Genomic DNA, 144,179 nt, shown 5'->3' on the forward strand with positions numbered 1-144,179 from the left:
CATCTTCTGCTTTCCCACATGCCTTAGCAAGAAACTGGATCAGAAGTAGAGCAGTTGGGACTAGAACTAGTGCCCATATGGGATGCCAGTACTGCAGGCCATGGCTTAACCTGCTGCACCATGGTGCCGGCCCTAGTATATGATTCTTGATATGTGAACATCACTGTCAGCTCTTTAGTAATAGAGTGTTGTTTTTTGTTTTTGTTTTTGGTTTTTTTTTTTTTTTTTTTTTTTTTTGAGATTACTTATTTATGTCAAAGGCACAATTACAGAGAGGAGAGACTAATGTTCCATCTGCTGGTTCATTCCTCCGATGGCCACACTGACTGGGGCTGGCCCAAACCAAAGCCAGGAGCTTCTTCCACATCTCCTTTGTGGGTGGCAGGGACTCAGGGACTTGGGTCATCATCTGCTGCTTTCCCAGGTGCATTATCAGGGAGCTGGATCAGCAGTGGAGCAGCCCAGACTTGAACTGGCACCCATAAGGGATGTGGGTGCTACAGGCCATGGTTTAACCACTGTGCCATACAGAGCCAGCCCCAGTAATATTGTTTTGACTTGGTTATTTGCATGAACATTTTTATGTTAAATTTAAATATTAAGTATGCTATGTTGGCTTAATTATTTAATACGGGGATCTTAGTAGATGGTAGTTTCTGGTCTTCTTTAAGTAAGTTTAAGGTGAAAATCTGGCCTTTTGAGTGAGGAAAGCCCAGCTGCCATGTATGCTGGGAGGGGGAAGTATTATTTGAATTTTCCAGCTTATAGTAATATGGCAGCTTGACCTTAGCATAAATTAGAAGTGTGTTGTTAGAACATGAAAGCAAAAAACAATTCTCAAGAGGGTTAGCATTTTAAGAACAGTATCAACCTATTTTTTATAGTGTCTGACAATTTTTAAAAGTTGTTCTTTGAATTATTATTTCTTATAAAAGCCCTAGTTGCTAGGGAGAGTGAGAAAAAAATCTGTTTTATAGACGAAGGAAGTTACCAAGGTTAAAACTTTGCTGAAAGTCACAGATCCATCAAGCAGTAAATTTAGGACCATCTGCTGTTATCTTTGGAGTTCACTTGGGCTTTTTTTATTTCTGGTCAGTTTCTGTATTCTTGTAAATTTTCTGTTAGTCTGGGACATGGGGGAGAATATTTGACCCTCTGGAGCCTCTCTGAATCCTGACTCTGCTTGGTAAGTAAACTGGGTATTTTCCACATGCTACATTGTATTGAGACTTGCCACCCCTCCCTTTTTTTTAACCCGATCCTTTTAACTGAAGAACTGAACTCACGCCTATATTTACTATAGATACATGCATTTAGTTCTGGGTTTAGGTACCAGAAGTAGTGGCTATATATGGGAGCAGATATGTGTTGCATGTGATAATTTTGATTTGAGTTGGATCAATCCAATGTGCTTCATTTCTATAATTTTGGCCCTTGAAGTATTGGTAGGATTCAACATGGTTACGGATATGACCTAAGAAGTGTATTTCTTATGTGATAGTCACATTTTCTAGTCCTTAAAAATATTGACCCGGCTGGTGCCGTGGCTCAACAGGCTAATCCTCCGCCTTGTGGCGCCGGCACACCGGGTTCTAGTACCTGTTCGGGGCACCGATTCTGTCCCGGTTGCCCCTCTTCCAGGCCAGCTCTCTGCTGTGGCCAGGGAGTGCAGTGGAGGATGGTCCAAGTGCTTGGGCCCTGCACCCGCATGGGAGACCAGGAGAAGCACCTGGCTCCTGCATTCGGATCAGCGCGGTGCGCCGGCCACAGCGTGCCAGCCGTGGCGGCCATTGGAGGGTGAACCAACGGCAAAAAGGAAGACCTTTCTCTCTGTCTCTCTCACTGTCCACTCTGCCTGTCAAAAAAATTAAAAAAAAAAAAAATTGACCCAAAAATATCATAAGTGATTAAATGAAGACCCATAAGGTATTAATACTTAAAGTCTTTTGTCAAGTTGGAGGTGTTTGGTAGGTATAAAGCCATTTTCCAAGATTATCAGGTTGTCTGTTTATCTTAAGTGTTAATAGTTGATGTAGGGCTGGCGCTGTGGTTCGGTGGGTTAATCCTTCGCCTGTGGCTCCTGCATCCTGTATGGGCACTGGTTCTAGTCCCAGCTGCTCCGCTTCAAATCCAGCTCTCCGCAATGCCCTGGTGAAGCAGTGGAAGATGGCCTAAGTCCTTGGGCCCCTGCATCCATGTGGGAGACCCCGAGGAGGCTCGTGGCTTTGGATTGGCCTAACTCCAGCCATTTGGGGAATGTTCCAGTGGATGGAAGACCTTTCTGTCTCCCTCTCTCTGTAATTCTAACTCTCAAATAAATAAATAATCTTAAAAAAAAAAATAGTTGATGTTAAGAGGGAGTCATAGGCCAACGCTGTGGCTCAATAGACTAATCCTCCGCCTGTGGCTCCGGCACACCGGGTTCTAGTCCTGGTCGGGGTGCTGGAATCTGTCCCTGTTGCCCCTCTTCCAGGCCAGCTCTCTGCTGTGGCCAGGGAGTGCAGTGGAGGATGGCCCAAGTGCTTGGGCCCTGTACCCCATGGGAGACCAGGAGAAGCACCTGGCTCCTGGGTGAGCCAACGGCAAAGGAAGACCTTTCTGTCTGTCTCTCTCTCTGTCGACTCTGTCTGTCAAAAAAAAAAAAAGAAGTCATAAACACTTGGTATTTATACTTAAGTAGAATCTGAAAACCTTAGCTTCTGTTTAGTATCTGTTATGCGACTCTTGTCTGTTTTGAGTTTTATGCACTAAGCTAGTAAACAAATGCAACATGATTATTATAATACAGTACTATTTAATACCAAATGTTGATCTGTTCTCAGTTTAGGTTTCTTATGTAGCCTTTGATAGGAGAGAATCAACGTAGGTTGTGTAGTTTTTGCAGAGTGAATAGGTTTTGTGCATTTAAGAAGCTGTACTTTATTTACCTTATAATAGAGGTTGGACTTGAGTATTCATGAGGATTTTCTCTCTTTAATAAGGGAAAATTACCATGGATTCTGGGGGAAAAAGTCAATAGTATTAAAGCAGTACTCTGCAATGTTAAAGATTTGCAGTTGATAGAGAATAATTTAATGTGCCCTATAAAACCCTCAGTTTTGGAGTTCTTCCAGCTTTTTATTTTTAGCTGTGGCTTTTTAGTTAACGAGAAGAGGTGAAAAGTATGGTTTTTCTCCTTGGTCTCTACCTGAATCTACTGAAACGTTCAGTGCTGTGCAAGTTTGGGGATTGGTAGAGATCCTCATTACACTTTGAGTGTTGTGTCTTTCCCGCTTTGTTCAGATCTCTAGAGAATCAGGGAATGGTGAGTTAATTACCTCACAGTTGTAACCCAGTTGCAATTGCTCTGATATTGCCAAATGGACCTAGGGACAGTCTGTAGCAGTACTTTGGAAAATTGACACAGGAAACAAATTAGCAGCTTGGAAGGTATGGAAGAATGCATTAGTTTCTCAGCCAGTGGGAGGGAAACCTCCATTCCCTTGTCCACATGGGGGTACTTCAAGAAGTCTGTGGAAAATAGAATTAAAAGATAACTTCATTTTGGTCCCCAATTTTGAAAACCATCCATAGTGTTTTATAAAACACATTTGCACGAACTTTTTGAAGTCTCTTCTTATGACCCCTTAAATTCCCACCCACCTCCTGTATCATCTTTTCACTCTGCTGTAATGGAGCTCATCTTTAGGCCAGACTTTGCTTTCTACCCTTCTTGCCTTAGAAGGATTTCTGTAGGCCCTGGAATCATCCTATTCCACCTGCCTGTTCTACCAGTTGTAAGCAGATTTTCACAGGAGTCTGTTTGGGTAAACTAAAGGCAGCAGAAAAGCTGACAGCATTTTTATAATTCTGCTCTGATCCTACTTACCCCCAAATCTACCTCCAAAATGTGAGTGGTGTGTCACGAGACAGCTTTTGGAGAATAATGTGGAAATCTGATGCTATGTTGAGGACTTTCAGTGTAATACAAGGGTATAGTAATCTTTTTGGGCTGTTGTCTCCCCTCTCCCTCCCAGGGAAAAAGGGACCTAATGTACCCCTCTTCTTTCTGGTATCACAATACATAATTGTATCTGAATTAACTGTTCTCAGCTATCATAAGGGGCAGGATAACCTTGTACTGAATTCTTGGTGGACAAGGTATCTCTGGTTCAAATCCAGAGTTATGTAAACATCCTCACATGGATCTTATTTTTAGAGTGTTTCATATATATGTGATATTCATATTAGGATGTCTAATAGCTGAGATTTTTGTGTTCTTTTGCCTCATTTTCTTATTATACTGAGTCACTAATATTTTTATAGAACTTAGATTTAAAGTTAAAGATCATCTGTTTAGGTGAGTAGATGCTTCTGAAGCAGTTTAGATTAATTTACCCTGCGCTCCTGCCCTTCATGAGTTTTATCTATGGCTGTGCTGTATCCATAGTGAAAATTTTTAGCATTTTGTGCCATTAATTCCCCTGTCCATCCTTTTGAACCTTTCCATTACCATGATAGAAAACTGTGCTTTTCCTGCATTATTCATGTCTAGGCTATGGTGTTCTTTTCTTGGGATCCAGCCTTCTCAGTCATCAAGGTGTTAAGGCAGTGTTGGGAACCATAGAGCCCTATTTAAATGACACCCTGCTGGCTAGCAGCTCTGTGGGAAGGTCGGCTATGTTGCTAATCCCTCTTTCTCTTAAAGTATTATTAAGAAAGCTGGGATTTTTTTATAATGGGAAATTGGTAAAATTTTAAATGCTGAACACCTATAATAATAGTAATGATAAAAAAAGATATTCAGCAGACCAAATAACATGTTTGCAGCCTGAATCCACCCTCTGACTCTGACCTGTGGATAGTTGCAGATTTACTTATTTCATTTGTCTGTTGACTTTCCTGTAAGAGGCACATGCATGGTGATAGGTGGTTAACTATGAATATTCTTTGCTCTGTTCAAATGTGATACTGTAAGCTCTTTTTGACTTCATACATAAATTATTTCCAGAGTCTATTGTCTTTTTAATTTTATTTTTGATTTCACTAGCTGTCCATCAGATGCTGCCATTTACTTATTTCTTTATCTGAAAGACGATGCGGGGGAGGGGGCCTTCCACTTTGTGGTTTACTCCCAAATGTCTGCAATAGCTAGGGCTGAGCCAGGCTGGAGGTGGGATCTAAGAACCCCATTCAGCTCTCCCCCACTGGTGGCAGGGGCCCAAGCACTTGGGCCATTTTCTGCTGCTTTCCCAAGTGCATCATCAGGGAACTGGATCAGAAGAGGAACAGCTGGGACTGGAACTGGTACTCTGATATGGGATGCCAAATCCACAACCAGTGATTTATCAATTGCTTCACAACACCAACTCCTGCCGCATTTATTTGAATGCAGAATATTTTAAGATAAACTTGACTAGCCCTTTCCCCATCCTCCTGCATCTTTTCGTCTTGCGGATTAGAGCCACTGTTGGGCATTGTTCACCATGCCATTAGGTGTATCATGAACTTTGTACTACAAAGAACGTCCCAAGTGCCTCCCTGACTTCTTTTTGTTGGCTATATTTATTAGGTCTTAGTTAATGTGCAGCCAACCTTGATGGATAAGTAGGATGATTTACTTGTTTGCATTTTGGTCAGTTGTTAATGTACAAGGCCAGCTGTCTTTAGTCTCAGCAAGTCAAAGTATAGGTCATTTTCAGATAGAGCAAGAAGTTACTTTGGAGAAATACTGCTGTGCCTTGGCTACTGAAACACAATCATTGCTCTTGATCTGATGGCTATGATATTCACAACTAGAGAGTGTTGGAATGCAGTGGAATTTTTCTTCAGGCTTAAATTTAGTACTCCCATTTCTACTTTGCTAGTTGCTGTCCCTTACTCCTTCTTGGTCTTGAAATGGAGAAAGAAAGTTGGTGTCCTGAGCCGACACTGTGAAGCAGTGGGTTAACGTCCTGGCCTGAAGTGCCGGCATCCCATATGGGTGCCAGTTCCAGACCTGGCTGCTCCACTTCTGATCCAGCTCTCTGCTGAGGCCTGGGAAAGCATTAGAAGATGGCCCAAGTCCTTGGGCCCTAGCACCCACGTGGGAGACCCGGAAGAAGCTTCTGGCTTCAGATCAGCACAGCTCCGACTATTCTGGCCAATTGGGGAGTGAACCAGCAGATGTAGGCCCGACACCCCCTCCCCCCCCAACCTCTCCTTTCTCTGTGCAACTCTGACTTTCAAATAAATAAATCAATCTTTAAAAGGAAAGTTAGTGTCCTGATTCTTCAACTCAGTTCAAAGGCCTGAAGGATATAAAAACAAGCCACATTTCTATACCGTTCGACTTTTTTTATGGTGATGATTCTCAGGCTAGAGATTGGCAGTCAAAATCAAGTCAAGGAACTCTTTGAAATATGTCTAAGACAGTACACTGGGATAGGCTTCAACAGTCTCTACGGAATTAAAAAATTGGCTTTGGGGCCCTTGTTCCCTTCTGAAAAATGGTTTAGTGAGTGTCCAGATGCATCAGAGAATAAGATGGTAGACGGTGGTGAAAATTTCTTCTTAGGCTGATCTGAAAGACATTGCCAGTCATAACTGTTCTAGACTAGCATAACACATAGTACTCTCCGAAACTCTGTCAATGGCAAATATTGTTTTTACTGCTGAGCACTTCACCTGTTAAATATTGTACTGATTTTTATTTTAAGAGACTTGGGTTCCCAGAAACTCCAAGCAAGTCTAAGTCAGAAAAAGTTCAGCCTCTGCTTCTTTGTCATTTCAAATATTCATAGTAAAGTGGAAGTCTACTTTAATGTTAAAATACATTGCAAATGCTATGCACAATCTCCTGTTATTCTCTAGCATTTTAAATACTGGGAAACAAAGTGCTTCATTTCTTTCTGCTCAAATACATGTCTAAACTCAGACTTTTAAGTTGGAGGTGGTAGTTTCTATAGCAGCAGTGACTTTGCCCTTTTATCTTTTTCTTGGATAGTGAAATATTTAGCATGGATCTGCCAGAGAGGTTATTATTCCTGGTGTAGGGGATCTTGAAGGTTTTCTCGTGTGCCTTTGACTTCTGTGGTTACTCTTCTCGGGGTGCAGGTATGTTCAGGAGAAGATTCGTGAGGAGTGGAATGAGTTTGCTTTGTAGACCTTTGTTTTCCCAGAGTCTGGCACAGCACCTTGCACATCCTGAATCACTGACGTTGCTTTGCTGGTGGTTTCTTAGGTACTCTTACTTCTGATATTATCCTGTACACCAGACCTTGGCTAGGGGAGAAAGAGCATCCGGTGTGGTTTCTTACATTGTTTTAACAAAGGCTTGTAGCTAAGAATGAAAAAAGAAAAAGTGCTAGTTCAACTTGAAGCAGGCTTATAAGGATTAGTAGCTACTTCTGGAAAGGTGTGTGTGTGTGTGTGTGTGTGTACACGCATGCGTGTGTGCAGGAGAGAGAAGTAGGGCAAAGCAGCCTTCCGGGTAAGTCCACCTTCCCTTCCCCTCTATAAACATTTGCCTGCATGAGGCTGCAATGGAAAGTTTCCCCACTTGGCAGGAAAATAAAAACACATGGATAAATAAGTGGGACCTTTTGGTTTGCCACCTTGAATGGCACTTCACAGCATTCGTTCTCTCTTGCCCTCTGGATCTCTCTTATGTTTATTACCGAGGAGAGAGTAAGGGTGTGGGCTTCTAGGAGCATGGATAAGTTATCTGGCCCAGCTTGGTGGCTCACAGAAGCTTCCTGGAGGCTTCGTGGCCCCTTTTTTATTTTTACTGTGCTGAGGATGTTTCCATTAGCAAGTAGGAGAAAGGTAGAGAGGCTTTGCAATTGGAGAAAAGAGGCTGAGTAACAGTGGGAGGCAACCTGGCAAGTGGGAGAAACTCCTGGGAGTTTGCTAGAACTGATTGTGTGTGATGGGAGTCTTGCATGCCTTACAAAGAGAGGTGGTTATGGGATGCTGGCCTTTATGTAGATCAGTGTCGGCCTGGAATGGAGAATGGATTGTAGAAGCAGCTGGCCTGGCACCAGAGGTAACAGTTTAGGTGGAATCTCAGCACTGCTTTCAAATCCCCAGTTTCTCTGCTTAATACTTGTGCAACTCTTGAAGCTTAGAATTCCTCATTTATAAACTGGAGGTAATGTATATAGCTCATAGTGCACAAGAGGATTAAATGAGATTTTGTCTGTAAATTGTGTAGCTGGAGGCCTGGCATGGAATAAGGAATCAATAAATGCTAGTTTCTTTTCCTTCGCTACTTTTTCCTACAGTCTTTTAGTTGTGGGCTTCATTAAGTTCTACTACAAAAGGCAGTCAGATCATCTGAACTGCTTTCCTGTAACAAAAAATATCCAAATCCTGTAGAATGTTCAAGTTGCTTATTTTTCTTTTAATTAAAATTAATCTTTGACCAGTTAGAAAAATGTTGCTTAAACTCCAGTCATTCTGAAAACATAAAAGGATGTCAACAGGCTGAACGATTTTTTGTATGGCTGTATATGAATTATTTCCCTGATGGGTGAATGGCAGAAAGTTTGACACCTTGTGACATGTCTCATAAGGTGCACATTATCAATCTAAATTCTGGAGTACAGTCATGAGGAAAGCTCTATACCACCTTTCTTCCTGTATTTGAGGTGATAATGCTCTACATAAGTTGTAGATACTTGGATTTCCTTGGGTTTTTTAGCCAAGGGAACAAGGAAGTAGTGATTTATAATCTTAAGTACTTAAATTCCAAGCAGCTGAGGGGTAGTTGACCGTGAGACTGAGTGGGGGCGATGGAAGGCACGTGTGCTTTTATTTTGGGGAGGGGGACATACATAGTTTAAAGCCTAATACATTAAAATAGACAAGGCTGTAATTCTAATGTGAAACACGTGGGCTATTGACATCTTATATTTTTAAATATAGTCTTTGGAAGGCTGGGGTTAAAAATTGCAGCAATTCAAGTAAAATTGTGCCTGTCTTAGTCATCATCTGTGACTGTGTGCTAAACGTAGTTTAACATAGCTCCCTTTCAGGGGCCCAGGACAGGAGTTGAGAGTTGTGGCTGGGAGAAGCCTGCACACTCCACTTTGTGTCCATAGTGTTCTCCTCTCGGTCAAAACCCTAGGCAAGCTCTGCAGCCCTGTTGCTCATTTAAATGTGAGAGAAAAAAGGCTAAGTTTGAACCTAAAAGACAGATAAATGCATTTTCTATAGTAACATTTGAAGAGACATCTTCTTTTGTCCAACTGTAATGATAATAGCCCCTAATATTCACTTAGCACTTTAGAGTTTGTCAAGTGCTTTGACATATTATCTGACAAAACATATGTATATAATTAAAGCTTTTAAAGAGAACAGACCTTTTTACCCCCCTCCCTCTTTTCAGAGTAGAAATAATACAAAGACTAAATGCCTTTCTTTTTTTAAAAAAGATCTATTTTGTTTATTTGAAAAGCAGAGTTGAGAGAGAGAGAGAGAGAGATCGTACATCTTACATCCACTGGTTCGCTTCCCAAATGGCTGCAAAAGCCAGGCTGAAGCAAGGAGTCTGGAACTCCTTTTGAGTGCTGCCTTCTGAGGTGCATTAACAAGGTGCTAGATCTGAAGTGGAGCAGCCAAGACTCGAATAACACCCATGTGAGATTCTGGCAGTGCAGATGGCAGCTCAACCCACTGCACCATGACTCCGGCCCCAACTGAATGCCTGTGCGGTTTGAGTCTTCAGAAAAATTTCCTATGTTAAAATGTGGCCTGTGATTGCATATATGCCTCCTTTCCCTGCTTCAGCCTGTGAGAGAGATACTGCTTCTCAACTCCTGAAAATATGTAGGTTTGTGCATACATACATAAGTTATAGGTTTTAAATACACGTACATGCTCACATACTTCCTTCTTTGTTTATCTCTATCGTGGGCCCCCATGTACTCTAAGATCCTTGAGCATTTGTATAAAATGTGTTTCACTTTGGTGCCATTAGGGTAAGTTGTGAAGTGAGAAGTCTGACAAGGAGGAGTGGGTGAACCCTCTGAGCTGAGATAGATGGATGATCAGGCATCATTGCCTAGGAGTCTGGATATCTTGTTAGGGTGGTATCTGAGTCTGGGATTGGGCATGTGTGTCTGCAATGGATATAGCACACAAGGTCTTAGGCCAAGGAGGTCCTTACTGTTTTGTAGTGTATAGCACTAACTTTTTTTTTTTCTTTTTAAGATTTTATTTATTTATTTGAGAGGCAGAGTTACAGGAAAGGAGAGACAGAGAGGTCTTCCATCCATTGTTTCACTACCCAATTGGCCACAACAGTCAGGACTCAGCCAGGCTGAAGCCAGGAGCCAGGATTTCTTTTGGTCTCCCATGTGGGTGCAGGTGTCCAAGCACTTGGGCCATTTTCCATTGCTTTCTCAGGCTATAAACAGAGAGCTGCATCCGAAGAGGAGCAGCGGGGACACAAACTGGTGCCCATTTGGGATGCTGGTGCCACAGGTGGAGGCTTAGCCTACTATGCCACAGTGCCAGCACCAAGCACTAATATTTTTATAAAGTGAATTTGAATCCCATCTCAGACAGCAGATTGACCAGAAATTTTCTTGTGATCTCCCCTGGCAACCCATTCCCTCTTTGTAATCATTATGGGTAAAAAAAAAAAAAAAAAACAAAAAACACTTTAATTGAACACAAATTTTGCCATTTTGTTCTTAATGAACATAAACAGTTACAGCTGTACCTAGGTAGTCCTCCTTTCTCATCCCCAAGAAACTTCCCTATTTTGGGAGGAAAGGGACAAGATGGACCAAAGGAAATAAAGTCACTGGTAACTTTCTTAGTGTGAATCTTGATTTTTATGATGCCCCAACTTTCTGTACTAAATAATTGTTAGTCATTTCTAAATCTCTAAAGTGTGTGTCTCTTGGGAATCTCAGAACTTTACACATCAACTGAAAAGAAAAATATGTTTCATAGGCGAATACCCGTGAATGAGGTGATTCACATTTCAGAGAGGAGGGAAGCTGGCCATCCATATTGATCAAGGTTTACACAGCGGCAGTGCTGCTCTGGACAGGGAAGAGTACATCCTCCTCTACTCATGTGTTAATAAATGATGAGACTGTATGCTCTGGGATAGTGTGTCTTTATTTTCAATTTTTCTCAATTTCTACAGAGATCTTTGTAGCCTTCCAACATTACTGAGGAAATACATATACCTTGTTTTGAAAGTTGACATTTTGGACGCTTTTACTTTGGTATGAACTGCTTGAAATCAAACACTACATTAGGTTTCCTGTATGTAAGTCTTGCTAAGTGAATTAAAATGTCTGCCAGTTGGAGGGTCGCGGCCCTTTATGACATTTGTCAGTGAAATGTTTGTGTCCCTAAACCTTAAGATGAGGCATTCTTGTTTTGAAACTCGAATGTGACAGTGGTGACAGTGTCTGTATTCTATAGAGGAGCTGTTTTTAACTTACCTAATGAAAATACTCAACTACTAGGATTAATTTGAGGATTTCCAATCAGCCTTTCACAACTTGTACTACCCTGAGGGGGTTCCCTTTAGCGACTTTTGTAGAAGAATGTGAAGATAATCCAATTTCTATGTTGATTACTATGTTAACCGTCTTAATTTAGCAATTCAAATTTATCTGTCTATACCAAACAAAAAACTCTGTTGCAAAACTGTGGGTGTAGTTAATTTTATTCTTATTGTAGTCATATCCCTTTTTAGGTTTTATAGCCAAATAATAGCATGGAAATTAATTAGGCCCACTGAGGTTGGAATGAAAGAATGAGGTTGGGATGATTCATCACCAGAAGATAACAATTTAGCAGATTCCAGCCTGTAACCAACACTGAGTTAACCCACAGCTTAGCCCTGACTGCTGTGGAGGTATATAAAGACCCTATTGAAAAATACAGATTTTAAAGTTTACTGCCATTTCACAAAATGCAATTTATTTTCCTTACCTTTATCCTCCTTGTTTTTAAGCTTTTAGGACAACTTTGAGATATTTCTTTTAAAAAAGATTTATTTATTTGAAAGGCTGAGTTACAGATAGGCAGAGGCAGAGAGAGAGAGAAAGGAGAGAGAGAGGGAGGTCTTCCATCTGCTGGTTCACTCCTCCAGATGAGTGCAATGGCTGGAGCTGTGCCCATCCGGAGCCAGGAGCTTCTTCTAGGTCTCCTATGTGGGTGCAGGGCCCAAGGACTTGGGCCATCTTCTATTGCTTTCCTAGGCTATAGCAGAGAGCTGGATTGGAAATGGAGCAGCCAGGACTGGAACCGGTGCCCATATGGGATGCTAGCACTGCAGGCAGTGGCTTTACCCGCTACAACACAGCACTGGGCCCGAAATACTTTTATGTTGAATCATGACATACTTAGGGGGAGCTTTTCTAGGTTATCATTGAATTTCTGATGTACCATGTTTAGTGTTTACAGATTTTTGATTTTACATTTACTATTAAATAAGTCAGTTGCTGAGTTCTTCAGGAAACAATCCATCCTAAATGAATAACTCTTGAGTTAATACTTAAAAACTCACATTTTTGTATGTTAGTTTTCCTTAACGAGATACACATATTCTTCAAGACACAACTCTTCATAGAAGCTCATTTATTTATTTTTAATTATTTGAAAGTCAGTTATGGGGTGGAGGTAGAAGAGAGAGAGATCTTCCATTTGCTGGTGTACTCCCCAAGTGGCCACAAAAGCCAGGTCTGAGTCCCAAGTCAGGAGCTTCATCTGGGTCTCCCACATGGGTGGCAGGGGCCCAAGCACTTGGGCTGCTGTCTGCTGCTTTTCCCGGGCCTTTAGCAGGGAGATGGATCAGAAGTGGAGCAGCTGGGACATGAAATGGCAACAATATGGGATGCTGGTGTTGGAAGTGGTGGCATCGCCAGCTACACCACAACACCAGCCCCTCATCTTGTATTTTTAGTGTGCAGAATATTTTAAGTATTTTGGTGGTTTCTTTTTGGTTATAAACAGAATCTAAACCAACTTCTTGATGATGGATTTAAATGGTGTGCTGGTGTAATTAAAGTGTAGCACATTAGTACTGTGCTTCCATCTAAGTACATCTGGAATCTGATGCCACCTTCTCCGATGTCACTCTGATAGGAGTCACTCTCAACCTACACCTGAATTACTGCGTTTGCTTCTTGATTTGTGTAACTGTTCACAAACTCACTGAGTCTTCCACTCTCACACCATATTTATTTTCACAGTGTACATGCTACTGTTGCGAGAACACTGGTGAGGTGAGTCCAAGTCCTAGTGTTGATGACAACTTACAAGACCAGAAACAATGGTGAAGAGTAGAAGAAGTGCAGTTTTATTTAAGAAGAGAAGCTTCGAACAGTACGATTAGAGGGGACATAGAGACCAAGCTGCTTAAGGTCTATAGTCTAGGGGTATTCGTATGTCCTTTACACATTATGTCCAAGGAACAAAGGTAGTAGTTATACAGTAGTTACTGTGAAGGCCAGGGGAAGTCCCCATGGAGCTCTTTCTAGATTGTTTTTACCTATATATAGCTCGTTGTTGATAAGTGTTTGTTACAAAGGGTTTCCATCCTGTTCTTTTTTTTTTTTTTTGACAGGCAGAGTGGACAGTGAGAGAGAGAGAGACAGAGAGAAAGGTCTTCCTTTGTCGTTGGTTCACCCTCCAATGGCCACCGCGGCCGGTGCACTGCGGCCGGCGCACTGCGCTGATCTGAATGCAGGAGCCAGGTGCTTCTCCTGGTCTCCCATGGGGTGCAGGGCCCAAGTACTTGGGCCATCCTCCACTGCACTACCTGGCCACAGCAGAGAGCTGGCCTGGAAGAGGGGCAACCGAGACAGAATCCGGCGCCCCGACCGGGACTAGAACCCGGTGTGCCGGCGTCCATCCTGTTCTATGTAGTGTATACATGCTGGGACTGCATTGCAGTTTGTAGATGCTAGCAAGGAATGGTGGGATGGCATCAGTCTGGCCTTTGGTCCCAAGCTCCCTCACTACTGTTTTGTTCAGAACCTTCTGTGGTTTCCTTTCTTCTTAGGGTGGCCTTCAAGGCCCTGTGGTCTTTGCCTCTGACTCATCTCTTCCTCTCCCTGTAGTTCCTTGCTGTTCTACGTAGAACAATAGCTTTGCCATGGCTGGTCTCCCTGCCTGGAGTGTTCCTCTTCTAGATATCCCTACGGAAGCTGTATTTCCTGTTACACCTGGAACAAATGACTGTAAAGCTTACCTTGTAATTCTGAAGATTGGAAGGCCCCAATGGGTCTCGGTCTCAGTTAGCTAAGATGAAGGTGTTTATAGAGATGCATTCCTTCTGGAGGTTTTAGGGGAAGATTCTGTTTCCTTGCATTTTCCAGCTTCTGGAGGCTGCTTTTGTTAACTTGGCAGGTGGCCCTTTTGGAAGTTAGCAGTGAACCAGTGAATGGAAGATATCTCTCTCCTTCCCTTCCTTCCCCCCTCTCCTCCCCCCTCTGGCTTTCAAATAAACTAAAAAAAGTTACCAGTGGCCTGACAAAGTCCTTCCAGGATGCATCAACATAACACCAACTCTCTTGACTCTCCTTTCGCATAGACCCTTATCATTACCCTGGGCTCAGCCAGGTAACTGAGGCTACTCTCCCTTCTCAGGCTCAGCTGGCAGCCTTAATTCCACATTGCTGTGTAACATGACATAGTCATAGACTTCAGGGAGTAGAATGTGGACATTTGATGGATGAAGGTGCATCATTCTACCTACCACAGTGTCTCTTTGAAACCTTGCCTCAAAAGCTCACCTTCTCAGAGACCTGCTGTTTGATCCTGGACACTACCAATATCCCATCTCCACGTTTGCTCTACACTTTCATTTGTTTCAAAGCGCACTTCTATCTGGTGTACTGTTTCGCATGGGTGTTTATTCTTGATGTGCACATACCCCTCTTTGCCAGTGTTCACAACAGCATATGTCTTCATTGCTGGCTTTAAGTACCTAAGACTGTCCTTGCTTCATAGGAATTGCGTGCAGATGTTTGTTGAATCGATGCTTGAACAGGATGGGAAGCTTAAACACTTCTTTCCCACCAGATCTTTGCTTTCCTGATGCCCAACGTGGTGCCTGCAGTGGACCCAGAGTAAAGGAAAGACTTGGGACCCTAAACTCATGCTGTTTACTCCCTAGTCTTAAAGCTTTTAATTCTGCCAGCTCCAGAACTACAAAGTCTCAGAAAGCCTGGCATTGGAGGCATTCTGCTTTGTCTGTAGGAGCCGGAAAGGGCCAAGAGACAGCAATGTTTGTGCTTGCTGCCAGAGAAGATTCTCACTGTGACTCTTGCAGCTGTTCAGGGCACTGTCTCTGGCAGCTCTTGGACTCTTGTTAGCTCCAAGGCCAGAAATCTGAATTTGAGGTTGAGGAATCCATAGAGCTGGTGAGACAGCTAAAATGGTGTGGGGGGTGGGGTGAAGATAGCAGGGATTCTAGAATTGAGGAAATCCCATGAAACTTGAAACCACCAACCTTTATTTTTTAGGAACCATAAAGCAAAGCACAGAGGTTTAAAGAAAACTCTAATGTCTTCTGTCACTTCCAGGTTAACCCTGTGGTTTTAGCACTTGATCTTGTTATTGCTTATTAATTCAGCATAGCCATAAATGTATTTTGAAAGTGCCATTTTAGTGTTCTGTGAAAGATAAAGCATTTGCTGTGTCAGTGGTATCGTCTAGACAGATGACCATATCATCTGCTTACCAGCTCTCATCTGTAAGCTCCTGTCACTCATTTCTCCAGTGTGTTTCATTTCTTCCTTCAAGTTCCCTACAGGAAGATATTTTCTGGCAAAATTTGCTTTGTGTGTGTGTGTGATTAGCTTTGTCTCTTACGCTTTAGAGACAAATGTCTTCTGTTCACTTTGCAACTTGGCCTTCAGAGAGAAATCTGATGTGGTCACAGAAAGGCTTTGCCCTGGATTGATTTTACCCTGGTGCTGCTCGAGGTGCTGAGCATCCTGGTTCACTTAGTACAAGCCCAGCCATCCCAACCTGAGACAGAATGCTTGTCTTTGTCCCTAGCCATGATCTATTCAGAGGCATGCCATTTATGTTTGACTAAACATAACGATTTGGAATCTTTAACTTAGTCATCATGGGTAACTATAAGGCTTTGTGTCAAGATCGGTATACTTTTTTTTTTAAAGTTATTTATTTCAAAGGCGGAGTTAACAACAGAGATAGATCTTCCATCTGCTGGTTCATTACCCAAGTGGCCACAGCGACTGGGGCTAGATCAGGGCCAGGCTGAAGCCAGGAGCTACCTCTGGGTCTCCCATGTGGGTGCAGGGGCCAAAGGACTTGGACTATCTTCTGCTTTCCCAGGCACATTAGCAGGGAGCTTGATTGGAAGTGGAGCAGCTGGGACTCAAACCAGTGCCCATATGGGATGTCAGTGTTGCAGGTGGTGGCTGACTCCACAATGCTGACTCCAGTTTTTAAAAATTATTATATTTTTGCATTTACCTTTGCTTCTGCTGTTTTCTTGAAGTCAGACCCGTATTCCACTTGCCACATTTCTGTAACCCTGCTGGCCAGGTGCTTGGAAATTTTGGTGCCATGTTTTGGGATTTTTCTTGGTTTTTAGGTTTTTATTTGATGGCAAGTTAGTGTGATAGGTTTTTGAAATAAAAGTACACAACTGATGACTGCAAAGATAAATAAATGGCTTCTCTTGTTGTATCATAGAACAAGAATTTGGATTTCATTGGGGGTGAGGGTGGTTGAGGGTGTGCCAAAAGTAAATATGCTTTCATAATGATGTCTGGTTTGAAATACTTGGGATAGGAAAACCTGTTACAGAGTCTGCATTTATGGAGGTAAATTGTCCTTTCACTTCTTTAATTTGTGAAGAAATTGTTGTGCTTACATACATTTTTGAACGTTTGCTGTGTACAAACCCCTGAAATGCTGGTAGGATGCGTTTAGGTGGGGGTCCTCCAGGAAATGGAAATATATAAGCAAAGCCAGATTGCTTGGAGGGATGAGGAGAGGGGTTCAGATTTTTAGGTGCTGAAATGGGTGGGGTGGTAAATATAAGTGTAAAGAATCTCAAATGTTTTTACTGAGTGGTTTGCATTTAATTTGATAGGCAGCGGGCAGGTATGAAGGGTGTAGGAAAATTCTTCTCAGAATGGTGTTGGGTGGATTAGAGGGAGGCAGGACCTTAAGGGAGGGTTTCATTTGATGATCTGGAGGGATATGAGAACCCAGACCAGGATGGTTGCCATAGCAATGGAGCACAGATTGGACCCCAGGGACTGCACAGTGCTCTCAGCTGTCCTGCTGTGACTTTAACCTGCAGAGGTCTGGTCTCAAATCAGGTGGTGTCTGGGTCATGGAAGCCCCTTTTTTTCCCTGCAGACCATATCCTGAATGAACTTGAGAATCCTCAGCACATTTCAGAAATTTTTGATTGTCAGTCTTGCTTGCTTGGTGGCTGTTTACAAGAGATTTGAAATTAGTAAGGGTGGTAATTACCTTATTTTTCAGATGTTTTGAGTAAGAAGATTGGAAAATAGACTTTCCATTTTCTCTTACATGACTAGGAAACTCTGGAACTACTTTGACTTCTCAAATTCTTACTGTTTCCAACGAAGTATGACAATGCAAGATTATTTCTAAATGTAATTATTGTAAGAAACTACAGATGTTAAACTACAGAGAGTCATTTAAATAAAAAAGAAAAATTCAGCTTAAAAAGCCTTTATGATTTTGTTTTTGGGGGGAAGGAAGTAAACTGTGACTATGAAAAAGTAGAGCTGAGCTGGCTCCCTGTTCCTCCGTTGCATGCTTCTACCAACTCTAATGGCTCTTTTGGAGCCTAGTGAAAGATGAGGATATTCTAGATTTTTTTTTTTAAGATTTATTTATTGATTGATTTGAAAGAGTTACACAGAGGAGAGGCAGAGAGAGAGAGAGAGGTCTTGCATCCGATGGTTCACTCCCCAACTGGCTGCAACTGCTGGAGCTGCGCCCATCCAAAGCCAGGAGCCAGGAACCAGGAGCTTCCTCTGGGTATCCCTCGCGGTTGCAGGGCCCTAAGGACTTGGGCCATCTTCTGCTATCCCAGGCCATAGCAGAGAGCTGGATCAGAAGTGGGAGTAGCCGGGACTAGAACCGGCGCCCATATGGGATGCCAGCACTTCAGGCCAGGGTGTTAACCCACTGCGCCACAGCGCTGGCCCTGAGAATATTCTAGATTGAACTATCTATGTTAAAGTGCCTTTTCATAAATTATTACATGGAGAGTAACAGGAGGAAATGCAGTCTGAACTGGCCCAATTGATGTCTAAATTAAGAGGCGAACATATATTGAAACATTTTTTTAAGCCTTAAAATTAATGGCTGTTTCGCTGGAATATGGCCTTTTTTTTTTCTCTTTCTTTTTTTTTTTTTTTTTACCCTTCCAAAGAGTTTCAGAGGCAGTGGGGTCTATAAATAGTGCGCAGCCGGGTTGTCTGTGGTGGATTGAGTAGAGCAGAATCTCCTGTTCTTAAGTGAAGGGGAAGTAGCTTTACATTTTTAGTAACTGAATTGTTGGCCAGCATAAAGGTAAGGGCCATGTGAGCAACTTATTTATAACTTCCCATAAAGGTATGTGTCTGCCTCAAGCGGAGAGACTGTCTGGGGTGCTGGAAATGTAAAAGTGCAGTAGAATCATTTTCCATACACAGCTCTGCTAGCTGGTTGGTGCAATAAAGTGATTGTTCACTTCCCTGGGGCTTTCAGAAAGAGGGGTGTCAATAGTTTAGCTCATTAGTGTCTGCCTCCTATGGGATGGAAGGAACAGACTATTCAATTTGAACCTATGGTTTTATATAGGAGGAATGTTTAGATATTAACTCCTGAGGGTGTCCAGGATGTATTTTAGGCTTGGTTTAACTGGTTGGGGGTGTGGTCCTCCTGTCTTGCTCATCTAGTCTAATCACAATTGGGTTCTGGTCAAAGCATTTCATGGCTATGAAGCACATTCCTTTTCACAGGTTCAGTTCAATAATAAGCAGCTTTTCTGAAAAATAAAGAGCACAGGATCACATTGGATTCTCTGGCTACAGTGGGAGAAGGGAAGAAGAATTAAAACATGTTCATAGCATCCTGTAAAAAAAGTATGTCACAGCTTCCTGGTAGATGTCAGAAAATGGATTGCTCTGTTGCTGGTGTCATTGCTAGCATCAAGAGTAAATCATTTACAGCCTGGTTTTAACTTTCAGGATGAAATTTTTATGATTAAAATATGTAAGACATTTTCAGCCCTCATTTGTTTTCATTGTCTATTTTCAGAGATAAGGTTTCTGATTATTAAACTGACCATTGAAAGCATCTGCATATATGGCTGAAAAGTAAACTTTGGCTTTTGTGCCAGTATCATGGCTCTGTTTAGTATTCGGGCAAGTTGTAATAAGTGGTAAATGGCCCATTAACTATATTGGAGGCCTCATAGCAGCACTAATTTCAAATCGTGCTGGGTTTACAATTTACATATTAAAAAATGTTCACTTGATTTCGTTCAGGGACAAAGCTGACATCCTATACAAGCATTACTCCAAACAATCCTATTTATTGGTCCAATTATTTCAATTGAAAGATGCTGGTTTACGGCCTCTTAGTATTGGTGAACAATTCTCAGTGAAACTGTTAGAAAGTAGTTTGACTATAGCGGCAGAATAACCTCACAGGGTTTCGATTCACTTTTAATTTTAAGTCCCAAGATTAAGGATCATTTGTAGTATAATGTAACAGTGTGGGCAAATATAGCTTCTCTTAATGCCCTTTTGATATTTTGGGGAAAGAGTGCTTTTATGCAAAGCAATCACTTATGACTTGCATGACTGCTTTTTCTCACTATAAAATTCCATTCGCATTTCCTCCCTTCTCCCATATCCTTAAGAGGCAGGTCAGCATGCATTAGTTTGCTTCATTTTATTTTATTTTTTAATTTCTGAGATGTGGTTTAAGGTAGCTGTTTAGGATAAATGCCAAGATAACTAGTTAATATTGCTTTAAAATCAGGCACTTAATTAAAAATGCTTACATTTGTGCAAGAAAACTACATGTTAAAATGAATTTGGAAAGATTAGATTGGAATTGCCTCAAATTCAATTAAGCCACACTGCATGGACGTGCTGGGAATATCAATACAATCACTGTAAATTTTGTACAAACTGATTTGTTGCATTATCTTGCTCATCTAACATACGGTACTTTTTGTGTCCATATTGCAGACGGCAACTCCAAACTAACATGGCAGTCAGACTGTGTGATGTGGCTTCTCTGCTTAGAAGTGGTTCGTGGGCAGCAGAGCCTTGGACCGGGGTCTGTGGGATTTTTCTTAAATTCTGTAGGCTACTTTTTTTTAGCATGTTGCAGGAGTGCTGAGGCCATACCAAACACTTGAACATTCTATTTGGCATATCAAATAAACTCACATTTAACCTATTGTGGTATGGCCATCATTAGGACTTAAAGCACATTGCAATTAACTGTAGTGTGGTATATGTAGCATCAGAATCTTGCTCTTGTTTGTAACATTTTATAATCTAAATTAGGATTTAGTGCAGACTCAAAACAGTGACAAGCTTTTTTTTAAAGACAAAAAAAGTTTTGGTATGGTCTGAATACTAAGTTACCATAATTCCTTACATTCTGTTTACTATGTATTTTTTTGGTTACTAAATTTTGAAGTTATTTACAATTCCTGATGCTCCAAAAACAAAACAAAAAAAAGTTATAAATCTGGCTGAAAATTATTTGCCCAGTAGCTGTTGAAGGAGTTTGCATTCTGTGAACAGTTGTGTTGAGCCTATCAATGGAATATGCATTATTTGTAAAATATAGCACATTAGTATCATTTTATTCTGAGCAGATGGTCCTATAGCTGAAAGATGCTATAATTTTCAGTGCACACAGCCTAGTGCAGCTGTTCACTTGAATGTTGGCTTAGGAGCTCATTCTTGCCACCTGAACATGGGAATAAATGTGCAATTAAGTGAGGAATGTTTGTTGTCCTTGCTAAATCCTGCTAATTTCAGTCAATGAACACTATATTTCAAATGCCATTCCAGTGAGCTTTAGTCCGAATCTCACGTTTGGGGCGCTCATTGTTTCTACACATACCCTAACTTTTAAAAAGCGATTTGTTTTAATTGGCTTTGACCATGTTCATCTTATAGCTCATTGTTTTCATAACTGCTGGGCAAAGGCTAACCCCTCAAGAATTTTGCTGTGGAAAGAGCAGCCCTCAGCTAATATTCTACAAACCAGAGCAGTTATGCTTTATTAGGAAATCTGAAACCTCCCTCCTTGGTTTCATATAGATTGTTAATTATAATAAAATCCATGGCTTGAATTATTGCAGATTTATTTCATACAGATTTTTAAAGGTTTGTTTTCCTTTGCCACTTTAAGTATTCCCTGAGAAAAATAGCTTGCAGCTTGTAGAATAAATACCCATTTCTTTGAAAAGGACATGATGTCATGGAGGGGTTACAGGTTGTTGGATATTTCATAGCTATTCTCAATTTGGCCTCCTGTTTTTTAAAACTTATTTTTAATCATAGCAGCAGTGATTCTTGTCCAGTCTGGCCAGTCTCAATCTGTCCTGTGCTGCTGCCTTTTATGAACATCTCTTGGCAGCAGAGATCTCTTCCTGTGTGTTGATCCACTGATGTGCCCTTTATTTTTCCTAGGCAGTACGCTTTTTGAAACAGTTTTTTCTCTTTCCTTGTAACCCTCTTTCCCTCTTCATTTTTCTTTGCCTCAAATTCCTTGACTTTTCTATGTTAAAACTTCCCTAAAACTAGTATCCCATCAATTGAGCATTCTCAGATTGGAGAAGCAGTCCTGTGTGGAGCTGAGAGAGGTATTGGATGGATTGTGAAGGATAATGCTTTCAGTGAAGCTGGGAGTTTTGGATCCCCTATCCCACCCCTCAATGCTTGCTGTTCAAAGTTAGATAGCTGTTGGAAGTTGCCTTTGGAAAATTTGGGGCTATGGTTTGTGACTCTTTTGCTCAAAAGAGCATAGGATTGTTTTTTTATGAAATGGCATCCAGAATTGCTTAACGAGTGATTTTTTTAGAAGCTTCAGTAGTTTGAGGCCATTTCCCCCAACTCTGGCATTTATCTGGTATTTGGAGTTCATAGGTACCTCATTACTTGAATTTTTCAACAGGCTTATGTGTTCAAATGAAAATTTCTTGGGCTGGTCTGTTTGCAAAAGTTGATATTACATTGTTTTGATGTATTGGATAGTTTTGTGTATGTGGGTTTTGTTTTGTTTTTTCTTCTTTGATATCGGAGCCAAGGCAAAAAATACCATATTGAATTGTTTGGGGGTTTTATTCTGATGCTGTAGATCATTTGCCTTATTGGTGATCTTCAGCTGCCAAGGTGGATAAGGATGGCCTGTTAGATTCTTACAAAGGTAGACAAAGTATTTGTAGCTTCATTCCCAAGTTCTCCTAAAAATTCTTTTTACTCCCTAATATATAATATCTATTTTTCTTATTTCTTACCAATGGTAGAAGTACAAGTTGTTGTCATTCCAAAACATTCTCAATATGTAACCAAAACAGTACATGTTGACAAATTTGTATTTTGTTAAAGTATTCTTTCCTTGATTTTAAGTTAATGGATATTTGAGATTTATTATTAAGCTAATTGAAAACTTCTTCTGAGTTAGGTCTTTTTTTTTTTTTTCTGGTAGCATGTAGAACACTTTAGTTTTCTCGTATGATTTTTCAGTCAGGATTCAGTTCTCTGCCCCTTGGTCTAAATACTCTCTACTAAGGACACTGCAGGTAAGTAAGGGTTTGTGAGTACACCCAGAATGTGAGTCTAGAAAAGATTTAAAATTTAAATTGTGTTATGTGCATGTATGGAATATGTGTGCAAAAATATAATCTTAAGTTGAATAGCTTAATATGAAGTAAAAATTAGCGTAGGCGTTGCACTTTTTATTGAAGCTTTGTTGTAATTTCAGCACAATGACTTGTGTTTAGTGACAGGTGTTTAAACTCTTGGACGGAATCTCTAATAGGTTGTGAAATATGAATTCTGACATTTCTTATTTTCTCTGTTTTTAGCAGGTAATTGCTGCCATGGAAACACAACTGTCTAATGGGCCAACTTGCAATAACACAGCCAATGGTCCAACCACCATAAATAACAACTGCTCATCACCAGTTGACTCTGGGAACACGGAGGACAGCAAGACCAACTTAATAGTCAACTACCTTCCTCAGAACATGACCCAGGAAGAACTGAAGAGTCTTTTTGGGAGCATTGGTGAGATAGAGTCCTGTAAACTTGTAAGAGACAAAATAACAGGTATGCAGTGTTGTATGGATGATTTATGTTTAAAAGATTATGTTTCAAGATGTGAGAAAATAATAAGGTTAATACTTGTAAGTCATTCAGGGCTGCAGATCTACACATCTAGACTTTCTGCTAACTGACAATATCAACACTATGAAACTTAATTTTAAAAGCTTTAAGTTTTCTTTTTGAAGGAGAGGCAGTCTGTATTTTAACTGAACTTTAGTGTAAGCTGGTAATATCTCTGGAAAATGTCTTGTAAGTGTGCGCCCTGGGAAAGCTAGTGGCGTATTAGCGTTTTATTTTTTTTAGTTCCCTGAACTTATGTGACTTAGCATTTAGGCAGTGAGATAGGAGAATATTGTGCTTAGGAGAGGAGGAACAAAAACCTCTTAAAATGTCCTTTCCTTTAATTCAGTATAGTGTTTCTGCTTATAATATGTGCAGTAAATTAAATTGTAATATTCACGCTGTCAATACAAATCTTTGCACTGATAGAATTCGAGTATAATGAGATCTTCTATTCCTTTTTACGGAAAGGAAGAAGTGGTGTATCAGTATCCCTTTTATCAAAAAGATAAGAATAAAAAGTCAGGTAATTTGGTTTTAATGATGGTACACTTTGAATAGTAGGTCACTGAAGATCTCCTTGGGATTTTTAAATATTTGACTAAATTTTTAGAGTAAACCACAGCCTAATTAGGATGCATGTTCTTGGGATAGAAGGTCTAATGGTCCCTGTAGGAGCTGTTTTCAAACACTGAAATGTATGAAGTATAGAGAAGCCTTATGGATTTTTTGTGTTGTTAAATTTTAATACTGGTATTTACCAAATTACTTTAAAACTAACGTTTGCAATGAGCAAAGGATACTTACAGTGTGAAGGATGGAATCAGGAATGAACTCTTAACTAGTTCTTGGATGCATCAACTCTTTTTTTTTTTTTTTTAAGATTTATTTATTTATTTGGAAATCTGGGTTAGAGAAGGAGAGAGAGAGAGAGACAAAGAGGTCTGCCATCTGCTGGTTACGCCCCAGATGGCCATGAAGGCTAGCACTGGGCCAGGCTGAAGCCAGGAGCTTCCTTGCCACATGTGTTGCTGGGGCCCAAACACTGGGGCCATTTTCTGCTGCTTTTCTCAGGCCGTTAGCAGGGAGCCAGATCAGAAATGAAGCAGCCTGGACACGAACCGATGCCCATGTGGGATGCTGGCATCGCAGGCAGCTACTTTCCCCACAATGCCACACCAGCCCTAACACATCAGCTGTTTTTTTTTTTTTTTTTTTTTTTTTTTTTAAGATTTATTTATTTGAAAGAATTACAGAGAGGTAGAGACACAGAAAGAGGTCTTCAGTCTGCTGGTTCACTCCCCATATGGCTGCCACAGCCGGAGCTGAGCTGATCCTAAGCCAGGAGCTTCTTCTGCTTCTCCCACGTGGGTGCAAGGACCCAAGGACTCGGGCCATCCTCCACTGCTTTCCCAGGTGCATTAGCAGGGAGCTGGATCAGAAGTGGAGCAGCTGGGACTCGAACCGGTACTCATATGGGATGTCGGCGCTGCAGGCCAGGGCTTTAACCTGCTAACACCACAGTGCTGGCCCCACACATCAGCTCTTGAGTTGAGGTTTCCATCAGGAAACTGAGGTAGAGGGCAGAGAAAGGGTAGTACTAGATCGTTCTGAAGGCCTTTTTGGATTTTTCTTGACATAGTGTTGTCTAGATTACTCAACTCATCCCCTTTAAGCTTCTCCAAGTGAGTTCTTATAGTCAGCACCTGGGCTTGGCCTCGCAAATATGCGTGTTTCCTTGAACTGCAGATTGAGCTTTGTAGAGAGACTTACTCATTGAGATCTGGCAAAAGCTGATTGTAACCGATCCAGACTGATCAGTTGCTATATTTTGTCATTTAGATGTTAACCATGATATTATCAGGAAGATTTTTCTTAATGTCCTTAGATACTGACAAGTAGATGAAATTTTTCAGTTTCTTTCCTAAAATGAGAGTGAACAGTATATAAAGTTTATAAACAGTTTCAGTGAATTGGAAAAAGTGGAGAATAAAAGACTTAGTTATATGCCTGTCCTGATACTGAATCTTTCTTTTTTGGCCTAAATATCCTTTCTTGTAGATTTTATAATCTTAGTGACATAAATGGCAATGTGTGATAAATAACCTAAATACTGTGACATAAATGAAGTAACTTCTGGTTCCTCTGTTTAGCAGCTGCCCCCACTATTAAAAAAAGAAAGATGCTTGAACAGAGCATGAAAGTCAAATGGGTGTTTTATTTTTATGAAAATGGGAGGAGAGTAATAACTGAAAACATTAAACAGATCATACATTTTTGGATTAGGCAGTTGCCAGAGGAAACAGCTCAAATTTTCATCTGTTGTCTCTGGTCCGTCTTGAATTATCTTATTCTTTTGCAAACCTTTTACTGGAGCTGTTATGTGGCAAAGTGGGCTAAATTAGAGTTCAGCATCTTCACTTGCTTTATATCACTGGCTTCAGTGTGGAGGATACTGGTGGAACACACAGCACACGGCTAATTGGAAATGCGTGGTTAGCTAAAAGCCAAGTTTGTTTGTTGTCCCATACCTTTACCTTCCCCACATTGTCTCCCTGGTGACAGAGGGGAGTGATGGAGATTTCCACTGTGGTAAAAATTTCGGTTAAGAACATCTGGTAAACAAATATAGTGCCCAAGAAATTCCACAGTGGACCTGAATATTGAAAGATGACTTCATAGCTTTTCTTTCATGAGATAGTTGTAGTCATTCTGCAGAGTAAGTGTACTGTTGTTACACAAGTTGGAGAAATGCCACACTTAGTAGTTCTGTAAGGATCACTGCAGATCCTAAGCATGGTGAGAACTATGAAAAATCTTACACTACATATATTTGTGTATAGTTTCTTAGCCTTGTTTGATCATACAAACTGTTTTGGAGAATCTTTCTGTCACTAAGATTTCTACTTAACATCATGCAATGAAAGTGTTTAAAATCATTTGTTAACTGTTTATCAAACAGTTTAATCTGGAATTTTCCCTAACCTGTGCACATTCATAAAGTGTGAACGTGTCTCATAAAATGAGCATGCGTGAAAGTGAGTGTAAATTAAAAAATGGAGTAGGAAAATGTACCTTTTGCTTCCAGTAACAGTTTTGATTTGGCCCATTGACAATTTATTTGTCGTCCTATGGGTTAAAACTGCTTTCAGAAGGGTTTGACATTTAGCTGCAACCAGAAATTGCCTGAGGAATTTTTTTTCCCACCTCTGTGTTACTTAGTAAATATTTATATTGAACAAAATAGTCTAGTAAATGGTAGTTATCCAAAAATGGATTCTGTATGGTTGTGCTTTGCAAAAGTAGGCATATCTTCATAAGTGGTTTTCATATACCTCTAGAAAGGTGTTGGAAAGACTTGTGGGAATTTGGACCCTACCCTGTGGAATTTAACCGACCTGTCTTGTACAGTTTCTCAGTATGCATTTGTGGGACAGAGCAGGTTTTGTTTCCTCTCTTAATCTTTGACCTTACCCTATCTTCTGGGGAGCAGTTTGTCCAGATTTTTGTGTCCTGATTTTGTAGGTGCATGAGCAGTAGTTGTCAGATTTATAAGCAGATTCTGGAGTTGCTCTTAAGAAGATTTGAAATCTCTTCTCTTCAAGGGAAATACATCATGGTTGTGAAAATTTGTAGTTAGGAAAGTCTGTGCTTTTTTCTGAGGCCTTGAAGAGAGTATATAATTTTTAGATTGTGTGTGTATTAGCAAATTAATGTCACTATTTTGATAGAATGAGGATTAGGGAAGTACATTAAGAAATGCCTTTAGCAGCAAATAGAATAACCTTCTCTGTAGCCTAAATTATATTATGTTGTTTGTCAGCTTGTCTCTTGGGGCTTATGTCCAATTTTATGCTTCTGCCTGTTTCCTATCTATAGGCATTCATCATGAGAAGCTATGCTGCATGTATAGCAGCTGACAGTGGTCCATGCCTCTAAGTTCTAAATGTACTTCAGAGTCTTTGGCACCTGCTGATGCTGTTAGACAGAAGTCACGTGGATTTTATTTATGCAGGGAACAAATAGATTAATAGAATGTTAGAGCCAGAAGAGCCCCAGTGGTGACCTTAACCAACCCCTTCTAAACACCAGGGAAATGACTGGTCCAAAGCCACACAGCCATGATGTGCTATACAGCAGGGGCCAGGATTCTGGTTTTCCGATTTGTTACCTGAATGTTTCCCCCTTACCTCTTGTTGTGAGGTTAAACTCATTTAAAAATTGAGCACAGAGACAACTGATGAATTTATAGTGAGACATGATTTCACAGGGTTGCCAAGGGGTGTCTTCTGGCAAGTGTGTCTTCTTTGGAAGGGGAATAGAAAATTTTGAGAGTCTAGGAGTAAAGATTCAAAAATATCAACAATCACATCTATACTTCTCTAGAAACATGAATTCAAGGTTGTGTTCTGGCCCCATGGTCCCCATATCTGGTTGCAGCTCTTCACGAGGGGAGTTAGGAAAAAAATATGGACTGTGGAAGTCTTGGAAATCTCTTTATCAGAGAACTTCCCAAGTGACTTTTGAAGCCCAGTGTTGGGGATCATAGCATATCTCTTGAAGTTTGGTCACTAGGGTACCTGAGTTAGAATCACTTGTGGGGACTGGTGCTGTGGCATCGTAGGTAAAACTGCTGCCTGCAGCACCTCAACCCATGGGTGCTAGTTTGAATCCCCGCTGCTTCACTCCCAATCCTGCTCCCTGCTGGGACACCCAAAAGAAGCTCCTGGCTTTGGCCTGACCCAGCCCCATCTGTTGTGACTATTTGGGGAATGAACTAGTGGATGGAAGATCTCGATCTCTTGATCTCTAACTCTGCCTTCAAATAAATAAATAAAATTCACTTGTGGTAACTGCCAGAAATATAGGTTCCTAGGCTCTTTGCAGAGACCTGCTAAGAGCCTCTGTCGGTGTAGTCTAGAGTGTTGTAGTCCCATTGGAGTTATCCATGTCTTTTGCTGAACATTTTGCAGAGTAATGGAACCACAGTTATCCAGATTTACCTGAATTCTGGCTTTAGGATGGTTGGGAGAAGTACTGTAGCTGCAGTACCTAATTCTCTGGCAAACTTAAGTTTCCCCCATGTTGTTTCTTTGGCATTGCTCTTAGATAAGTTAATTTCCAGGTTTGGGACTAGAGATGTTCGAGTTATTTATTTATTTATTTTTAAAGATTTATTATCTGAAAATCAGAGTTACACAGAGAGAAGGAGAGGGAAAGAGAAGAGAGATCTTCATTCTGCTGGTTCATTCCCCAATTGGCCACAATGGCCAGAGCTGCACCGCTCCGAAGCCAGGAGCCAGGAGATTCCTCTGTGTCTCCCATGTGGGTGCAGGGGCCCAAGGACTTGGGCCATCTTCTACTGCTTTCCCAGGCCATAGCAGAGAGTCGGTTCGGAGGTGGAGCAGCCGGTTCTTGAACCAGCACTCATATGGGATGCTGGCACTGTAGGCAGTGGCTTTTCCTGCTATGCCATTTGCGCTGGCCCCAAGAGATGTTGGAGTTTAAAAGTCATGAGGCTGTACCCTCCCTGAATGCTGGACCTGTCCCTGAAAGTGAGTGGAGTGTGTGAGTAGCTTTTTAAAACTCGAGGATAGGTTGCTCTGTCAGTGTTATTTTTTCATTCTAAAAGAAGGGCTAGAGAATTATAGTTAGTTGAAGGCCTCAAGTCATGAGCATTGCTTGCTTTATATTGATACTCTCAGTCTATGAATTATTTGAGGTGGGTTCTGTGCAGGCCCCATCAGCTGTCAACTGGAAGCTTTTAGACAAAAGGGGGAAGAAGAAGCAGATGCATGGGCGTGGACACTGCAGGGAATCAAGGGAGATTTTGTATATATTGATTACCTCTGAACAGCTAGTGCCTTGTGTGGTAAGAAAGACCCTTCCCCTAACCCAGCCCAACCCCATCTAGGTTAACTTTGTCCTTGTTGCTTCCTGAGAACTTTAAAGCTAGTTTTAATCCTTATTTATTGGGTCAGAATGTGATTTTTCTTTAAACATTTATATACTCACACACCCACCCCAAGATAGACTCATAGATCCAATCTCCCATCTGCTGGTTCACTCCACAGATGGCCACAGCAGCCAGGGATAAGCCAGGCTGAAGCTAGAAGCCTGGAACATCATCCAAGTCTCCCATGTGGGTGGCAGGGGCTCCAAGTACTAGGACTATCTACCACTGCTTTCCCAGGTGCATCAGAAGGGAGCTGGATCAGAAGTGGAGCAGCTTGGACTCAAATCTACTCTTCATGGGATGTGGGCATTACAGGTGGCAGCTTCACCTGCCGCACCACAGGACTGTCCCCCAGGATGTGATTTTTCTTTTCTTTTTTTTTTTTATTACACACATGTATGTATGTATTTACTTAGAGCTCTTCCATCCACTGGTTCAGTCCCTACATGTCCTCAGTGGCAGCACTGGGCCCAGCTAAAGCTAGGAGCTTTGGCCGGTTCTCCTACATCAGTGGCAGGGACCTAGGTTCTTGGGCCATTTTCTGCTGCTTTCTCAAGCCATTAGCAGGGGGCTGGATTGGAAGTAGAGCAGCCAGGATGTGAGTCAACCAGCACCCATATGGATGCTGGTGTTGCAGGGTAGCAACTTTATCCTCTACTCCTCAATGCTGGCCCCAGAATGTGATTTTTTTTTTTTTATTTGACAGGTCAAGTCATAGAGAGAGAGACAGAGAGAAAGGTCTTCCCTCCGTTGGTTCACTCCCCAGATGGCCACCACAGTCGGCGCTGCGCCGATCTGAAGCCAGGAGCCAGGTGCTTCCTCCTGGTTTCCCACACGGGTGCAGGAGCCCAAACACCTGGGCCATCCTCCACTACCCTCCCGGGCCACAGCAGAGAGTTGGATTGGAAGAGGAGCAACCGGGACTAGAACCCGGTGCCTATATAGGCAGAGGATTAACCAAGTGAGCCACAGAGCCAACCCAGAATGTGATTTTTAAACTTTATTTTTATGGCTTAGTATTCTCATCTTTTAAAACATGCAATCATAGCTCAGAATTGAAACAGACAGTGATTTATTATATTCTAATTCATACCTTCACACTAATCGTGTATTTCCTGTGATGAAGTCTGTCAGTCACAGGGGACACAAGGCTGGATGTGCATGACATTGGAAATGTAAGTACAGTTTTATGGCTAGCCTCTTAGATGTCCATCAAAAAATCAAGAGTTCTGCTTCTTGCAGACAAGAAGCTGAATGCAGTAGGATGGTGGGCAAGAAGGTGAGTGGGTGGTAACTTGATAAACACCTCACTTGATAAACTTTGTGTGCTGTCTGTTTATAAAGTTGGTAGAAGGGCTCCCTGTGTTCCCAGTTCTGTAGGAAAAGAGATACTTTGGTAGCACAAGGGTTAATAAGACTTAGGTAGGCCCTAGTGTATTAAGTGGAATAAAATACATTTGAATCTACTTCCAAATTTTGGTGCCTAATTTGTATAAAATGAAATTTGTATCAAGTTTGTGGAACTCTTAATGTAAATTTTAAACATGTCTAATGGATAAAAGGTCCTGAAAAAACTTCATTTGCATCTTTATCGATATATTTTTAAACCTAATTATTTTTCCATTATACCTTTTTCTCTTCCAAAGGTCATGCCTGATTTGTTATTAAAAAAATTTGATATCACTATAGAAGCTTTTTACAAAATTTTCGAAAAAGACTTTAAAAAGGTATTCTAGGTTCCTTTTTCTTTCTTCAACCCGAGTATTTTTATAGAACACTCTTCAGTGTCAGTGTTGATTAATTTAGATGAAAGATTTCAGCAGGATGAAATTAGAGACTTAGAAAATTTAAGAGATTAAATACAATTCTTTACCACTGTCAGGACACACTTCCTCTACTCTCTTAGTGTACTTTCCAGGTATCCAGGTAATAAATCTAACAAGAGACAGATTAATTGGAGAAAACGTACACAGTTTTTAATATTTTACATACTCAGTAATTCACGAAAATTAGGGAAACTCAAAGTGACTTGGAGGCTTCTGTTTTTTTTTTTTTTTTTAATTATTATTTGACAGGTAGAGTTATAGACAGAGAAAGAGACAGAGAAAGGTATTCCTTCTGTTGGTTCACTCCCCAAATGGCCACTACGCCGATTCGAAGCCAGGAGCCAGGTGTTTCTCCTGGTCTCCCATATGGGTGCAGGGCCAAGCACTTGAGCTATCCTCTACTGCCCTCCCGGGCCACAGCAGAGAGCTGGACTGGAAGAGGAGCAACCGGGACTTAGAACCATAAGGGATGCCGGCGACTCAGGCGGAGGATTAACCAAGTGAGCCATTGTGCCAGCCCTTCTGTGTTACTTTAACGAAGGAAAGGTTTGGACTTTGAGCAACATATAATTGTGGAGAAGTGCTAAGAAACATGTGAGAAACTAATGAAAGATGAGGATTATTGTAACAAGATTTGCTTATGCAGACTTATCTCGCTGTCACCTCTGTGTCTGATCATAAGGGTCACTCTCCTCTCTTATTTGGTACAAGGTGGAGGAAACCTTCACATGGAAAATTAATGCTGTGCCTACAGACAGAAAAGGGAAGGGCAGGAAGCTCTTCTTGTAACTGTTGATTCTTACTGCCTGGGGGAGGGGGCACTGGATACAGTGATTAAGTGGGGCACCTTCATCCCTTATCAGAGTGCCTGGTGTAAGTGTCTGCTCCTCTGATTCTGATCCAGCTTCTTGCTGGTGAGCATCCTGGGAATCAGCAGATAATGGCTCAAGTATTTGGGTCCCTGCAGTTCACCTGGGAGTTCTGGGTTGCGTTTCCAGCCCCTGATTTCACCCTTGCCTAGCCTGGTGTTGTGGACATTTGGGGAGTGAACCAGCAAATAAAAGATATTTCTGTCTGTTTCTCTGCCTTTTAAATAAAATGAAAATAATTTTTAAAAAAATTTAAGCTGATTCTTACTGACTTTCATTTAAGATAATATATCAAAGTAGAGTGTTTTGAGGTGGCATGTGCTGGGCTCCTTTATGGTGGAATGAGTTAACTTCCAGTTAGCAAACTTAAACAGTGAAGTTGCTGCTTGTAGCCTATGGTAATGAAATATGTAGTCACTAGTTGCTGAGAAAACATCTATTGTGAGAATACACTTGAAAAAGACCCGTTACTGATTAGCTATTAAATCATTCAAATTTTTGTTCCTCTGATTTACTGATGTTTATATTCACGGTATGCTATATTTTTTACTTTTAGAAGACAATGTGGAAGAGGATGTGTGACTTAGGAGCCAGTTTATGCAAATTTCCAACAACTCTTAGAATATTCCTTGGAAAAAATCAGGTTGAACCTCTAGGAAAATGAGGTTTAGGAGTTTTAATTTTGTGTTTTCTTAACCCTTGTCACTGGGACTTCTTGAATGATCATATTTGTGTTACTAATAGGTTAGGAGCATATTTAGTCCTCTTTTTTTTTAGTTTGATAGAAAACCCAAACTTTGTTGATACATTCCAAATCATAGAAAAAAAAATATAATTCTCTTATGAGGATTTGCCCCATTATAGTCAGTGGGTGAGTACATGTGTGCTATAAGCTTTTCTGGACTCTTTTTTTTTTTTTTTTTTTTTTTTAACAGTAGTCTCTTCACATTTGTATCAGGAATTGATGGTTAGAATTCTCAGTGTATTAAGTGGCTTTCATAGTAATGATGGGAAATGTAGATGAGAAAGAAGATGGTGATTTAAAATAAGATAAAGAACAATTAAATTCTCATACAGAACTTCTTCCTCCTTTGTGAGCTAACAAATGTTAAAATCCTGTTTTTCCCTAGTTATGAAATTGGCCCATCTCACCGCTCAAACTTGTTTTCATAGTGCAGTACAAACTCAACCTGTCTTTTATTTTTTTTATTCTATTTCACTACTTTACTTTTGAAACAACCTTAGCACCAGCTATTTTTTTTTTTAATTCTCTCTACATTCTGAATAAAACATTTTTATTTTGTACCTGTTGGAACATTTTCTTTTGCATATTCCTGAACAAAATAGTAGATTGTTGAAACTAAAGCTGTGCTTCAGAATTTGCCAACTTCTTTTGAGCTTGCTTTAACTTAATTGACTTTCAACTGAGTACACTCTGCTACTGATTTTTGAGGGCTGTAGAAACTCAGAGCATGCTTTCCCAACTAAAAAGGTCAACTTTAACAGATATTTTTTGGCATTTTACTTGGGGGTCATTTGATTTGCCAGGCCTATATAGTGACTTAATTAGCATGTTTTGCTCCTTAATGTACTTGTTTTTGCTCTTCTAAGTTTGAGAACATCAGCATTTTGACACCATTGGAAATGCTGTCTGTTGATGATGGTGCCTGGAAATTCAAAATTTTTGGAATAGCATTAGGCTATGGTACAGCATGAGCACCTCTTCCAAAGATTGTTAAGAAGCAGAAACATAATTAAATTGTCTCTGAGGTCCAGCTATTCAGAAAACCTTTATCCCATACATCATCATGAGCTACCACAAGGGAGATCACTCTAATATTCTAAATAAGAACATTTTGTACTTTATACCTTCTTCAAGAGAAAAAAGAGATGGCGCTGTTTAAGAGGAATTCCTTATTGTCGTTTGCACCGAATGTGAACACAGTGGTAATGAAATTTATAAAACCCCTTTGCTCGAGTTCCTAGCACACAGAGTTATTCTCTCTTGCTTGGTCTCATTTTACCAGTTGATATTTATTTGGTAGCATGGCAGTTCGAGATTTTATTCTTCCGTTTAGGTAAACTGATTTTTGAAAACTATCTCCAAGTAGGTCTATTTTCCTGGAATTCTTAGTTTCTCATGATGTGGGAAAATTGCAAAGCTTATTTTCTATCCGTTGCTTTCTAGGTGATTTGACCAAAATAATTGGTTTCCCGGGGTGGGACAAAGTAGGAATAGGAGGTGTAAGGCAAGACTGCGGAGCCTGGAAATATGATTAATGACACTGTACCAGCCTCTCAGAACCAGAGCACTGAAGTGTGGAGTTACTGCTCCATGTGGTGTTGTGTGAATGTTACTCAGAATGAATTAGCTTGACTTAAAATATGAAGGTACTCTCAGCCGAGCTTCCCCAGTGGACTACTCCTGGCTTAGGAGGTCAGCAAGTTGTTAAATTGAGCCATGAAGCATTGGTTAGATAAAAACTGTGACTTATTTAATTTTTACTTCTATTGATGTCTTCTTCCTTGAAGAATATCTCTTTTATTTTTTATTTTATTTTTTGACAGGCAGAGTGGACAGTGAGAAAGAGACAGAGAGAAAGGTCTTCCTTTGCCGTTGGTTCACTCTCCAATGGCTGCCATGGCCTGCGCGCTGCGGCTGGCGCACCGCGCTGATCCGAAGCCAGGAGCCAGGTGCTTCTCCTGGTCTCCCATGCGGGTGCAGGGCCCAAGCACTTGGGCCATCCTCCACTGCATTCCTGGGCCACAGCAGAGAGCTGGCCTGGAAGAGGGGCAACCGGGACAGGATCGGTGCCCCGACCGGGACTAGAACCAGGTGTGCCGGCGCCACAAGGCGGAGGATTAGCCTGTTGAGCCACGGCGCCAGCTATATCTCTTTAATATAAAGTAAATATTCTAATTTTGTCAAATAAGACATTTAAATAAATAAGAGACCTGTGCATTTAGATGTTGAGAAGCCCAGTGTTCTGCAGTGTTAACAAATCAAAGGACTTAGAAAAAAATTGCTATCTCTTTGTTTTCTTTTCTGCTGAAATATTCATTGAAAACTTTTAAAGCTTCCCTTCATTCAGTTTTCAGAAACTGCAGATTTCAGTTTGTGTGGGTGAGGGGAGCAGTGATTTCCATGAAGAATGGTTAGCTTAGCAGATGCAATTTTACATTTTGTTTTCCTTTTTTTTTTTTGTTAAATCCTTATGCATATTATGAATTAGTTTATTTTTAGCTCTTAATGAGTTCTTTTCTCATCATTGTACTTTTTGTTGGAACTCTGTTTTCTACATAATGCTTTGATTGTTAAGGGAAAACGTATTTGGTGTACAAGTCCTGTATCCTACCCCCCAACTGCCAGCTCAAGGAACACTTGCTTTTCTTGGTGTGGAGTGATGGACTTGAATGTTTTCATTACCTTGATGAGTAAATGTGATAAGCCCTTCAGTCTTCACAACCTGTTTGACCTTGGACTTACCCAGAGAAATTCAAATCTTCCTTTTAAAGAAAGGTTTAAGGGAGTTACAGTTCCAAGGAAACAGTAAAACCAGAATCATTTCATGTTTTCAAGGTCAGTGGAGCAAGAGAAAGAACGACTTTACTTCATCACATTTTGATACTCTAAATGTAGACTTTAAGGAAACATTCGCTGGTCATTAACACTGTGGTCACCAAGAAGTTGTCTTCTGAGCCCTTCCTAACCTTGATGTAGTAGTTCTTGAGAGCATTTTTCCCCCTCTCTCCCAAAGAAGGGTAGTTTGCTCTTGGTTCACTTTAAAATATATCTAACTAGGCTGATTATGCTGTGTCAAATCAATTGACATCTCTTCATGTGTAAAATAAAGGCTCTCCTGAATGATTTCTCAAATCTTGTAAAATTCTATGACTTTTACCCTTTGTGAACCTGAGTGAATATAAGGTTAGCTCTTGTTAAACACAGTCCTAAAAGATTTTACCAGGTATGGTGCAGAAAGCTTATTACCTTCTCAAGCAGAAAGATTATAGAATCTAACATCTTAAAATCTAAAGATACTGTGGCTGGCACTTTGGCTCAGTGGGTTAAAGCCTCGGCCTGAAGTGCTGGCATCCAGTATGGGCGCTGGTTTGATTGCCAGCTGCTCCACTTTGAATCCAGCTCCCTGCTAATGTGCCTGAGAAAGCAGCGGAGGATGGCCCAAGACTTTGAGCCTCTGCATCCGTATGGGAAACCCGGATGAAATGCCTGACTCCTGGCTTTGGATAGGCTCAGCTCCAGCCATTGCAGCCATTTGGGGAGTGAACCAGTGCATGAAAGACCTCTTTCTCTACCTATACCTCTCTGTAACTCTTGCCTTTCAAATAAATAAATGAATCTTAAAAAAAAAAAAATCTAGAAGATAGGTTTGTTTTTAGTCCCTTATTTTTGGTATTTCTGTGCTTTTATGTGTGAAGATAAGTCCCTTCTTGTTAAAATAAGATTAAAATACAGGATTGGCAATACTAATTTGTTGTGTACATTTCTTTTTGTAAGTGCTGGAAATCAGGAGACTTTACAGAAAGGCTGATAGTGTATTTTATCCCTCAATTCCAGGTTTACTTATTTATTTACTTTTAAAGATTTCTTTATTTGAAAGGGGGGTAGGGAGGGATATGGGGCGTGGTGGGGGGGAGATCAATTTCCATCTGCTGCTTTACTTCCTGGCTGGGACAGCAAGATCTAGGCTAGGATGAAACCAGGAGCCAGGAACTCCATTTTGGTCTCCTGTGTGGGTGGCAGGGACCTGTGTACTTGGGTCATCTTCTGCTTTCCAAGGCATGCCGGCAGGGAGCTGGATCAGAGCCAGAAGAGCTGGAACGAGGGCCTCTGCTCTGGTATGTGGCTTGCACCAGAGGCAGCAGCTTAACCCACTATATCACAACGCCAGCCCCTCAATTCCAGGTTTAAAACCCTCAGTCCTGGACCTGATGTTCCATTCAAAAGCAAAATGTGGAATCTTCTGGGCTTATTATTAGCTCATTACTCTGAGATTTTTAGTTTGCTGAGTATTTGTTATAAGCAGTGTATTTGGACATAACTATCATATGAGGAGGTAGCTAATATTTTTTCCCAGCTTTTAGATCTGGACTGAAAACTTGTTAAAGAGTCATTTCCCTCCTTTTTTGAGGGCTGAAGTACTGCAGATGGACATAAATTAATTTAGTGTATAGAGCTCTTTGGTAGTTTTGGGTAGATGATAGTAGGCACCAAAGTAGAAAGAGGGAGGCTGAGCTACTCTTTCATAATGAAAGTAAGTCTCTGGCCAAATTGTAGGACACCAGTAGGCCCAAAGTGATTGGTGCAGTGATCTGCATGCTTAAGCCTCAGTTCTGTTTTTGGTGGTCTGAATACAACCTTAAATAAAATGTTTGCTTAAGGTTGACAGTATCCCCAAAATGGGATTCTGTATTTTTTGTTTGCTTCCTGCAAAAAAAAAAAAAAAAGACATCCTATTAAACAGAGGCTGGATCCCAGGACCATTTAATATTTAGTTCTATTGGGAGGAGTAGGACCACCTTGGATTCTTGTTGTCTGCTTATATTTGGGTGGATGGTATTTCTGAACTATTTTAACTCATCTACGTATTGAATACCTTAATTTTTACCGATAAGACCCCATTTTTCACACTTATTACATTAAATAACTAGCTTACAGAACAAAACCTCATTTTGACAGTTATGTGAATTAGCAGAAAATTGCTTATTGATTTAGATAGGCTTGTACTAGTCACTTTCGGATTTTGGCCCTTACTCATACTAGGCTGGTTAACCGTTCCTTGTTGTGCATTAATGGTAGTATGTTAGATGACTGCTCTTAAAATTTAGGCTTACACTACTGGTACACATGTAACACTAATTCATAACATTTAAAAATTTATTGTAGTAAAATGTTAAAATTTAGCATTATTTCTATTTTGTTTATACTATAACTATCAGCATTATCTGTTTCCAGAACCTTTTTTTATCATCCAAAACTGGAAACCTTGTGCCATAAAACAATAGCCCTGTACCTCCTCTACTCCCAGCCCCTGGTAGCAGTCTTTCTGTCTCTATGAGTTTGCCTATCTAGATACCTCATAAAAGCAAAATCGTAGAACATGTTAAAATGTAAATTATGATTGTTTTAAGACACACTACTTTTTCCTCTGGGGCTGTAAACTTTTCTGTGTGTTTTGTTTTGTCTTCTTTTCCACATGACTTCAGAAACCAACTTCCCCTTTGTCTTCAAACTTACCTCTTGCCACTTTGACCATACATGAAGTACCCAGCTAAACCACTACGTTTATGCAGTGTTTTTTCAGGTTTTTGACTACTTGCAGGGAGTCCATCTCATCCGTTTGCAGTTGTTTAGCCTGGATCAGGCTTGTTTCATTCTTTCAGAAGTTGCCCTCCATCAAACGCTAGGTCACCTGCAGGAAGAGACAATGGCATGCACAGTAGATTCAGAAAGAAGAACCCAGTAGTTTTGTTCTCTAGCTGTCTTTTCTGCATGTTCTGTTTCCTACTTCTTCTTCTCCCAGAGAGCCAGAGCATCTGGGAATGAACATCTGTGTGGATACCTGGAATACAGAACACAGTGTGCAACATCCCCTGACTTCCTTGTTTTTACCTTACTTGGTCCCTTCTTCTGCTGAGAACCTGATGAAAATCTTGGCAGGAAGAGGTTCCTCAATAGACAGAGCCAAAGAGAGAAAAGTAGAAATCTCCTTCTATAGTTTTAGTTCTTTCTTTCACTTTCCCTCTTCACTTGTACACATTCGACCCACCCTTCAAAACAAACAAGCTTACCAGAGTTGCAATCAACCAACTTACTGCCAACAAACCAAATACTCATGACAAGAGCCATTTTTTTTTTTTTTAGACCATATGAATAATTACTGTTTTTACAGAAGACTTAGGTATCTTCCTCAAGCATCGTTGGGAGATGATGATTGTTGAATTTAGAGGCAGGTACTCTGTGGCCTATTTCTGCTTTGCATTATTTCAGATGTGTTACTGAGTAGAGCAGTCTTCCTTTTAAAAATTTGAGATCTTATATCTTGGCCTCCTGCCTTCTCTGTTGGCATCAGCCAAATGCCTGATGGCTGCAGGAACATCATCCAAACTTGGTGACTGTATTTATTTTCAAATGTTGGCTATTGACAACTGAAAAGCAATTCCCTGTGTTGGGGCTTAACAGAAAGCCTCTCCTGGGTTGTATAAATTTAAAATAATAGAAAATGCTAATACTCCTAATGTCTAAGATTTTTTAATAGAAAATTTTTATTTAATAAATATAAATTTCAAAAGAACAACTTTTGGATTACAGTGGTTCTTTCCCTCATAACCACCCTCCCATCTGCAAACCATCCCATCTCCTACTCCCTCTCCCATCCCATTCTTCATTGAGATTCATTTTTAATTATCTTTATATACAGAAGATCAACTCTATACTAAGTAAAGATTTCAACAGTTAGCACCCACACATACACACAAAGTACTGTTTGAAGACTAATTTTATCGTTAATTCTCATAGTACAACACATTAAGGACAGAGGTCCTACATGGGGAGCAGGTGCACAGTGACTTCCGTTGTTGATTTAACAATTGACACTCTTGTTTATGATGTCAGTAATCACCCGAGGCTCTTGTCATGAGCTACCAAGGCTATGGAAGCCTCTTGAGTTAGCCAACTCCGATCTTATTTAGACAAGGCCATAGTCAAAGTGGAAGCTCTCTTTTCCCTTCAGAGAAAGGTACCTCCTTCTTTGATGGCCCCTTCTTTATGTTGGGATCTCTCTCACAGGGATCATTCCTTTAGATCATTTTTTGAATGGCTATGACCTAATTTCAGGCTTCATGTTGGTTTTCTTTTCCCCACTACCGACTTTGCTCCTGTGTCTGTGGGGACTTCCAGAATCTTCTAACTATAATAAGGAAGATCTTCTACCTCTGGGGTGTTAAGTCTTGTTTGGAAATAATGGTGAAAATGACTCAAACTTAATCAGTTTTTGATGGTCTTTGTATAAATATAAAGTTTTGTGGATGTGCTGGTAATTAGCAGCCAGCATTGAGTTTCTGATTTTGAGTCTTTTTTTTTTTTTTTGACAGAGTTATAGACAGTGAGAGAGACACAGAGAGAAAGGTCCTCCTTCCTTTGGTTCACTCCCCAAATGGCCACCACGGCCGGCACTGGGCCAATCCGAAGCCAGGAGCCAGGTGCTTCTTCCTGGTCTTCCATGTGGGTTCAGGGGCCCAAGCACTTGGGCCATCCTCCACTGCCTTCCAGGGCCACAGCAGAGAGCTGGACTGGGAGAAGAACAACTGGGACTTAGAACCATATGGGATGCCAGTGCCATAGGTAGAGGATTAACCAAGTGAGCCACGGTGCCGGCCCCAATTTTGAGTCTTAAAATATGGATATGTAACTTTGTGTGATGGACCTCATGGTTAGGGTGAGATGGGGTGGAGAGAATGGATGATGCAGTGGTACTAGATGAATTTTTTTTAAGGTTTATTTTATTTATTTGAAAGGCAGAGTTCAGAAGAGATTTGGTTCATTCCCCAAATGGCTGCAAAGGCCAGGCTGGGCCCGGCTGAAGGCAGGTACTTCTTCCGGGTGTCCCATGTAGGCGGCAGGGGCCCAAGCACTTGGACCATCTTCTGCTGCCTTCCTAGGCAACATTAACAGAGAACTGGATCAGAAGTGGAGCAGCCAGGATGTAAACCTGAGCTGGTCGCACAGGTGGCAGTTTAGCCCACTATGCCACAGTAGTGGCCCCTGGATATAAAATATTCCAAATTGTTTTGCTTTTGAGCCAGGAGGTAAGGATAGTACCATCTGGCACACTAATGGTTTGTCGATTATGGTTAATATTTGATGCAATCATTTGAACAGAAATGGGAGTGATATTTTTTTTCAGTTTGAATGGAAAGATTTTAGAGACTTTGGGCCCAAAAGAAACTTGTCTCACTCTTGCATTTTATTTGGACTCTTCTGGGTTGAGGAATCTCATCGAATCTCATCCTTAGAATGTAGCCACTAGGAAGGAAATTCCAGAAGCCATTGGGCAAGTCCTTCTTGTCTCTTCATTGGACAAGGAGCTAGTAAGTGACCCCAGTTAAGATATCCAGTCATTTTCTTAGGACCATGGCTCCCAAGGACATGTGGAAAGTTGAGATAGTTATAATGACCTTCCTTACTTGTTTTGAGGTGGTGGTTTTACAACCTACTTACTAATTACTAAGTCTCCAGAGCTCCCAGCTCCTGTTCATTGTGAAAACCCTCTGTGCCTCTAACAATGAATTTCTTTCTGCTGCTTAGCTAGAGTCAATTTGTATTACAATTTAGAACACTAGTGAGATAACTTTTATGTAATTCATATTTCTACCACTGTTTTTATCTTTCCCTGTGAGAATAACTTTTGTAACTGCTTAAAAGTCTATACTATGAAATTCCCATAGCTTTTGGTGAGAGTTTGTCTCTGCTAAGAGGTGTATATATGAGGATACTCCAGAAAGCTTGTGAAAAAGTAGGATTAAAAGAAATTTATATTGGTGCAAAAGCTTTAAAATTATATATATGATTTTCTAAAAAATTTGTGGAAAGTGCATATTAAGAAAAGCTATGCATGAATTTTAAAATTATTTTCAAAATCAACTTACCTTTTAACTCCATTTTCAACAAGCATTTTGAAGTACCCTTTTTATGAATATTTTATTTTAAGAAGCCACTTGTCAGTATCTTTCAAATCACTGATTTCTATTTGTTGGGGAAACCATATTTTAACTTGGTTATGCAAAAATAGGGACAGGTGTATTTTAGGTAGTGATATTCTTTCCCAGTAACCTCTCATGACCTTTTTCTCATTTGATTGTTTCCTGGTCTGTACTCCCTCCTTGACAGTGAGTAACCTAAAGAAGTCCTAAAGAAGGACTGAGATGACCAGCAGTGATGCTATTCTCTGTGACCCTATAGCAGGTCTTTTTGGGTGTCTCATTTGTAGCTTTTACACTTCAGAAGTCAGTAAAGTTTGCTGACTCTCATTGTTTTATAACAGCTAGTGGGAGCCATACTTGCAGAAAAACAGACCTGCCTGTGAAAGGTCTTCACTTATTCCCACTGCCTGTGTAGCCTTTTGGGCTAAGCCATGTGGGGACAAATCTTATGTTTAAATTTCTGTGTCTCATGGAATCAGTGGTGTGCATTGGCATTACCAAGTCTTTGGACAATCTTTAGTTCTCCTTGAAGAAATTAAAATCTAGTTTTGTCTTTATAGTATGCTTACTCCTAACAACACACTGATATAAAATCATAAATGTAATTTTTTTAAAAAAAAGTATCTAGTCAGTTGTATGTTTGTGCCTTAGAACCTGGCAAGATGTTTGTGTTAAGGTTAAAGGATTGGAATGGGATATCTGCTCAGGTAGCTTTAGGTGAAAACGTGGTGTCTGGTGGTGCAGAGGGATGGCCCACCAAGTGTCCTCAGCTATTAGAAGATGATACAGAAAATCTCTGCATAACACTTTAGTTAACTGTAGTTTCTGCATTCAGAAAGCAAACTTCCTTTATGGGTCTTAAAAATGTACCTTAGCTCCTTGTTATGTGATTGTGTTTCCTCCCTCCTTTTTAAAATTCTAAGTAAAAATGAAAGAGAATGTAAGTAAAGGAACAAGTTAGCTTACTAAGGGATAATGCCAGCAGGGGTCTTGGGCCAGCCATCAAGAACGGGAAGTGATGAGTGCTAAGATTTATAATTTGACTAAAGACAATAATTTATACAGTTTGATAACTGAGGTACTTATACTGTGATTAACCTTTAGCTTTTTTGTTTCTATTCAGCCTGAAGTCTCAAGAATTGTTAAAAAAGAGAAGAAATTCTGGGTTAATTTCCATGTTGTAAGAGTGTAAAGAGTAACATTAAGATGGTTAAGTAGCTTATAATAGTTAATTGAATCTTTTAAATACACCTTTGTCTCATTCTGGAGGCTTCAGAAAAATAATTTTTCCCTCTCCTATTTTTTTTCCCTAAAGAATTCTGTTTAGAGGCAGGCAGCCATTATCTGAATCTTACCTTCAGATCCCTCTGAGATGTTCATACACAAGTCACAACTACAGGTTTGAAATAACTTTAAACGTGGCACAACTTTACTTTCAGTAGTTAGTATTGGATACAATTTGGAAGACGGTTAAGAACTCAAATATAGAACAGGCTTTTGTATTAATGTCGGTTTCACTGTATATTTGGGTGGATTTTTTTATTTTTTGGCTAGAAAATCTTTTGCTTGAGAAAATTAAATTCAGTAATCTAAATATAAATGGTAATACCTTATGAATGTTGATGTCAATTAGGGGAAATAGACTAAGCACTTACTTCATAGGTTGTATTATATTTGGGATAGAGCATGACTAGTAAGTGATCTGCCAGTATACATGAGATATTTCCAGTTGTTTTCTCAATAAAGGGAGTTACTGTATAACTTTGTTCCGCTGCTCCTCTATAAACAGTAGTGAGGGAAAAGTTGTCAGCAACAAAATAGACTGCTTGACACTAGACTGAGTGCTGGGATGAGCGGAAAGACTAATACTTAGTGAAATCTTCATTCCTTTGAGTGGTGTACTTTGAATACCCAACATGTACTCATATGGTATTCTGCAGTATAGTACTAACCAGACTGGTTCTACCCCACATCTCTGCATTTATTTGTGAGGCTTACTTGACAAAGGGGAGTCATATGGTGGAGCTACAGAGTGAGCAGTAGAGAGCACCTGTAGCTCAGCTTTTTGCCACATATGAGGTGTTTCACAGACTTCATTCTCAAGGTCCTTTTTCGAGGATGCTTTGTGGAACAAGGTGGATCCTTTGGATGCAGCTGTTTTTGCCTTAATTTTGAATGTGTTTGCAGAGTAGCCACATAGTGGTGCTCAGATAGCTGAGAAGCTCTGCATAAAAGTTAGTCCCCTTAATGCTGCATAAAAGATATCCCTTAATGTTGTTTAATCTGGTGCTATAGAACACTGCACCTTCCCCAAAAGTGAGCTTCAGTTAGGTGCATAAGTAAATAATCAAATAATGGCAGATGAAAGAAGGCATTGTGGTAAAAATATTAAAGACGAGTTAGGGGTCTGCACTGTGGTACAGCAGGTTAAGCTGCTGCCCACCAGGCCAGCATCCCGTATAAGCACCAATTCATGTCCTGGTTGTTACACTTCTAATCCAGCTCCATAATAATGAAACTGGGAAAGCAGCAGAAGATGGCCCAAGTATTTGAGCCCCTGCCCCCATATAGGATATCCAGATGAAGCTCGTGGCTTTGTCCTGGTCCAGCTTGGATGTTGGGGTCATTTGGGGAGTGAACCAGCGATAGAAGAGCTCTCTCCTCTGCCTCTCTTTCTCTTTAACTCTACCTCTCAAATAAATAAATCTTTTAAAAAAGAGATGAATTAAAATTGAGGTGTTTTTGCATGAGATCTTTTAAACTTACCCTTACTCTGCAATAACTTCCTGGGTACTAAGGATGATAGAATGGAAATAACCTACAACAATTATTTTTGTGTTGAGGCTCTTCCTGTTTAATGGGAAAAATGTATTCAGAATTAGCAGCAATAGGCTGCTGTTCTAAGTAGCTGTACGTACAATGTAAAGATTGCATTTGTAGCCTGCTTCTTAGTGGCAGCAGTCTCTGTGCTTCTGTACTTCATCATGATGGTGCATTTACTGTGATGCTGATGTAGATGGGGCCGTGTTACTTTGTATCCTAACGAGTCATCTTCTGGGCAGAATCTTTTCTTTAAACATTTGCTTCTTCCTAAGAGTGAGTCTGTGAATTTAAACGTGGAGGATCACAATAGTAATCTTTTAAAAGGGGTGCCTTGGGAAGACATGCTTGTTGTATGTGAGAAGAATGTGGCAGCTTTAGGAGCTGCACCATTTTGTAGTTCTCTTTAGAAGCCACCTGTTAATTGGTGAGCAAATTGCCCTGTGGCCAGAGAGTGGTTTGCTATAAGATTAAGCGGTCCCTTACCAAAAACAAAATGGGTATTCATTTCTGTCAGGGCACCTCTTTGACTTAATTTGTATCTGTGGTTCCCGTCTGACCCCCAGCGCCTTTGCAACTTTGTGCACAGCTCGTCGTTGTCCTCTGTGGATTGTGTTCTGTTGGGTTTCTTTTCCTTAGTCCTGCTACAGAGAGAGATTTCTGGAGGTTCTTGGAGCTGTGTCTGCAGGATTTAAATATGTTTCCATTGTACTCAGCACTTACAATGTAACCTGCCCAAACACAGTTGACCTGTTTAGGGATTTCTTCACACTATAAAGATCAGTGCTTTTGTGTGATTATTTTAAATGTAGAGGGAGGAAAAAATAGGTCCCTCATACCCTCTTGAAAATGTAATTGTCTTTCTTCATTAAACAAAATGTCCCATACAAAGAAAGGGAAAATCATGTGTTATTTATTCCTAAATCTTTGTGTCAGTTGAGGACAATGGATGTCCTCTGGAAATCTACATCCTTTGTCTTGCTAAAAATACCACTAATTTAATTCTGGGCTTTCTTTTTGAAGTGAAATGAACTTAAGTTGTTTCCAGGTGGAAGCTTTGTACATACCATTTTGTAGTGGACACTTTGTATTACGATACAGATAGGGTAAAATGTTCTTCATTAAACTTGTTTTAAAAAAGATTTATATATTTGACAGAGTTACAGAGAGAGGGAGAGAGAGAGGTTTCCCATCCACTGGTTCACTCCCCAGATGGCCGCAACAGCTAGAGCAGAGCCAATCTGATCTGAAGTCAGGAGCCAGGAGCCTCTTCTGGTCTCCCACATGGGTGCAGGGGCCCAAAGACTTGGGCCATCCTTTGCTGCTTTCAAGAGGCTTCCATAGCCTTAGCAGCTCATGACAAGAAAGAGTCTTGGGTGATCACTGACATCATAAATAAGAGTGTCAGTTGTTAAATCAACAACAGGAGTCATTGTGCACTTACTCGCCATGTAGGACCCCTGTCCTTAATGAGTTGTACTATGAGAATTAATGGTAAAACTTGTCTTCAAACAATACTTCATGTGTCTGTGTGGGTGCTAATTATTGAAATCTTTACTTAATATAGAGTTGGTCTTCTGTATATAATTAAAAATGAACCTTAATGAAGAATGGGATGGGAGAGGGAGTAGGAAGTGGGATGGGAATGGGAGTAGGAAGTGGGATGGGAATGGGATGGGAATGGAATGGGAATGGGATGGGAGGGGAGGGCGGGTATGGGGAGAAGAACTGCTGTATTTCTAAAACTGTACCTATGAAATTTATTAAATAAAGGCTTTATAAATACACACACACACACAAACACACACGAGAGAGAAACTGTTCCCATCTACTCGTTCACTGCAACAGCTGGGGCTGGGCTGAAACTGGGAGCTGGGAACTCAATGTGAGTTTCTCCTGTGGGTAGCAGGGACCCAAGTACTTGAGCCATTACTGCTGCCTCCCAAGGTGCATTAGCAGGAACCTGGACTCTGGAGCTGGAGCCAGGTGTCAGAACCTGTTACTCTGATGTGGGACACAGACATCTTAACTGCTAGGCTTTGTAATTGTCCTCCCCTGGTTGTGGGCATTTATCCTTTAATCTTTGTGTTCTGAACATCCCTGTGAGCTTAGATCTGTACCTTCCTGGTGTGTCTCTTGTGTCACTCTCTGAGTACACCCTGCAGTTGACTGCCATAAACCTTCGTATGGGGGCGGTTCTGCTCTCAGGTAGGCAGTTGGCTTACCCACCTTCGTACCACTTACTCACTGTGCCTGTGCCCTGCTCTTTCCTTCATTCTTTGCCACAAATCTGTCTTCTCCATGTGCCTGTATTCTTAACTTCTCTGTCAAGAGAAGTCTGAATTTCATCTCCTGTTTTGACACACTAAATACTTATCTTTTTTTACGTTTGTCCTGATTAAACATGAAACCCCAATAATAAACTTCTCACGTTCCACATTCATTAGCTGCCTTCCCCTTCCTTATTTATCATGGGACTTTAAATTTCTGTGCTTGTTATAGGTCAGCAACCATGTGGTATTGATCCCACCTTATTTTCTGCAGCTAAGAAACCATACTATGCGTATGAAAGCATTCTAACGCAATCTGCTGAGGAGAGATGTGGGAGACAGTTTTGGCAGTAGCAAACATGTTTGGCTTTAGCCATAGGAATTGCTTTCTGAATATCTGGAAAAGGAGTATGTAAATCAGGGCCCATTTTAAGTGAATCTTTTTATAATGCAGATATCTCTCATCTATCTGTTTTGTAATGATGGTTTTGTTTGGAGGGTTTAAGCAGTTTTGTGCACCTGCATGATGATGTACCCTTTTCTTTCAGTTTTTTTTTTTTTTTTCTTTTTCTGTTACACATAGTCGCTTGGATGGATTAAGAAAGAACTCTGAAATTCTAATCAATTGATTACATGACAAAGAACAAGGGGAAATGGCAGCTATATTTAGAGATGATAAATACTCTGGCTGGAGAGCTGTGAGCTTTGGATGCACGGGACTCTTCCTCAAAGTAATTCTCATGCTTGGGAAAAGGCAAGGAAGTCCACACCAGAGAGGCTGAGTTTGGAAGGGTCGATTTTTGAGTCTGAACCTAGGTACCATTTACTAACTAGCTGTGTGTCTTTGAGCTAATTACTTATCATCTTACCTTTTCACATTGGAAGATTTGGGCTGCTGAATGTTTAAGTTTTGGGTGATAAACATATTTTAGAAAGTGATATATATTCAAGAGGAAACTTTAATGAGTGTTTTTTAATCACATGGACTTGAGATTTATATAGTCTGCTTATTTTTTTGGACAAACATTGTTCACAGTGGTTTGCAAGATTCTTGACATGGTTTCAAAAAGGGCATTGAGTTAATTATAATGTGTAGGGCCTTAACTTTTTTTTTTTTTGCGGTATCTGAATAAAAAATGATCTCTCAGAGAAAAACCAGAAGCTATAGTGCTTCTCTGTGGACTGCTTGGTGGTTCCTTTGTGTGTGTGCAAGGCGTGCATGATGCAGAGATTGACACCAGCTGGTAGCATGAGCAGCAGCAGATGCCCTTTTTACTACTGCAGTTGTTAACTGGTCCCTTCTTACCACAATACTATTTTGAAGAGTAAAGTACCTTTGCCCTTATCCCAAATAGTACTTACTTGAACAGCTCCATCACCTTTTAAGTGAGTACATGATGAAATAGGTAACATAAGCCCCTATAGGCTAGGAGGGCGTATGAATCTGTATAGAGTTGAATACAATGAAAAAAGAAATGAGAGTACTACAGCAGATACAAACCTTTAACAGAGTATGTTGTGCGTTACAAAACTCCCAAGTTGAAGTCCTAACATTTTTTTTTGAACTGTGGGGTCTTTCTGGGCACCTGTTTTTGGCTTTTGCTCTCATCACAGTGGCAGCTCTGCTATCTGAAGGCAGAACTGCTGAATCTTTGAGAGCAGTTACCTAAATCAATAAATAATGACAACTGCCATTTGTTTTCATGATGATGCTGAGATGCTACGCTATCTCATACTCTTCCTTTCCAACTGGAGAACTTGCTCCAAGTGAAAGTCTTACCCTAAGATGTCTATACTAATAGGAATTGGTTTATTTTCCCCTGTCAGATAAAGATTACTTGTCCTACCTTTCCTGGTCTTGGATGCAAGACATCTTAGTACCTGGTACAGTGCTTGATAAGAATTTAGAGGGTTTAATCTACTCTGTTCTCGATAGCCTAAGACTGAATTGTGTGGGAGTTCTTAATGTCTGAAAATGTGATGTATTAAGAACCCAGAGAGTTGCCAACTTAAGCAAGGTCACACTGCATTGCCAGCAAATTCATAATTACTGGGACTGGAATTATAAGAAAATAGATCTCTACCAGTTGCATAATCGGGACAGATATGGCCGTAAAAATTTTGAAAGGAAAATGTCCTATTGCTGAGGACATTCACTGCTCTTTGTAGAATTAGGCTGCTTAGGAAATTTTTACCAAATGATTACTATTTACAACTTCGATTTCAGCAGAAAAGTTGTCATTTGAATTTTACTACAGTATCTTCATATATTTGTGAAGTTTTGAAAACCATTTAGAAATTAGGACCTTTCTGTCTCAGGCCAGCTTTATTAGCATTTGGGTGGAAGATGAGTCTTCGAGTGAGCCATCTGTCTTCTGTATTGTGAGCATCTAGGTTGAATTCTCTGTCCTTGTTATAATTGCTAGTAATGTCCTTTGGGAAGTTCGTAAAAACACTGAGGTTGTGGGGAGACTGGCTTGGGCTGTAGTAATAAGATCTCGCCAGTCTTCCGCCTCACAGTTTGATCTTACTCATTAGAGGGCAGCAAGGAAGAACTGTTCCATTTGACCTGAGTAAGATGAGTGTTTAAATGAGAGGGCTCGTTGCATCTAGCGAGCTGCCTTGGAGGAAGGAGACTCCGACTAAGTCAGGAATTAAATTTACGAGAGAAACGTGACTGGAGAGTGTTGCATCCCTCTGTTCTCCTAAGATTCTCTCAGATCATCTCTGCTGTGTGATACCCACATGATTTTACTGTATGTCAGGTCTGAGATATTAAGTAGAGTTCCCTGGGAAGGTCTGGCTTGCCTTGCTTCAGTGCCAGAGTTGTAGTGCACAGCCTGTCTGAACAGACACACATATCGAGTGCCCAGGAACAGAAAGTCCATCTGAAGAAATACAGCACATTTCTACTTTCATTTATGTTTGGGGGAGGATGAGAGAAGGGTGTTAAGAAAGAGGGAAACCAGGTCTTTATTAAAAAAAAAAAAAAAAACAAAAAAACCAACCCTTGGAATGAACACTCATTTTTTCTCCCAAATTCAATTATTTGCTTTCTTAAAGTTAAGGTATGCATTTTTACTTGGGGGCTGTGTTTGGAGACAAAATATTTACATCCTGTCTTTTTTCAGGTATTGCATTATTAGACCTTAGGTTGTAAGAGACTTGCTTGACAGACAGGACTGTGGTGGCCTGTTTGTACTAACTGTGGGATTTTTAAAAAGATTCATGCTGCTTTAATTCTCTTTTATTTCATAAAACATTACTACTGCTCTAAATGAAATAATAGATACACATCAATCAGTATAGTCACCTTTTATTGTTGATTCAACTACCAGGTTTTTACAGAATTCATTCTGCATTTTATTTGACTTGTACATGAATAGTCTCGGCAGACTTAATTATATTAGTGAAAAAGCACTTTCAACAAAATTATATGCTGACATCCCATAATTCATACTTACAGATTTGTGAACCAGATTTATGTAAATCTATCAAATTACTCTAGATGACATTATTTTTTTAAATCGAGATTTCATTTTAATGATATTTATAGAAAAATTTTATATGAAAAATTTTGCATGAACTAATTTAAAAAATGTATCTCATATACACTCCCTTGTGAAGAGAGACTCCTGTATCATTTGAACATCTTGTCTCCACATGATCTGCAATCCATCTGGTGTAGTGTAGGGACATGGGGAGCATGTTTGTAAGGACAACTCTCCTGGACCATGACGTCCTGAAAGGCAGATGCTGCTGTTCTTTCATTTGTTCATTCATTGAATCACTGAACATCTAATTAATAAACTGTGCTAGAGTTGTTGTCAGGAACTGTGTGTGGCTTAGCTCACTTAACAGTGCATCCAGATGGGTTCGACACACACATACGCAGTGAGATAAAGGTATAAGGAGGCTGGCGCCGCGGCTCACTAGGCTAATCCTCCGCTTGCGGTGCCGGCACCCTGGGTTCTAGTCCCTATTGGGGCGCCGGTTCTGTCCTGGTTGCTCCTCTTCCAGTCCAGCTCTCTCTGTGGCCCGGAGAGGCAGTGGAGAATGGCCCAAGTGCTTGGGCTCTGCACCCGCATGGGAGACCAGGAGGAAGCACCTGGCTCCTGGCTTCAGATCGGTGCAGTGGGCTGGCCATAGTGGCCATTTGGGAAGTGAACCAACGGAAGGAAGACCTTTTTCTCTGTCTCCCTCTGATTGTCTATCTCTGCATGTCAAAAAAAAAAAAGAAAAGAAAAGAAAAAGGTATAAGGAACTGAGAGAGGATTAGGGAAGAGCCCTGAACCATGCACATTGAGATGAGGCAAGCTGTGAAATGAAATAGTCTCAGAGACAGAATCAAAGGAAATGGTAGAGTTGGTTGAAGAGGTTATGTGTTTCAAACATAGCAGACTCTGTATTTTAGGGTGCACCTGTAAGAGTAGTTGAAGTAAGCAAGAAGCTGATGGTAAGTTTGATAACCAGAGCATGGTCAGATTTGTCACTTAGGAAGATCACACAGACAAGATTATAGTGAAGGGTGACTGGTTTTGTAGTTAATAGTCTAGGGAGGGAAGGGGTGATGGGTCAGGATATTGTAGCAAAGGCAGGATATAACTGTAGTAGAACTTGAGCTGAAATAAAAATCTACTTGCCCATCTTAATTGATAAAAATGTGAACTTTTTCCTTCAACTCTAGGATCAAATATTGCTTTTGGGATGATTTTTTTTTTCATTTTAAAAATTTATTTATTTGAAATGCAGAGTTAGAGATTGGGAGAGAAAGATATTTTTTCTCCTTTCTCTTTTTAAAAATTTTATTTAAGCAAATTTAGGAACATAGTGATACTTCCCACACTATCCTCTGTCCTATCCACTCTGCCACCCTTTCTCCTCCTTCCTTTCTTTTCTCTCAATTTTTACAATGGTCTGCTTTCAGTTTACTTCATACTTATAATAAGAGTAACTCTACGGTAAGGAGTTCAACAAATAGAAAAAAAAAAAAAAAACAGTTCCCCCAACAGTAGAGACAAGGGGTGTGAACAATCATTGAATCTCAAAATATCAATTTCACTCTAATACATTACATTTTCAATACTCTATTAGTTACCACAGATCGGGAAAGTGTATGGTGTATGTCTTTTTCCATCCACTGGTTCACTCCCCAAATGGGTACAGTGTCTGGGGCTGGGCCAGACTGAAGCCAGGATCCAGTAGCTTCTTAAGGGTCTCCCACACATGGGTGTGAGGGCCCAAGCTCTTGGGCTATTCTCCGTTGCTTTCCCAGGTACATCAGCAGGGAGCTGAATCAGAAGTGGAGCAGCTGGGACACGAACTGGCACCCATATGAGATGTCCGCCATTGCAGGAGATGGCTTTACCACTATGCTACAATGCCAGCCCTGGATGATCTCTATTCTGTCTAGACTATATTCTTATTTTTTTTTTTGCCTACCATGAAAATTTTATCTACAATTGCATGTAATAATGGTACATATTTATATGGAATACAGTGTGATGTCTCAGTACAATGTATGCATTGTATAATGATCCATTCAGATAGTTAGAATTTCCATCACCTTAAATGTTTGTCACAGTTTTCTTGTGAAACATTCAAGATCCTCTTTTCTGGCTATATTATTAGCTATTGTCACCCTGTGATGTAATAGAACAAAAGAACTTATTCTTCTCATCTAATTGACCACAATAGCAATCCCACTGCTATGTATACACAAAGAAGATGGAATCAGTATGTTAAGGAGACATCTGCACTCCTGTGTCTACCACAATACCACCCACAAGAGTCCAGACATGGAAAAACCTAACTGTACATCACTAGATGGATGGCTGAAGAAAATGTGTATGTGCACGTTGGAGTGCTACAGTCAGCCATAAAATCTAACCACTATAGTTAAACATTAGCCCTGCCCATCGATTTCCCTCTCTCACCTGTTTCTTTTTTCTTCACAACCCTTCTTTTCTTTGAATACACTGTAGAATTAGTTCATTTGTCTCCCCCTTTGAGAATGTAAACTTGATAAAAATGAACTTCCTGTCTTTTTTTTTTTTTTATCCTCAGGTCTAGCAGAATAGACTTGCCATAATTCTTGAACAAATAAGTAGAAGATACCTAGTATGGCTCTTGTTTATTTAAATTCAAAATTTTATTTATCACAATTTCATATTGAGAAGAATCTCATTTAATACTGGTTGGATAAAATTAAATTAATGTACCAGGTTTATAATCAAGAATTATGGCTGGCTGTTGCCTTTAGCTTTAGACCAGAGGGGGTAATTTGATATTCTGAATGTTGGTAGTAATTTGAAATAGAAAAGGCTAAATAAAATGACCTTTGAATGAAACAGGTTTAGAAGAGTGTGTATTTTTAATTAAAATATGCAATTAAAATTTTAATTAAAGTATGCTATTAAAAGCAATGTAGGTGGCAAGGGAATGGCTGATGCTTTGAATTACACACAGTTTGGGATAAATTGGCATTTACTGTCTTTCCCACAGTAGCGCTTTGTCATTAAATGGATTCTCTTCCTGTTACTCTTCCTGTTCTGATCCCCATGCAGCTTTTGATAGTCCTCGGTGCCTTTCAGAGGTCTGTGGAGTGTTTCGGCTCTGTGCTATAGATCACTTGACCGTGATTCTAAGCAGCCTTTTTATAACTGTTCTCCTTGTGCCAGGAGCATTTATAAGTGATTCTTCTATCTTGTGGAGAAGGGATCCTTTTCTGTGGCATATATGTTAGATTAAAAAGGAAGATGGAAAATAAAAGGCATTCATACACAGCAGTGTACACAATACATGCTGAAGTGCAGTATTGACCAGGGGTTTCCAGTACCTATGTGAAGGTCATAGGCTGTGTGACTGTTCAGCTAGCTTCTTCCATTGTGAAGTTCCAGAGTCTCTGTCACTGCTGGTAGGACCATGACTTGAATCAATGGTTCCAAAATCCTTAAGCACATGTGACCACGTGTAGCTTGTAAGGCTAGCTGGGGACAAGTGGTTTTGATTCTGTTTGTTTTTTTTTCCTTAAGATTTGTTAATTTTAAAGGGGGTGGGAAGAGAGAGATTGATCTTCCTTCTGCTGATTTTTGCTCACTATAAATGGCTCCAACAGCCAGATCTGGGCCGGGCTGAAGCCAGGAGCCAGGAGCTAGGAACTCCATCCTGGTCTCCCTTGTGGGTAGCAGGGGCCTATGTACTTGGGCCATCTTTCTGCTGCTTCCCAAATGCAATATTAGGAAGCTGGATTGGAAGCAGATCAGCAGGACTTGAACTAGTACTCCTATATAGGATGCAGTATCACAAGTGGAGGCTTAACCTGTTGTGTTATAATGCCAGCTCCTTGACCCTGTTCTTAATTTTCAGCTACCAGGGAGAATATTTTTGGCTTGCAAAGACAGAATTTGTTTATCTTGAAGGCTTTTTAAAAAACGCTTAAGCTTTATCATTTTGATCAGAATTTTCTTTTTTTCTGAAAAATTCTATTTAAGATTTTATTTATTTGAGAGGTAGAGTTACAGTGAGAGGAAAGACAGAGAAAGGTCTTCCTTCTGCTTGTTCACTCCCTAAATGGTGTCAATGGCTGGAGCTATACCGATCCAAAGCCAGGAGCTTCTTCTGGGTCTCCCACGTGGGTGCAGGGGCCCAAGCACTTGGGCCATCTTCCACTGCTCTCCCAGGCCATAGCAGAGAGTTGGATTGGAAGAAGAGCAGCCGGGACTAGAACTGGTGCCCATGTGGAATGCCGGCGCCTCAGGCCAGGGCTTTAACCCACTGCGCCACAGTGCTAGCCCCTTGATCAGAATTTTCTTTTAATCATGTTGGTTTCCAGAATGGTTATACTTGGAATTTAAATGTAGAGCCTTAAAAATTTTTAAAGAAATGATTGATTTTGAGATTATCAATATGCAAATTCTAAATTTACCATAACTTGAATAGCCTTAGATGATGTGGATAAATGATGCGTGGTTTCTGAGCCTTTTTGGTGGCTTGTGACCATTACTAACTGATGAATAAAAGTACTGGGGAAAGTGGACCTGGGCTGAGTGTTTTTTCTGAATGTTTGACTTGCCTACTCATTTAAAAAAAAAAAAAATCTGCACTCACTTATAGCCAGAAAAAGGCTCTGTGTAGCTAAATTAAGTTTACATTGTCAAAAGAATAGGTAAGATTGTCAAAGAAATTCATATGTAGTGAAAATGATATTTGCACCAAAATACAGATACTTAGAAAGTGGGCAACCAATAAGCAATTTTTGTATAAAACTTTTGACAGAGAATGCCTGGTTATGTCATGCTTCAGATATATTTAAGGTAGTCTGGGATCAGGTGTATGTCAGTTGTGAATTGGGTAGTTAAGAGAACAGTGTTTGAAAGAGTCATGGATTCAGGGCCTGACTCCACTACTTCCTACTGCATTTTTGATTTGTAGAAGCTGATTGGCCTTGCCACGCTTAAGTTATCATTTGTACATTATTGATAAGGAATTTGAATATTGAAAGTGATTAATGTGAGGCTAAAATTAAACGGTAACATACTGTGTAGTTAAAAGGTGAGAGTGGGCCTGCGCCGTGGCTTAACAGGCTAATCCTCCGCCTTGCGGCACCGGCACACTGGGTTCTAGTCCTGGTTGGGGCGCCAGATTCTATCCCGGTTGCCCCTCTTCCAGGCCAGCTCTCTGCTATGGCCCGGGAAGGCAGTGGAGGATGGCCCAAGTCCTTGGGCCCTGCACCCGCATGGGAGACCAGGAGAAGTACCTGGCTCCTGGCTTGGGATCAGCGCGATGCGCCGGCCGCAGCGGCCATTGGAGGGTGAACCAACGGCAAAGGAAGACCTTTCTCTCTGTGTCTCTCTCTCTCTCTCACTATCCACTCTGCCTGTCCAAAAAAAAAAAAAAAAAGTGAGAGTGGGCAGTCTTGCTTGTCCTGGCCTCCATCTGTGATGCCTTTATTTTAAGCATCTGGTGAATACTTGCTGGCTGGGCTAACTCACTTTATAGTGAGATCTGTAAAGTTCCTAACTCCCTTAGGTAATACTGACAGCATTTTTAATGCATGCACAGGAGTGGATTTAGGAGTACAACATTTTGGCAATAGATAACCTCATTCATATTATTTTGCTTTGGATATTAGCAAAATTTTGCTTACCTCAGCCACTTCCTAATGGGTGGGTGGCAGTAGGTAAATTAGAAACTAAATGCCACTAGGTAAAATTAGACATGTTTTTTCAAGGAAGAGAGATTATTTAGCAATAAATATTGTCTGAGCAGGATCAGTATTTATAAGGAGTAGAAACTGGACTGATTCATTATTACAGCTAGCCATGGTTACCTGAGGAAATCATGTCACAGACCCATACAAGGGATATTTCCTGTGATGATTGTGGTGATAAAGCCTTTGGGTCAAATGAGTAACACCGGGAAGCTTCGCATTCAGTCGTTTAGCAAATCTTTGAGTGCCTGCAACGTACTAGGCGAACTCGGAAGCCAGCGGAGGAGATAGCTAAGCAGGACAGACTTTTCACTTTGCGTAGTGATCCTACCCCAATGGATACCGCTGTGGCGGAGACTGAATTCAGGAGGCCAGTCAGCTGTTCTTTGAAGTGGTAGAAAACTTGGATACTTAGGAAAGAGACATCCATATATATATATATGTGTGTGTGTGTGTGTGTGTGTGTGTATCTTAAAAGTGCAGCTGTCAAAAATGCAGTCTTCCCTGCAGAGTATTCTACATGCCCAGACTATCACACTTGGCTCCTCTCAGGGTTCCCAGAAGCCCGGAGCTGCCCTGTATTCTCTCTCTCATCATTTATACAGTGATTTCTTAACCTGGTTGTATGATGCAGTCAGCAGGATTTTTGAAAGCTAGAACTTCATAATAGAACAATAAAGTCAGAATTTTGGGGAATGGGGATTCAGGTATCAAGTTTTTTTTTTTTTTTTAATTTATTTATTGGAAAGTCAGAGTTACACACAGAAGAGAAGCAGAGAAAGAGGTCTTCATCTGCTTGTTCACTCTCCATTTGTCCACATCAGCTGGAGCTGTGCTGATCTGAAGCCAGGAGCCAGGAGCTTCTCCCAGGTCTCCCACGTGGGTGCAGGGGCCCAAGGACTCAAACTGGTACCCATATGGGATGCTGGCACTGCAGGTGGTGGCTTTACCTGCTATGCCATTTTCTTTAAAGTTTTCTAGATTATTTAGTGGCCTGAAATTACGCCCATTTTGGTCACCTTTTCAAATCGAGAAATTTTTCTTTAGTTGAGAAGTTGAGACTTTTGGGGTTGAGTTTACTTCAGTGTGTGTGCCATTGATTCCAACTGCTGAATACCTCCTATTTTCTGAGATTGAGCCAGGGGTGAAAAGAGTCACAACAAAACTTATTTTGAAGTAGCTTCTGCTCCACACGTTTTCACCCTTTTTGTTTTTGGTTTTTTGTTTTTGCTGCTTTCCCACATACTGTCATTGGCTGAGATGTCACCACTGTAAATCATGTTCACATTTTCCTCATCTAGATCCTAAAAACTCCCTTTAAAAAATTAAGTTTATTGGGGCCAGCACTGTGGCACAGTAGGCTAAGTGGCCACCTGCAGTGACAGCCATATGGGCTTTGGTTCGAGTCTGGACTGCTCCTCTTCTGTTCTTGCTCTCTGCTATGGCCTAGAAAATGCTTGGACCTGTGCACCCACATGGGGAACTGGGAAGAAGCTCCTGGCTTTGGATCGGCCCAGCTGCGGCCATTGCAGCCATTTGGGGAGTGAACCAGCAGATGGAAGACCTTTGTCTCTATCTGTAATTGTACCTCTTAAATAAATCTTTTAAAAAAAGAAAATTAAGTTTATTTGATGAAACCCAACCCTCCCTCTCTCTCCCTTTCTCCCTCTCTCCCTCTTTCCCTCCTGCCCCCCTCCCTGCATGTATTCTCTCTGTCTCTCTCTCTCTCTCTCTCTGCCATGCAGATTTAATGATAGTGACCCATTGTGAGAAATGTGTCCTTGGGCCAATTTACCATTGTAAATTAACCATTGTAAATGGTTAGTCAGAGTCTGTTTACAGAAGCCTAGCTGGCATGGGTCAGTCACTCAACATATCAGACTGTGCTAGCATAACAAGGGCCTGTGATTTTACAATAAAATTTTTTATAAGTAGGAGCATACTCTTAAAATACAACAGAAAGTATAGTATAGAAAATCCATGATCTAGCAACAGGAGTTTAATACCATTACCAGTTATTTTGTTCTGTACATAGTTTTGTACGACTGGTAGCACAGTAAGTTTGCCCACACCAGCATCACCACAGACATGTGCATGATAGATTGTGCTAGGACATTAAGAGAGCTGTCGTCACAGGAATTTTGCAGCTCCATTATGGAGGAACCCCTGTTATGTTTGTGATAAATCTGTCCTTGACCTAAATGTCATTATGTGACACATGAGTATATGCATCATACACAGACGATGCTTTACTAGCTTGTTTGCCTTTAGAGAGATGGATATTCTATCTGCTGGTTTTCTCCCCAAATGCTCTCAACAGCCAGGCTGGGCCAAACTGAATCTAAGAGGCTGGAATCCAATCTGAGTCTCGTATGTAGATGGCAGGATGCAAGCACTGGAGCCATCACTTGCTGCCTTTCAGGATGCATTATCAGGAATCTGAGCTGGGGCTTGAACCTAGGCACTTCAGTATGGGATGCAGGAGTCCCAAGCATTGTTGTAGCCACTGTGCCAGACACCCACCTGATTCTTGACTATTTTATTCTATACTGTGAAAGAATTGTACTTGGGTAATACCGTAAACTTTTTGGGGTACAATTTGCAGAACACTGGTGGGTTTGCCGTCTTCTGGTTTTATGGGTATGGAAACTAAAGCTGAAAAGGTGCTGTCCTTGAGGTGCTCTCAATAGCTCCGAGGAGATTTGCACCCACAGTTTCTGAAGCTGAATGTTGCCTTGCTGCTGGCACACTGGCTGAGCCAGGGCATATGTGATAGAACACTTTGGGGATGTGTGGTTTTTTAAACAGCACTTCCTGCTGAGTCCAACTGATGTTTAAACTTGCAAATATAGTAGACAGGAGATGAATAAAAAAGAGAAGACTACATGTATATTTCTAGGAGAATTAATGGGGAGTTCTTTTTACTACTGAGAAAATATGCTGGTATTAATGACAAGACCATATGCCAAAATGAAAGTCGATCTCTGTCGATGTGTAGAACTAATATATGCCTTTTTCCACTTCCCTTTCATTAGGGCAGAGCTTGGGATATGGCTTTGTGAACTACATTGACCCCAAGGATGCAGAGAAAGCTATCAACACCCTGAATGGATTGAGACTTCAAACCAAAACAATAAAAGTATGTCTAAAAAATTTTATATGTACGTGTAGAACAGAAGTTAAAAAAAAAAATCAAGATTTATCTGTAGGTTTTTGTTGTTTTTTTTTTTTCACTCTTAATTTTGGGCCAGTAGAAACACTTCTCTAGGAGACAGAGTGGAGCTGTTTTGTATTTTTTGGGTGATGGGGTAGTAAACTGTTCAGTGGTTAATGCTATCTGTAGTCACGCATATTAATAACAGGACTAAACAGCTTTCTTAGACAAATACTTGATGAAGGCTGCCAAATTAAATCCTCTTCACTTGCAGGTAATTATTTGCTCTGTAGCTTGAGGAAGCCTGAGCCCACTTCCAGCGCTGGGGTCATCAGCCTCGTTCAGCACAGGCCAGGGTGGCTGGGGGCACTGTGAGCTGATGTAGGCTCTGCCACTGCTTCCTGACTCTGCCACTGTTGTAGCACAGAAGCACCCACAGTCACTGTGTACATGAATAGAAGTGATCCAGTAGCACTGTACAACACTGACACTCAGATTTTCATAGAATGTTTGTCACAAGATATTGTTTTTATTTTTTCCCATTTAAAAAACCTCCTTGGCTCATGGATCGAAGAAAAGCAGGTGGCACGCTGCTTGGTGCTTGGGCAATAGTTGGTGATGGCAGATTCAGCTTACTTTGAGGAGGCTGAAAGAGCTTATAGGACTCATGGGTTATTTTTCCTGTGCTTTTTTTTTTTTCAAGACCTTTGTATGTAATTTTTCTGATATTTTTCTGATTCTGTGGATGATGAAATTGTTATGTGGGTTCTCTCTGGATAAGAAGTTAATCCAGTGGATAGCATATCTTTATTTTCCTTTAGGCAATAAAGGGGATGTTGTCTCTAGCCAATTCTTAGAACCCATACCATCCATTTACCATCCCTTGCCCAGACATCACCAATCAGTCATGGCACTCTTTCTTATATAGTCCAGAAGTGACTCCCAAATATTTTTCAAAATCATGCTCCAGACAACCTCTATCAATTGACTCAGGTTGAAACCTATTTTCTACCCTTGATTTAACAAAGCAGCACGGTGTACAGCCTGAAGTTTTGAGAGGAAGTTAGTCAAGGCTGAATGTGGCATCCGTCTTGCTTAGAGACTTGTCTGGAAGAATTCTGCTCGTTTTTTCAGGTATCTAAGAATGCGGTATCATCTTTGTGCTTAAAAGTTACTTCTCTCAGAATTGTCAGTTAAGATAATTTGTTAGCTCTGGGTAGTTTTGACATCTCATTCTTTATATTTATTGGCCCAAAAGAAAAATGCCTACCAGCTCTCTTCTAACTGCACAGTGCCTCCCCAGTACACTTGGATGTAGGATGTCCAACAATTCTAGAAAAATGTCCCGTGAAAAGATTCACCCTTCTATTAGAAAATTAACTGGTTTACTGTGTTATCAAAATTTGAGGAAAATAAAGTTAGACCTTTAATTTAATAAAGACAGGTTTGTTTTGACTTTTTTTTTCAACCTGAACTGCCGTTTCTAATTGTTCACGTTTCTCTGCATACTTTCTGTTTGTGTCAGACATTAGTATTTTGGAGGATGATTAAGTAGTAATTGAGGACTCAAAAGACATGCAGTGTCCATTTATGGTATTTGGACTGTTTTGTGTGCTCTTCCTTTTACTTAGATTTTTGCAGGCTTTCCTCTCCCCACTTTTGTTGATTTTCAAGATTTCTGCTAATTTGTCTTCATTCTCATATTCTGAGTTGTGGTCAAGAAGAAAATGGGATGGGTTGAGGTGGCTCATCCTGGGAAATACCCTTTCCTCTTCCAGAACTAACATTTTCTTTATCCTTAGTTGAGTCGGTTCTTATGCTGTGCATTCTGACTGCACTAAGATCCAGAAGAAGGTAGATACAAAGGGAAACGGATCACCATAGGAGAAATGTCCGTGGCCTTCAAGGAGATCTCTGGTGACAGCTGTTCTCTTACTGCCCATCATCCAGTCTTCTCTGTTCAGGGCCCAGCTGCTTGAGTTGAATACATGGGAGAAAGGACAAGACTGCCTTGTGGCTTTTATGCTGTGACATCTGCTACTTCTCTTCTGATTTTCGGAAATGCAATGGTGGTGATGGGTAAGCAGCAGGCTACTTCTTTCCCTGCCCCCATTTGGTTCCTGCAAAAATATCAGATAACAGCTGGTATCCTCACTTTGGCCCAGATTTCTTTGAGAGGCAAAGCAAACCATTTTCCAAAAGCATATAGCACCCTTTTTTGCCTGTTTGTTCTTGCTATTTTTTTTCTTCTTCTTAATTTCAATTAGATAGGTTTTGTGCACTTACAACAAGGTCTTAAGCCAGGTTTCTGTAGTGTTCACAGCTTTAAGTACCTTTTGGAAGCTGCATTTAAGCCATCCATTCCCTGGGATGCTATTCCATAAATTAGTGTCTTTTTGCATCCTCTAGTTCATCCTGATGATGCCTGTCAGGCTAATCTTACAAAACACCACTTTTCCTCATGTTACTTCTTACTCAAAATTCTATCATGTTTCTGTACTGTTTTACCATATCATTTGGCTTATCTCGGGAGGAGTGATGCCAGTGCTATTGCTGTTCTCCACTGTAGTTGGACTGGCTCTTCACTTGTAAGCAGATCTCATTCCAGCCTCTGCATATGCTTTGTAGCTCCCACTTCCTGGTGTACCCCTTCCCACTCATTTTTAGCTTGGAGCAAATTTGAAGTCCCTCCTTCAGCTGCTGCTTTGCTGGGTTGTTCCAACTCCTCTGAGTTCCTCGTTCCCTTTAGTCTCTATTCTTTACTAGTGGGGAACCAAAGACTTCTTGGGACTGAGATAAAATTTAAGCCTAAACAGTACTCCCCCCCCCCCCCATCTACATGAAGACCTTGGTCATGCATTTTGCCAAGACCAGGCAGTTGAACACAGAGCTGTGACTCAGATCCTTATCTCCTGATATCTACGTCAGAACTCTTCTCATGACACTATGCTTTACTTTAAAAAACTACAGAAAATTAGTGTATATTTAATGCAAGAGTATATAAGTGCGTGTGTACTCCTTGAATCTAGGTTTCTGTTCTTTTTTCCAGGCTGCCTAGCATTTAGTATGCTTTTTGGTAAAATTCCTGGTTATTGCAATATTGAAACACTGAATCAAGTGCCATGAAAGGTGGTTTATTTAGCAGTTTCTCCTGGGGCTTCCTAATAGCATTAGCCCAGTAGGGTTTTGTGCAATAGATGATGTGTTGAATAACTGACATACATTCAGTATTTGTGCAGTGAGTGAAGCGGTCCCTCAGGCATTGTGAGATCCTAATGCACTTGTTTCCAGACTTGGTTGCATCATATCACATTGGGAGTGAGTTAGAGTTATAGGTTCCAGGTCCTATTACAAATCTGCTAGATCGTTGTCCACAGGTGAGTGTTGGAAGTCTATATTTTTCAACGAATTTCTAGATTTCTGCCTTGATGATCCTTTTATAATTAATTTTATAACCCATAGTATTAATCATTCTTTTTCTTGGGAGTATTCCATAATAGTTTAGCATTTGGAGTTCAGAGTTGTTTGATATTAACTTTTTAAATGTGTGGCTTAGAAATTAGAAAAACTTAATATTCATTTTGTGTTAGAATGGAATTTATATATTTTTAGTAGGAGCATTCATAGCTTCAAGGTCTCTTCTTCTAAGCATCACTCTTTTCTCTAACTGGGAAGATGCCCCAGCATCTGGCCTTGTTGGCAGCATCATGCTGTTCCTAAGCTACACAAGAGACAGCTATTACTAGTTCAGCCTGCCCATGTTGCCCCAATATTGATTCAATAAAATGTGAATGGTACAAGATGTTTTTAGCTTCTGATAATAAAGAGGGTAGTAAAGGCATCCTAGGAAGAGAAACATGGCAGTCTCAGCCATTGTATGTCCATGGTTGGTGGGATTGGGACGAGGATCGTGTCTCCTCAAGAACCCTCTGTGCCCCATGGGACCCTTCCTTTGGTGGACTTTTTAAAGGTCAGTGGTTATGACTGATGTGTTCAGTCTTCATGTTCGTCACTCATTTTTAAAAGAAGGTCATAAGTATTGGTAAAATATAAATAGTATGTGAAACATTTCTAGCTTAAAGCCAACACTTCTGTCTAGGTTAACAGTGTCACATTTAAATTCATGATTAGGAAAGCAAAATAAGTTTTTCAAAAGATTTATTTATTTACTTAAAAGGCATAGTTACACAGAGGAGGAGAGAAAATGGGAGAGGAGAAATATCTTCCATCCATCAGTTCACTCCCCAAATGGCTGGGCCAGGCCAAATCCAGGAGCTTCTTCCAGGTCACCCACAAGGGTGGCAGAGGCTCAAGTACCTGGGCCATGCTCCAGTCCTTTCCTAGGCATATTATCAGGAAGTTGGATAGGAAACGGAGCAACCAGGATTCAAATTGAGCCTGTATGGGATGCCAGAGTTCCAGCTCAACCCACCACACCATGATGCCAGCCCCCGAAAGTAAAATAGTTTATTTCCAAAAATACAAGTAGACTCTTCTCCCTACCAAGTACTCTGGATGGGTAATTATCACATGCTTACTGAAATATGAATGCCTGACTCCCAGCATCTTTACCAACTTTCCCTCCTTTAACGGAGTGCTGAGGAAATTTTTTAAAAAAGGGTCCCTTTATCTGAAAAGTAGCAGTGATTATCTTGAGGAATAGAACTTCATTATTATTGCTAGGAGATACTCCTAGAAAACAATCTTTTCTGTAACCCTCAAAAGAAAAGACCCTGTCTGCAAGTATTGCCAGCATAAACAAACTGCCTAAATGTGATCTTTGTTAAATACTCCAAATCTTTTTTCTAGGTAATTCAAGCATAGCTAGACCAGGCTAACATTTACCTTTCCATAACAATTATCAAATGCTGAACAGTAATATGAAATTTATTACAGTAAAATAACTAATCCATTATTAAGCACATGAAAATATTTTATCATAAAAATTAGAATATGAATTTTTTTATTTGACAGGTAGAGTTATAGATAGTGAGAGAGAGACAGAGAGGTCTTCCTTCCATTGGTTCACTCCCCAAAGGGCCGCCATGGCCGGCGCTGCACCGATCTGAAGCCAGGAGCCAGGTGCTTCTTCCTGGTCTCCCATGCGGGTGCAGGGGCCCAAGCACTTGGGCCATCCTCCACTGCACTCCCGGGCCACAGCAGAGAGCTAGACTGGAAGAGGAGCAACCAGGACTAGAACCAGCGCCCATATGGGATGCTGGTGCTGCAGGTAGAGGATTAACCAAGTGAGCCACAGTGCTGACCCTAAAATATGAATTATTTTTAAAGATTTATTATTTATTTTAATGGCAGAGTTAGAGAGTCATAGATAGAGAAAATCTTCCATCCCCTGGTTTCCTCCCCAAATGGCTGCAATGGTTGGAGCTGTGCCAATCTGAAGCCAAGAGCCAGGAACTTCTTCCGGGTCTCCCATCTTCTGCTTTCTCAGACCATAGCAGAGAGCTGGAACAGAAGTGGGACAGGCAAGACTCGAACCGGCGCCCATATGAGATGCTGGCTCTGCAGGCGGTGGCTTTACCTGCTATACCATGGCGCTGGCCCCATGATTTATTAATAGTAATGCCCCTTAAAGTGTTCAGTTTCAGAGCAGTTAAGCAAAGCTAATAAACCTTTATTCTAAGCTATATTGCTTTGGATTTTTCTTCAGTTTATACCTTTTCCTACCCAGCATTTCTTTTCTGTTAGTAAATGTCATGTTTATACTTTTTTCAGTTTCCCTTGAACTTGATCCTTAATCTGTAGGTGGAATATAGAACTATAATTCTGAAATCTCTCCTTCTCTAAGTCATGTTGCTCAAGTGATTTAACTATCTGTGTGATCTTGGACAACTCTTTTTTAACTATTTGTTTCTGCCTTTATTTGTAAAATGATTTACAAGTTGAGTATCCCTCAGATGACTGTGAAATCTGAAATGCTTCAAAATCCAAACCTTTTTGAGCACCAGCTTGATGCTATAAGTGGAAAATTCCACACCATAAATTTGTTTCATTTACAAAATTAAGAATATTTTAGAAAACTTTCAGCCTATGTGTGTAAGGTGTAAATGAAACATGTGGATTTTGTGTTTAGACTTAGCACCATCCTTAAGATATCTCATTGTATATTTGCAAATATTCCAAAATCTTATCTAGTGTGGTCTAGTGAGTGTAGTCCGGGGACCCAATAGGACCCAACTTATTCTGACTTCTTGTGTTACTCTTCCTTCCCATTACCTCCAAAGTGAGGGTTTTGAGGACACTAGAGAGTTCTCAGAAGACAATAACTTGTCAATTTTGAATGGAGTTTAATTCTTAGCCTTGCTCCAGCAACTCTGGGAAAATACCTGAGCCTGCACAGAGGGCAATTGGTAAGCACCAGGGTTCCTGGTAGCAGTGTCAGCAGCGTGCTTCTTGTGTGTTCTTGCTTGTGAGCCCCAGGGGCTGGTGATTGTGGATGAGTCTCAGCCTGATTGAACCCATCTTTTTTAGAAGGGAATTGGTCATTTTGTTACTCAGGCATGCTTCCTGGGAGATATCACGGGCCAAGAAAGATGCTTAAGCTAACACGGAGTGAGATCTGTACCAGCAAATCCTGGTCATTTCATTTCTGTAACCAACAAGGGGGATTATAGGTTTTAATAAATGACTCCTTTGGAGTGAAAAGTAGCTAACTCCTTGTGAGTGTGTGCTTACGGCAAGTCAAGAGGCAGTCTGTAGAAGTAGAACTTGCATGCATTTAGGGAATTGTTGCTCTTTTTCTGTGTATTATGTGGAGCAGGGAGAAGGGAGAATATTTTTGAAACTTGACAACTTTTTATTTACCTGAACTTTGAGTCCTTTAGTCATGACTCTTATTAACAGCTTGAAAGGGAAAAACTGTTTGCAGGTCTGTAGTGTTAAGTGCAAAATTGATTTTCTAATAATGAAGCTGAGGAAGACAAGGTTCAAGCAAACCATGTGCATCCTGCAATAAGGCACTGAAAAGTGTAGAAGCAAGCATGTGTTGAAATGTAGAAGCCATGTGTTGAAATTCGTCTGGGTTTGGGTGCTAAGCTAGCATTGAGACGAGATAAGTCAGAGCTCAGCTGGGTGGCCAGGACACCTTTCTACCTGAAATGGCCCCGTTCATCACCTGTCCTGCCTGTTGTATAAGCATGCAGCTACAAAAGCATCTTTAGCTCTTGTTTTACTTTGCTGCTGCTTAAGAAGATAAAGCAGGGCTTTTCTTCTGTTTACGAGCCAGGAAAAGTGTTGCTTGCTTAGCTTAGCTGCAGTGTGCTCTCCACTGCTAGCCTAAGAGAGTATGTGAACATGGGTGTTTTGCAAGAAGGAGCTTTCAGTTCCTCGCAGTGGACTTTTGCCTTTTTACTTGTTTGGATTTATGTAAAACAACAGTCATCTGTGGTAGGCCACTACTTTTGACCACTGAGGGGAAGCTCGGGTGGTGGCACTTGTTGAAAATGATGTAACTATGAGCACTACGGGCACCAGAAACATAGTTTTTTGTTCTCTGTTCATCTCCTGATACTTATGTTAACATGTTTTGTTTAGGATTAGGTTGTAGATATTGTTGTAATTGAACTGAATATACTCTGGTGGACCTTTTAATGTCTAGAGATCTTTGTGAAGTGTGAGGGAGTGGAGGTGTCTCTGTCTTGAAGGATGGAAGAGCTTTACTGTTTCTCACACCGAGCAATTGTGATAGCCAGACCTTGAGTCTCAGAAGAAAACTGGTGTCTGGAGGTCATAGCTAGCAGCTAAGTGAGTTAATATTGCCTTGGTTATTTCAATTGTAATTGAACAGTAAAAGGATTATTATAGAAATTTTGTCAGTCGGTCTTGTGGGAAACTGCATTCTTCAAGAACATTTTTATGGACAATTCTTGAAAGTCTTATTAGATACTATTTTGAAAAATACGGGAAAGTGCATTAACGCAGCACTGTCTTTAGATCTGTGTAGACTCTCAAGAATGAATGATCAATTTTCTTTTATTCCTGCTTCTGCCAGACTTTCCATTCGTTATCTTTTAGCATCAGTTCTCAGCCACAAGTACTATCTCAGAATTACTTGAGGAGCTTTTATTTCTAGAAATTTCTTGCCATCCTGCTTATGGGCAAGCAGAGAGAGAGAGAGAGTGCCAGAGCGCGCGCGAGCGAGAGGGCTATATTTTGAAAATAGCACAGGAAATGAGATAATTGATTGCCTTCTCTCTCACCATTTGACTTGACACTCTTACTTGAATGTTGCAGTCAGACTTGAAATCGTTAAGTTCCAGATTTGTGTTCTGTTCTTGCTTTCTTGATCTGGTCTCCTTAGTTGTATAGTGATGTAGATGGTCCCAGTCTACACAAGTACTATGAGTGTTACTAGTATAAATGTAGAAGGCACTTGTGCTGGCTTGTGAAAGGAAAGATCAGGAACATTACGTTGTTTCTCAGTATTCCTTTCCCTGTGTTAAAGTTGCATTTTAAAAATCTAGTACAGGAGGAACTATAGAAAAAACATACTTTTGCTCGGGATAGTGCAGTCACAAAGCTTAGTTGTTTTAATTTTGTTAGAGGTTGTAGTGTTTTTGTGGTTACTCTGTGTTGTGGAAAAATGGATTTTGAGAGGAAAGGCAATCATTCATGCTAATATGCTAGGTTTGGGTCATTAGTTTTAAAGTTCCTCCTCCCAGGGGATTGAGAAGTTTACTGCCCCCTGCACAGGTTCTGAGGTTGCTAATGAGTCTTGAAATGGCCTGTGGGTTAGTTATAGGAAGGTCAAGGAAAAGCAGAGAACCTGTGTAGTCCTGGAAACCGGTAATTCAGAAGCAGCTTTCATTTCCATGAGTTTTGTTAAATGGCTGTCTTTAGAAATTTGCCTGCTTTCATCAAATGACAACCTCATTCCCTTTCCTAAAAAGACTGTGGAGTCATTGAGAGCGGCTCTGACTTCAGAGCATCATGCACAGTGGCCTTCTTGCAGGCTGGCCAGGTGCCTGGGCACCCTGTCCCAGCTGATCCGCATCTAGCCAGTCTGAGTTCTTGGAAGTATCTTTGTATGTGTTTTATGGGCTTCATTTATTTTTAAATTTTTGCATTTGTTGGTGATTGGTAGTCCTCTGCTTCCCTTTCAAGCTGCTTGAGAATTTGTCTCATTCACAAGCTAGCATCAGTGGATGGAAAGGAAGAAGGCTCTTCTGTGAGCTCCCCAGGAAACGCTTGTAAGCACCAGAGTTCAAGGATTACCTATTTAAATCCCTGAACACATGGCAGTGTCAAAACATTCAAGTTCATCAGAATCACTAGGGTGGGTTGGTTGACAGAATGAAGATTTCTGATACATTTTTCTCTGGATTCACCTTTTTTTTTTAATTCATTTATGTATTTGCAAAGCAAAGTTACAGACAGAGATCAAATTTTTTAAGGATTTATTTATTTAAATGGAAGAGTTAGAATGAGCTAGCTCTTCCATCTACTAGTTTACTCCCCACTTGGCTGCAATGGCTTGAACTGGACCAATCCGAAGCCAGGAGCCAGGAGCTTCCTCCGGATCTCCCATGTGGGTGCAGAGGCCCAAGGACTTGGGCCATCCTCCTCTGACTTGCCATGCACATTATCAGGGAACTGGATTGGAAGTGGAGCAACTGGGACACAAAATGTCACCTTGGGCAGTGGCTTTACCCACAGTGCAGGCCCCCAAAATGAAGATTTCTGGACCCCACCCCAGACTTAGTAACTCTGATCATCTGCAGCACAAAAGCCAAGGAAGCTGAATCTTCAAAGCCTCTGCAGGGGCCAGTGCTGTGGCACAGCAGATTTAAAGCCCTGGCCTGAAGCGCCAGCATCCCTTATGGGTGCCGCTTCTAGTCCTGGCTGCTCCTCTTCCAATCCAGCTCTCTGCTATGGCCTGAGAAAGCAGTAGAAGATGGCCCAAATCTGTGGGCCTCTGCACCCACGTGGGAGACTCGGAAGAAGCTCCTGGCTTCCGGTTGGCGCAGCTCCGGCCATTGTGGCCATCTGGGGAGTGAACCAGCGAATGGAAGACTTCTTTCTTTCAAATAAATAAAATAAATCTTAAAAAAAAGAAAGCCGCTGCAAGCAGGTTTTAAGCAGGTGGTAGCCTGACCTGAGAACCAGTGTTCAGTGGATGTTAATGGTTTGCCCTTGTGCTGCCCTGTGGTGCTTGTTTCAAAACAGATTGGCGTGTGAATAACAAGATGTTCATTTGTGGGTTGTATCAAACTATCTTGAATGATTGGGACTAACGTGTATTAGTGAATGAGTAGCTTAATGAATGTAATGCTGATTTACCTACAAAATAATGTATATTCCCTCAAACACCCATATTCACACTGAACACACACAATTTGCTCATTTTTCAGAGCATTACTAAGTTATTACATACTTGAGCATTGCAAGTACATTAGTATAATTTCTTACCTGATTCTCAGAGTATTTGAAGAATTTGCAGTATGGGCCCATCCATTTAAAATGGGTGTTCCATAGTGTGGAGGTTGGGAGTTGAGTTATGAGATAGATGACCTATGATTTCCTCGATCATAAAAGCTGTTCTTGCAATTCAGTAAAAATCTGATTTATAGGCTCCCAGCCACACCCTTTTCCCACAACTCCCAGTACCCGAATACTCGAACCTCATAGTTTACCACCAGGGCCTGAGTAAATGGAATTTGTTCTGTTATTTTAAGAACTCTTAAATATAACATGGCGTAAATATTTTTATAAGAAAGAAAAACCTATTTGCTACATGCAGCCTTAATTTAGAAACTTTCTGACTTGTAAACTGAATTGGACCCCTGGTACCTGAGAGAAGCATGCTCTTCTGCAGAAGACTTAGTGACTAGAACTCGCTCAGATTTGCACAAGTACATTAATAAGAAATCATCATAAATAAGGATTTTGTCTAGTGTTCTTCAGTAAGCAGTTCTTGAGGGAAATTGTGAAATATGTTTGTAGATGACCCTGGTACATAAAGTCAAATAACCTGTGAAGGTGAGGTGTAGAAGCATCCCTCTTACTTTTGTACTTTGTATTAAAGGACATTGATCTACCAAGTGGCAAAGAGGATACTATTTGGCAGTTTAATTAGAGCCAGTGAATGTTATTGATGCTATCAATCAGGGAGACCCAGAGAGAGGGCCTGCTGCCAAATCATTCAGTGTAATTAAATACCTCAGAGCAGGAGTCTCAAGGTAAAGAGAGGTGCATCCGCAGATCTGAAGCAGGAGACTTTGTCTTGCAACAAAGATAAAGGTGGTTGTCTGTCCGTACTGCCCCCTCTTTGAGTTTCTGCAAGAGTTCTACAAATGCCTCGATACACTCTTGTAATTGTGTGCTGTGAAGCTTGACTGTGTTTTGCTTAAAAACTTTTTTCTTGTACATTCTTCACAACTGTCACACAAGGGCTTTAGGAATGTGTAATTATTTTTTTTGTTAAAGCTGTTTGGGGGAATATACAGCTCAGGTGTTTAATAGATATTTGAAGAATGAAGGATTGTCTTTGAATGAGACTATTAGTCTTGCAAATCAGTTCATTTAAAAAAAAAAACTATCTCTGTGGTGATTCTCTAATGTCTAATCATGTTGAGAGAGAAAATATCTTAGTAGATTTAAAGTAATAAAACACTCAGTAATGTTTCAGATGTTATCCCCTTATGTATTGAATAATTTTTTGATAGCTGTGTAACTTATTTCAGTCCATAAAATATATGTAGGTAAAACTTCCATTGGCTCAATGGGGAGGGTTTATAATTGACATCCCTTTTCCCCTTTAGTGTGTGTGTGTGTGTACGTGCATGTCTGTGTCTGCTGAATTTCCATCCTGGCCTGTTTGAGAGACCGTGCCATAGGCATTCCAGAATGTTTATTGCTGCAGCTTTTTCTTTTCTTTCTTTTTTTTTTTTTTTTCCAAAATTGGTTTACAGTTTTACTGTTTGAGGCTTACCAAAGGCAGATTACCCTTGAAAGTGTGTTGATTTCCTAAATTGCCTGTGTCTATGTGTATGTGTACATGGCTATCTAAGTCAGATCCTTGAGAGCTGAGTCCCATCAGGCCACTCAAAGCAATGTTGGATAGTGTGTGCCTTTCTTACACTACACATATGGACTCTAAATTTTATTTTGAATTTAAAAAAAGTATTTCAAGGGATTATTGAAGTACAATGTCTTCTTGTTATGGATTTTTTTGAATGTTTGAAGAATAGTTTTTTTAAAAACTAAATTAAAGGTTTAGTTAAAGTGAGGATTTTGTGTTTAAGGTATATTCCTTTCCTTTAGGGCCTTGTTATACTGTATGAAACCATAATAAGACAAGCTTGTAGGGAAGGTCACCACCTTTATGTCTGTCATACCTGTGCTTTTCTCTTCTTCCTCTTTTCCTCTACCCTCAAAAAGGACAGGGATAAGAAAATGTAAGATTAACAGAGTGTCTAACTGAGAATTGTTTTTTGTTTTTCTTAACTGCAAAATTTTGACTATAATACGGTTTGAAGATGGGGAAATCTGTAATTCAGTAAGTAGTTAATTCTGTAAGCAATTTGAGTTCCTAGGGTGTAACAACCAGCGTTGCTGACTGTTGGAACAGGGTTAAAACAAGAGAAGAGGTAATCTTGTCCTTGATGTCTCTGTGTAGTGGGGAAGACAGCAGTTACTTTATATGACCATTGTTTGGATGTATGATAAGTGAATATGGAAAAAGAAAAGCATTACACTTGGAAGGGTGGGGTCCCTGAAGGCACAGAGGCCTTGGGACCTCTTGGAAGAAATCTGTATCTGAAAACTGAAGTGTACATCCTTTGTCAATTAATAACCTTCAAAATTGGCCAAACCCAGCTCCACCTTTTACATTCTCCCCTTCTAGTGAAAACCCAGTGTATAAGGGGAAGTCCAGGAGTGACTTTTGTGTAGATTACTTGTTTGCTTGTAGAAGCATTTGCTGTGTTCTGCAGAGATCCATGATGACCTATGGGACTCATGGAGAATATTTACAGATGGTACCAGATGAAGTTTCTCTCCATAGTATTTGATATGTGTGTACACGGATAGGATCCTTACATATTTTCCAAGATGAAGTTTCTCTCATAGGATCCTTATATATGTTTTCGTTACCATATGTATAAGTAGGTCACAGAAGACTTGAGTATCTGAACTAACACAGCGGTGAAGCAGTTTTGTTTTGTTTTTTTTTTGTAGTTCTAGAACAAAGGGAAATTTACTTCGATGGAAACTAAATTAGCCTTTTTGCTACCAGGCTAATTTTGAATGCTTTCCCCACCTCCCTTGGAAAGGAAGACTGGCTCCATATTCTTCTTTCACAACATTTCTGTGGGGTGATAATTTGCCAACATTTAGACTGGGACTCCTGTGCTTATAAAGTTACACCCTGACGTATGGGCTCTAGAATCAATGTACAGCTCACTATTCCAATGCTGTTGTCGTAAAGGCGTTTTCATTCCGGCTCAGCTTTGCTCACCGCCCTTCAGTATGCCAGTCTGGTTCTTACTTCTGGGCTTTATGTTGTTGTCCACTTATGCAGCTTATACCCCATCATGATTTGCTAAGTTATTTGGACAGAGAAGCACTTTCTGTCTACTTTTGGTGGTTGTTTCTCTGAGTGCAAAGGCAGCTTTGTCTGTGACATGCCTTACAGAATGCACATATTTATTTATAACCACTGATGGGAATGTATCTGTCATATGTATATATGATGTGATGTATATATGTATATATAGTTTATAAGAAGCAATGGAGGCCTGCTCTATGTGCTTAAAGATAAGAAAAGTTACAATTTAAGTGAAATTAAAAATGAAGTTTTCCAGAGGGTTTTTTTAAAGCCCCCCCTCTTCTTTTTAAGCCATTCCGTGTGTGGGTGGTCACAATTTTGTCACTTCCTGGTAGGCATCAGTATACATTGAAAATACAGTCAAATGAAGAACATGTAAAGGCTTATCAGCTGCTTTATCTTTTGTAAAAACAAAAGTTAACTAAAGCTGTCTCTTTATGTGAGATTTTTCTAGGCAATGTTTCTAACCCTGTGTCTTCGTGTGTCATCTCTCTCTCCCAGGCCTTATATAAAGGAGCAAAAACTCAGATTTTAAATCTACCAAAACTGGCTTGATGAGAATGTTTTTCTTTATCACATACTATCAACCAGTACTGGTTGGATTTTATTCTGAAAAGGCTCTGGTTTACTTAACACCACTTTATAGTCTCTCTTCAGGTTAACTTTCTAACTCAGCATTTAAATCTCTTAGACATTCTAGGTATTCAAATACCACACAAATTATAGCTTAAGTATATTTTTGGAGGTAGCTTTGACAGTTGTCTAGATAGTCTGACTTTTGTTGGAGATGTCATCTGACAAGTTTTAGATTCCTGAAAGAACCCTTAAGAAGCCATTACTGCAGAATGGCTCTCTAAGAATTGGATGAGCACCTCTATTTTTCTATAAGCCAGATTAACCTGTATTGTTTCCAGTGAAGCATAAGAAGCCAGGATGTTTGGGCAAATATCACAACTTCTAATCGTCTTGCCTGAGAGGTACTTCAGAAATAGCTCCGGCACAAGGCCATGGAACAAACCTACTTGACAGGTATTGGAGTACCCACTTGGTAGGTGGGACCATATGATAGGCATACATATAAGAATTAGTTTCAGCCCTCTCAGAGCTAAAAACCTAATAACATAAAAGGTTTGAATTGCAGCACTGTCACCCGGGAGGAAGCTCTGAGGCAGGGTGGTGCTCTGGCAGTGCTGAGGCCTCAGACACGTCCGTGGGCTGAGATTTCCCTTCTTCCTATGTGTCTCCAAGGTCTTCAGAGTATATTTAGTGGCAGGGTATGATGTGAATATTCTGTACTACTACCTCAAGATTTTTTTATACTGGGAAATCATATTGAACTCATTAGACAGCTGGTTGGTGGCATGATGACTTAGACCCATGTAGCATGCTGAAACTTACAGATAACCCTAATTGGAAGTTAAGTATTATTCTTTGAAGTTCATTTATTACTTTAGTTTTTCCCCAATTATAAATGCTCTGTTTCTCATTTCACATTTTACTGAGTTTAGGTTCTAACAGATGTCTCCAAGTGAGAATGGGGAAGTGGCAGGGTTTACTATGTAATAGTTTGATTGGAGAAATTATATTGGTTTCTTCTGGAATCCACTTAAAGATGCTGGATTTTTTTTTTTTTTATATTTATTTATTTGAAAGGTAGAGTTACAGAGAGACAGAGGCCGAGAAAAAGAGATCTTGCATTCCCTGGTTCACTCCCTAAGTGGCCACAACAGCTGGAGCTGGGACAATCTGAAGCTAGGAGCCTGGAGCTTCTTCCAGGTCTGCCACATGGGTGCGGGGACCCAAGGCCTTGGGCTATCTTCTGCTTTCCCAGGCCATAAGATGCTGGATATTGACTGCTCATTTGACAGTAAGACAGTCCGCTTCCTCACACTTCAGCTAGGCAACAGGCTTTCCAAAACAATCATCTGCCATCTTCTTAAAAAATATATGGGATATTTGAGAATTTCAATAATGATTTCCATGGGTTTGGAAGATGCCTCATTTATGTAAACTTTGAACTTTTTCTGTTAGGGGGCATACATCATTCTGTACCAAGTCTGCCTATTATCTGTGTTGTCTTCTCTGACTTCAAGGATAACAGTCAATTTGAGTTTTTCTTTCATAAACCAGGGATGATGATAATATCCAATTCATAGAATTAATTAGGTATATGATAGAACAGTTTGGCATACACGGTAAGCCCTAATTACATGTAAGAGGCTGTTATCTGTTATGAGATACATATCTACATATTATGAACGAAACATTTTTATGGTTCTCCAGATCTGTGATAATAGTTTTATTATTCCATTCAATACTGATCAGTTCCCCATAAGGCCAGTAATATCACTGACATCATTTTACAAATGAAAGAAGCTTTAAAGGACCTTAAGAAATTATTCCGAAGTTATTTAAGTGGCAGGTGACAGAGCCATGACCTAGACCTAGTGTTGTGTTGCTCTATGCCCTATGTTTTCATTCTGTCTTCACTTTGAAGGACACTTGTCCAGACATTTTATTTCTGACCACTATTTCATAATGTCCTGTCTTGTTGCCAGAGTTCACCTATGATAAAGCATTCTCTTCAGGCTTTTATAGGTTTTTCCACCTAATCCTAAACTAACTTGCTGTTTGCCTGAACTCCAGCCCATTTGTGTTACATAATATTTATAAAGATTATGTGGCCAAATAAATGCGGGCTCATTTCTCATTTTTAATCTTTAAGGGAACTAGATTTTTTTAAAAAAGATTTTTATTTATTTAAAAGTCAGAAAGCTTTTTTTTTTTTTTTAAATTTATTTGACAGATAGAGTTAGACAGTGAGAGAGAAAGCTTTTTCATCCACCGTTTCATTCCCAGATGGCCTCAACAACCAGGGCTGGGCCAGGCTGGAGCCAGGAGCTTCATTTAGGTCTCCCACATGGGTGCAGAACCCAAGTTTTTGGGCTATCCTCTGAGGCTTTCCCAGGCAATTAGGGAGCTGAATAGGAAGAGGAGTTGCTGGAAATCCAACCAGTGCCCACATAGAATGCCAGCGTCTCAGGCTGTGGCCTTTCCCACCATGCCACATGCAGGCTCTGGGAACTAAATTTTTTTTAAAAGATTTATTTATTTATTTGAAAGTCAGAGTCGCACAGAGAGAGAAGGAGAGGCAGAGAGGGAGGGAGGGCGGGGGGGAGGGGGAGAGGGAGAGGGTGAGAGGTCTTCCATCCGCTGGTTCACTCTCCAGTTGGCTGCAACAGCTGGAGCTGCGCTGATCTGAAGCCAGGAACCAGGAGTTTCCTCCGTCTTCTACTGCTTTCCCAGGCCATAGCAGAGAGCTGGACTGGAAGTGAAGCAGTCAGGACTTGAACCGACACCCCTATGGGATTCTGGCACTGCATGATGCTGCTTTACCTGCTCCACCACAGCGCTGGCCCCCTAGATTTTTTTTAACTGCTACTGAAAACTTCTTCAAAAAAGATAGTAGATACGGGGGCAGGCACTATGGTGTAGTAGGCTAAGCCTCCACCTGAGGCACCAGCATCCTATATGAACACCAGTTCGTTTCCCAGCTGCTCCTCTTCCAATCTAGCTCTCTGCTTGTGACCTGGGAAAGCAGTGAAGATCCTTGGGCCCCTGCACCCATGTGGGAGACATGGAAGAGGCTCCTGGCTTTGGACCGGCCCAGCTCTGGCTGTTGCGGCCATTTGGGGAGTGATCCAGCGCATTCAAGACCTTTCTCTCTGTCTCTCCCTCTCTCTGTAACTCTGCTTTTAAATAAATGAATAATAATAATAGTAGTAGTTAGAGAGTAGATCTGGAGTCTCTGGTGGGTACAGGTGAAACTCGTTTTTTCTTAAATACCACTTTAGTATGGTCACTTTCTAAAACTGAGCTAAGTGAAGGTGTGAGTTTGGAAATGCTCTGTGAAGCATTTTAATTGACAGATTCCCCCTTAGACCTTGGATGATTTTTCTACCAGCGCTGTCTCAGGTACCCTATCCACCATCATTGTTGGACTTGTGTTTTATTTTTTGTTAAGTTTTTCATGTGCAGAGATACTGAAGAATTTAGAAGATACTTACGGTTTTTCTTAGTTGTATTCTGAAAATACCTTTATCATCTACAGTATTCCTTGTTTGCCTTTGTCACCGGGAGATGTCCTTGTTGAAGCAACTGTGTACTATAGCCAAGCAACACAACAATAACAGAGCAGAAATTATCTACTAGCTTTTTTCTTAAGATTTATTTTGTATTTATTTGAAAGGCAGAGTTGGGGCAGGGAGAGAGATCAGAAGTAGAGCAGCTGGGTCTCGAACCAGTACATATATGGGATGCTAGTGTCACAGGCGGAGGCTTAACCTGCTAAGCCACCATGCCAGCCTCCTAGCTGTGATATCTTAATAGAAATAAGTGTTTCTTAGGGCAGCCTGCTTGGTGACCCTCATTTAATTGATACACATGGGTGAAACTGGGTGGCATTTTCAAAAACATGCTCAGTGTAGTTTTGCAGACATGTGAAAAAGGTAATCAATTTGTCATGCTTGTAATTTATTGTTAGTTTCTTAGTAACTAAGTCTTAACAACATACATATTTTTGTTTTTCTGTGACTATTCAGTAATTTTAGTATGGTCTTTAATGGTATATGATTAGTATATTCTTGTCACATTACTTATTCTTAGCTTCATCTTTAAGTTGAAGCTAAGAGCAGCTGCCTTTTCTTTTATTTAATGATGTTGCACTAAGACTTGAAAATAGTGAGCCTGAGAAGCCTCCCTATATAAATGACCTGTTGCTGTTTTCTCATTGCGATAATTGATGTATAATACAAAAAGGCAGAAGCATTTAATGTCAAGAAGATTCTGATTATTGTAGGCATGTTCTAATTTTATGAAGCCATGGTCTCATGATTCTTAGTTTGATTTTCCTCTCTTTAATATTTGCAGGAGGGTGGAGGGGGAGCTTTTTCTTAAATGCCTAAATGCCTAGGCAATTACTAGAAGAAGAAATACAATAACTTTCCTGAAAGAATGGCTTACTTTGATGTGTTTCATAGTTCCCTATATGTAAATAAGAAAAATTTTCCTTAGCAAAGCTAAGGCTTCTGCCTTGTGAATCTCTTTTCTGGAATCTTTTTGGAAATGTCTGATTGTTTTCCAAAAGCTATCATTTTGCTAGAAAGTTTCTTGCTTTCAAAGACACTGTTGCGGCTGATTCTATAATTGGAAACTCCTTAATGAAGAATCAAGAACCCAGCAACCTAAACCCATCTCTTCTGCCCTGTGTCTTTGGACTCATCACTTGGCCTTTCCTTGTCTCAGTTGTCTTTTTTGTATATAATGAAATTGGACTATGTAATCTCTTTATTTTTGCTCCAAAATTGAGGTCCCCCCACCTCACCTCCAGCAACATACTATTCTGTCAAAGATTGTGCTACCTCTGTGGACTTGAATCTCCAGTTTGAGAAATGATACCACATTTTAAAATGCTTAATAAAATTTTCTATTCTGTGCACAATGTACCATCACCTGTGATTTTTTCTATGTCATATAGCAGATTATGGTTTATTTTTAAAGAAGATTTAAAAACTAAAATTTGGCAGGTGATTATAAACGATCTTCATTATAATAACTGTGCTAGGAACAATGTAGACAGAGTAGGATTATGGCAGTTTTTTTTGGGAAGTGATCAAGCCAGTCACAGGATAAACAGAGGAATACATTTTGGTGTAGTTAGTATTTACGAGAACAAGACATACAAAACAGTGTGAGTATAGCTAAGGGGCACCTAATTCATGCCAAGGTGAAGAGGACTATTCAGTGTTGACTTGGGAGAGGAGATGCAGAGCCTGGAATGTCTGAAATTTAGATGAGTGGAAAGAACAGCTTCATTTAACATATGTAAGTGAGAGAGCAGGAAGCTTTGGGCAACTACTAAATGAAGTGTGTGTGTGTGGGGGGGGCGGGAGTGGGGGGAGGTAGGCAGCACTCTGAACATAAAAGACCAATAAATTCATGGAGCCTGGAGGAGTTTTAAGCAGTGACATGCTCAAATGCAGCCCATGATATCCCTAGACTACTCACTTGAGTTAAAGCCATCATTATTTAGCCTTAAAACATGCAACAAATCCAGTGTAAATAAAATTTGAGGTTCCATAGGTGTGTGTATCTGTAATTTTTCCCCCTCTGATGTAATTTTCTAAATTCTGTATCTTGGAATATCTATTAAGTGTACCTGTTCTAATTTGTAGTATCTTTTTTAAACCTTCTGGTTAGATGTGATCATTTCTCTTTGCTCCAGTGCTTCTGTTGGAGTTCAATTTATAATTTATTGTTTGAAGCTCACTGATTTCCAAACCATTGTAAAATATGCTTTTTATTATTGAAAACCTATTCTGGTACTGTGATAAACCTATGCCTTGATGTATGTTTGAAACCTGTTTCTGATAGGGTTTTGCATTTAGAAGCCGATTAAAGAATTCTTCCTTTTTGAAGTCTGGCCTGAATTGTGAAATTGTGGTTAGAGAGCACATCATTCTGTATACTTTACTTCTGAGTTCTTCTGGAGGGTCCAGTGTGGCCGACTGTCTGTATGGCCATGATACTTTCAGAAGACCTTTGCTGCTGCCTATTAGAGCCAGAACTAACTTTTATTGAGTGATAGTGTCTTTTGTAGACAGTCTCATCAAGGCTCCATTTTTTGATGTGAACAGCAATTAACTCTGTTTAACTAGGCATAGCTATGACCTTGCCCACTCCTTTCAGCTGAAGAGATTGGATGGAGCTTTTCAGAAACATCTAAACTGGCAAGTAACCAATTTTCAGATTTAACATTTGTCATCTGAGGTCAGTAGTGGACAAGTGATAAAAGTTACTCAGTGATGATCTTGTCAGTGGGTGGTTTCTCGAATGTTCTTAGTTTAGAAAAGAAGGAATTACTTTGTTCACTTAGAGACCAATATCACATTGGTATTAATGTTTTCCATCACTGATCTTTCTGCTGATGAATCAGAGAAATCGGAGCAGTTCTGTCTTTGGACAAAAGCATTTCTATGGACTTCGATTGAGAGAGAGATACTGAGATTTTTAAACTTCGCCATGTTCATTTAATAAAGTAATAATTATTATCCATACTATATTTTATTCCTTTAAATTCTTAGTATTTTGATTAGCTTGTTTTGATAACCCATTGCTAGTGTGTGTGTAATTCTTTGAATTTATGATTAGTTTTTGCTGCTGATGAAGAAATGAGTTGTTAATTATAAGGAATATACTGTCTCTCAAACTATTTCATTTTCAAGACCTGATGGCATTGATAAGTCAATTTTTGTCTCTCCCTTGCCCAGTCTGATCTCATTAGTAAAGAATAATTGGAGAAGCCATTGGCTGGAGCATGTGTTTGCTTGTTGCTTTTAACTGCCTCCCTTCTTCTCCCCTCAAGTATTAGTATTGCTTGTCTTTGTTTATTATATCACTTGTAGGGTTGTGAGAAATTCCAGAGCAAACCTGAGTTTTAAATTGCTGTCTTTGGAGTAGATTGGTGTTCAGTGTTGTACTCCCTGTTTCATCTTTAAATATTTAAATTGCAGACTCTCTGGCTGCCTCTTAAATTAGATCCTTCGCTTAGTAGTTTTGACATTTCATAACCTTGCTCCTCAGGCATTAAATATTCACCTGTTTAAATGGCAGTGAAAATTTAAAATCCAAAATGCATGTATTAATCCAGTGAGTGTAGATGGAGAACAACTTGCACTTGGAACTGGAAGAAGCTGTGTTGACTGCAATAAGACATATGCTAGAAGTTCATTGCATTGAAGTATTTCTAATAGAATTTGTCAGTTCAAGCAAACTGTCTTATAGGGCTTCTCCAAGGGATTTAGTCTCAGAAAGACACGTAACACTTTGAAGCTGAAGATAGCCCTGCATGATTCTCTAGGTGAGTATTAAAGCAAGGCAACTGTGCAAACTGCAGATGAAAATCAGAATGGAGAAAGTTGTTGATTAATTGTCAAAAGATTTGATCTGGTGATTGATTTGACTCTCAAAAGTGCAAATCTTTATCTCACGGCAAGCCTTCTTCCTGCTTTGGTCCAATTACATTGTCTATTTGTAATTCTGAGAGGTGAAGGAAGAAATGTTTTCCTGAAATGAGGTTGATGTCGAGAATTTCTTTGGTAGAGCAGGTGACAGTGAGCTGCTTTAATCCTGAGAAACAAGGGGGCGGTATGAAACCTGCTACATCGGTCTGGGAGGAAGGGAAGGGCACTTGCCTCTTCTAACATCTTTATTTCCTGGGAGTGAATGGAGGTAGCGTTGCCTACTTTTTTTTTTTTTTTTTAAACCTCTAAGAGTATCTAGTTTTTTTCTAAATATTTATCCATCTATGTATTTGAGAGGCAGAGACAAAGATCTATATCTACTGTTCATTCCCCAAATGCCAGTAACAGTTGAGGCTGGGCCAAGCCAAAGTCACAGGCCTTGAAGCTAATCCAAGTCTCTCCCATTGACCCAACTACCTGGACCAACACTTGCTGCTTCCCAGGGTGTGCATTAGCAAGAACCCAGAATCTGAAGCAGAGCTAAGACTCCAACCTAGGCACTCTACTTCAACATGGGATGGCAACATCCCACGTGGCGTCTTAATTGCTGTACCAAATGCCCACCCAAACACTGCTTCCTTCTAAGAATTAGAAAATAGAACTAATTTAAATTATAATGTGTCATTTCTCCATTTAATCTCAGTTATCACTAAAGAGAGTTGTTTATTTTAAAACAGTATCATTAGAAAGTAAAGTAACTTCTGACTGCCATTTCTGGTGACATCCTTTTTCTCTTGTGCTTAATTTCTATGTCTGTATGTGAGAGAGACAGACACAGTAGAGCAAGCAAGCAAAGATGAATTTTTCTGATTTGGAAGAAATGAGCAAATAAACTAATGACCATAATGTAGTTAAGTGTAGTATAGTGGGGAGAATACTGGATGGGGAGACAAGGCCAGAGGGCCAAGAAGATCAGAGCTTGAATCTAGAATTCAGTCCCAATTGTGTATAGCCTTAGCCATGTTGTTTGTTGTACCTTTGCTGGTTTCCCCAACTGTAACATACTTAGTGTGTTTTCTGCCTACCTCACAGGGTTGTTGTGAGGCACAGAGAAAATACTGTATTCGACAGTGCTTTGTAAATTATGAGATCCTTTCACTTCCTAAATGTAAATTGGATGTTAAAACATTTTGTTACCGCTATGAGTTTACATATGATCACAGGTCACCTCTATTCTGCCTGTTGTAATGGAAGCTGGTTATTTGACAAGGTTACTGAAAGAAGGTTTGTCTTAAACCTTTTTAATGGGGCTGGGAATTAAAGAAGCAGTGTGAATTTAAGAGTGGACATTGAAAAAAAGAAAAATCATAGTTGACCCAGGTATGTTTTCATAGCTTTTATATAAGCACTAAATATAAACCCGTTTTCCTAAATATATTTTAGAATAGCTTTTAAAGCACTCCACCCACACTCATCTGAAATACACAAAGCAATGAATGTCACTGCGTGAGTAAATTATTCTGGAACACTGCAATGGACTCAGGTTACCCTTAACTTTAATGATCTGGGTTTTTAATCTGCATCCTCAGGGGCTTGCAAGAGATAAATAATATTTATAATGTACTCATGAGGGTTTTGAGAGTTGTGCTAAGCATTTCATATAGACTTGAAATTATTTTGTTTAATTATTCTAATACCCATATAAAGAAGGTACAAATATATGGCAATAGGCTCTAAGTTCACAAATCCAGTAGTAAATTCACCTTGTTTTGAGCTCAAGGACCAAGATTGGAGAGCTGCCACCTTTATGCTGTCATGCCACCCTTGAGTTCACGTTGAGACTACCTGCCTCGGCTGCCTGCTTCATCAGTCGTTGGAAGTTAGTCTCCTGTGAAACTGTAGCCCATGGAAAGTGGCTTTTCATATGGTCATACTTCAGTCACATGCCGTGAACTGGCTGACTTGCTGAGAGCATCCTACCTCAGAAATAAAGCTGTGGAATCCGACATGGATGTGGGACCTTGAGGAGTGGGGTGCTTAGCTTTCCTAAATTACTGAGAACTGTTCTCTAGAAAAAAAAATTAGATATTTGTTTATTGACATTTCTGAATGCATATATAATTCAGTGGCTTTATATTTCATCAGTTTATCCAGTCCCAATCTTAGATACCACTTAAATTATGTGATTACTTGAAAATTTCCTTTATTTCTTTTTCATTTATACTTTTCAGTTTTTATTGTTCTAAGTGTTCAGGCATAAAGGGAAAAAAAGTAGTATGTGGATAGTTACCCATTTTCTCTACACCACTGTTGCAAATTTGTACGTTCTGTAGGGCAGGACAGTGCTGATATGACTTCAAAATGTACCTTTGGAATGACAGGTGTATTTTTACTTGTTAATGAGAGAACTGTGTACACTATTGGCAAGGGTAAAAAATTGAAAAGTTTTATAAAATAGCATAAAGCTTGACTTAAATGTTTTATTCTGGAAAGCTGTAGAAAAAATGTGTGGTCACAGAGCTGTTGGATATTTTAAACTACAGAGAAAATATTTGGCGTTTCCTACTACAGGTTATTTAAATATTGTAAATTAGACAGCATCTCTTTTTTTTGAGAGGATGAATAATAAACTAGATTAAAGGTGGGTACCAATGAATAAAATGAGCAGGCAGAGTAATCATATCATGATACCCCAGCAAATCAATCCTCAGGTTAGAACCATTGGCCATTTTTATGGGTGATCTGAAAGATGGGTATATTGTGAAATATTTGTATTTAAAAACTGGCTGTCCAGGAGAACTTAGTTAAATCAGAGGGAATATGTCTAGGAATAGCTCATGAAGCACACAGCTATCTAAAATTGGTATGAGATACATTATAAGCAAAGAACTGGCATTGTGGCACAGTGGGTTAGGCTGCCATCTGCGACACTGGCATCCCATATGAGTGCCTCTTCCAAGTCTTGACTGTTCCACTTCTGATCCAGCTCCCTGTTAATGCACCTAAGAAAGCAGTAGACAGTAGCTCAGGTGCTTGGACCCCTTTCACTCACACGGGAGACCCAGGTGGAATTCCTGGCTCCTGACTGTGAAGTGAGCCAGTGAATGGAAGATCTCTTTCTGTTGCTCTCTGTAACTCTGCCCTTCAAAGAAATAAATCTTTTTTTTTTTTTTTAAGCCATTGATTGCAATCTTGGCAAGATATCTAGGTGACTTGGTTATTGAAGTGTTCCTTAAATGCTGTGGCCTAGTAATCTGTTGTGGACCGATGGGATATTGGATAAGCTTTACACATCGAATGTTTTAGCATCTAACAAATGTCAGACATTGAACTAGATATTGAGGGTACAGTAATGAGTGAGGCGTGAAGAATGATTATAATAAACATGATTATCCGTGTAGCATTTTGGATGCCATATTCCAAAGATAGGAAAAATATATAACATGACACATAAAGTCAATAAGAGGAATTAAAGCCTTCTGCAAATCAAGAGTAGAAAGACTTGTGGACAAGAAGACACCAAAGGATGATGATATATAGTTTATTCATATATTTAAATTTCTGGGAACTTACGAAGTAAAATTAATTGTTTTAGAATAAATCAAAGGGCATACTTTCTGATGAAGAGTAAAGTTTTTAGAAACATAACTATGGCCGGCGCCGCAGCTCACTTGGCTAATCCTCCGCGTGCAGTGCCGGCACCCCGGGTTCTAGTCCTGGTAGGGGCACCGGATTCTGTCCCAGTTGCTCCTCTTCCAGTCCAGCTCTCTGCTGTGGCCTGGGAAGACAGTGGAGGGTGGCCCAAGTGCTTGGGCCCTGTACCCGCATGGGAGACCAGGAGGAAAGTGCCTGGCTCCTGGCTTTGGATTGGTGCAGAGTGCCGGCCGTAGTGGCCATATTGGGGGTGAACCAACGGAAGGAAGACCTTTCTCTCTCTGTCTCTCTCTCACTGTCTAACTCTGCCTGTCAAAAAAAGAAACATGATAACTCTATGCCCAGAAGCTGGTAGAGGTGACAACAATGTGCCCAGTGAATTTAGAATCCTTAAGTTTGGAATGATTGGACCTGCATCCCTACTGTAGAGGGTTGCCTCCACAGAGGACAACCTGCTGCCACGAGTATACTCTGCTACATGTGCCAGTGATATGTGCTGAAGACTTAAAAACTCTCTAGGACCAAATACACTCTGTTCTGTCCACTCGGGAGTGGCAGTTCCCCTTTGCCTAGAATGTTTCCAGAAATGAGTTAAGCAGGTAACGCTAGGCTTGCTTTACTTTCAGTGTTTGTTGTTTGCTCTTTATAGAAAAGTTAATGAGGTGGTTTTTGAGTTTCTGAAGGGAAGTGCTTGAGTATGCATATATAGATTTAATTTTATTTCCCTTTTCTAGGTTTCCTATGCTCGCCCAAGTTCAGCTTCCATCAGAGATGCAAATTTGTATGTCAGTGGACTTCCAAAAACAATGACCCAGAAGGAGTTGGAACAGCTTTTTTCACAGTATGGACGCATTATTACTTCTCGTATTCTTGTCGACCAGGTCACTGGTAAGTAGGCAGCTGTTCTGGACAGTCTTCTCTCTCTGGCAGTTTGTGAAGTATTTTGTCCTCTCATACAGCAGTCTTGCCTCAAGAACACATCAAAGGTATATGTGGGCCAGAAAATGCAATTTTCTGCTGGAATTGTTCATAAATATGCATGGACAAAAATAGATTGTGGAGTGTAGTGAGTGAGTTTGAGTCATTTCCACCCTGAAGGTGCAGGTTTTGAAGCCTGTTTCATGGCTTGTAATAAATTTATAGATGCTCTAATCTTCCATTCCAAGCCGCCGTGTGAAGAAAGCCCCCATCCTCCGTATAAAGTACTAATAAACAATCTTCTTTTTGTAAAAGCAAAGTTTAATGCAGCAGTATGCAGCTAGTTCTCCAAGGGTGGCTTCCATCCATGCACACTCATAATTGCTGTGAAGTGTGTGTTCCTAGGCCGTGCTGTGCTATTTAGGCAAATGTAAGAGTCTGCAACTTTGAATTTCCAAAAAAAAATTTTTATGCCTAATGCAACTTTTAACCAAGCTGAAATGAGAAGGCCAAGATGTTTATCAAAACTTTTGCATATAAAGGGGCCATTCTGCCAAAGCTGTTAGTGAAAGCAAAGCTAGCAATGTAGGCTTCCTTGATTATGGATTTTTAACCTGAAGTACAGATAGATTTTTCTAGTAAATGAGTTACTTGTTCTTATATAAACATTTCAGAAATAGAGAAACATGGTAAGGAGGGGGGAAAATCACCCTGTGTAGTGCTATATGCACTTTTCTCTGTTTCTTTCTCATCCCCCCCACCCCCATCCCTTCCTTCTCTCTTATTCTCTCCCTGTTTTATAATCATCAGATTCTGGAGATACTTTGTATATTGCAACATCTGGTTTTTCAAGAATGCAGTGTGTTTACCCCAAGATAAAATTAAGCTTTTAATTCTCTGAGTGAAGATCACTTTAGGTGATCTGAATGTGAGGGGATGTCAGGCCTCAATTTTGCCCCTCTGTGCTGTTCATTGGCTTCGAAGGAAGCGCTGTCCTCAGTGTTCTAGGTAGAAAGGTAATCTGCCACCATCTGCATGCCTGGGACAGTGCCCGAGGGATACTGCTGCCATGAGAGACTTCTGTCAAGTAAGGGTATATAAGAGAGTCTTAGCTGTGTTAGTTATTCCCTAATCCTTCCTATACATTCTATCACACTGTATCGAATCCTGCAGACTGCTAATGGACTGAAGTAGAAATCCAGGCCTAGCGATCCAGGTTAAAATTGTTGAAAGCAACAACAATGCCTTATTTATTTTGTACATATTATCTGTGCTTTTTAAGTCACTATTCTTAATAAAAACTTAATGAATCCAAAGTAGATTTTACTAGTGAATCAGAAAGTCCATGAAATCCTTTCACTGACAATCGCTATATTTTGAGAGTGTGGGATCACAGGTGTGTCTAGCTCACCACATAGCATCTTACTTGATGGTTTTCAAGTACTATTCTCCAGCTACAACATCTGCATCTTTCTGGATCCTTGCTAGAAATGCAAATTCTTGGGCCTTACTTGGCACCTATGAGTTTAAAACTGTGAGGGTGAGCATTTCACCCTCCGGTCATTCTGATATAGGTTTAAATTTGAGGACCACCGGCTTAGGTGATTGAACCTGTGTAGAGGCAGTTTCACTGCTTATCTAATGCTTTCCTAATGGAACAACTCGGTGTTAGGGGTCATTAATTCTTAAAAGGAGATAGTGGTTAAATGAAAGGATATATTTGCCATCAATTCACTATTTCATCTTCATACTTAAAGCTTTCAGAGCAAGCTAACTTCACCTGAAGTGAAAATTGAAACTCTACAATTTTGTTATTTAGCCATCAGGTGGTAATAATGTGCAGTGGACATAGCTTAAGTAGAAAAGTTAGTGATAGGGGCTGTCTGAGATAAGAATATAAGGAAAAAATGCCTTTACCAACTTACACAATTCTAAGCTGTTGACCTTATGTAGTATTAATTGTAAAGTAAGTAGATCTTCATTTCTTTTTCGTTTTTTAAATATTTATTTGGAAGGCAGAGTTACAGAGGCAGAGAGAGAGAAGTCTGCCACTCACTGTTTCATTCCCCAGATGGCTGCAATGGTCGAAGCTGCACCAATCTGAAGCTAGGAGCCAGGAGCCTCTTCTGGGTCTCCCATAAGGGTGCAGGGGCCCAAGGGCTTAGACCATCCTCCACTGCTTTCCCAGGCCATGGCAGAGAGTTGGATTGGCAGTGAAGTAGCTAAGACTCAAACCAGTGCCCATATGAGATGCTGGTGCAGCAGGCGGTGGCTTTTCCCACTATGCCACAGTGCTAGCCCCTTCATTTCTTTTGAAAGTTCCTATAAGTCATGATCGTTTAATCCTTAGCCTAACATTCTCAGTACTCTGTCATTCTTTTCTTCTTTGGTATACTGAATCATACATATTTTTCTAGCTGCTCATCCCAAGCCAGTAGTGCTAGGACCAACTTGTTTGCCAAGAAACATCTTCCTGCATATTGTTATCTCCTGATAACCAGCTGTGGCCACCCTGACTGGCCTGTTCATGCCAATTAAACAGAATAAGCTTGGTTTCCCTTTACCATTTCTCATACGCTGGAGAGATGGTTGGCCATTCTTTGCTTTGATTCTGTCTCTGCAAGTGGGAGAGTGTGGGACATGGAGTGGTCTTTCATAGTCAGAAGTAATGCTATGAGGCCAGAAAGCTTTGGTGCTTTACTTAAAAAAATTAAATTTTAAAAATTATTATTTGAGGGAAGGAGGGAGAGAGCAAGAGAGCCTCAGAGTGCAGGTGCTCCTGTTTCCTGGTTCACTCCCAGATGCCTGCAATGGCTCGTACCAAAGCCAGGAACTCAATCCATGTCTCCCACATGGGTGGCAGGAGTGCAGTTGAGCCATCACTGCTGCCTCCCAGAGTCTGCATTGGGAGTAGCTGGAGTTGGGAGCTGGAGACAGGTATTTGATATGGGACGCAAGTGTCTGAATCAGCATCTTAATAGCCACACAAAAAAATGCCTGCCCTGATGCTTAACTTTGTATTTATTTTACTTTTATTTAAGTTATACAAGTTTCATGTATTTATTATATACAGATTTAGAAACACAGTGATACTTCTCCCCCCCCTCCCTCCCACCCAGCTTTTTAATTTATTTTTAAATTTAAATTTAAATTTAAAAATTTAGGTCTCTTTTTCACCTTTTTTTTTTCCTCTCCATATAATACTCATTTCTCCAGTTGGAAGCATAGGAAACTTCAGAGTACCAGGAACCTCTGCAAACATTTTTTTTCTAAAAGGACTTGTGTATAATAATATTGAGCTGAAAATTAAATTTATCTGAAATGTATCTTTTACCATGGTTAAAAATACAACATAGCTTTCTAGCATTTTTAGCAAAGGCTGGTTCTCTTGCTATAAGGAAAGGAGCTACCATGCCCCTCATTTCTAATCTGCTTATCTAGTAGCACGATTTGAAAAATGGAACTTGGGTATACTGTTGATGTTGTTAAAGACAGTGTCTGGGAGGGAAAGAGGAAGGGAGGGGGAGAGAGAGAAAATATGGACGTCCTTGTGCTTTCTCGTCTTGGCTTATCGGAAGGCATGTGATAATCAGTACTCATTGCATAAATGACTTCATTTAAAAATTGCAAAATTATGATTCTCCACTGAATTGCTAGTAGTTTAAAGTAAAGCTTTCCTCTTGGTGTGATTTTTGTGGCAAATGTTTATGTGGGTGAAAACATGTTCTTGAGAAGGAAAAATTAATTTATCCTTTCTTCTCTCCCTCCCCTCTCCTTCCACTCCCTCTTTCCCAAATCTTTACTCAAATCTACCATAGGCATATCAAGGGGTGTAGGGTTTATTCGATTTGACAAGCGGATTGAGGCAGAAGAAGCTATCAAAGGCCTAAATGGCCAGAAACCTCCTGGTGCCACAGAGCCAATCACTGTAAAGTTTGCTAATAATCCAAGCCAAAAAACCAATCAGGCCATCCTTTCCCAGCTGTACCAGTCTCCAAACAGAAGGTATCCAGGACCGCTAGCTCAGCAGGCACAGCGTTTTAGGTAAGTCTGGTTTAGTTCTTGTGCCCAGCTACTAAAACTGAAAGAGAGTTTACCACCCAGTCACTTTGATTGACAGAATCTTTGGTTTGCTTTCATCATTTTTGTTGTTGGTGTTTTCTTTCTTTCTATGGGCACAGAGACAACCTACCTATTTGGGGAATAGTTTCTTTCGCTTATATTAAAGGTGGAAGCAAAAGGCCAGTAACTCACAGCAATGGTTCTCTGGCCAGGGCTATGCTACTAAACATCCTGTAGCATACACAGCATAGCCCCAAAGGCAAATTATTGGGCCCAAACATCGATAGTGCCATGGTTGAGAATTCCTAACATACAGATTGCTGGAGTCGTCTTAACTGTTTCCAGTGCTTCTGTGTCTCCCCTTTAAAAAGTTTTTTTTCTTGATAAACTTTTTGTTCTTGTGTTGCTAGTGTTTGAATTTTTAGATCAATCTGTTTAGTTATTTGTTTTACAATATCTCCACTCTTAAGGATATGTAATGTATGTGAATACATGTCTGCAAATAGATAAATGCCCCTGCCCTTGATTTTTCCTTATATTTTAAAGGTTGACTGTCTTAGTCTTTGTGGGTTATGGTCTCTGCCTTTAAAAAAAAAAAGTCTATTTAAAAATATAAGAGCCATTCTTTGCTCTTGGACCATGCAGCAACTGGTGTCAGTCTGGATTTGGCCTGTGGGTAGTTATTGCTGACCTCTGTGTAGTCCATAAAATGATGATGACTTTAGCCTAAAGAAGGCACTTTCTTATTAACAGGTGTAAGTAGTCCAGTTTTTTTGTTTTATTCTGATGCTAGGATAACAACCCATTCTGGAGTCATTCAGAAACCATTCCAATCTGCATTTGAGAAGAGAAGTGACTTTAGGAAGTGAAACAGAACACAGTTTCCAGGTTCACAAATAAGTCAGTTTTTGTTTTCCAGGATATTTTAAAATATCCTTTTAGGCCATATGGTGTACTTCAGCCATAATACTATCTAACCCTTCATACTACTTTTTTTTAATTACAAGTGTTTATCAATTTTATTCATTCCCTTCCTGGGACAGAATAATTAATTATCAAACATATAGTCACAAATTTAACCCAATGAGAAGTTACATGTTTTCTAGTTTATATGCATTTTTTTCATGGTGGTTAAATTGTGCTGAAGAGAGTAGGGATAAAATCAATTAAAATACTTCCTTTTAAGAAATATTTGCTGTTTTACTTGAGGTATGAGGAAGCTGTTTTCCATAAATGCCACATTAAACTCTTCAGTTGGCTTTTGCCCTGGAAAAAGAGATGGTGCCCTTAAAAGGCTACTCTTAAACTGGGTGACCAGGTCCCCAGTTGGTGAGCTCTGCTGCAACTTTGTGAGGGGAGGGGGAAAGTGTTAGTGGGAAAGAAATGTTCACCACCTTTGCCTTTGGTGGATGCTAGAAGAGAATCAGCTCCAGGGGTGAGGAACATCTGGCAAAATTATTTGGTGTGGCCCTGCCAAGGCAACTGCAGATGGGACTCGAAATGCAATAAAATCTATAGCAGGCTAATTTTTAAGCTGGTAATTTTCTTTGGCCCACAAATGATGTTATAAATCTCCAAATGGCCCTCAGCAGGAAAAAGGTTCCCCATCCCTGAGAGGGAGAGGTGCATGGTGCTTGCTTGATACTTGCCCTGGTCGAACAGGAAATGAACTGATTTTTAGCTCTGCCTCTGAGTTTCTTGGGTGGCATTGTCCTTAAGTGAAAGTATATATAAATACTCCCAACCCCCACACTGAGGACAGAGCATGAAGGAATTTTACGAGTGTCTTAGATGGCCTGTCTAGTCAACTTCAGGATTCTCTGGGGCCTGGAAAGCAATTTTGAGCTGAAATAGAAGAAGGTTCTTTATAACCTATTTTAATGCTGAGAAATTATAAAATGTTTGATGTTAATAGAAAGCCATGTTAGTTTAAATTGTTATTTTTCCCATCCAGTTTAAGCTGTTTTTGTATGGTAATTATGAAATAAGACAGCATTTTAACAATGAAGATTGAGTTTGGAGGAAGATTGGGCAAAGAACAGAAAAGACAGGAGAGTGCCTGATTGCTGAAGGGGCGAGGCTTGCAGGTGACCCCATGTTAAAGTGTTGATGACTGCACCATCCATTCTCAGCTCTCCCAACCCTTCCCAAATGCCCTGTGCTTTTTATTCAGTGGGGTTATGCCCCCACCCACAGTGTGTTCCTGTGGGTCAGATTCAATAGCTTTTAGACACATGTAGAATCATGAACTTGGAGATTTGACTTTCAGAGAAATTTTTGAAGAAGGGAATAGGAGTTGTTTCAAGTTTTAAGCGAAGCCTGGTCAGTAGGTGGGGTAGATTGTTCTTTGATGTATTGGGTCCTGTCTGTGGTTCCCTTCACTCCACTTCCCAATCTTCCCATAATCTCTGTGCAGATAATTAAATAAGGAACTAGTTAATGTGCTCAGTGAAAGTCTTTGATCTAGACTGGGTGTCGGGAAAAATCCAGACCCTTTATTCCTAGAGTTCAGGGTTTAACTTGATGTGTGTTTGAGGCTTTTCTTCAGTATCTTTAACTTCGCTGTTACCGACTTGATTCTGCCCCCTACCCCTTATTCTGCTAAGTAAAGGTTGTGCCTTTTTCACTTCATCAAGAACCTTGAATTAAGGACTGTTGTGTTTTGTTGATATTTTGCTCCTTTATGTTGAGGAGTTGGTCTAGATTTCAACACATATTTTGTCCCTAGTATTTCTGTTTGAATGCTCTCAGCCTTGGGTTTGTCGTTTTCCAGCAGACACTGAGAGTATCTCGCTGTGTTTTTTATGTTGTCTTGGGAGTTTAGATTGGGGAATACAAGTTATAAATATTACAGCAGTAGCTAAGGAACTTTTACTACTTACAAAGCCCACCATATCTTTTAAGGGCATGTAGTAAGATTTAAACTTTAAAGTGATCTTGTGAGGTTTATGGCTCAGTTAACCCATGTGTGTAATTAGAGAATTATTTTAACATGAGCAGTGCTAATCAGATCAGCTTATTTAATTGACTGCAGTTCTCAATAAATACAGTTGTGTTTATTTTGATGGGCAGTTTGATTCAAGCTCCTTAAATATATTCTTGGGACATGATGTCTAAATTAAACTTTAAGCCAAATTTTTTCATGTTCTCTGATGAAGCAGCCTTAACTTTGTTGAATGTGATCTCGTCTAATGCTGATGTGTCCACTTCGGTGAACCTTTATGCATTTCTAAAAGTCTTTTAAATTAGCTCTAGAGTTGCATGCAAGACATTTGTTGCATCATGACAATTTCATTTTGGAAGAAACTGCTATCAGTCCTCTTGCATGCTCCTCTTTCTCAGAAGATGAGATACTTCCATCTGGTTGAATCAAGGTGTAACTTCATTACAAAGTGGGTCTTGATCAGTGTTCTAGAAAGGTGTGCATAACTATTATTTGTACTAGTCAGAATTTTATTTCTCATTAGTGACCTCTCCATATTTTTATTTCTGATTTTAATTTCAGTTTATCTACTTGCATGTGAGCCTTCTGTGGTCTGTCAGCTAAAGTTTTTTTAAGGCAGACTTTTTTCAAATGTGTTTTAAATTAAGAATTTTAGGAAGTACGAAATTCTCGTACACTTCTCCTCTCACCCCCCACCCCCCTTTCCGTATTTTTATCTAGTGTTAACATTTTGGATTAATGTAATGCACTTGTTACTGCTGGTAAAGCAATGTGAATACATCCTTATTAACTGCAGTCCATAGTTTATATCATAGCTATCTTTGTGTTGTGTAGTTCTGTGGACTTTGACAAATATCTAGTTATTCATCTACCATATTCACAACATCATATAGACCAGCTAAAGTTCTTGAGAATTAGGCAAGTACTTATTTTGTTTTCTGCTTATAAAAATCTGCCTTTGGAATGTGCTGTATCTTAATAAATGGTTCTGTTCAAAATACTGACTGGTTTAATCTGAGCTGCATTCCTGCTAATAGAAAAAGGTACACACTGGCCTATTAAGTATTTTTCATAAATTACATAAATTCTAATCAAACATAGAAAATAAATATAGGATAAAGTAGTGAACAGTATATAAAATGTTTCTTTCTAATTGCTGGCTGGTTTCACATTTCATTTACCTGATATCTTAATAAATAATACACCTTCTAAAGCAAGATGCATAAAGTGATATTGATGATTTTCAGTGTCCTCTCTGACTTCACTTGAAACATACTGGATTATCCTGTGCCTGACCTCATAATGTGACTTGTACTGCGATTAGGAGAAATAATTGTCTCTCCTTTTTCTTATTTACTTGGATTTTTTCTTCCTGGTATTATCCTCAACTCTGATTTATTATTATTATTTTTAATGAGGATCTTTTTTAAGCTACCTTCTCTTGAAGTGAAGGCTACTGTAATTAAAGCTAGGTTATCCAACCCAATCCTTCAAATCCCCTTAATGTGTTATTTGTAAAGTAGATTATGTCTGGGCTAAGGAATAGGTGAGATGGCTATGGCCACTTTGCTCCTCTGAGTACTGCTCATTCTTCCCTCAAGGGGAGGCATGCAATGGTTTGGGGAGTGAGTGTGGATACTGGGCACAGTGCATTTATTATATATAAGAAAATAATGATTTTTAATTTTATATTTTATTTATGAGAGAATGAGAGCTCCCCCATCCACTAGTTCACTCCCCAGATATGTACAGTATCTGGGACTGGGCCAAGCTAAATCTGAAATTGGGACCCTTTATTTTCCACATTTGTGACAAGGATCCAAGTACTTGAACCATTTCTTCTGTCTCCCAGCATCTGCATTGGCAGGAAGCTGGAGTCAGGTGTCAGAGCCAGGACTTAAACCCAGGCTGCTCTAGGGCATCCCGGGTGCCTTCTTAACCGCTAGGCCAAACAACTGCCCCAAGAATGCTTTATTTTTAAACATTAAAAATATATTTAATGACTTCAACTTTTACTTTCCACAGTGGAGTACATCATCATGCATACCCTCTGAGTCATACTGAAGACTTTTAGCTTGATCTCCATTTAAAATTTGACTTCAGTTTTAAGTTACAGTATATAAAAGATATCCTTGAGCTATGGACAGACATGGCAAAGACATGCAATGTAGGAAGTAATCCTTATGTCCTTTGTGAGATACTGCACCCTTTTCTCTTGTACCTACCTGATTCATAGCTAGCCAACTACTGCTGGACGTGGGGTACATGCTGCCCATGTGGTGCACCAGTGCCTTCTCTGAGCTTCTGTGGAATGGGGTGTGGATAGCGCTGAAAGAGCAAGGAAAGTTACTGGGCTGAGCTGCATTGAGGCAGAGGGTGTCAGCAGCACTTGGCACAAGTCTCCTTGGTCTGATGTTCTTCTCGCCCGTTCCTGGTTATGGGAGAGGAGAGAGAGATCTATAACTTAAATTCCAAAGGACTGAATTTTTCCTAAAATAGAAGATGAGTACAGAAATCCGTGAAAATCTTGATAATCACATAGTGCTTCACAGATTGAGCAAAGAGGAGAGCCAGTGGGAGCATCATCGGGGATCCGAGTCTAAAAGTCCTAGACCTCCTGTCTGGTGACTCTGAAGATCGAGGGACAGGAATGAGATTCTCTCTCTCTCAAATAATGTTACTCATTTCTGGAGTAGGCTTGATTGCTACCCTGCTTTGAAAATACTGAAAACTTCTTTAGCAAATTCTGAATCTGAACTTTTGGTTACTGTCCTAACTGGGTAGTGGCCGAGAGTGGTGGTCCTTATGTCTAGACAGGTGCTGCCACATTTTTTAGTGAACTAATGTGTTGCCTCTGTACTCTTGGACTCTTGGTGTTTCATTACTGTATACAGGGACTTCAATATGCTGTTCAGTACTACAGGTATCATATAAGGTTAGGAAATTGCACAAGGTTTGTGGACAATAGGATTAAATAAGTTTATCTTTGTGCAAAAATATTTTTAAATTATTGCACAGCTTTTTAAAAAAATTATTTTATTCATTTGAATGGCAGTTTAACAGAGATGGGGAGAAAGACCTTCCGTCCACTGGTGCACTTTCCTAGAAGGCCGCAACGGCTAAGGCTGGGCCAGGCTGAAGCCAGGAACCTGGAACTTCTTCCAGGTCTTCCCGGTGGGTGTCAGGAATCCAGTACTTGGGCCATCTTCTGCTGCTTTCCCAGGCCATTAGCAGGGAGAGCTGGATCAGAAGTGGAGCAGCCAGGATTTGAACCAGTGCCCAAATGGGATGCTGATATCACAGGTTGCGGCTTTACCCACTGTACCACAATGCTGGCCCTGCATAGCTTTTTCATTACACTCATTTAATGAACTTTCTGAAGACCCCTGCATGGATATGTGTGGATGTCAAAACTGTGCACCAAAATAAACTTAATCCCATTTTCCCATGGACCCTTTAAAGTATCCTTATATGCCAAAAGCAGATTTTCTGTCAGATGACTTTATGTGTGTGTTAGTGATACCAGTTGGTGCGGACCTGTATTTCTGGTGTTGGTGGCCTTAATTCTTGATTATAAAGGCATGGCATCTTTGATCGTACTTACCCTTTTCACACATGTGCTTTTGTCCCTTGCAAATGTAAACAGGCTCATTCAGCTGGTTCTCCTGGTAGTTTTCATATTTAATAACCTCATTACCTTTGTTTAATCATCAGATAATTTATTTTAAACTTGCCAGGATATAGGTCTGTGGTACAGTGAGACATAGTGGGACAAGACACACACACACACACACATATACACCAATGAGAATCCTTTGTTGTTGTGGTTTGTCGTGTTTCCCTGCAGTTGGGTTACATCTGCTTTGTTCTTTTTTTTTTTTTTTTTTACAATACAAAAAATGCTCAGTGGAGATTAGGGGCAAATATTTGTGGGAAGTGTTCCTTTTCACTTCTGAAAGACCAGCCAAAATGTGTTTTGGCTTTTATAAAAACTAAAAGGAAAACTAAAAGGAATTGCTTTTTCTTGTGTGGTGTAGCCTGACTTCATGCCATAGGTTAGATGATAAACTGGAGACTTTTCTTCAAATTTACCCTTTACGGGTGTTTAAAAGAAAGAAAGAAACTTTATTCTTTCTGACCCAAGGTCGTCTTGGGAGAGGGTTAAGCATGGTAACTCCACAGGGAGGTCATATGGGGTATGTGTTAAGTTTGTGCATGCAACCTCAAAGCAGATAGATGGTGTACACTGTGAAACTTAGGACATCACAGTGATCTTTTTGACCATGATAAAGCAAGAAGAATCGAGTAATATAAAATTCACTTAATTTTTGGAACAGGGAAAGGGTAGAAAGTTGAGAATACTTCATTCCCCTGTCACTTTCTTTTAACTTTTTAAAAGATACTCATGTTGCCTTGTTTGTTTCCTGCCTAGTTTCTTAACCCTGAGTAGGGCTACACTTCCTGTCGGGTGGGGTAAATGTAGCTTCAGGCTTAGGATCTGAACCTCCAGCTTTGTTGCTCACTAAAGCACTGGGTCTTTCTTCCTTACTTCCCTGGACCTTAGCTTTGTATATTTGAGCAATGGGAGCATTAACCAAGATTGTAAAGTTCTTTTTTATGCCTCTCTGGTTCTAAGAGACAAAAAGTCCTTCCAAGTTGGTTGATGGACAACTATAGAAATCTGTGATATCAGTCAGTGAATATCAGTACCACCTTTACTGTCATTGTGGTCTTGGACAAGCAATGCCTTTGTATCCCCAGTAAGCAGCAGAATTGTTAAAATTAAAAGTGGTATATGGCAAATCCGGAGCACTTGGAGGTTGCCTGCGGAGAACCCAATCGTTAGCTCTTCCTCAGGCTCCACATTTCCTCTCTGAGCACTTTCCTCAGGTGACCATCATACTTTCCCTGCACTGACCCTTGATCAGCTGTATCTGTGGGAACAGCTAATGCCCTGTGCCCATGGCTGCTCATCCTCTCAGGAATATGAGAAGACTCAAGTGCATTTTGAGACTTCACATATAAGCAGTGTGCAGACATGCCCTTGGATGATGGCAGTGAGGAGCTCAGCTTTCTCGATCATCAAGGGGAAAACTTAAAACTGAAGTTTGCTAAATGTGTGTTTTGCAGGTTGGACAATCTGCTCAATATGGCTTATGGAGTAAAGAGGTAATGATAGAGGTTCATGATAACTCATCATCCCTTCCCACGATTGGTTTCTTTGATTTTGGGACCGAAAGTTACACCATTCATGAGTTTGTGTTGGGTTTTATTTTGCATGTACAACTTAATGAAAAGCTGTTTTCTTGGTGCACATTTGATTCAAAGAATATTTCTTTACCACTGGATGCCACTTGGTCTTTTAAAAACCCATTATTTGTTTCATGTTGCGTTCCGACCTTAAAGCATGTTTATGTGTGTGTTGGTTCTTTTCTCTCCAGTCCTGCTTATTTCACGAAGCCAGTTCTGATTTCTTTGCTATTGTAGATAATGTTATTCAATACAGCAAATAATGGCCATTTCATAGCATATTAACACATTGATGACATGTCACTGCCAGCCACGTGTAGGCCTTGGTTGAAAAATCAAAATAACTGGATGTATCTGTTGGAGGGAGGAGAATTACTAAAACTGTGGATGGAAAAAGAAATTGGTCCATTGCCATAACCAACCTTTGTTTCTTTTTGTGTGTGTGTTTACTGTTTTGTTTAGTAGGTTTTCTCCAATGACCATTGATGGAATGACCAGTTTGGCTGGAATTAATATCCCTGGGCACCCTGGAACAGGGTGGTGTATATTTGTGTACAACCTGGCTCCTGACGCAGACGAGAGTATCCTGTGGCAAATGTTTGGGCCTTTTGGAGCTGTCACCAACGTGAAGGTCATCCGTGACTTTAACACCAATAAATGCAAAGGTTTTGGATTTGTGACTATGACAAACTATGATGAGGCCGCCATGGCGATAGCTAGCCTCAATGGATACCGTCTGGGAGACAGAGTACTGCAGGTCTCCTTTAAGACAAACAAAACGCACAAAGCCTAATGAGCTCTTGTCCTCAGTCCATTTATATATGAAAACTATACAACAAAGGCAAGTTAAGAGAAACTTTATACATTAGTAGATGTCTTTGTAAGTCAGTGTTGAGATGGGGATAAAACGACTACTTAGCATCCTAAGAAATATGTGAGATTTTTTATTGCTAGTATTTGAATTAAAACTTCTTAAATATCTTTTATGTTTGAATATGGACAAGAGGTACAGGGTTTTTACCTGTCACATTGCATTCTATTGCCTTCTTTGAAGAAGGTGGACCTTTTAAAGTGTTTCAGCTAAGGGAAGACATTTCTTTGCTTTTTACATAACTGCCTTGAACCTGTGAGTAAATCTTGAGGCTTTGTGTTGTACTTCCTCAGTTGGTTGTGTCTTTTTTTCCCCCCTTTTTTTCCTTTTTCTGATTAGCTTTGTGTTTGGTTTACATTTAAAGCATTACTGTTATGTCTAAGAAAAGTATTTTGAAGTTTACATTTTTATTTATGAAGTTAAAAACAGTATTTATTTTATAATTATGATTTGGGTTGGGGAAGGGGGGGGCTACATTATAAACGCTTATTGTAAGAATACTGGAGAACTTTTCGTAAAGCAGTACCTTGCCAAAGAGATAAGAGCCTCTTTGATGTGGGTTTAAAAAAAGCATCTATTTTTATAAAAAAGAAAATTTGGAGAAACTTTTTACTGGTCCTGGAACAAATATTTTGACTTGAATACTTTGAGAAATCTCTTCATATGACACCTAGTGAGCTTTTAAAATTTACCAGGAAATTTGCAGCGGCTGGAAAATTTAGAAAGATTTATGATGTAGAAAATACTTTTGAGATCTTTGTATGAAAGGAGTAGAATCAATGAGGGAACCACTGCTGGTTTCGTTTTTGTAATCACCAGTGGAGCGTCTGATCATCCTGGTTATTATGTGACAGGTGGCTCACATTGATTTGTGATTTTGAAACAAATAAAAAAAAATTTACAAAAGAATATATAAGAGCAGGCAAGAAATTTAAATTACCAAGAGATGGGGGAAAAAAATCTGTTCTTCCTAAAGAAATCCCTTCAGATAGAGCTCATGGTGTTTAGTGATGTACTTGCAGTATTGTTTGAAGAATTGTTTTGTCTTAAGGAAAAAAAGACGTTGCACATGATTTGTACTGCAGCAAATCAGCAAAAGTGACCTGAGTTGGATATATTTGAAGGTATTTTGAAAGTTACGTTCAAGGCTAACACCTGAGCTTTGTGTAATGTAAATAAGACCTTGTGTTTATGAACCTTTCTGCTAATTTGATTTTTTTTCCCTTACATGCCAAGTGATGTTCAGGTTTTGAATGTTTTTGTATCAGTTTTTTCCTTTGTAAATGGCATTAACATTGTTACTTGAGGTCTTGCTTAATCACTTTTGTTGTCCTGAGGACTTGAATTTAACAGTGCATCAGATTTGTTGCTAATTTTGTCTGTAGATAGTCTAGCTTCAGCTGTTTATGGTGATGCTACATTTTCGTTTATAAATATGTTTGTGGTAAAAAAAAAAGAGTATAACCATAGGTTTTGAACAAATTTCCTTACATTTTTCATACAAAAATCATAAATATCTGTATGCTATTGAAATTTAACTTTGTATGATGCTTAAACCACTATTTGGGGAAATAATAAAATAAGACTTTACCATGTATGAAAGAAATTTTAAAAAATACAAAATATTTTCTGATTAGCATCTAGCTTATAATAAATTTTCAAAAAAGCTGAAGGCAAAAATTGCCTTCATCAGGATGCACTGAGAACTATATAGTTACGTCCTGCTTTTTGTATAAACTGAGATGCTCACATGCTTCCCCTTAGAACAGGCAATGTGCTATGCATAACATAGTTGTACATTATCTTTGCGGTTGCTTTGAGTTTTATTTTTTATTATTTAAAATTGTAGTTATAAAATTTTTCAGTATAGTACAGTACATATACTGTGAGGCGCGTGCTAAAGTGAATAAGCGAGTTTTCATGCTGACCCACTCAATGCTATTCAGAAATCAATTGGCTTAGCACTTTCTCATATCCTTAGGTGCATTTAGATTGTCAGAGTTAACCTTCTGCGTTTAAAAAAAAAAAACTAAAAAGTAAAATACATGTATATACTTTAAAAAAAATAATAAGGTTTCCCTCAGGGGAAAACAGCAGCTACATGCTTCTTTCCTATACTACTGTAGCAAACCAAGGCATTGATGAGAGGGCATGCAAATTGTGCTTCACTTTACAGTGTTTATCAGAGCACTTAATACAATGTAAGGCTGGTATTTATTTGAAGTTGTACAGTATGACTTAATTCACATCTGTTGGAATAGAAAATATATTCTGTTGAGTATTTAAGAGGCTGTACATGTTTTCTTTTGTGTTTGGATTCTTTGTACTTTTTCATGTTCAGTACATCAATAAACAAAGTTGAAGGGAAAGAACAGTGTGGTGAGTAGGTCTTTATACACATTTTGGGGGCTACTGGGGTCAGTCTAATAAACTTGTGTTCCTGAAAGAGGTTTCCTCAAAGCATTGAAGGAAAAAGTGTTTTCTGAAGGAAGAATTCCAAAAGACAAATGGGTTGAAGTAGAATGTACAAAAACAGTTTTGAATGACACCTTCTGATACATCAGCTTTCAGATACTATATGTGAATAATTCTTAGAGGGGCACATTGTAAAGTTTGGGAAATCAAATGCTTACGTTCCACTGTGGCTCTGATTTTACCTTCAACTTTTCACACATAAGCAAATCGCTGTCAGGCATTTATAAGTTAAAAAACCCAATTGAAGGAAGATAATTTCTTCTGCTCCCGCCGGCAAGATTTAATTGACTTGTGTGATTAAGTGTTGGTGTGTGAAATTTACTTTTGTGGCATGAGTGCTACGTGGTTGAGATTATTCTCTGAACTCAAACTCCAGTGTCTGCTAGGTAGGGGTTGGTACATACCTCACACAGTGTACACATCATGGACTGTACTGACCCTGTTTTACTTATGTGTTGTTCTTGTAACACATCTTTAATAGGTTTGTGGGTGGGAGAAAATGATTCCTTGCCTTTCTTTTATGCAAGGATTCTTGTATAGAACTTAAGAAAATTGAATATAGTAATGAAGTATACTTTCAAAAAAATAGTAAGTGGCTTCTTTTGATTCTGTCGGCTTTTTTCGTAAAAGACGTTCTAAAAGTAATTGTCCTGAATTCACAACCTAGTAGTCAAGAGTGTAGTTGAGTGACAAGACACTTCTTCTTTCAACGTGCAATTAATCTCAAATCTCCAAACTCTTCTTTATTATATGAATTTAATACTCTAATTTTGTGATGTTGGAACATCCTCCCCTCGCTTCTCTCCTCTTGAATGCCTTATCAGTATTTTGACTGGTTTTGCATGTCAGCAATTCTTTTGTATTTGAGCAGATAGTGGAAAAATTCTCAATAAAGGAGGTTTGTAAAACTCTTATATTTGAGGAGAAACTACATTGTTTTCCCTCAGAGTCTATATCACACAAGCTTGCAAATCATTTGGAAAGTACTATGATTTAGAGTAGCCAACATAAAGTCTTAATATCATATTATTTTAATTGAGCAAAAATTCAGCAATTTTATCTAATGTAAAAGATTATAATATATATATATTTAATTTTTGACAGAGTGGACAGTGAGGGAGAGAGACAGAGAGAAAGGTCTTCCTTTGCCGTTGGTTCACCCTCCAATGGCTGCTGTGGCCAGCGCACCGCGCTGATCCAAAGGCAGGAGCTAGGTGCTTCTCCTGGTCTCCCACGCGGGTACAGGGCCCAAGCATTTGGGCCATCCTCCGCTGCACTCCCGGGCCATAGCAGAGAGCTGGCCTGGAAGAGGGGCAACTGGGACAGAATCCGGCACCCCGACCGGGACTAGAAGCCGGTGTGCCAGCACCACAAGGCAGAGGATTAGCCTGTTGAGCCACGGCGCCGCCAAATATTTATATTTTACAAGAGGATCAAAAATGACTTGTAGCAGGAACTTTGCAGCTGACTTACTCAGAGGGTTGCCTGGAATAATGCACATCTAGCAGTAAATATATTGAAATTTGAGTATCTGAGTCACTATTAGTATATTTTCATAGTGATATGCACATACCTTTTATTGGTTAGAAGGGAAGAAGGAGAGACAGTGGTTTTGCTTCTTTCTACTTCCGTTGCTGTATTGGAACCTCAAGTAGTGGGGAACAAACAGAAATACTGACACTCAAAACAATTATTTGATAGAGGAGCATGTGAAATCTGTCACTGAAATGAATGTCCATTTCTCTACCTGTGGTGTTCTTTACATTCTTCCTCTGAAAGTTCCTCGAAGTAGGCTCATTTCCCTTCGAGTGGGAGAGAAGCACCTGCACAGTTAGTATAGGCAGCCTGTCACTGTAGGGTGGCCCATGTTGAAAATGACCTTTCCACAATTCTGCTTCCTAGAAATAAAGGATCTTGAAAATCACCACTCAAGATGGAGTACAGACTGGCCTCCCAGCCTTGACTACAGTGTTATAATGCTGTGAAAGCCCAGACCAAGTCATCAAGCTGATTTGCTGTAGTTTTGATAAACCCAGTTAAAATTCACAAACGTGGACCTGCTCAGCCTTTCTTAAATTGTTTTTGATGATTAACTCATTTGTGCTATTTTTAATTGACATAATATCATTTAGTGTGCCTTCAGATACTCTTACTCATTAATACACAATAAGACATTGCATCTGAGTGGGGCCACTGAGGAATTTGACTTTGGTATTCTCTAAATACAGGCTTTATGGGGAGACAAAGCCTAATGGTTAAATATCCCAAATATTGCTTGGCTGATTTTGCTCTACTTTGAGTTACAACATAATGTTTTGCAAATTAAGTATTAACATCATTCTTACTCTAAACAACTTAAGATGTAGGTTAACTAAATTAATTACTAGCCCTTAAAAACACTCATAGATGGTACTTGTTCAAATAAATATTTTATACCAACCTTATAAGCATGAATGCAAGGACATAGTCTATTTTTGCAGACATGAATGTATGGAAGATGTGCTTCTCTGCTGTTGATCAAGCCTGTCCTGTGCAGTCCAGAAGATTCCTGCGCATCCACAAATAACTACACTATAAAAACAAGAGTGCTGTGCACAGAGTATGTTTTAAAAAAGGAAAGGAGTGGCTCTGTGTGTGTGTGTGTGTGTGTGTGTTTGGGTTGGGGGTAAAATCAATGGGTGGGTAGGGTAAGCCACACAGAAGTGGTATGAATTTATCTGGGTCGTTTAAGAGTAGGAAGAATTTAAGATACTGGAAGAGGAGATTCAGGATGAGAACTCTATGATCAGACACAGGTAAGCCCCTGTCTATTAGTATTTTCTGGGCAATTAATCAACTAAGTCATATTTGATACAGATCTGCAAGTCCCTTAAACCTTTCTGGGTTTGTGACTAGTTAAATTTCAGATGAGTACGATATCTTTGATGAAAAAGAAATTGTAGGTAAATGTCAAGAGGTTTTCTGTGTCCTCTTGCACATTTCTCCTGTAATAGTAAAAGTATTTGCCACAATAGATTATATGCGATTTGGGAAGTTGCATAGAATTTACTAGCCAGGACAATGCCTTCTTTTAGAAGAGGCACCTGTTTGAAGCATGCTGTGTAATATGTGAACAAAAATGAGCAGAATCTCACCAGTAATAGAATACTGAACCAGTCGTCTTCTCAGGGTGCATATATATTGTATACATACATACCTTTCAAACTCAATGATCTATAATAAAGTGTGAACCTCTTTTGGTATTTTTACCACTTCTCCTGCTCTAGTACCTGGTTTGTGCTTTTGTTGGATATGTATTTTTACGTTTTTCTCTCTCAAACATCCAAGGTAAGGGTGAAACTAAAAATCCAAATGTTTCTCAGGTATTTCCACAGAGGTTTTAGTTTTTTAGAGGTTTTTTACCTTTGTGGTGCTTGGAAGTTAATTTAATAGCCATGTCTTCTGTCTCAATGCAGAACCACGGTATCTTAATAGCAATTCAGTGGAAAGGGCCAGCTGGTTGGTTTTATTCAGGAGAGCTCTTTGACACACGGGCTGTTGGTCCCACTGATTTTCGTGGTATACTCCTGAGAATAATCCCTGTATAGTTAAATGTGTGTTTCAGAAACAGCCAGTCCTCTGTGGATCTTTCTGTAGATGGTTCACGAATGAAAACCACCACTGGGTGCCCCCCCTGCTGTGAAGCACAATTGGGAAGGTAGCTTCATGATGTGAACCCCAGGCTTTTTATTGCAATGGTGGCAAAGGTGCAACAAATGGCTATGAGAATGAGGGAGGGAGCCTCTGACCCACAGGCATTCTAAAAATGCAGAAGTTTTATTTCTTGGATCATGAAATCAATGTATCAGGAGTTACAAGCACCATGTTGAAGGTAAATACTTTTACATGCATGTTATAAATCTCTTAACATATTTTGTAAATGTCAGGTAGTAATAATTATTAGAAATAATGCAGGTTTTCACACACAAATTTCCTGAGATACTGTCAAAAAGGATAAGCACTGTTACACATAATGTTGAACCAAAAATTATGGTTGTTACTGTAGTTAATATTCTTTTACAGAATTTCATCTCCTGAGAATTGTTGCTGCTCTGTGTTCTCTGAACCTCACTACATGCTAGAAGCAAAGAAGTATCTCTTACATCCATCCTTTGCATACAGAAAGCCTTTTTTGCTACGTTCAATTGCTGCGCGTTTTCTGTTTTCAGGTAAGATGCCCTGAGTACCAGAAAAATATCCATGTTTTTCTTAAATAAGAATGATAACTTTTTTCTTTCTTTTGAAGATCTATTTATTTGAAATGTAGTGTTACAGAGACAGAGGGAAAGACAGAGATCTTCCATCTGCTAGTTCACTCCCCAGAGGATTGCAAAAGCCATGTCTGGGCCAGGCTGAAGCCAGGAGTCAGGAATTCCATCCGGGTCTCCCTGCTAGGTGGCCTGGGCCTGTGTACATGGGCCATCCTCTGCTGCTTTCCCAGGTGCATCAACAGGGAGCCGGGAAAGAAGCAGTGTAGTGGAAATCCAGTTGGCACTGCATTGTGGGATGTCACAATTGTGTAGCTGCCTAACCTGCTGTGCCGCAAGGCTAGCCTTATGAGTTTAGTTTTCAAATAAATAACATTTAACTTTTGTAGCAAATGTAAAAATGTGTGCTTCCCAAGCTTTCATGCTGTGAATTCTTGTCCAGAGGGAAATCCTATCTTGACACACCTTATGGCTACTTCCTGGCCCAGCAGCTAACTGTGGAACCCGGGGTGGGAAGATCTGTTCTAAATATATACTTTATTTATTTTCATAATTTCCATTCTTTGAATACATGTTCACCAGGTGCCACCTCTGTATCATCCTGTGTACTGTGCTCTATTTCTGTGCTACAAATCTAATTTCCACTCTAGTTTTGAACTGGAAAACATGTCAGGGGTCTTGTTCGACGTCCTTTTGCAGATGTGTAAGCCAGACCTGGAGAAGTTAAGGTTCTCCAGGGTTCTTTTGCTAGCGTGAGACCTGGCACTTTGTACCCCATTCTGCCTCTCAGGACTTTGCCCTCCATTACTGAAATATGAAAAGCTGACTTTCATGAACTATTGTTTGTTTTGTGGAATCAGATTTCTGGTACCCTTCAAGGTATGTATAAGATCCAGAAGTTGAACATAGGTAAGTGCATATAGTGTTTTATTTTGATGCACTCAATATTGTTTACATCCTTTTGAGTAATTTCACTCAATGTAGTCACCGTAGAAATATTAAATGCAAAAAATACAAAACTTCCTTAGTCCTCTCGAAAAAAGTTTTTGAATAGGTTTTGTTTCCTTAAAGTCATGATTATATAGGTAATTTTTTTGCCATGAACTTAAAAATATTTTATTCAAAACTATTTAAAAATTGTACAGATTTATGGGATAGTATGTGATGTTTCATTACATACTGATATTTTATAATGTACAGACATGATAAATACATTTATCCTTTCAGATATTTAGCCCTTCTTTGTAGAGAAGATCCAAAAATCCTATCTTGTAGCTTAATAGGGAATTATACAGTAAACTATCATCTGTCTTCTTCCTATTGTGCAATAGAACCCCATAATGTCTTAGTCCTTTCTAACTGTAATGTTATTACCTATCAGTTAATCTTTTCTGATTCTTTCCTCCCCAGCCTCTGGTAATAACCACAATTATATTTTTAACCTCCCTCACCATAAACTTTGCAAACCTTCAAATTTGCTTTTTTTTTTTTTTTTTTAATAAGGATCTTTTCTCCTTTTTCTGGTTTTCTGTGTGTATGGAGAAACTTTAATAGACATGCATCCTGATTTTGATTTAAGGCATGTCAAATAAAAGCTGTTGTATGATTTTTATTGTAGCAATCGTACTGACATGATGTCAGGGATAAAAATCAGAATTCTCAGCCGGCGCTGCGGCTCACTAGGCTAATCCTCTGCCTTGCGGCGCCGGCACACCGGGTTCTAGTCCCGGTCGGGGCACCGGATTCTATCCCGGTTGCCCCTCTTCCAGGCCAGCTCTCTGCTGTGGCCAGGGAGTGCAGTGGAGGATGGCCCAAGTACTTGGGCCCTGCACCCCATGGGAGACCAGGATAAACACCTGGCTCCTGCCATCGGATCAGCGCAGTGCGCCAACCGCCGTGCGCCAACCGCCACGCTTTTTGCCGTTGGGCAAAAAGGAAGACCTTTCTCTCTGTCTCTCTCTCTCACTGTCCACTCTGCCTGTCAAAAAAAAAAAAAAAAATCAGAATTCTCTGTGGTTTCCTTTTACAACTCTATTCTTCCAGGCTTTTAGAAAGGCTGGATACTAACTGGAAGTCCAGAAACTGGGGTTATCCCTCCAAATGCGTTCCAGGTGGTGATGCCTGTGTGGTTATTTGCCACTATTTTAGTTGTGCAGTTTGGTGGTGAGCTTTGGCTAAGCAGCACTTCTGGATGGGGGAGAGAAGGAATATGAAGCTTCTTTTTTGCCTTTGGACAGAGGACAGTTAGCTATCTTAGAATACTGATAAGTCAACTGTTTCTAACCTTTCTTAGCAAAAGTGAATGCTTCATTCACTAATGGGAGCTAGGAGGAAAGGATGCCACTACCCAAGCACAGGTGAGTGATTTTTTTTCCCTCCTTTTTGCCTTGAGTCTCTGATTGCAGTGATATTCTCTCTTGCAAGGGTCTGGGTAAATACTGGCTTTTTATTGCATGTGCTCAGAGAAGTAGCTGATGGTAGAAGAGCGCTTTGAAAAGGATTGACGAGACTGAAAGACGCTCGTTAGAGTGCACCTGGATCCTGCCATGACATCACAGGCAGACCATAAACGGCTCTCCAGAAAGCACGACAGCCTTTTTTCACCCCTTTCTTAACAATGAGACGAAGATTGGGCTTGTTCTCTATTCAAGCATCCTTATGAGTAAATGTCTATTTTTACGGTAGAGCTGCACTTTAAAAATAGCTCCAATCAGTGCGACTCTTTTCCCCCATATGTTAAAAAGTTATACATGAGTTAAAATATCTCAGATTGCTTGAATTCTTCCAGACTCAAGGCACATTCCTTTTTCCTTTTCTTGAGTATTGGGGGGATGGAGGGTGAGTGGAGGAGTGAATTAAGTACAAAATGAAGATGGACTTTCTGCGCCTCTCCAGCCCTATAATTGCTCTTTGAGACTTTGTACCAGAGGCCAGGCTTTTAAACCAAGATTTGAAATCTCTGACTATTAAAAAATTCACTAATATTTGGCGGGTACAGTCTTCTTCCTGGAGCGATTGTTTATTTTTGTTGCTGAGAGCAATTAGCTAGAACAGTCACAGTTGCAGCTGTTAGATACTATAAGCTCCAGCCGAGATCACGAAAGGCCTTATGCACATTTAGAGTCTGTATTTGGATTGTTTTAATGGGTGATTCTTCTGGAGTCTACTGTGTTAGCTAATTCGATTGGGCGATCCTGTGCCAAATTAAATGTACAATGGGATCATCAGCATGCTGTGTTGATCAGAGTCACTTAAACACCTTGCTGCTTTGTGGAAGCCAGGATGGCCATTACTGCTGTGTGCAGAAAGAACTTGCACCATCCCTTTCTCTGAATGCTCTCCCTGCAAACCTGAATGTGACTCATACCAAAACATTATGCTGTTTTCTGGGGCATTTTTCCTTTTGTGTTTACTTCTTGTTTGCGGTTCTTGACTTGTTGTGGCTTTTGTGGGATAATCTGTATGAGCAAGTCTAGGAAAGAGACTTACAGATACAATCTGGTGCCCATTGATTTATGTCTTTTTCTAGAGTAGCTTCTTAGAGAATCTTGGCTCTGATTTAATGCCTGACACTTCAGAAACAGCAGCTCAAATGAAGGGATTGTTGCACTATTTTTATAGTGTCTGTGCTTTTGCCTTTGAATATCATTTTGGTGGAGGAGTATATGTGTCTGTACTTGAGAGTACTTCAGAAAGCTGTGGAAAAAATGGAATTAAAAGATAAATTTATTTTGAGGCAAAACTTTTGAAACCCACATGTAGTTTTTTTATAATACACATTTTCCATGATCTTTTTGAAGACCACTTGAATGTATGGATTTCAAAAAATTTTGGGCCAGTGCCGCGACTCACTAAGCTAATCTTCCGCCTGCGGCGCCAGCACACCAGGTTCTAGTCCCGGTTGGGGTGCCGGATTCTATCCTGGTTGCCCCTCTTCCAGGCCAGCTCTCTGCTGTGGCCAGGGAGTGCAGCAAAGGATGGCCCAAGTGCTTGGGCCCTGCACCCGCATGGGAAGTCCAGGGGAAGCACCTGGCTCCCGACTTTGGATCAGCATGGTGCGCCGGCCGCAGGGACCATTGTGGGGTGAACCAACGGCAAAAGGAAGACCTTTCTCTCTCTCTCTCTCTCTCTCTCTGTCCACTCTGCCTGTCAAAAAAAAATTTTTTTTGCACCAAAGTAATCTTTTAATTCTATTTTTGATAAATATTTTGAAGTACTTTGTATTGATTAACTTACTACTTTACTACTTTATTATTTTACACGTTTTCTCACTTTACTCTGTGAGGAACCTGTGAAACAGAGAATTCTGTACTGTCTCCATTGTACACAAGTGTAGGTAGGTGGGTGGCCAGCCACTTTCTTACTTCCCTGTGGTACAGCCATTAGCTTTGTATTGATAAAATGTTTTGTGTTTTGCTGCTAGTTGATGGACTCCCCTTTATTTTGAAAACAGGTTGAAGTTGCTCTCCTATCCCTGGCTAGTTTAATAAAGTGGTTTATTGGTAGAGTAGAATTAGGCTATGTTACTTTGGCTTTTGGGGGTGGGGGGCAATAATTTGCAAATAGTAGAGGGTTTTGGTAATTTTCTTACAAGTGGGAACTAAAGCACACACTGAAACTTTGTGTCCTCATAGCTAGCATAACTTAATTAGAAGTCGTTACATTTTGATGAGATTTTAGACACTTACATGAGGATAATTTTTGAGCATCTTTTCAAATGGCAGCTTTTTGACCAGATGGCAGTCTGTCTGATCGGCTAGCTTGAGGCTATTACTAAGTCAAGTGGAGTGATTCTTTAATCACACCCCCTCCCTCAATAAAAATCTTCGTAGAATTGGAGAATTCTGATGAATAATGTAGAATTAAAATTTCATTCAGTAATTAATAGTTTTTCACCAAATAATTATAAATTTATTTTTAAGTGGTGTGAGTCTTCTGCAGTGTTCATGTTCTGAATGGACTACACAAAAATTTCAGCAAAACACAGTATCTTCTTTCCTTATCCCCTCTTGGAAACATGGAATGATTGTAGTAATTTGAATTATTGGTGAATTTCTTCTTTCTTCAAATTCCTTGAGACCACTTTCTGGTCTTTAGTTAAAAACCTAACCAATACGTATTAGGGCCTTTAGCATGGACATGTCTGTTAGACAATTTTGATTATAAGTGTATTTGAAGGTAGTATTATGACATCATCTTGGATAAATTAGTTAAGGCCTCAACAGAGATTTCAGTGAGAAGGAGCTGCCAGTGAAGGTAGGTTGACCAGATGTCTGAAGGAGAGACAAGGGTTTCTCTTTAAGTCCCTGTTTGTACTATGAAAAACTGAAACCCTAGGACCACAGATATAGGTTAAAAAGACCTCCATTAAGAAGACTTCTGAAAGGAATTACGGACAGTGATCCTGAGGTTTTGAAGACTTAAGTAGCTGTATTAGCCTGAAAGTGAAGCATTAGATCCTAGCTGAAATATGTCTACAACTGACTGGAAACAATTATGAAACATTCTGTTGTCCACAGTGATTCTCAAACTTAATTAAGCATGATACTCACCCTTGGAGCTTACCAATATGGGTGATGCTGACTGACCCCTGAATTCTGATTCTGGCTGTGGGGCGAGTCCCAGACAGGCTGCAAGGTGGAGAGGAATTTTTCAACAGAGGCAGAGACAACCTGGTTTAGTGTTGGGAATTAGCTGATGAGGGTACATGCAATCTGAGGTGTTCTTACTGGGGCTGTTCCTCCTGCTCCTCTTCTTCTTCTATTGTGTTCTCTTTTGATTCCAGCAAGCTTATGGGTGAGTGTTCCTACCCTAGCCTTCACCCAGAAAGTGTTCATTGGACTGTGTGTTTTGGGTCAGGCGTAGGACTAAGCACTTTATACACAGGAATTCACTTAACATCATGAGAAAGGTTCTCATTAGTTCATTCTTCATTGTTGGGGGGGGGGGGGAGTGCACTTTAAAGAGGCTTTAGAAAGCTTGTCCAAGGACTATACCGAGGAAATTGCTGAGCTAGGGCTGCTTGGCCCTGTCAGACTTCAGGGCCTACATTGTTAATGACACAGTACTCGTAATGGATGATTGTGGGTAGCATAGAAATATCCTGATTTTTGGCCTCAAATGGGGCAGTTTGGTTTCATTGCTGAAAAAATATCTCTTGAAACAGAGTCCAGTTGAGTTTTGTTTAGGGGTGAGGGTGAAAGTCTATAATGTGTAGATAGCGTTTGTTCATATTGTAGCTTTTTATACTGGAAAAATCCTTAGGATAGGATCTCTGTGGGATTCAGCCCGAGGTCTGTTTCCCTCTGTGCTCACTGCAGTGCCTTGTGCGTTGTGAGTGTGTAGAATGGTTGTAGAAGACATGAAAAGGAAGAATGAAATCAAAATTAGGGTGTGAGACCTGGTTAATCCTGAAATTTATCTTCTCAGGAAGTTAGTGTTAATGATATCCTTTAATTTTTTGACAGTTCAGGTTTGCTTATTTGTTTTGAAAGTGAGTCAGAGTTGAAACTAATGCCTAAGTTGTTAAACAGGGACTTCAGGAAACTTGGGAAGAAGGCAGTGTGCTCCAGAAGAAAGTGCAATGTCTACTCACTCAGTGAATTTTGCTATAAAATTATTTCTTAGCTCTTTGAATAAGTATGAGTGTTTCCTGTGTAAATTTAAGAATGTGAGTAGTCAAGCATAACGCCTTTTCTCTTGGATCATGTATAAACTGCTATTATGTCTGGAATCTGAGTGTGTGTGTGTATGTGTTGAAGAATGAGAAAGGCATGCAAAGGGAAGTTGAATTGTCGTTGGTATTAAATTTCAGGGGTTCCAGGTTAGCATACTTAGGATACTTTGGTATCCTAAGTATAACAATTTAATAGCTATTTACTTTTTGAAAGGAATATTATGTTAAATAACCAGAAAATAACCTGCCCTATTTGAATTTATACTTAGTAGTAGAATATCCTCTGCTTAGGATTATAGCTTGACTAATGCTATTTCTAAACCAAATCCAAGAATCTTACAACAATATCAGGATGTTAAGTATGGTGTGGAGTTGTAGGATGTGTTTGGGAAAATACCTCTGATTCCATAGACTTTCATACTGTAAAACTGTCTTGTCATAATGGCTTTCTTTTTTTGTAATCAACCATGACTGAGTTACTAAGGTGGGTATTTCATGTGAGTTACTGTTGATTTTCATAATTCTATAACATACATATTATCCCCATTTTACAGATAGGAAGACTTGAGGCTTGAGGATACAAGGCAGTGTCATAAAATAAATGATTTGGATTTTTTCATCATTTCTAAATAGAACAGAGAGAAGAATTCTGTTTTCAGGTAGGTGCATGAGAAGTGGTATCTCATGTAACTAATCTGGTAATGTAAGTATGGTAAAAGGACTGAGTTTGGGGATTAGAACTCTGAGATTTCTCTGGAAATATTCAAATATATTTTCTAGTAGCACTTTGTAAATTGAAGTGCATAAACCTGAAGGATTTGGATTTTTCTGAAATAACATGTAGTATTTCAGGTGGCAGTCTAATTTCTTACTATCACCACTTCTCCCATCAATATCATATAGTCTTAATTCCCAAATTGGATTCCTAATGAATTATAGTACACAGAGTAAGAGCACTGGACTCTGTTCTCCAAAGTCTTGCTTTCTTTTTATTTTATTTTTATTTATTTTTTGACAGGCAGAGTGGACAGAGAGAGAGAGAGAGAGAAAGGTCTTCCTTTTGCCATTGGTTCACCCTCCAATGGCCACTGTGGCTGGCGCACCACGCTGATCCGAAGCCAGGAGCCAGGTGCTTCCTCCTGGTCTCCCATGCAGGTGCAGGGCCCAAGCACTTGGGCCATCCTCCACTGCACTCCCTGGCCACAGCAGAGAGCTGGCCTGGAAGAGGGGCCCTGGAATCTGGCGCCCCAACTGGGACCAGAACCCGGTGTGCCGGCACCGCAAGGCGGAGGATTAGCCTATTGAGCTGCAGCGCCGGCCAGTCTTGCTTTCTAAATATGGTCCACAGATCTGTAGCATTGATATCACCTGGGACTTTGTTAGAAATTCAGACCCATTCCACCTCCTACTCACCAGCCTACTGAGGAAAATTTGCATTTTAGCATAATTTCCTGGTTAATGCAAGTACACTTGAAAGTTTTAGAAGTGCTATAAGGCAGTGTTTCCATACTCAGGTGTGCCGAGCTCAGGTGATCTTGGGAGCTTTTTGAAACACAGACTCCCGCTACCCCAAGTCCACAGACTGATTCTGTTGGCCTGGGGTACGACCTTGGGGGTTGTCTTTTCCCCGGACACCTTGCAACATCGATTGTATGGCCCTTGGATCTGGGATATTCCAAATATCACTTGGGTTATTGAGCTCAATGAAGTTTAGATCCTTTGCAGTCAGTTCTGGGTACTTTAACCAAAGACTGAAGGTAGAGTCCAAATAGTTAACCCATTTATTCATTGAAAAGTTATTCTGCAGGAGGACTGAGGTTGATGGAAAAGTGTTCTGAGGTCGCTAGGAAAAGCAAAGGCATGTACAGAGATAAATGGAAAGGGGAATCATGTCCAAGCAGTTTGCAATAAACCACTTAATGGCTTGAGCAGAAGCTTTGCCCTCTTTATCCATCAAAAAGGAAAAACTTGCACATCTCAGCTTTTCTGTGCTTCCACTTTTTTCTAAGGACTGTGATAACTTCTCATTGCTCCTCTTGGCAAACAGTGTACAACAAACACAGACTTGGCTTCAGCAACTGACATGACCATTGGTCTTTTTCATTTTAAATTAATTTGGGGCAGTTCTTAGGTAGCCCAAGCTTGGTTGCCTGCATTTTTTATCTGTGTAGCCATTGAGAGCGTAGGTACCATTGAGACTCTCAAACAGTTCTGTGGATTAGCGTGTTCAGAATGTGCCAGCCCCTCCACCATTATAGGATGGTGAAGTCTGTGGACATGTGGCTGTTGGATGCATTGGTCTATATAGGTTCTTGTTAGAATGAAAATTCTTTGATATGAAGTATTCTGCTGTCTCTTAAAATTAAATAGTGGTACTGGAAAATTCAGACCCAAAACTGAACTTTTCTAAAGGATATTTTTTCTATAATGTTTAAAATATTGTATATCTTCTGTGGTTGGCATTAAGTATTTGATTTGACCAATGAAAAAAAGAGTTGCTTCACTACTTGTGGGTGCAGTATTTAGCTGACTTTGACTTTTTAATGTTTGTAAGTGAAGCTTGCCTTTGTGAGCTTTTGTTCATTTGCACTTAATTTCCAGCTACCTCCTTTAATAGTGAAATGTAATCCATTCATAGGAATGTGAAGGTACTTCAGAAAGTTCATGCAAAAACATATAATGGAAATACTCTGCATATATTTCACACTTTTTGTATCATAGTAAACATCTTCTAATCAATTTTCCCGGAGTTATTAAAGTACTCTTAATAAAGTGAACTGCTAAGAGGAAGTTTCTGTGATAGATGTCAGAATTTTAAAAGCTTTGCTCCTTATAAATTTCTTTTGTCTCAGCACGTATGAGAGTGTGCTTTTTGGTATGATATATTAATGTAAAAAATTGCAGGGATTTTTTTTGGAAATTGTGTCCTAGGAAAAGCTGAGTTCCATTTGAACATGGAGTGCCTATGCATGTACTACATGCAAAGAAACTTAGAATTTTGGAGGTTTTAGTTGGAAGGGTCTTCAAGATCATAAGAAGAAAGTTGGTGTTTCATTCATATCCACTGTTAGCTTAGTCCTGTGTGGCACCCCACAGTTGTACAAAATGGCATGTGTTCCACTTTTCCAGTGGGGGTATAAGAGAATAAGAGATTTTTCAAGATTTATTTGCAGGACCGACATTGAAATTTGGAATTTGAACATGGCCTTTGGAATCCATTCTGAATATGTGGCCTGTTTTGTTGAAAGCTGGTTGGAATAGGTTTAAATCAGTGTGGCCATTAACAATGAAAATGCCTAATGCCTATCTCTTTTTTTAAAGGTTTAAATATGTATTTTCATTTGATTCTCTGAAGCTTGTGAACTAAAGAGAGCAGGTGCTAATCCTCTCATTTACAGGTGGATGCGAGTGAGTAGTTAATTTGAAACTCAAGAAGGTGAAGGACTTGTTAACAAACACTGCTGGCAAGTGGCAGGGCCTGGAATCATTCTCCCTCCTATTGACTGTAGCCCAGATATGATGAGTCCTGCCTGTCTTACCAGTTTCCTAAAACAAGCCTGGAGAAGCTGTTAAGAATGTGGCAGGCCAGTAACATTTCATAAAGGGTTGAAAAATACAGCTTTACTCCCACAGCCCTCATCACCCCCTCCCCATCCTTTAGGAGCTGACCAGTAGGGAGCTGTGTGGTGCTAAGGGCCACCTGGATGAAATGTGTTAATGGCTGAGTTCTAATCTAATGATATTCAATACCTTTGTCTGCAAAGCTTAATTTTCTTTGGAGAAAAAAAATGTAAAGACCTGTACCTTTAGAAGTGAGTTATTCTTTCCAGAGGATTGATTGTGTTTACTGAAAAAGGGTGTTGATCTTTAGACTTGTGCCATAGCTTAGTGTTTACATCGTTAATTTTTGTTGGCATTAAAAGGAGTTTTGCTTTCCATAAGAACTGGTTCAAGGCCAGCACCACGGCTCAATAGGCTAATCCTCTGCCTGCGGCGCCGGCACACCAGGTTCTAGTCCCGGTCGGGGCGCCGGATTCTGTCCTGGTTGCCCCTCTTCCAGGCCAGCTCTCTGCTATGGCCCGGGAAGGCAGTGGAGGATGGCCCAGGTCCTTTTGCCCTGCACCTGCATGGGAGACCAGGTGAAGCACCTGGCCCCTGCCTTCGGATCAGCGTGGTGCGCTGGCTGCAGTGCGCTGGCCGTAGCGGCCATTGGAGGGTGAACCAATGGCAAAGGAAGACCTTTCTCTCTCTCTCTCTCTCTCTCTCTCTCTCTCTCTCACTGTCCACTCTGCCTGTCAAAAAGAAAGAAAAACAAAACAAAACTGGTTCAGCCTTTTTGCCCTGAAGACATTGGAGTATGAAGGCACTATCCAGCATGAACTCCCGTGGCTCTGGTAGCGACTGTTGCAGGGTGGGTGGTTGTTCTTTCTGGAGGGTGACTTTGCTTTTGTTATGACCTATCATCCCCATGTGTCTGGCCCTGTCTGGTCATGTGTGTTGGCCTGTTCTTCCTGTCTGGTTTTCCCAGGCTTGGGAAGTGATTTGTCATCTCTGCCCTGCAAGCCTGCTCCAGAGGGTTGGCAACCCCTCCTGGTCCTGCTGTGAATCCCTCAGGCTTGTGAGGGACGGCAGATGGTGGAGCTAAACTCGGAGCCACCCCTCTACGTAATGATGAAAAATGACCAGCCTCCTGGTAAGTGGAAAGCAAGGTCTCTGTATCTTTTAATTCTAATGAACAGAACTTTGAAACAAACAGAGCGAGGAAGGAGGAGGGACGCCTTTAGCAAATTATCAGTTCATCTTGGTAGTACTTTTTGCATTCATTCGTAGGAAACACCTTCATGTGTGTGCTTTTTCATTTATATAGTCACTTCACATAGACTACTGGGATGGAGGAATAATCCTATGTGTCCTTTTGGGTGTAAGTAATCTCTATAAATGCCAAAAGTGTGAGGCAGGATACAAAAGAGGATGCAGAATGTTGTCTGTATTACAAAAGCAGCACAGGCCCACTGTGCCCCCAGCCCCTTCCATGCTGTCTGCCTCTCCCTTATTCTTGCTGAAACCTGGAATCCCACTAGTTCCTTTGGCTCCACATATCTCCATGAAGCATGGTGATGGGCTTTTGTACGATCACTGTCTTCATCACCACTCATATCCTGATGAGATACTTATGTAAGTGAGCTCCTACTGGTTTCTGTCCATTGACACGGTAGCACCATGGTTACAAGGCAGTCAGTATCTGAGTAAATGATGTGGCTTCAGTACAAGCTCTATGCACTCCCAGTTCATGAGCTCTTGGGTAAGATCCTTAACCTCTAAAGCATCCATTTTCCTCCTTTGTGAAACCAGACAGTAATACCTACCTCAGAATGCTGGAAGACTTCATAAATAACAGATGAAGCCTTTAGCATAATGCCTGGTACATGGTGCATTCACAAAAGCTATGACTGCTGTTGTAACCATTATTATCGTTGCCATTATTGTTACTCACCTGAGACTAAAGAATATACTCCCCTTTGCTAAGAGAGCAGAGTTCCAGGACTATCATTCGTCATCAGCTCCTGACCACTGCCGGATGGGACAGGGTTGGGCCACTTAACAGTGACACTAAATACTGCAAGACTTTCCTTTGCTTTCCCAAAGCCCCTTGGAACTCTGGCCAGTGGCCTGATCATTAGCTACAAACCTGAGGCTGTCTTCACCTGCTCACATTTGAGAGAGAAGCATCTAGTTCTACAATGGGAGCCCCAACTCTCATGAGCCCCAGGTTACTGAGGGATTGTCATGCCAGGATAAAATCAGATTTACATAGTGACTTCCTTAGAACATCCATGCATCTTGAATGTTTCTCTGCCGACTAATGATTTGATACCTGGAAAAGCTTAATGACATTCTTGGACAGTTGCCCAGATGACTGTTCAGTGAAATACACAAAAATGCCACAGCCTTTGACCATATTTTTTTTCTCTTTTGATGACCAACGCTCTCTAAGTTCCCTCCTACTGGTACCTGGACCAGGAGCAGGTAAGCGGACATGGCCTTTTATCTCTGGACTGTTCACGTTTGGCTCAGCATCCTACAGCTTGTGTACAAGAAAGAGAAGTAATTATTAAAGAGAACTTCCCCACTCTCTGTGCTGTGGCCTCCTCCTCTGACAGCCAACTTTTTAAACAAGCATCTTAATATTTCAACAGATGGTGCTAAGGTTTGTAAAAGCAGCCTACAATATTCCCAGTTCATTCCCACATTTCTGTATTCCTTGTAATAGCTCATGACATGGGTGAAAGTAAGCCTGGATGTAACCTAAACCCATGGAAGGAGAGAAGCATCTGGTGAGGGGGGGTGGTGGATAATCTTGTTTTGGTTTAAGGGAGTTGCCCCAGAGGTGAGTGTAATGAGATTAACTGCAGCTAGGTCATTGCAGCTGTGTTCTGGAGTCTGCCTGGCCACAAATTTGCTTCCAGAAGCAATCCAAGTCTTGGTTTTTATTTATAAAGTCCTGTGTCATTTTTGTCTCCAGCCTGGTTGTTAGGAAAATCAATACTTGGTCCTTGGTTTGTTATTTGCTCACTGACTCTCCTCCTACATTTTGCACATGTGTCTAAGGATCTCACGTAGGAAAATACAGGGTTAGATTTTGTAAACAAATAGTGGGCTCTAAAATGCTGTAAGGTTAAATATGAGCTAAGTGCTTTACCACATTGGAGTCAGTAGTAGTGGTGTTTTCCTAATGTTACAACTGCTTAACAGCTGTTTATACTTTGTAGAAGGAAGTCTTCCCAATCTACTGATTAATGCTGAGTATATAACTTTCTTAATTGATTTATGGATTAGCGCTTCTCTGTGGACACCTACAGTTCATTTTCAAAAATTCTTATTTTATTTAGAAAGCAGAGAGACAAAAACAGAGATCTTCCATCCGCTGGTTCACTCCCTCAAATAACCACTACAGCCAGGACTGGGTCAGGCTCAACCCAGGATCCTGAAACTTACTCCACGTCTCCCATGTTGGTGACATGGACCCAAGTCCTTATGGCGTTGCCCTTTGACTCACAGTGTGCATGTTAGCAGGAAGCTGGGTCAAATGCAGAGTTGCCAAGACCTGACCCAGGCACTCTGATGTGGGATGTGAGTGTCTCAAGTGGCAACCTAATGGCTGCTCCAGATACCCACCCCCACCTCCAGTTCTATGAGGCAATATCTTTAAAATATATGTTGTGTGCACACATGTGCGTGCATGCGTGTTTATTTTATTTATTAAAAGGAAGATTTAGAGTGAGAGATCTATCATCCATGTGCTGGTTCACTCTCCAAATAGCCACAATGGCTGGGACTGGGCCAGGTGAAAACCAGGATCCTATAACTCTCTGTGGGTCTCCCACATGGGTACAGGGGCCCAAACACTTGGGCCATCTTCTCCTTTCCCGTGTGCATTAGCAGGGAGCTAGATGGGAAATAGCCCAGCCAGGGCATGAATCCAGCACTCCTAGGGGATGCCAGTACTGCAGGTGGCAGCCTCACCCACTGTGCCACGCCACTGGCCCTGAGGCAATATTTTTTTCCTCCTGATGTTGAAACTGAGGTGATGTTAGGTAGCCTTGTCAGGCTCACATGCAATCCCAGACAGAGTTTGGGAACCATATTGTTAAGTATTCCTAATGATAGAGTAGGTACAGAATTTAGTAACACCTTTTTTGCTAATGCCCTTTCTTTGTCTCCAAGTACATGAGTCAGAAGAAAGTCAAGAAAGATATCATTCCCTTGTGACTACTACTTCAGTCCACATTTGTTCTGCTGGTAGGTGTAACTGTGCTGTCTGCAGGAATTCAGCTCGGTTAGGATCTGTAAGTACGTAGTAAGGACTTAAAAGTGACACAGGCGCACCATTAAATGATTTATATGCATTGTCATTCAGTCCTCACAGTGACACCACAAATAATGAGATTGAAATTTTGTCTTATACACAAAGATTCTGCAATTAAGAAGATAGTAAATAGTGGAACTGATTTAAGCCACTTAGTCTTCAAAAGCCTTTTATGGGAGTGAAAGTTTAGCCTAGTATTATGACACCTACATCCCACAGCAGATGGCTTAGGTCCAGTTCCTGGCTCGAGCTCCTGACTCCAGAGTCCTGCTATTGCAAACCCTGGGAGGCAGCAGTGATGGGTCAAGTTAGTGGGTTCTTGCCACCTACATACGAGAACCGGATTGCATTCCTGGCTCCTAGCTTAAGCAACCAGCCCAGCTGTAGCTGTTGCAGGCATTTGGGGAGTAACCCAGTAGATGGATTACTGTCTGTATCTCTCTCCAGTAAATTATTTTTTTAAAAAGCCTCTTGAGATGAAATGAAAAGTGTTGCCATCACTTGCTTGCTTTAATATCCCTGCTTCTTGTTGCCTAACTTTCCTCCTGTGTCTGATCTTAATTTTGTCTCTTTACTACTTATGGATGAATGCTCTATGCTGTGGAGACTTAGGAGTGAAATGGGGAGAAACATCAGATCTGAGTTAACTTTGCAGATTTGTAGTTTGTTACTTAAGTAGAAATACTCTATGAAATAACAAGGTCCAAGCTGAGTTAGAGTGATTAATGGGAAAAATTGCTGTATTTAGTGGAAGAGAGTTACTCTTCACAGATGAGATAGCAAGTATTACTCCTGCTGTTTTCTGTAAGTGGCTGAGTATTGGGGTGTTATTTTCTTCTCCTAAGGAAATATTTATTGTCAGAGGAGAGTGAATGAATTTTCTTCAAAAAAGGTCCCTATATGTGTAGTTGGTCATCCTTGTCTTCATCTTTGTAATCTTCTCGAGTCCTTATAATTATTTGGGACTTCTTGTCTCAAGGGCAGAATTGAGATGTTTTATTGACATTTTGACAAAGAGTAAATAGCTAACCTTGGAGCCTAGGATTCCCCTCCTGAATGTTAAGCAAACTTGAATAGCAAAGGTACTCCTAAGGAATCCTCCCTGGCCAGATGGATCAGGGATACATTTCCAAAATTAGTGCTGCACAGAGAATTCTCTCTCATGGGCTAATTCTTCTCCCCCTCTCTGAGGACCATCTGTCCCATGGGCAGAAGAAGAAATAGGCATCTGTTCAGATTTGCAGGGTTGCCACCTGGACCTGTTCCTATAGTGTTTCCAAGCTGAGGGTTGGGATGTCTTTGGGCCAACCCAGTGCCGTAAGTACTGGGATAGTCAGTGAAGAATTGTTAAATTGAGACAGAGTAATTTTGATTCAGAGCCTGGTTTTTAAGAGCAAAGATTAGAAAATGAGCCACCATTCTAGACTTCGAATTGGTAAGCTTTTTTCCATAAAGAGCCAGGTAATAAGGTGTGACATGAGATCTTTGCCATAAATACTCTTCCACTGTAGCATCAGCCACAGATAATGCATAAATGAGTGATCATGGCTATGTACCAATAAAACTTCATTTACAAAAAAGGTGGCTGACAGGATTTTGGCCCACAGGTCACAGCCTGCTGACTCTTGTGTTAGACCACAAGAATTCAGTGTATACTGGAGATGTCCCATCAGAGGATTTGGATTCACACACACGCAGGTGACAAAGCTGATGTTCTCAAGTCTATACTCTTTGGTCTTATAGGTTTGATGTAAGGTAGTTTTGCCTTCACAGTTCTAGTTGTTTGGAAATACTTCATCATTGACACAAGGTGACACCTAGAAGATCTCATGCTGATGTCGAACTCCCAGGGGGAACATGGGTGTCTTTGAGTGTTCATCCGAACACATCCACGTAGATGTGCTGCTTTGTAGCTGGATGTGACTGGCTCTGTCCTGGGAAGCCACTGGGTATACTGAATAAAGGTAATCCTGTTGAACAGCCTGTTCCTATATTTTATTTGCCTGTATGTGGGTTGGAGTTCTTCAGTCTGAAACTCATTGCTTCTTCCTCGTGATGCGGTGGGTGGCTCCGCATATCACAGTGGCAGCAGTGGATTTAGGCCCAGTACCTTTGTTCCCTTCCCCGTTTTGGCTCTGAAAAGATACATTGAGGGGGAAAAGCTGCAGATGTGAGCCACCAAAATAAACACATTTATGACAGAACTGATGCTTCCTGTTTCTTGGTTGGGTTTAAATTCTTTACATCCAGACTGATGGTTAACTGTCTCAGCAAGTGAATCAGAAATTGTTTGCAAGCTGGAATGTGAATACCAGTCGAATGTTGCTGTATTATTTTGCATCATTTCCTCTCTCTTCATTCTCTGTGGGGAGGGGTGGTAATTGTGCCCATCTGAAAGTTCTGCTTTTGCTACTCAATTTAAAGAGGCAGTGCCTTGTTAGACATGTTCAATATTTGCCTATTTGGGATCGAAAATATAGGTCAAGGAGAGGTACTCAGCAGTTTGCTAAGTGATTGAGAGACAATATTAACATTACTGCATCAATTTTGAGCCTTAATTTTCTCTTACTAGTTGAAGTATGCAATCAGGTAATGACTTGTGCTACACTTAGACATCCTAGTATTGGAGATGTATGAAAACCTTAAATGCCAATGGCGCCATTTGTACTCAAGAACTCTTGTTGTCAGAATTCACTGGCAAGCAACAGAAAACTGAATGAAAAATGAAGCAATACAGCAAGTAAATAAGATAGGGGGATGAATACTGACTTATTTCCTCACATCATGTCCCTGACCCAGTGTAGTACATCTTCTACGTACCAACTGATACTACTGGAATTTATGGAAAAGTTTCATGAAAAATAGTCATGGAATATTGCTTTTAATGCTCTCATTCATGTATTACGTTCACTCATTCTCATATCTACAAACGTTTTTAAGTATTCAAAAAGGCTAATAACTACAGTTGCTATCTATGAGCAGAGGAATTCAGTGTAAAAGGAAGAGTAGAAAAAATTACATGAGTACATAGTATTTTCTTTAGTGTTTTTCTTTAGAATTGGAGGGACTTTTCTAGTTTTTTTTTTTTTTTCTTTAGAATTGGGAGAAAAGTTAGAAAAAATGAGTAAATATACAAATATACATAATGGTAGTATTGGCTTATATAGAGAATAATTCATTCTTCCCCTATGTGTGACATGCAAGGATTTAATGTGAGATCTTTAGTGGCTTCTTAATCAGTGAGAAAGACAATTGGCTAATGGGATAAGTGTTTCTGATCTGGAATGGTGAGGGTGAGTAGATCAGGGTGCTGTAGAAAAACAAAGGAAGGCTCCTAACTTAGACATGAGGACACAGGCATGCCTTCCTAACAGAAGTAACATATAAACTAAGACCCAGATAGATAAAGGGGTTAACTGGAAACAGGTGAAAATCAGGGAGGGGCCTGCTAAGATCAAGTGTGGAATAGTTGATAGCCAATGCTTTCAGCTAGGAACAGAGGCCACACTTGTTAGGCTTTATATATCATATTTGAGTGGGCTTCCTCCTGTGATGCCTAGGAGGCCCAGTAGGATAGTTTGTGGAGTTATTTTATTTTTTTGACAGACAGAGTGGACAGTGAGAGAGACAGAGAGAAAGGTCTTCCTTTTTCCGTTGGTTCACTCCACAATGGCCGCTGCGGGCGGCGCACCGCGCTGATCCAAAGCCAGGAGCCAGGTGCTTCTCCTGGTCTCCCATGCGGGTGCAGGGCCCAAGGACTTGGGCCATCCTCCACTGCCTTCCCTGGCCATAGCAGAGAGCTGGACTGGAAGAGGAGCAACCGGGACAGAATCCGGCGCCCCAACCTGGGCTAGAACCCGGTGTGCCCGTGCCGCAGGTGGAGGATTAGCCTAGTGAGCTGCAGCATCGGCCGTGGAGTTATTTTATATACTTGATAAATACACAGAACACTGCCACCCACTGGTTCATTCCCCAAATGCCTATGAGCTGGGAGCTGGGAACTCAATCCAGGTTTTTCAGCTTGAGTGGCAGGAACCTATTTGAGCCATGATTGTTACCTCACAGTGTCTGATTAGCAAAAAGCTGGAATCAGGAGTACAGCTGGTTCTGGGTCTCCAGTATGGGATTTGGTCATCTTCACTAACATACCCAATGCTTACTCTTGAACAGTTTTAAGCAGGGGAGTTAGTTTTGATCATTTTAGGAAAAAAAAAATGGATGACTGGGAGAAAGATTAGATTGGAAGCAAGGGGATCAATTAAATGATTGCTGTAATGACAGGTGATGGTTTTCACTTCTAAAATCTGTCCAATTATGAGTTAGTAGCTGTAGAATCTTTTAAAAATTAGGTTCAGAATCAGAGCATAGGATGGGTAGAAGATTTAGATGATATTTTTTGACTTGATTTTGCTATACATTAAGTTGTTCATTTGTTGAGGTAAGGAACAATGCAGGGGGTGATAGGGTTGGGGGAAGAGTTGGGGTAATGGTACATTATCAAAGCCATTATAGCTGGTAAACTTAATGGGTGTGATGTGTACATGGGTGTGTAGGTAGAGCAAGAATCAAGACTTGGAATGTAGTTGTGGAGGTCTGTGAATGCTGTGTGGGGCCAGGTGTGCTGACGAAGGTGGTGAGTTTGATCTGAATATGTAGGAGAACTGAGAATGTGGAAGGAAGACTAGAGATCGAGTGACTTTGTAGGAGGTCAAGTGAGAGGCAGCCCAGTGGGGAGGAGAGGAAAATGCCCTTGGAAGTGGAAGGGGCTTGCAAGAAAATGTAAGGGTAGATATTGATGGAATTTGACAGAAATATTGGAAGAGTGTAATGCAATTCTAATATATTTCTTGCTTGTACGACTGGCCCAGTCCTGTTACCTTCTGCTGTGCCTTTCACATGCGTGCACTTTAGCCAGCCTTGACAGTTGGCAGTTTTCACACAAGCACTTCATTTATGTGTATTCCTCCCTTATTTTCCTTTCATTTTAAATACTTTTCCCACTTAACCAAACCCTGATGAGTCTGGAAAGGAGAGTAGGGTTTCAGTTTAACAAAATTTTTCCTAAGCTTCACTTCAAATGCCGCCTTCTGCATCCTCCCCTCTTCATCTAAACTCTTGCAACATGGTTAGTTCACACATCTCACTTGGATATATATCTTGCATTGTGTCTGCCTCCATTATGCTATTACCTTCTTAGTGAAAAATGTACTCTTGCTTACTGGCATCAAACAGGCTGGGATTCACTCTGTGCTATATCCACTTACTGGCTCTGTAACATGGAGCTACTTAGCTCAAGTCTTTCAGCTTCAGCTTCCTCATTTGTAAAATGAACATAATAAAATGTACCTTGTGGTTTGTTGTGAGCAGTAAGTGAGATAATACCTATCCAGGACTTAGCATGGTGTTTGACACATGACAGCTGCCATTATTGAGTGCCGCTGATAGCAGGGTGAATATTGGGTCACAAGTGGCCCTACGCATGCTGATTTCTTGTAAATCAGGAAGGACACTGATACTAACGGGTGTCCCTCTTGTGCAAATGAGGAGACATCCAAATGATGGATTCTAACAGTTTTCCTGTACTTCAGGAAACTTAGCAACAGGAAGGAGCCGTAGAGCAGAGAGCCCTGCAGGGGCTGGCACTGGGGCACTGTGGGTTAAGCCATGGCTTAGGATGCTGGCATCCCATGTCAGAGGCTGGTACCAGTCCCAGCTGCTGTGCTTCCCATCCAGCTTCTTGCTAATGCCCCTGAGAAAACAGGGGAAGATGGCTCAAGTAACTGGGCCCCTGCAACCCATGTGGAGGACCAGGATGGAACTTCCTGCCTTATGGGTTCTGGCCTCAACCTGGCCCAGTTGTGGCCACTTGGGGAGTGAACCAGCAGATGGAGGATCTCTTTCTCCCTCCCCCCCCCCCCCCCATCTTTCCTCTCTCTGTCACTTTGCCTTTCAAATGAATACATTAAAAAAAAAAAAAGAAATGAGACCTGCAGCCATCATAAACCCGTTCATGTTTTACTTGTGACTGAAGCCTATCTAACTTCTCCCCGCACTGATCTGCTGAATTATTCAGTGGATCCTGTTTCAGATCTCAGAAAATCCTGTGGTACTCTGTCACAGAGTACCTGGATTCCACCCTCCACATCTTGAAATGTCACCATCACTCCTGAAGCTTCCCTGTGTTGCCCTAGATAAGGAACTTGCCTTTAAAAGTAGCAAATCTGATAGTAGATGAGTTCATCTGTGTTTGCTTCATTAAAAGTGTTTAATGTTGCATTTTTCTCATATTTCTATGTAGCTATGCTGGCTGAGTCTTAGAGGCAGCTTAAGATTTCATTTTACTTTATTTGCTTTTTGAGATTCATTGCATGTGTTCTACAGAGGTTCTCCACCCACCCACCTCCACCCTCCAGGTTGTTCCTGTGTTATTTCACTGGGAAAGGTGGACTGTCCCTTGCTTGAGTAGATGGTCAACTAACTGTCATAGGATCCAGGTTATATAACCCCCTTCTCTTTTGCCCGCCATTGGATAGGGCCAATCACGGAGGAACTGAGTCTATAGACCTTATTTTCCTCTCTTCCCTATGGATTTATTTTGTGTGTCATGAAGTCTATAGATACTGTCTACATCCTGAACGTTTAGCATCCAACACAATTATCTTGAAGTGAAATCTGTTTGTGTTTTTAATCCACACAGGCAGTTTCCCATTACAGTACAGCTTTCACAGTTGAGTACCACTGATCTCTTGTGTTCTTGAAAATGATTGGTGATTAAAATCACCCCTTTGCAAGCAGCTACCCACTGCTGCTCTCCACAGAGAATAATAAACTACCATACACAGAAATATTAAGATACCACTTAGAGTATTAGAATTTTAACCACTTCATGCGGCTGAGGCACAAGGGCCTTTTCAGCCCCAATGCTAGTTATTTGAAAATTGGTAATGCAACCCAGCTTAGCTCGGTGCTCTCCTGGGGCCAGGGCTGCCTCCTGCCGTGCAGTGTGAAACTTAACTGTAATTTGTTGTGACTGATCCCTAATGCAAGTGTTAACAGTGGCTACTTGCCATGAGTAGGAGAGTGAGAGTAAGTGTTGTTTATCCAGACAAGAAGTGATACCAAAATGAGACTGGAGGTGTGATTCTAATTTGCACCTCCATTTCATTTGCCCGGAGGAACTACATTTCTTTGTCATTATTTCTGAATATATATAGTGACAAGGGAAGGCTTACCAAATGCACTACTAACAGATGTGGCAGTCACACTTTCTGAAGCCCCTTGTTCTGTTCATTCATGCTTTCGTCAAATCGCCTTGTTCTTTGGGGGAAAGGCCCTTACCAGAATTTCCCAAGATATCAACTAGGTGGGAAATATGAGTAATAATACCAAAGAGCATTATGATATGTATTCATTGTCCTGTCTCTTTTCTATGTTGCTGTACTGTATTTTATGTTAGTCTACATGTACTATGTGCATAAGAGACAGGAAAGATAGTAGACTGTTTCTGATACTTTTAAATGAGATTCTAAAATTTATTCCATGGAATTCTATTAGCCCTACAAAAGATTGCAGTTCATTAAGATTCAATGGGAAAAAAGTTGTAATAGATTCACAACACATATCAGAATATTAAAGCCTCAGAGAAATTCTGAAGAAAAAGGACTCATTCAGCTTTTATTTAACCCTGTACTTTCTGTGTTTTACCATAGAACACACCCCCACACAATAAATTATACTTGTGGAAAGGCCACCCTGATCTGATTATTGGAATAAACTTTTTTTGGGACAGTTCGTCAGCTTTTGTGGTCGTGGGTTCCTGGATAGACAGGTGTCTAAGCAAGGTGCAGCAGTTTTTCCCTGAGAGTACTTGGGAGATTGTCATTATTTTTTACGGTTACAATTGACTTTAAATAGCTCTCTTCTAAAGAAAACCAAAGTGTAAGTTCAGAGAAGAAAGTAGGGCTGAAATCAAGCTGAGACTATTGTGTTTCCCACTCATACAGTTGAGGAGAGAAGGGAAGTCCTGCTAGAAACTTAATCTCAGCAGCTGTGGGAGTCTTCACCAGTCAGATGCAGAGCAATGCTTCTACCATGTAGACAGACTTATTAGAAAACCATGTTGGAGATTTGCAGGCAAATTAAGACATTTTTTTCATTTCTAGCACTTACCATGCGTTGTGGAAATAGAGCTTTAGGAGCTGCATGATCAATGAATGCCTTCCTTCCCTCATGACTCTTAGCAGTATCTCACAAGAAATACTTTGGGCCAAATAAAGAAGAACTGTATAGAAAGAAATGCAGTAGCAACTAAACTGCATTGCCTTGTATAAGTGCGGGCCTGGAGAAAGTATTTGTAATGAATCAAAAGCAGCACCAGCTTCATTGGCCAGTACTTGATCACTTTAGAACATGACCCATGTGATTGGTTTTCTTTCTGCCATGTGACAGATGGATCTCCCCAACATAGTATCAGAAGACTGAAAACCACACGGCCTGCATGGTCTGGAGCTAGGGAAGAATAATGCCTGCAGTTTCGCTCTGGCTGCTGTTTTGAAGTTTACACCTCAAGGTGCTGCTTTGTGAGGAGAATTACATTCAAAGAGAAAGTGCTCCGATGTAAGTTAATATTAAGTCAAGGACCTACTTCAAGAGATCTGGGCGGGCGGTGGCATCACCACTGGTGGTGCCTGTTTATCTGTGTGAACACAAAGTTGGGCAAGTGTAAAAATGCATGCCTTGTTTTTCCAAAACTTAGCATCTTGCAGCATGAAATTCACACTGGAAAAAGGAGAGAATTCAGCCTCTCTGAGGGGAGGGGGAAGGGGCTCTCCTCATGCAGAAAAAAGAAAATCAAGGTGTTCTTACACCCTAGTCCAGCTGTTTTGTGTATAAGAACTGGGGGAGCAGAATACTATCCCAGGCAAAAGAGCCTGAAGCTTTCAGACAGAGCCTGTGATTTTTCCCTGTGACAGAACAGCTGTAGCAGAGGAGGATTTCCCAGGACTAGTTCCTGGCAGGTTTCAGATTCTTGTGTCTGGTCTTGCTTTGGGGACTCTGCACTGTAGGAAGAAAAATTCGCATAACTAGTGCTGACAGGTTATTTTATCTTCAGTTAAATTATAGTGTGCACCGAGATCAGATCGTTCTACCTAAACTGAAGCTGCTCTTCCTGTTGAAGTTTCTGAAGCAGGAGAGAAGCTCAGAGGAGGAGGTGGGCAAGAACAATGAGAAGCTCATCGGCTTCACCAGCAACTGGTCACTGAGAAGTCGGTGCATCCCATGCTCTGATCACTTTGCTTTCTGTGAACTCACTTCGCACACAGGCACTTGTGAGGAACAGCAAGCAAGCCAGGACTGGGTAGGCCATACCAGAGGTTTGTAACTATAATAGGACACAAGTAATCTTTACTTGGGAATGGTGGCATTAAACCGATAAACTCTAAGCAAAGACTTTTCTTGTTAAAAGAAGTCTCATTGCTAAGCAGAGATGCTTATTGTTAAAAGGTGTACCTACTAATTCTCATCCTGTCTCTGATCTAGAGTCTTTCTGATTTAAAAGAAGCCACACTAAGTGAATGAGGAAATGGTGTGGCAAAGTTGATTCATTTGGCAAGCCCTTAAGCACCTACCATGTGCCTTGGGGAGTGGAGGTACCCAGACCTCCAAGATGCACAGTCTGGTAATGGGAGAGAGGGCCCCTTCTGTGAATGATGTGGGGGTGGTGACTTAACTCTTATTACTAATACGAATGCCTAGCTAAGTGTAGACGGAGTGTCTTGTAAGTAAATCCTCATTCCACTGATGGGTCCAGAAAGCAAGAACAGGAGCAGGAAGGCAGAGGGGTGTCACAGCAGTGAAGGGTACAAGCACTGCTGATGGCAGCAGTGGAAAACCTCTATTTCTGCCACGGGCCATACAAAAATATCAACTTAAAAACTAGCCTGCGGCCGGCGCCGTGGCTCAACAGGCTAATCCTTCGCCTTGCGGCGCCAGCACACCGGGCTCTAGTCCCGGTTGGGGTGCCGGATTCTATCCTGGTTGCCCCTCTTCCAGGCCAGCTCTCTGCTATGGCCCGGGAAGGCAGTGGAGGATGGCCCAAGTGCTTGGGCCCTGTACCCGCATGGGAGACCAGGAGAAGCACCTGGCTCCTGGCTTCGGATCAGCACGATGTGCCGGCCGCAGCGGCCATTGGAGGGTGAACCAAGGGCAAAAAGGAAGACCTTTCTCTCTCTCTCTCTCTCTCTCTCTCTCTCTCTCTCACTATCCACTCTGCCTGTCCAAAAAAAAAAAAAAAAAAAAAAGACTAGCCTGCTATAGATTTGTTGAATTTGAAGTCCCAGCTGCAGATGCCTTGGCAGAACCAAACCAAATGATTTAATAAGCCTTACTCAGCCAGTAGGCTGGACGATCCTCACCCCTGCCTTATGGGGAGATCTGTATCCTCCTGTTACACAAGGATCACTTTCTAGGAAAGCAGATGGAAGAGCCAAAGAAGAAGGAAGGGGGATGTAAACTCTAGGCTATTCATTTATTTCACATTGATTGAAGTGTGTGTTGTGACAGGCGCTGCCTTAGGGCTGGAGGATACATGAATAGCACAGATGTGGTGCCTACCCTAATGAAACTTTCCTTCCAGGAAAGATGGGCACAAATAAGTAAATAAAACACTTAAAGACTTGATAAATGTTTTGAAGGGAACAAGAACAAGAGGCTGAGATTGGCTGGCGCCATGGCTCAATAGGCTAATCCTCCGCCTGCGCTGCCGGCACTCCAGGTTCTAGTCCAGGTCGGGGTGCCGGATTCTGTCCTGGTTGCCCTTCTTCCAGGCCAGCTCTCTGCTATGGCCCAGGAGTGCAGTGGAGGATGGCCCAAGTGCTTGGGCTCTGTACCCGCACGGGAGACCAGGAGAAGCACCTGGCTCCTGGCTTCAGATCAGCACGATGCACTGGCCACAGCACACCGGCTGCGGTGGCCATTGGAGGGTGAACCAATGGCAAAGGAAGACCTTTCTGTTTCTCTCTCTCACTGTCCACTCTGTCAAAAAAAAATAAAAATAAAAAAAGAGGCTGAGATTGAGAATCATTGGTGAAGGGTGAAAGGAAACTGTTTTTCAAAGGATATTAGGAGAAGAGAAGCTTAAGCTGAGACTTGAATGAGGTTAAGAGAGAGTGATGAACATTCACAAACAAGGAAAAGTACAGGGCTCCTTGTGTGTAAAGAGCATCCTGTGTTTGAAGAGGGAAGAGAATGTGTGATGCTTTGTGGTCAGACTGAGGGTTTTCCGGAGAAACAGGACAGTGCAATGGGTGTCCAGAGATGGAGCATAAGGAATTGGCTCATGCAGTTACAGAGGCAAGCAAGTCGCAACATCTGCAAGGTGTGTAAACAATTTGGAAACTCAGGAGAGCTGACGGTGTAGTACCAATCTGAGCCCCGAGGACCATGAGGTCTGGTGTAGTTTTTATCCAAAGGCTGCAGGCTTGATACCCAGGAAGAGCTATTGTGTCAATTTAAGACGAAGCAGGAAGAAGTCTGTTTCCCACTTTAAAGGCAGTGGGGCAGGAGCTGAGCCTGTATGTTCTCTTTAGGACTGTAGCTGATTTGATAGGACCCCTGTCCATTAGGGAGAGTGTAATGGTTAAGTTTATGTGCCATCCTATTTGGGATTCCAACTATCAAGTTCAGCATCATTTCTGGATGTGTCTGAGGGTGTCTCTGGAAGACAGTAGCATTTTTTTTTTCTTATTGATGGTCTAAAAATGCAGATGACCCTACCCTGAGTGCATGTGTGTGTCTGGAGGGGTGGAGTGCTCCACCCCAGGGATGGCCTGAGTTCAACAAAATAGCAGAGGGTGGCTAATCTCTCACTCCATGCCTGGCAGCGTGAGCTGAGACATCCGGCTTCTCATTCCCTTGGACCAGGACGGACACCAGCAGCACTCCTGGTTCTCAGGCCTTCAGACCCAAACTGTAATTCACACCACTGGCTTTCCTGGTCTCCAGGGAATAAACACCAGATCGTGGGCCACGTGAGCCTTGCAGTTGTGTGAACCAATTCCTTATAATATATCTCAATCTGAATTTAGCGCTATGTTAATCTTCCTGGTTGTGTTTCTCTCTGGAGAGTCCTGATGCAGAGGGGACCCCTGCTTTACTCAGTCGACTGACTGAAATGTTCCCCTCATCCAGTAACATTCTTCCCCTCCACACACACAGCACAATGTTTGACCAGGTGCCTGTCATCTTACAGCCCAGACAAGCTGACATAGAAAGTGAACCACCCAGGGTGGTCAAAGACAAGGAAAGGGGCACAAATAAAGTTAGGGAGAAAGGACCTGACACTTCGTAGTAGCGTTTGAAGTTTATTCTACGTGCTTTCAGGTATTTTTGAAGAAAGTTAAATAAGGAATGACTTGGTCCCTTATTCTGAAACCAATCACTTTTTCTAAAATGCAATTATTTATGTATTTGAAAACATATCTCCCATCTGTTGGTTCAGTCTCCAAATGCCAACAGCAGCCAGGGCTGAACCAGTCAATCTGGGTCTCCCAGGTGGGTGGCGGGGACCAAGTACTTGACCTGTCTACTGCCTCCCAGAATATGCATCAGCAGGAAGCTAGAATGGAGAGGTAGCCAGGAAGGGAATCCAGGCAGGCACTCCAGTATGACATGCAGGTGTCCCACTCAGCAGTGTAACTGCTGCACCAAGTGCCTGCCCCACCCCAGACAGAAGGCTGCTGTGAAGGTGAGAGAGAGCTGTAGAAGAGAAAGTGGAGTGCAGGGAGGGGTGATGGCAGCAGGGACAAGCAGCTCCGCTGCAGGAATATTTTGGAGGGTTGGTGTGAGGGAGGGAAAGGGGAAAACCACGAATTAGCAAGCTTCTGAGAAGACTGCAGTCTGCATTCTCCATGGTAGGATGCTGAATAAGACAGTTGCCACATTCCTTAGAGCAGAAATCAGCAAACTGTAGCCTGCCTGTTTTTATAATGCCCGTGGGCTAAAAATTGGTATGTTTTTAAATGGTTGAGGAAAATCAAAAGGAAAATACTTTGTGACCTGCAAAAATTATATTAAAAAACTCACATTTCAGTGTCCGTACATAGTTTTATGGAAACACAACCACACTCTTTCGTTTGTGTATCTTCAGTGGCTGCGTTCGCCCTAGAACAGCGGAGTTGAGTGGTTGCAGCCGAGACCATGTGGCTCACAGGTCCTAGGATATTTATTCTCTAGCTCTTCACAGAAAAGGTTTGCTGAGGCCTGTGCTGCTTTATTCAGCAGTGTCTGGAAATCCGCGATGGTGTTCATCTGTGCAGCACATCTAACCCTCACCTACCCCTTGGCAGGGTCACTGTCACCGGTGTGAAGTTCTGTTTTTTCCACCTGTAGACAGGAAAGTCAGCAGCAAAGGAGCCTTCTGTTCTCCAGCTTTAGGGCCTTGACCCATTCCAACAGATGAAGGCGTTTCCTGACATCAAAGAGAACCGAGAGGGGTCTGGGTGTCCTGATGGTGTCTCCTCTTGTCCTGGAAGGGACCTCCTTGGGCAGTGTTGGGAAGCACACTGGTGGGCCTTGGCTCCCTGTAGGTGAGGAGCAGACTGCCTGGGGGGAGGAAAGGCGGGCTGATGGTGGCCCACACCTAATCCTCTCCCCCCCCCCCCCCAATTTACTTTGTTTAAGGAATACAGCTTCCTGCATTTTCAAGGACTCCTCTCTCGGCCGGATTCAGTGATTGTGGCTGCCAGGGTGAAGCTGTGTGCCAGGCATCGAGCTTCTGGTGGCCGTGCAGTGTGGCAGGTTCGTCTCTTGAACACCTTGGTGTGGCCAAGTTTTCCTACAAACAGAAGCCTATCCGCAGGGTTCCTCTGGCGCTGACTAACGAGAGGAGCAAAACCCCCCAGCCTGCTTTTCAGAGCAAATGGGGCGTTCCTTAGTCCTATGGGACACAATGCTTATGTGGTAGTATTCTCCAATGGGTATGAATTGGATGCATTTCTTTTTTTTTTCCATTTTGGGGAGACTGTTTGAACACTTATAATTGGGGTGCGATCTCATAAAACTGATATGTAGAATCTGCTTTATGAGAATCTTTTTCTACAAATGTGAATGTGACTTAAGATCATAAAAGCTGGGGCCGGCGCTGTGGTGTAGTAGGCTAAAGCTCTGCTTGCAGCACCGGCATCCCTTATGGGCACTGCTCCAAGTCCTGGCTGCTCCACTTCTGATCTAGCTCTCTGCTATGGCCTGGGAAAGCAGTGAAAGATCACCCAAGTGCTTGGGCCCTTGCACCTGCATGGGAGACCAGGAAGAAGCTCTTGGCTCCTGGTTTTGGATCTGCCCAGCTCTAACCTTTGCAGCCATTTCGGGAGGGAACCAGCAGATGGAAGGACCCCCCCCCCCTTTCTCTCTCTCTCTCTCTCTCTCTGTAACTCTGACTCTCAAATAAAAATCTTAAAAATAAATCATAAAAGCCTAGAACGACTATGTGGTGGGAGTTCTCAGCTGGACCCCTGTTTAGGTGGAGGGATTTTTGCACAAAGGAGTGCATCCAGAGCACAAGGCTAACCTCGGTCATCTGAGAGGCACTTTTCCTACACCTCCAAGCTCTGCCCATGAGAGTCCTGCTGTCAGAGTGCTGGCATTTATAGCTCTAATGGCAGGCCCAGGTTTAACAACTGCAGCCCGAAACGCGAGGTTTCCCAGGACAGCTCTTGGCATTGCTGAATGGAGACCAGGGTTCTCTCTTGGGCTCTGTCAGATTTCTAGAGCTGTGGCACATCTTCAGTAAAGAATATCGACTGTGCCTTTCTCATCTTTGTTTACTTCCTGTTTCCATCTTAACCTGATGTTCTGTTTCGTCGTTGCTTACACCTCATGGAGAAATCTGAAAAGAATACTGAGTAGGAAGCATTCTCAAAAATGAAAAAAAAATCTCCAGCATTATTTTTTCATACTATGCTAATCATTTTTGAATATATCGTACAGATGGTAGGTTGTATTTTTGTGGAGAGTTTTTTTTAAAGCCAAGTTCATAGACATGATCTTGAATTTGTAATGCTGTATTCCTAAGTGTCTTTTTTGGCTGTCAAAATAGTGCTGTCTTTAAAAAGTACAATATAGATACCATAGTGAGGCTGATTACTTCAGCTTGCTTTCTTTATAAAAAAAAATTAAGTATTTCCCCCTCACTATAAAAGTAACATATTCATTATTGAAAATTAATTAAATGAGAAAAATAAAAATAGGGACAATGATTTGGTTTAGATACCACCCTTAGGAACAACCACCTCCTTTTCTTATCTTCACCCCTTTTTTGATCATGAAATGTGTAACATGAGATACATTCCACATTTACATGATATACAGTTCCACCTTAACTGCCTATGTCTCAGGTACACAGGGGACAAAACATTTGGCTTGGAGAACAGATTAATAGAGAGCTTAATTATGTGGAGACTTTCCAGACAGATGGAAATATCCTAAGTTTTAGGGACATAGAAAATTCAGTTTTAATAATAGAATTAAAAATAAGTTGTATGAGAGTACTTCAGAAAATTCATGGAAAAACTGAATTAAGAATTATTTTGGGACAACTTTTGAAGTCTATGTGAAACTTTTTCATAACACATTTCTGTCCAACTTCTTAGAGACTCTTTGTTCTTAGAAAGTTGTTTGCCTATGTTTTAAATGCAAGTTAGGGAAATAGTAATTTTGGAACATTACCTAAGGATCCTCAGGTCATGCTGGCTGGGAGGCAGGTCCTTTGTGATGGCAGGGGGCAGCAGTAGTTCTCACCCCTGAAGCATCTACTGCACAGGGCTGGTGGATTGTGTATTGTAAAGGGACGCATAAGAAAAATATTTTAGGCCTTGCACACCAAGAATGAAAATCAAGAATATAAGACAGGTATACTTACATGAATATGACCAAGTAAGAATGTAAAAATCATTCTTCAATCACGGGCCATATAAAACAGGCAGGGGGCCAGATTTGGCCAACTCCCATCCTCGAATGCCTTCACACATCACTTGTACTCAGAACACCAGGCAGTGGTCATGCGTCTGCTTAGTGCTGGGTTCCTGATTCAGACTGAGGCTGTCAGGGCCTAGAGCACCCCTTATCTGCTGCGTTCCACTCCCTGCCTGAGGGTCAGAGTAGCAGCCCCGGTAACCAACAACAGGACTGCAGTTCTCTGATTCTGCAGCTCTACACTTTTTCCCTTTCTGATCCTTCCTCCCTCTAGCCCCCTCAACCCCGCCTTCCCCTGGAGCTCACCAAGTTCTCAGGGCATTTTCATTGGATGATCTCTCTTTTTTTATGTTAAGGTTGGTTGGTTTATTTTGAAAGTACAGTGAGGGAGAGATAGAGGCAGAGAGAGAGAGAGCTTTTAACTGTTGTTTTACTCCCAAAATGACCGCACAGCCTGAGCTGGGCCAGCTGAAGCCAGGAGCTTCATTTGGGTCTCCTCTGTGGGTGGCAGTGGCCCAAGCACTGAGGACATCCTCTGCTGCTTTTCCTAGGCCATTAGCAGGGAGCTGGATCGGAAGTGAAACAGCTGGGTCATGAAACAGTGACCAAATGAGATGCTGGCATTGCAGGTGGTGGCATTGCCCACTATGCCACAGACCTGGCCCTTGGATGATCTCTTGGTGGAATGCCCTCCCCTGCTGGCTTGACTGACTCCTTAGCCTTCAGGGTTCAGCCTAAATTTTAGCTCATTTGAAGACTCTTTCCTCAAATATTTGTCCTTGTGCTCTAGGTGATCTATCACATCATCCTTTTTTTCCCCAGTTATTTCCTTCCTTCCTTCTCTCCACTTCATAGCATTTTTCATGTTCTGTAATTGCTTTGTGTTGTCTCTCTGCTTGTATGTCTGTCTGATTCTACTCAGGAGAATATAAGCTCCAAGGCAGTATTTGGACTTTGTTCTTTTCATTAATTCATTCCCAGGTCCAGGAAAAGTCTCTGGAACAAAATAGGTGCTTAGTGAATATTTCACCGTGTCTCCTTTTAAAGAAAAAAAAAAAAAAAAAAGGTTTGTTTATTTGAAGAGCCGACTTACCGAGAGGCAGAGAGCAATCTTTCATCCACTGGTTCACTCTCCAGATGGCTGCAACGACTGGAGCTAGGCCAGTCTAAAGCCAGGAGCCAGGAGCTTCTTCGTGGTCTGCCATGCAGGTGCAGGGCTCCAATCACCTGGGCCATTTTCCACTGCTTTCCCAGGCCATAGCAGAGAACTACTTAGGAAGTGGAGCAGCTGGGACTTAAACCGGCACCCTTGTGGGATGACGGCACTGCAGGTGGTGGCTTAACCTGCTAAGCCACAGTGCCAGCCCCTTGACACATGTCTTAATTTTCTACTTAACTCCTTATTTTTCATAAATCAGCTTAAATTTTCACTGTGAGCTTCTCTGATCCAATTCTAGGAATGGTACTCCCATTTTTTTCCTTTGTGACTATATGAGCCACCTCCTATTTGGTAAGCTCTGGATGTGGGGAAGAATCTGTCTCTTTGGGAGGGAGGTATGAGATGTGAGCCACAGGAACCCACAGCAGCCTGGATCCATACACAAGGCCAAATTTCGTCAGTAGTGAGAGAGGGAAAGTCACACGGGGAGAGACATGCCTGGCAAAATCATGACTGATCCAGTTGTGAGCTGAGGGTCCTGCTCCTCAAATGTTAATGTTCCTGAGACTCCTGGGATCTTCTATGAGTTCTGATTTAAATTATCTGGGGTGGGGCCAAGATTCTGAATCTCTGACCTGCTTTTAGATGCTGTTGAAAGCAGCCAGCCAACAAACCAGACACAGGTCCAGGTCAGCATTTCTCAACCTCAGCAATGCTGACATTTGGGGTCAGATTATTCTTGGTTGTAAAAGGCTGCCTTGGTACTGTAGGGTGTCTAGCATGATCCTGGCCTTTGCCTACTAGAAATCAATAGCCGTTGCCCATTCGTGACAACCAGAAATGTCTTCAGACATTGCCAAATGTTTCCTGGGTGATAAAAATTGTCTCCATTTGAGAACTTCTTCTCTGCCCTACATTTGCTTTTCATCCCGTCTTTGAAATCTCTGGGGCAATAAATTTCCCTTTTGCGTGAGCTCATTGGATATTTATGAACCTCTAATTGAATCCTGCGGCTTACATACATGCAAGCCTGTACTTACATGTGTGCCTTTATCTGTATTTCCTGTGTACTCAACCAGGTTCTGTAACTTCATTCTGAGTGTCTTCATTTTGATGCTGTAATTGGATGCTTAACATGGCAGCCAGCCTGTGGAAGGTAGTTGAAAAATTGATTGAATGGGATTTTCTAAGGGATGAAGTATACAGGTCTTTTTTTTTCCTCCCTTTTTGAGCCTCTATGATTTTTTTAAGATTTGTTTTATTTTTTGGAAAGTCATCGCTTCTCGGCCTTTTGGCTAAAATCAAGTGTATTGGAAAGTCAGAGTTAGAGAGAGAGAGAGGTCTCCCATCCACTGGTTCACTCCCCAGTTGGCCACAACTGCTAGAGCTGTGGCCATCAGAAGCCAGGAGCTTCCTCCAGGTCTCTCATGCGGGTGCAGGGGCCCAAAGAGTTGGGCCATCTTCTACTGCTTTCCCAGGCCACAGCAGAGAGCTGGATGGGAGGTGGAGCAGCCGGGAATCGAACCGGCGCCCATATGGGATGCTGGCACTTCAGGCCAGGGCATTAACCCGCTGCTCCATAGCGCCAGCCCCAGCCTCTATGATCTTTTAAGAAATGTTTTCTTCCGGTGCATTTATCCTCAAAAGTATACTTAAATGTATGACTTTATCAGTTCCCACGTTACGGGTCTCTGGATCAAGAGCAGAGTGTGCCCAGTGTTCCAGATTCTTCCCTAAGTGGCCCTTCTGACTCATAGGAGCATCTTTAAAGTTTCTTTTTTTTTTTTTAATTAATGATAAAGAATCTGTTTACTGTGGGAAATTTCAAAAGTACAGGAAAGCAATAGGAAAAAATTATACTTTCTTAATACATTCTCTTAATAGTTTGACATTCAGCCTTTCTGAGTTCTCAGTACCTGTAAATGCACATAAACCTCTATTTTCAGACTACAGTAGGAAAGTGTAATTCACATTGTTGTATCTAGTTTTCCCACTTAACATTGCATTGTTGATGTCTTTCTGTAAGAATAAATGTGAAGCTGATGGAGTATCATAATGACAATGTGGAATTCAGTATATGGATATACCACAACTTATGTAACCCATCTCTTCTTAGGGTCACTTTCTAGAGAATTGGATGTTTACATGGTTTTTAATTTTCACTCTTATACTTTTCTGACATTTAATTAATACTTAGCTCTTTAAGATTTTACTTATTTGATAGGCAAAGTGACAGGGAGGGAGGGGATGAGAGAGAGTGAATGAAAGAGATCTTGTATCTACCAGTTCACTCCCCAGTATGCTTGCAATAGTCAAGGCCAGGCCAAGCCTAAGCCAGGAGCCCAGAGCTCCCTCCTGGTCTCCACGTGAGTGGCTTCTCCTGTAGCTATCTTCTGCTGCCTTTATGGAAGCATTAGCTGGAAGCTGGATTGGAAGCAGAGCAGCCAGATCTCACATTGGCACTGTAATGTAGGATACTGGTATCTCAAGTGGCAGCTTAACCTGCTGTTCCACAATGCTGGCCCCTAATTCTTTTCTTTCTTTCTTTCTTTTTTTTTTTTTTTTTTGACAGGCAGAGTTAGAAAGGTCTTCCTTCCGTTGGATCACCCCCCAAATGGCCGCTACGGCCAGCACACTACGCCAATCCGAAGCCAGGAGCCAGGTGCTTCTTCCTGGTCTCCCATGCGGGTGCAGGGGCCCAAGCACTTGGGCCATCCTCCACTGCCTTCCCAGGCCGCAGCAGAGAGCTGGCCTGGAAGAGGAGCAACTGGGACTAGAACCCAGTGTGCCAGCGCTGCAGGCGGAGGATAAGCCTAGTGAGCTGTGGCGCCGGCCCCTAATTCTTTTCTTAAGATTGTTTTTTTACTGTTCAGTGGCTGAGGCAAGAAGAATGAACCCTAATAGAACCTTCAGTGCACACAAATTTGGTTGCTAGATCCATTTCCTTAATTAGTTAAAATTTTCATACATACATGCATGTGTAGAGAAAGTAGGTTTACTGTGTGCTGTTGATGAAATAGTGTGAAAGAATAGAGTGAAGAGCAGATATTTCTTTCCCAAACCCTCCATTAACTCTCCTTAAAGGTGATGCCATTAACAATTTCTTAGAGGTATAGGAATATTGACATTAGTAGACAGATAAGGCCTTTAAAGGTGGAACTGCTCTTTAAAACTTGGAGTTCTCAGAAGACAATAAAAGGATTCAATGGACTCAATCCATAGTCCAATTCAAGGGTCAGCAAACTTTCTTACCAAGGGCCAGATAATAATGAGGCTTTGCAAGCTATGTGGTCTCTGTTGCAGCTCCTTACATATGAGGTTGGAAGGCTGAAACAGACGTAGATAATGCATGAACAAGTGGGTGTGCTGTGATCCAAGAAAATGGTATTGACAGTAACAGGTGGATTAAGACTGTACAACCAGTTTGCTGAGGTCTGTCTTATTAAAATGTGTTATATGTATTAAAATGTGAGTATTCACAGTAATTAATTATACAGTTCAGAGAATGGGGTATGACAGAAAACTTGAGCCCTTCATAAAGGGCCTGGGGGAAAGATGTGTCTCATGGTTGGCAATAGTCTCCCTGTGGGCCAGTCTGGTCGTGTATTTGGTATCCCATATATTTCAATGTAAGATGTGGGATCCCACATGGACATTTAATCTGGTGCACCACAACACCTGTCCCTTATTATTTGAGAGGCAGACAAAGCCAGAATGAGAGCTCTCACATCTGCTTGATCCCCAGTTGCCCACAACAGCTGGAAGTGAGCAAGGCCAGAGCTGGGAACTGTAACAGTCCAGGTCTCCTACATGGGTAACAGGGACTCAGTCTCACTGCTTTCCAGAATCTACATTAGCAGGAAACTGGAATCAGGAACAGAGCTGACTGGAACCCAGGTACTTTGGTATGAGACACAAGCATCTTAAAAACTGTATGAACTATATTGAACCTGTGAAAAACTAAAAAGTAATTTTTTTAAAAGGGAAAAAATGAAAATGCATATTAGGAAAAACATTGCATGGATTTTAATTTTTCTTGCACCAAAATAAACATCTTTTAATTCCATTTTCCATTAACTTTTTGAAGTATGCTCATATTTAATGTGACCTGTGAGCTTCCTATGGTGGTTTTTTTTTCCCCTCTCTGTTTCCTTTCGAATTAACAGTTTAAAAAAAAAAAATCACTGACTCCAAGACTTAGTATAAAGCACACACACGCATTACTTTATTTACTTGAAAGACAATTTCAGAGAGGAGAAAACAGGCTTTTATCTACTGGTTCACTCTCCAAATGGTTAGGCTGGGCCAGAATCAGGAGGCTGAGCTCCATCTAGGTCCCCCATCTGGGAGGCAGGGGCCCAAATACTAGGGACGTGTTCCACTGCTTTCTCAGGTACATTAGCGGGGAAACTTGATGAGAAGTAGAGCAGCTGGGACTTGAACTGGCACTCTGATGTGGGATGCTGGCATTGCAGGAGGCAGCTTAACCCACTGTGTCACAGCACTAGCCCAGGTATCCTAACCAGAGTCTCAACCACAAGACCAAAGACCCATCCCAGTTATGTTGATGCACGGAGAGGAGTATTTTTGGTGCTTGTTCTATTTTTGGTGAATAAGTTGGGGATCAAAAGTGATTTTCCTTGTTTAAAGTTGTCAAAAATAGTCACAAGCCAGGGTTCTGTGGCTGGGAAAGCAAGCTTGTGTGTTGGGAACAAAACAATTTCAGACCTGGTTGGCTTAAGATGCAAAAGTTTATTTCTCACTCATTCATCAGGTTCATCATGTGGCAGCTGAGGGCTCTGGCCACATTGTCGATGCTCTGGGATCCAGGCTGACTGCACAGTTGCTTCCAGGTGCTTCTGTTCCATCCAAGTCAGGTATACAAGGGGTCTGCAGAAAGTTCATGGAAAGTGTACACTGGGAGGGGCTAGGGAGGGAAAGAAGGAATATCATTATGTTCTTAGAACTGTTTCTACAAATCACATTGAATCTATTAAAAACTAATATTTTAAATTTTAAAAAATGAAGAGAAGGGGAAAGAAATGGAGTGAGAATGGGAGGGAGGAAGGGGGAAAGGGGTATCATATTCTCAGAACTATATGACCTGTATTGAAGCTGTGAAAAACTAAAAAGTATTTTTTAAAAAATAAATGAAAATACATATTATGCAAAAAATTGCTTGGATTTCAATTTTTTTCTTGGACCAAAATAAACATATAATTCCATTTCCCATGAACTTTTTGAAGTACACTCATATTTAATGTGACCTGTGAGCTTCCTATGGTGCCCCCCTCCCCCATCTCCTTTCTAATTAACAGTTTTTAAAAAAATTCGCTGACTCCAGGACTTAGTATAAAGCTATTCTAGTCCAGGCAGCATGCTATTGGTAAAAGAACAGATGGCTAAATCAGTGGAATGGAAAAGAGACTTCAGAAGTAGACCCACACAGATATTGTCAGCTGACCTTTCATAAAGGAATAAAGGCAATTCACTGGAGAAAGGATAGTCTTTTAACCAATGGTGCTGGGACAGCTGGGGGTTACATGCAAGAAAATGTAGGAACAAACTCTTACCTTTCACAAGGTTTTTTAGTCTAAAATCCTAGTACCTCAAAGTCATGCTCCTAAATGCAAAATACAATCTGAAGAACTCCTAGTGTGTAACTTAGGAGAAAATCTAGGTGATCTTCAGTTTAGTAATGACTTTTTAGAGAAGGCACCAAAAGCATGATTCAGGAGAGAAAAAAGTTGAGAATTTTGTTTTCATTAAAATTAAAAATTTTGGAGGACGGAGCTGTGGCGTAGCGGATAAAGCCAACACCTGCAGTGCCAGCAACCCATATGAATGCCGATTCAAGTCCTGATGTTCCACTTCCAATCCAACTCTATGCTATGGCCTGGAAAAGCAGTAGAACATCACCCAAGTCCTTGGGGCCCTGCACCCATGGGGGAGACCTGGAAGAAGCTCCTGGCTCCTGGCTTCGGATTGGCTCATCCTCAGCTGTTGTGGCCAACTGGGGAGTGAACTAGCAGATGGAAGACTTCTCTCTCTCTGCCTCTCTTTCTCTTTCTGTGTAATTCTGAGTTTCAAATAAAGAAATAAAAATCTTTTAAAAAATTTAAAAAATTGTTCTGTCCTAAAGACATTGTTGGAGAATGGAAAGACAAGTCACAGGAAAAATCTTTGCAAAAATTACAGCTCTCATAAAAATTGATTTCCACAAAAAAACTTGTAAATTTTTATCAATATTAAAAAAAAAATTTAAAAATGGACATAAAACCTAAACACTTCCCTGAAGAATATGGGTAGATGAAAATAAACATATATAAAAATGTATACAGCACCATATGTGACCAGGTAGTTGGAAATTAAGCAGGGAGATAACATTACATATTTACTAGATTGACCAAAATCCAAAACATTAACACCACCAAATGCTGCTGAGAATGTGGTACAACACTCTCACTCATTGCTCGTAGGAGAGCAAATTGTATAGCCACTTTTGAAAATGGTTTGGCAATTTCTTCGAAAGCTAAAAATCCTGCAAGAAAACTTTGTTATTAACCCAATGAGCTATGGCCATAGAAAAAGATTCATGCTGATGTTTACAACAGCCTATTCATAATTGACACAGTGAAGATGTCCCTCAGTCATTGAATGGATGAGCTATAGTATATCCCTACAACAGAATAGTGTTCAGTGATGAGAAGAAATGAACTACAAGCCATGAAGAGGCATGGAAGAACCTTAAATGCATATTACTAAATGAAAGAAGCCAATCTGAAAAGGCTGCATACATACGTATGATTCCATCTCTAGGACATTCTGGAAGAGGCAAAACTAAAGGCAGGAAAAGATCAGTAGTTGCCCGTGGTTTCAGGGGAGAGAGGAATGGAGAGGTGAACTGGCGAAGCACAGTGGGTTTTTAGGGCAGTGGAAGTATCCTGTGAGCTATTGTAAAAGTGGACACGTGATGTTTGTCAAAACCTGTGGCATACACAGCTCAGAGTGAACCCTGCTGTCACCTGTGGTCTCTAGTTACTAATATATCCGTGGTGGTTCATCAGTTTTCATAACTCCACTACATCAGCGCAGGATGTTGATGATAGGGGAAGCTGTGCATATGCAAGACAGGAAGCCAGGGAAGGGTATGTGGACTCTCTCTACTCCAGGCTCAGTTTATCTGTCACCCTAAAGCTGCTCTAAAAAACATCTATTTTAAAAATTAGATGCTTACCTTTTCTTTACAATGTATTTCTATACAATTGTAACTGTCAAAATAAGGCTTTGAGGGACTTTCCTGTGGGCAA

At 40.8% G+C, this 144,179-nt stretch overlaps 1 protein-coding gene across 6 annotated transcripts; it reads left to right on the plus strand.

Moving 5' to 3' along the window:
* Positions 1-20,220: 20,220 nt before the first annotated feature.
* On the plus strand, positions 20,221-98,398 carry ELAVL2 (ELAV like RNA binding protein 2). 6 transcript variants are annotated; one of them, XM_062207009.1, is made up of 7 exons: positions 20,221-20,292; positions 23,063-23,306; positions 59,074-59,177; positions 85,166-85,319; positions 89,168-89,393; positions 97,486-97,524; positions 98,068-98,398. In XM_062207009.1, exons 1-7 carry the CDS (start codon positions 20,221-20,223, stop codon positions 98,396-98,398), a joined length of 1,170 nt encoding a protein of 389 aa, XP_062062993.1. The 6 variants fall into 6 exon arrangements, with proteins under 6 accessions (XP_062062993.1, XP_062062994.1, XP_062062996.1 ...); XM_062207010.1 differs by having other exon boundaries at positions 98,071-98,398; XM_062207012.1 differs by having other exon boundaries at positions 23,066-23,306.
* The last annotated feature ends 45,781 nt before the right edge of the window (positions 98,399-144,179 follow it).

The sequence above is a fragment of the Lepus europaeus genome, chromosome 12, assembly GCF_033115175.1.
Source record: "Lepus europaeus isolate LE1 chromosome 12, mLepTim1.pri, whole genome shotgun sequence".
In the NCBI taxonomy this organism is placed as follows: Eukaryota; Metazoa; Chordata; class Mammalia; order Lagomorpha; family Leporidae; genus Lepus; species Lepus europaeus.

Bases quoted from the DNA above. Each gene is read 5' to 3' on its own strand.
- ELAVL2 (XM_062207009.1), top strand. From the start codon at position 20,221: ATGGCAGTCAGACTGTGTGATGTGGCTTCTCTGCTTAGAAGTGGTTCG. The intron at 23,307-59,073 runs GTATGCAGTGTT...CCCTTTCATTAG, and splicing joins TGTAAGAGACAAAATAACAG to GGCAGAGCTTGGGATATGGC. The intron at 59,178-85,165 runs GTATGTCTAAAA...TCCCTTTTCTAG, and splicing joins TTCAAACCAAAACAATAAAA to GTTTCCTATGCTCGCCCAAG.